This window comes from Elaeis guineensis, chromosome 9 (genome assembly GCF_000442705.2).
Source record: "Elaeis guineensis isolate ETL-2024a chromosome 9, EG11, whole genome shotgun sequence".
NCBI lineage: Eukaryota > Viridiplantae > Streptophyta > Magnoliopsida > Arecales > Arecaceae > Elaeis > Elaeis guineensis.
Genome location: NC_026001.2, coordinates 7,907,836 through 8,042,364, shown reverse-complemented (window position 1 = coordinate 8,042,364; position 134,529 = coordinate 7,907,836). Strand labels below are relative to the sequence as shown.

General features: G+C 38.1%; 6 protein-coding genes and 1 long non-coding RNA gene across 12 annotated transcripts; 3 read left to right on the top strand and 4 right to left on the bottom strand.

Annotated features, from left to right (window-relative positions):
- Positions 1-5,455: 5,455 nt before the first annotated feature.
- Positions 5,456-11,575, bottom strand: LOC105051812 (uncharacterized). 2 transcript variants are annotated; one of them, XR_012134193.1, is made up of 6 exons: positions 11,402-11,575; positions 6,850-7,110; positions 6,629-6,759; positions 6,350-6,518; positions 6,000-6,262; positions 5,456-5,816 (listed from the first exon to the last, which is right to left on the bottom strand). It is a non-coding gene; the product is annotated as an uncharacterized lncRNA (long non-coding RNA). The 2 variants fall into 2 exon arrangements; XR_012134194.1 differs by lacking the exon at positions 11,402-11,575 and adding an exon at positions 7,395-8,675.
- A 31,698-nt stretch (positions 11,576-43,273) lies between these two features.
- On the top strand, positions 43,274-45,209 carry LOC105051813 (NAC domain-containing protein 48). The gene is made up of 3 exons (XM_010932423.4): positions 43,274-43,515; positions 43,605-43,879; positions 44,390-45,209. The coding sequence occupies exons 1-3, from the start codon at positions 43,353-43,355 to the stop codon at positions 44,837-44,839; spliced, it is 888 nt and encodes a 295-aa protein (XP_010930725.1). The 5' UTR covers positions 43,274-43,352; the 3' UTR covers positions 44,840-45,209.
- A 5,123-nt stretch (positions 45,210-50,332) lies between these two features.
- Positions 50,333-99,044, top strand: LOC105051817 (kinesin-like protein KIN-7E, chloroplastic). Its single transcript, XM_010932429.4, is given in 27 exon segments — positions 50,333-50,696; positions 50,699-50,813; positions 50,903-51,000; positions 60,149-60,238; positions 62,249-62,301; positions 63,776-63,841; positions 63,927-63,980; positions 65,131-65,190; positions 75,389-75,467; positions 76,680-76,747; positions 84,610-84,669; positions 84,792-84,896; positions 85,680-85,784; positions 85,964-86,071; positions 86,196-86,342; positions 88,221-88,403; positions 88,862-89,032; positions 90,495-90,734; positions 93,290-93,430; positions 93,602-93,727; positions 94,084-94,134; positions 94,233-94,280; positions 94,367-94,648; positions 94,792-95,520; positions 95,773-95,862; positions 96,158-96,222; positions 98,788-99,044. Coding segments are annotated over 26 exon segments (3,486 nt in total). The 5' UTR covers positions 50,333-50,500; the 3' UTR covers positions 96,179-96,222; positions 98,788-99,044.
- Positions 99,045-99,085: 41 nt separating this feature from the next.
- Positions 99,086-102,102, bottom strand: LOC105051816 (aspartic proteinase Asp1). Its single transcript, XM_010932426.4, is given in 9 exon segments — positions 99,086-99,375; positions 99,549-99,624; positions 99,719-99,910; positions 99,983-100,062; positions 100,065-100,117; positions 100,214-100,441; positions 101,293-101,519; positions 101,657-101,774; positions 101,894-102,102. Coding segments are annotated over 9 exon segments (1,287 nt in total). The 5' UTR covers positions 102,097-102,102; the 3' UTR covers positions 99,086-99,265.
- On the top strand, positions 101,303-111,810 carry LOC105051815 (kinesin-like protein KIN-7E, chloroplastic). 5 transcript variants are annotated; one of them, XR_833275.3, is made up of 4 exons: positions 101,303-101,510; positions 101,676-102,250; positions 110,508-110,597; positions 110,895-111,810. XR_833275.3 is itself a non-coding variant. In XM_073243772.1 (3 exons), exons 1-3 carry the CDS (start codon positions 110,162-110,164, stop codon positions 110,913-110,915), a joined length of 237 nt encoding a protein of 78 aa, XP_073099873.1. In that variant the 5' UTR covers positions 109,146-110,161; the 3' UTR covers positions 110,916-111,810. The 5 variants fall into 5 exon arrangements, 1 of the variants encoding a protein (XP_073099873.1); XR_003801826.2 differs by having other exon boundaries at positions 101,438-101,577; XR_012134460.1 differs by lacking the exon at positions 110,508-110,597.
- Positions 111,507-114,781, bottom strand: LOC105051814 (aspartic proteinase Asp1). Its single transcript, XM_029266640.2, has 8 exons — positions 114,439-114,781; positions 114,183-114,300; positions 113,847-114,079; positions 112,783-113,016; positions 112,551-112,686; positions 112,277-112,471; positions 112,108-112,183; positions 111,507-111,977 (listed from the first exon to the last, which is right to left on the bottom strand). The coding sequence occupies exons 1-8, from the start codon at positions 114,639-114,641 to the stop codon at positions 111,883-111,885; spliced, it is 1,290 nt and encodes a 429-aa protein (XP_029122473.2). The 5' UTR covers positions 114,642-114,781; the 3' UTR covers positions 111,507-111,882.
- Positions 114,782-118,759: 3,978 nt separating this feature from the next.
- Positions 118,760-120,165, bottom strand: LOC140851714 (protein CELLULOSE SYNTHASE INTERACTIVE 3-like). The gene is made up of 3 exons (XM_073243771.1): positions 119,788-120,165; positions 119,532-119,648; positions 118,760-119,436 (listed from the first exon to the last, which is right to left on the bottom strand). The coding sequence occupies exons 1-3, from the start codon at positions 120,025-120,027 to the stop codon at positions 119,275-119,277; spliced, it is 519 nt and encodes a 172-aa protein (XP_073099872.1). The 5' UTR covers positions 120,028-120,165; the 3' UTR covers positions 118,760-119,274.
- Positions 120,166-134,529: the final 14,364 nt, after the last annotated feature.

The window sequence follows — 134,529 nt, the reverse complement described above, 5'->3', positions numbered from 1 at the left end:
TTGAGATTCTGGAGTCTATGGAGCAGATGTTTAACTCAAATTTTCTGAAATTGATCGGCCATATATGAGCTATGATAGATCGTCCGAAAACGAGACGAATCAGAATTAGACTGTGGCTACTCAATAAGTCATATTTGATGATCTTTATCTGTCGTATATCTATAATCTAATAATCATCATCTTTGATAGTCCGATCAATATCGAGAATGTAAAAATCAAGATCGAAAAATATAGATCTATAATAGACGATAAATGAGAGCACATTGCAAAAATCTTGTCCACCTCTCTCTCTCTCTCTCTCTCTCTCTCTCTCTCTCTCTCCGGCAATGGCCATCAAACAACCGCTTGCATTTATGTTTGTTGCAATCTAAATCATGATATGTCAAAGGGCCTACAGGATGCCCAAACCCCAAGCCCCAGAGAACAAGTGAGGATCCCCACATAACTGTACTGACGCATACTTTCTGTTTTCATCAGTACTTGATGGATGCTGCCAAACTAACCAAAGGGGAGGAGGGGGCGGGGTGGGGCAATGTAGCTGTCACGACCTAACAGCTCCACATCTCAAATCAATTACAGCCCCTTATCTAACCAAAGGGGAGGAGGGGGCGGGGCGGGGCAATGCAGCTGTCACGACCTAACAGCAGCTCCACATCTCAAATCAATTACAGCCCCTTATCTAACCAAAGGGGAGGAGGGGGCGGGGCGGGGCAATGCAGCTGTCACGACCTAACAGCTCCACATCTCAAATCAATTACAGCCCCTTATCTGTCCCTCTGTTGCAGCACATCTTACCCATGCTACAGTGGATCACATTTCCATTTGCTATGGATGGTACATCGATAGATTCTGTATCCTTTATGATGCATCTTTTGCACTGTAAATAATTAATGCATGTTTGATTTTTTTTTTTTTTTTTTTGGTAGCAATGCATGTTTGGGTTACCACCCCATCACAGAGAGCCCTCGCATAATCTTCCCACCACACCCCTCTCCACCCTCCCCGGCCCCCGCATGTTTAGCTTCACAACATGGCCCTTTCTGTCTCCAAGATGAGCGAAAGCTTTTCATTTTTGGAATAAGTGATATATCCTTTATCTAAAAATGCACCATTGAGGATTTACCCTTGACTAAATTGCTAGATTTCTCAGAAGGCTAAAATAAAAGTATATTTAGTTCGAGATCGGAATCAAATCGAAATAGATTGGAATAAGAATCAGAATGATCAAATCTTATAAAATATTTGATTCATGAACAGAATCGGAATGAAAATCGAAATAAAAATTTAAATCTATAAAAAATAGTAGAGATTAAATTTTAAATAGATTGGACTATTCTTGTTTCTGGATCTGTACCTTGGCCTCAACTACAACATCCTCGGCTCCGATCAAGCTATAGAAGATGGATGCCCATCAAATATACGCATATACGACAAAGATGAAGATCGCCAGATATACCCTATCAACGGAGGTTCTCTATCCCTCAGGCTTGGACAATCTATTTTAGATCATTCTCGATCGACCTATTCTAAATTATCTGAGACCAACATGCATTCGATAGTCTCCATGACCTTGACTATGGACGATCTACCATAGCTCATCCACAACCAAGCTATATTCTCCATCTACAGATCCGTCTCTCCTTCTCTTAAATTGGAAAAAAATTCAGATAGATTGAACTTCCTCCAAGATCGAGTCTCCCGTAAAAGGAAAACACCTCATCTGAATCAATCTACGCGACAAATCTGAAAAATCATTAGGACTTTGAGACGGATATAACTCAAATTTCTCTTCTATAAATAAAGGGACTCCAGGACTCTCAAAGTAAGCTCTCAAGTCTCTACTCTCTCCTTTCATTATTCTACATCTCCTAACTTGAGCTTTAGAGGGTCTTTACTGGAGAATACCCCGATGAGGACTTCTTGTAGGTATTCAGGCTAAACTCCAGCAACAGTCTCTTCCTCAGCCATCTCCACCTCGGTAGCCGACCTCAGGTGGGAAAATTAGGAGCAACACTTGGTGCTAGAGAAAAGGCCTTCGACTGATTTTAAGGTCCTATTTCGAGAAGAGAGAGCTCACCACCAGTTACCATGAGGATATGAAGGGGGGCATCGAACGTGACACAACGTTTCAACGGCAAGCAGGCCAACAACGTCCTGCCGACAATGCACCACCGCCTCCGATTCAGGAGAATGCCCCACCAGCAGTCTTTCAAAACATACAATAGGTGCGGGTGCTTTCGGTGGTGGTAAGAGTGATGCAATAGAACACCGAACCTCATTCTGTCCCTGAAAATCCACAATCAGCCAGAGAAATGTCGGTCTACTGACCTTCCCATGGCCCAAGGGTGGGAGCCAGTCGTCTTAGCCACCCTAACAGCTCACCTCGTCATAGACATAGACGATCACCTACCCCGATCTCAATAATGGATTCAACCTTAGATCACGTTTCTCCTCAACATCGTCCAACTCGGGAGGACAATCTGGAAAAGAGGCTCCAAGAGATGCAACGACAGATTGACATGCTACAAATATCGAGGCAACCAGATGATGATCTGGGTTTCAACATCGACCCTCTCTTTACTCAGAAGATTATGAATGAGCCCCTGCTACTTCAATTCAAGATGCCTCAGATGGAGTCCTACGACAGAATTACTGATCCGATGGATCATTTGAAGAACTTTAGATCTTTTATGCTCTTACAGGGGGCCAACAACGCGACTCTTTGTTGAGCTTTTCCCTCGACCTTGAGGAAGGCTGTCCACCACTAGTTTTCAAATCTGCAACCTAATACAATGGACTCCTTCCATCAGCTAAGTCGACTATTCGTCAGCAGCCACTGACAACATCACAACCTGGATTTCTTGGTCAGCATAAAATAGTGGAAGAACAAGCCACTCCGGGATTACATTAACTGCTTCAACACTGTGACCTTGGAGGTTTGAAATCTAGATCAGTCTGTGGCAATGACCGCATTGAAGGCCAGGCTTCTTCAAAATAACCTCTTCTCGCTCAACTTGAATTATCTGAAGGACTTCATCGAAATATTGAAGCGAACTGAATGGGATGCTCAAGCCGAGGAAGCCTGAGATCAGCAAGGGAAGAACCTCGATGGTATATCACAATCGAATGTCGGACATGAGAAGAAGAAAAACTATCGATGAGTGCAGCATCAACATGTAGAACCTACACCTCATCGTTCTCAGACCCCACCTCAGGGCAACCGACCTAGATCCCCTGCAGCACCTCGCCGATCTAGGATTCCACGGAGGTTTTATTACTTCACTTTGCTAAACATTTTTCGAGCTCAGATACTAATGGAGATAGAGCGACAGGAAGAGCTCCTCCGATCAAAGAGGATGCTTGCTCCGATGCGAGCAAAAAATTCGAGGAAGTACTGTAGGTACCACCGCAACTACAAATATGATACAGAGGAATGCTGGCAGTTCAGGGAGGAGATAAAGACAGTCATCTGACATGGATATCTTCGGTGTTATATTGATAAATGGTGGATCCCAAGGAACCCACGCGGTGAGCCTCCTCGATAAGAAGACCCCCACAGAGACCAACCAATAGCAGAAAAAATCTATATGATCTCTGGGGGGGCAACTCGACCACAGTATCTCTAAACCAAGCCGAACTGAAGAGAAAGAGCTAAAAAAGAGGAAGATCGACGATGAAATCATCTTTTCTAAAGATCAGTTAATCAAAATCCAGTTTGTCTATTTGGATTACCATAAAGATGTTTTTGATAAATTGAAATTGGAATCAAAATGGACTCGAATGGGAATCAGAATCAATTATATCCTCTGATACATTTAATTCTTGATCAGAATCATAATGGATTGAATATTGGGGGAGAGCATGGATTCATGCACATACAGTGAATGTGAGTTTGCATTGGAGAACAGAGGTCACCATCGGGAGCTGGATGACGATGGCCCTTCTGTTTTTTTTGGTAAAAGATTATGATGGTTCTTGGAAGTGCCATGGATGCATGTTTTTGAGATGAAATGAAGGTAAAAATGAAGGGTAAAATCTGACACCCTCTTTCTTAAGAAAAAAAAATGATGAACAAAAAAAAAGGTACATAAAAAATAATCATATTCTCTCTCTCGCCGAGACAAAACTGGAACCAAGGGGTATGCATGCTTCGCATTTATGTGATTATGTGAAAATAAGGAGCAAACTAAGCGATCCTTGCGGTAGTTGTATGATAATAGATGGTATTGCTCCTAATCTCTTCGTCTGAGGTCGATCGTCGAGGTTAATGTAGCCGAGATGAAACTGCTGCTAGAACTTCATCCGAATACCTGCAAAAAAGTCCTCATCAGGATATTCTTCGATAAAGACCCTCCGACACTCGAGTTAGGAGATAGAGAACGATGAAAGGAGAGAACGAGGCATCGATTCCATATCTTGAGAATCCCAAAGCTTTTATTTATAGGAGAGGAGTTGGAGTCGTATCCATCTCGGAGTTATGATAATTTTTAAATTTGTCGCATAAGTTGATTCGGATAAGATATATTTATTTTTATGGGAGACTCGATTGCGAAAGAATTCTATTCTATCTAAACTTTCCTAATTTGAGAGAGATGGATCTGATGAGGAGCTTAGCTCGACAACAAACGAGCTATAATAGATCATCCAGGACCAAGATTCTAGAGTCCGTGGAGCAGGTGTTTAACTCAAGTTGTCTAAATTGATCATTCGTGCATGAGCTATTAGGTTGTGGCTAACTCTGTAGGTCATCCGAAGACGAGGTGAACTAGAATTAGGCTATGGCTAACTCTGGGTCGTATCTGATGATCTTCATCTGTCATGTATCCATAATCCAATAATCATCATCTTTCATAATTTGGTCAGCGCCGAGAATGTAAAAATTGAGATCGATGTACATATCCATGACAGATGACAAATGGGAGCACGTTGCAAAAATCTTATCCACCTTTCTTTCTTTCTTTCTTCTTCTTCTTCTTCTTCTTCTTCTTCTTCTTCTTCTTCTTCTTCTTCTTCTTCTTCTTCTTCTTCTTCTTCTTCCTCCTCCTCCTCCTCCTCCTCCTCCTGGCAATGGCAATGGCCATCAAACAACCACCTGCATTTATGTTTGTTGCAATCTAAATTATGATATGTCAAAGGGCCTAATGGATGCCCAAGCCCGAACGACCAAGTGAGGATCCCCGCATAACTGTACCGACGCATACTTTTGTTTTCATCAATACTTGATAGATGCTCCGCATCTCCAATCAATTATAGTATAGCCCCTTGTCTGTACCTCTATTGCAGCACATCTTATCCATGCTGCAGTAGATCACATTTCCATTTGCTATGGATAGTACATCGATGGGTTCTGAATTCTTTATGATGCATCTTTTGCACTGTAAATAATTAATGCATGTTTTGTTTTTTTATTTTTTGGTAGCAATGCATGTTTGGATTTTTTTTTTTGGTGAGAAAATAAAGTTATCATTTAACTATAAAGATCCAAAACAATATAAATATTTGAAGAAAATCAAAATATTACATAACAAACGCAAAGTAAAATCATCCAAAAAATACATCCGTCAGATTTAAAGCCAAAACACGCCGAGATGTTCTGCACCTGCTGTTTCAGACAATAAGGGATGACAACCAGTAGTATCTTGTTGCTTGAAATGATCTCATCTGGTCTATAATCAGCCATAGAAAGTCTGATGATAGAAGAAGAACAGGAAAATTCAACAAAAGTATGTCCTTGTATCAAGTTGAGGCTGTTGCGTTTCTGTGATTGTGTAAGAATACAATAGCTATTTATTTTCCCATGCTGTCCAGATGTGCATCTGATAATGAAGATGAACAAAGATATTAAGGGTCTCGATGTAAATGACCATGTAAGCAGTGTGAATATAATAAGAAGATCAAAGCTACAAAGAAGTATGTGTACTAGACAAATCCTGTAAATATTCAACAAGTTAAGATAAACAGGTTTATAAAAATATAAACCCTTGGAATACGATCTTCACCATAAGGAGATAACACCCAGGAATCAGCAATAAGTAGTAGATTAAACTCCCTCGCAGCTCAAACCACCAGCTGAAACCCCCAGCCAATATAAGTAAGATTCTGAACATATGTAATATAACACAAAGAACATTGTTAGAGGTCATAATAAACCAGTTCTGATAGTGGAGAAAATGTAATGAATAGTTCGAGCAACAGTAAAAATTAAGAACTCAGAGCCAGAGTGGATTCTGAAACCCCAATCCTCCTATAAGCACTCCAAATTCTGTATTCACAATGCAAGAGAAAAAACAGGGTCAAAAGAAACCCAAAAACATTTTTATATATAAGAGAACTCATTAACATTCCTGACCTCATCATCATTCAAAAACAATTCCAAAAGCATCAGCAGCCAAGATATCAGCTAACTCCGGCCAAACACGCTGCTGGGTAGAAATGATGAAATTTCTTTCCCTAGCTTTTTTAGCCAAGAAATCAGCAGCAAAATTGCTTTCTCTGTAAGCATGAGTGACTGTGATAACCTGCAATTTGTTTCCCATTCCCTCAGATCACACATTATAGGGTGAGAATTAACAGTTTTAGAGAAATTGTTAGCCGACCAATTAATAACAGTGCAAAAGTCCCCCTCTACCTGAAGATGAGTAGCATTAAGATCAAGCAAAATTGCTCTCATTCCCAACCAAACCGCAGCCATCTCAGCAAGGGAGACTGATGGGGCAATAATTTCTTGCCACCAGCTTGCACCAGTCTTCCCCAGCTATCCTGTATTATGTAAGCAACACCCACATCAGTCTGCACAGAGGCATCAAAATTAAGCTTGAGGAATCCGATGGGAGGGGGAACCCAACTTACCTGTTTTGATATTTGCGGTAACCTGTTAGATGGACCAGCAGCTCCCCAGTACCATGCCTGTTCTTCGACCATCATGATTTGGTTAGAAGGCCCTGTGCAACGCAATAGAGCAAAAGCTTTACAAACCACCTGAGCAGGGGTATGGTTTGTAGTTTGAAACATCCTCTCATTTCGTGCATTCCAAGTGGACAATAAAACAATAGCAATTCCAGCTTTATGTTGCATCCGTGTCATAGAAGTGGCCATGATATCCTCTAGCTACTGCAAAGAAGAAGGACAAATGCTTATATTAAATATGGTTCCCATATATGCCCAACATTGCTGAGCAAATGAACAGGCTATCATAAGATGATGGCAATCCTCAACCTCTGACATACAAAGGTTACAAAATTGCATTTCAGTTGGGATAATTTGTCTCTTAACCAACAATTCTTTGCAAGGAAGTCTCCTCCACTCGAGTTTCCATAAGAATGTTTTAACTCTCATGGGAATCTCAAGTTTCCAGGTCCAATGAAAAGATCTATCAGTGAGGTCAGAGGTAGCACCATGAAATATCTGCATCATGTCCTTAAGAGTGACATTAGTAGTTCTTGTTTGCCAGGATATGGAATCAGGCCAACACCCATTCGACAACAGCACCTGGTGGATCAGCTGAAGTAAATCTTCAAAAAAAATGTTAGTCACTAATGCAGTGTTCCAATCGTGCATAGGGGATAATCAATGACTAAGTTTCATATTACTACAATCTACATTCATGTTAATATAGGTTGGCCAATACCCCAATGGGATAGGAGTGATCCAAGGGTCATTCATAACGGGCACATTATTTCCTGATCCAATAGAGCAGATAAAATGGAACTGAATTTTCTTACCTGCAGTAGTAATTTTCGTCCACATATCAGAACATTTAGGTGGTTTGTTATATGAAAGCCATGTTCCTTTGAAATTGTATTTTGCACCAACAATATGGGCCATAATGTATGAGGTTTGAGAACCAATTGAGTAGCAAGCTTAGCCAGTAAAGCTTGTTTTCCAGTGTACATTGACACCAGCCCCAACCCTCCATATCGCTTTGGAAGACAAACCTGTTCCCAAGCAAGTGGAGCCCCTTGGAATCCAATGGATGGCCCCATAAAAAGGCCCGAAATTTCCTCTCCATTTGTTTTAAAACAGAGATAGGAACATTAACTGAAGACAAACAATGTGTGGGAGTAGAGACAGAACCGCTTGCAATAGCGTAAGACGGCCAGCAAATGAAAGAGTTCTCCACTTTCAATTGTCGATCTTTGCTGTCACAGCCTCCATAATGTAGGTAAAATCTGACACAGCTAATTTATTTCTAGCTAGGGGCACACCCAAATATTTTCAAGTTCCTTTTTTTCTCTGTGCATTGAAATATCAAGCGAATACTTATTTTCACTCCCCTCATCACAATTGGACTAAAAGTAATACTGGACTTCTGGATATTGATTGCCTGCACTGAAATGCTACAATAAGCATCAAGAATAGCCTTCAAACAAACCGTATCTTTAACTGTTGCCCGAGCTACCAACAGGATATCATCTGCATAAAGGATATGTGAGAGAGATGGTCCCTGTCTAGCTGGCTTATACACCCGCAATAGCTACGATTGAACTGTACATTTCAAAAATCCAAATAAAACTTTAGAACATACGGTGAATAAATAAGGAGATAATGGACAGCTCTGCCTCAAGCCTCTCGATGGTGCAAATCAGGCCGAAGGACTGCCATTAACCAGCAATGCAAAGTAAGCCCCCTCAATACAAAGTCTAACCCAATTAATTATTGTTGAATGACAACCAAAGTTCTGCAAGACTAGATAGAGAAATGGCCAATGAATTGGATCATAGGCCTTCTCCATGTCAATATTAAGTGTCACTAAACTACGGGTCTTGGGTGCATTCAACATTGAGTGCATAAGCTCCCGCCCGATCAAGATATTTTCGAATATGCTTCTTCCGGGGACAAAAGCTCCTTGTTCCTTGGAAACTAAATTTGGAAGAACAAGTTTCAGCCTGTTAACAATAATTTTCGCCACTATTTTATAAACAGTGTTACACAAATTAATAGGACGATAATCATTTACAACTTGAGGATTCTTTTTCTTCAGCAAGAGCACAATATATGTTTCTTTCCAACTTGTCAGCATTTGACCATTTGTGAAAATGTACTTGATGGCATCAATGACCTCTCAGTTTACAGTGTGCCAAAATTTTTGAAAGAAAAAAAGCTGGAAATCCATCTAGTCTGGGAGCTTTATCAGAGCTCATTTCATAGACAGCCTAAGTTATCTCCCCTTTCGTGATCTCTCGGATCATATGCTCATTCTGTTCATGAGAAACGGAGATCAGTCCCAATGAAAAATTTGCCTCTACCACATCAGCTTGGCTCTACCACCTCAGTTGAAATTGGTCCATAAGAAGTCTGATAATTTTTTGTTCCTCCAATAGCATCACTCCTCTATGATCCAGAAGAGTTATGATACGGTTTTGTCATCTTCACAATATAGTAGAGCGGTGAAAATACTTCGTGTTCGAATCTCCTTCCTTAACCCAGGTTGCCCTAGCCTTTTATCGCCATAACACTTTTGTTTAAATAAATTAGTATTATATCGCCACAACAACGCAAGCAACTGTTGGTAGTCCTGCGGATCAAAGCTTCCATCTTGAGACTCCTTCATTTTGCAACTCATAGATTCTGTCATTCAGCTTTTGTGCTGTAACAAACAAATTACTCATCATCTTTTTTTCACCTAGACACAGCAATTTTTGTGTTAAGCAGCAGCTTAGTGAGCTTAACATCAGGTGAATAATCCCCCTGAGTTTGCCGAGCATTAGTTATAGCTTGATTAATGCCTTGACAGTAAATCCATAATTTTTCAAATCTGAAAGGACGTCGACCCTTCTCCATATTGCTTAAAAGAGTCAGCAACAGAGGATAATGATCAAAGGCAAATCTTGTTAAGTGAAGCATCCTAGATTCTAAAAATATATGCACCCAAATATCAAATGCAAAAGCTCTATCCAAACGCTTTCAAACTCTAGATGCCCCTGTCTGATTGTTACACCAAATGCATGCTGGCCCTTGGAATCCCAATCAACAAACCCATTAAGTCTAAGAAAATCCTTAAACGCTCTCACAACCCGGTTCACCTTGAATGGTCCACCTCCTTTTTTTTTTTTTTTTATCTTCCGCATTAACAATACAATTAAAATCACCAATAATAAGAGTAGGCAACCCAATAGAACTGGCAAGGATGATTTGCTCCCGTAATAGATTACGCTCCATATCACAAGTACTACCATAAACCACCGCTAACCGCCAGGAAGGAGAGAGATGGTTTTCGATTGTTTAGAGAGAGAAAGAGTGGAAAGAACGAGAAAGAAAAATTTTTGGCTAGGGTTTCGTCTGAAACCCCGACGAGCAGAGAAGCAAGCGAGAGGAGCATGGGTGGAGGAGGCAATCAGTCACCTCCGAAGGCATTGACGTCTCCTAATAAGCCAACATCGGCAGTCGATGGAAGTGGGCATTGGGTTCCTCCAACAAGTTCGTCTGCTAGAGGTGGAGCGGTGTCGGAGGCGCGAAGATCCTGGGCGTAGGTAGTTCGGGGAGTTCAAAGGTTCAGGTGGAAAACTTCACGTGCCTCAGCTGCGAATATAGCTGCGATGGAGGAGAGATTCAACAGGGTAGTTGTCTTCTCTGGTGAAGAGATAAGCCAAGCAGTCTCTCAATTGAAGTCATCTCTATTAGGTAAAGTTTTTAGGAAGCGGGTTGCCGCTGGAGTTTGTACAGAAGGAGCTTAAGCTCCGATGGAGTGTGGAGGGGGATTTGCAGGTCTCCCTTATTTCTGAGGGGGTGTTAATGTTCATACTGCCTATAGAAGAGGTGAAGCACAGAGTGCTGAATAAAGGGCCTTGGTCGTTAGCAGGGCAGTTACTTGCCCTGGAAGAATGGCGGTCGAATTTTAAAGCTAGTCGAGATGTCCTCAAGCAGTTGAGGGTGTGGGTTCGGTTACCAGAGCTTCCCTTGGAACTATGGGACAAAGAAAAAATTTTGAGGATAGCTTCAGTAGCAGGTAAATCTCTCTTTTTGGATGAATGGACAGCAGCTTCATCGAGAATTGGGTTTGCCAGGGTTTGTTTGTTAGTACGAGGTGATTTGCCTATTTGCCCGGGTACTAAAGTTCGAGTAAATGATGCTTCTATCTAGCAAAAATTCATCTATGAAGATTTGTTAGAAATATGTTACAATTGTGGTCGGATTACTACAATAGTTAGGGAGTGTGGATGTTCTCTTCTATCAGAGGAGATCAGAAAAAAACAACTATATGGTCCATAGATCAAAGCAACGAGGATATCAGTTACACCTATCTCTGCAGATGTGGCAAGAAAAAATCATAATTCATCAAAGTCAGAGGGAGGTGGGGTGGACCAATGGACGCAACCAAAAAAACAAGCGATGAAGACTTCACCGACCATGACTAGAACTACTGATCAGGGGATGGACAAGGGACAAGGATCCAGGTATGTACCTTTGTTAGGTGAAGCAGAAGAATCAAGCTTTCGGCCAATGAAGATTAGTACTTCATCTTCAGCCAAGGCTGAAACTTCTGGTGTTGGGCCGCTGAAGTTAAAAAGGAAGCGTTCTCCAACAAAGTCCACATCTAAAGGAAGTTCTCCGAGATCTGAATCACCTCCTCAGTCTAAAGTTATAATTCGGGAGGATATTACTTCAGATGCGGATATGTCTAAGCAGCTGGTGCTGTATGTCCTGACAAATAGCAGCAAGAAACTTTATGGAATTAAGGAAGTGTGGAGACCAACAGGGGTAAAGATAGCAAAACAAACTCAGGAGCTAAAGGGAAAGGTAAAACAATCTGAGGTACAAGGGTCACAACTACTTCAACATAAAACCAGCAAGCTTCAAGGTGTTGACTCAGATACTCATTCTGCATACATTTTAAAATTAAAGTCAGTATTATAAGGAAAAGATGTTTGCATGAAGCAACCTATAGGCCAATATGTTCGATTGGATGCTGTGAATGTTGAGGGGGGGTCAAACAGAACCTCCTAGTCCAACTGATTGTGATCCCAAGGGGGGCCAAAATGTCGGCTTCCTCCTTTTCTTTGACTACATGATAATACTGGCATGGAATTGTCGGGTGCTGCCAAACCATCTTTTGTCAATTATGCTAAAACATCGGTGAGGCAGCATAGACCTGACATTTGTGGCTTTCTTGAGACTAGATTGTCTGAGGAGGCCATAGGCCGTATTCAAAAATTAATGGGTCTTGCATAAGGAGTTTGTTTACTTGCTGCTAGAGGACTTTCTGATGGAATAGTGATGAAGTGGAGACATCAGTTGGGGAAATTGAGTTCTATCATACTAATAAACAGGTTGTTTTTGGGATCATTTCTCCCAATGCATATTTGGGTTGCCACTCCATCACAGAGAGCCCTCGCATAATCTCACCACCCGCATTTTTAGCTTCACAACATGACCCTTTCTGTCTCCAAGATAAGCGAGAGCTTTTCATTTTTGGAATGAATGGCGTAGCTCCTATCTAAAAATGCACCGTTGAGAATTTGCATTGGGGTAAATTATTAGATTTTTTGAAAGACTAAAATAAGGGAGTGCTTGATTCAAGATCGAAATTGAAATGAATTGGAATGTAAATCGGAATGATCAAATCCTCCAAAATATTTTTGATTCATGATCAAAATTGGAATAGAATTTTGAATCTATATGAAAATATAGAAATTGAATTTTAGATAAATTAGATCATTCTTATTTCATCCCAAAATTAAAATCAAAATAATTTTTTTTCTAATCAAACAGACAAAAATTATCTATCCTAATTTTTATTTCAGATCCCAATTTCTCCCGACCAAATATCCTACTTCGAATTAAACTTACATCGTGTTAGGATTTGATGCCTCGAGATTTAGCCTATATTGAGCCCATAGCGAGTTTTGCGGTGAAAAACGGAGTCCAACAAGACCAAGATCACCCCAAACGGAGCTCGGATGGAGGAGATACGAGCTTTTGAAGTCGGCACGAGATTTGAGGCGGCGGAGAACCGTCGGCGGTCGGCGGTCCTCTGCGGAGCGGCGGCGGCCCGCGGCCCAGACGAGGCCAATGCGCGGAACGCGCGACCCAGGTGCGCGGCCCAGGCGGTGAGCGGCCCAGCCGGCGCGCGGCCCAGCCCATGCGCCTTGCCTGGGCCCTGTACCCAATCCATCGTGGACCGGGCGATCCATGGCGGACCGCGTGGGTATTTTCCATGCGTTTCTCACAGTCCACGACACTATTCCATGGATCGGTCCCGATCGGACGGTCCAGAAAATTTTTGATTTTGATCTGATGGTTCAGGGGCTTGATTTGGCTTGTTTTGGAGACCTAAACATAATCTAATTAGGTTTAAACCCTTATTTAAGGCTTTTAAAAGGCCTGTGGCTCAACAGAGAAGGGAGGGGGTTTGGTTTTTTGCTGTAGATGTCGTACGGAACTCGAGGAAGAGAAAGAAGCACGTGCTGCTGAGAGAGAAGGAGCAGGAGGCTCCTGGACAGCGGACGTCAGGCACTTCAGGGGTTCAAGAGGTCTTCCAAGAGAGAGAGATTTTGAGAGGGGAACTTCTAGTAAGAGAGAATTGGGTGTACAAGGGTTGAGGGTAAGGTCTCCTCTTGTAAATTTTTTTTTTCATAGTGAAGTTTGCATGCCCCATGGAGGCGAGCTCTTTTGTGGCTGATCCACGTATTTTGATTGTGTTGTTTTGTTTTGTTTCTTCTTTCTTCCTGCTGCATTGCGTGGTACTGAAAAAGTCTTGGAATGTGGTGTTCTGACCAGATATCCACCCAACACGTCGCTTTAACTAGGGAAAAGCATCATCATTGTTGTTTGGTGGATGTCTGGCCAGGACACCACCTCCCAAGATCTTTTCAATACCACACGATGCAGCAGGAAGAAAGAAGAAACAAAACAAAAGAAAAACAATCAAAATACGTAGATCAGCCACAAAAGGGCTCGCCTCCACGGGGCATGCAAACTTCACTATGAAAAAGAAATTTACAAGAGGAGACCTCACCCTCAACCCTTGTACACCCAATTCTCTCTCACCTGAAGTTCCCTCACAAAAGCTCTCTCTCTCTTGAAGACCCCCTGAACCCCTGAAGAGTCTGGCGACCGCTGTACAGGAGCCTCCTGCTCCTTCTCTCTCAGCACTCTCGCCTCTCTCTCTCTTTTGGATTTGTACGGTGCGAGAAAACCAACCACTCACTTTACTGTTCGTCACAGGGCTTTTTATAGACCTTAATCACGACTTGGACTCCTTAATCAACCCAAATCACGTCCCAGACCGTCAGATCAAGACCGGGAGCCACCTGGGCCCTTCGATCGCGCTTCGGTCCACGAATAGTGTCATGGACCGCTAGAAATGCGTGGAAAATGCCTACGCGGTCCACAGGCCCCACCGTGGACCGCCCGGTCCACGGTGGACCAGGGCAAGGGGCCAGCAGGGCCTGGGCCGGCCCGCGCACGCGGGCCTGCGCGCGCCTGGGCGCGCGCCCGGCTGGCCGCACGCCCGGCTGGGCCGCGTGGCCGAGCGGCCCCGCCTGGCCGCACGCCCGTGGCCGCGCGTCCCGCGCGGGCCTAGGTTGCACGTCCCGCGCACCGCCGCCTGCGGCTGCGCCGCTACCGCCCACCACCGATCGCCGCGGTCCTCTGCTATCTCGATTCTCGTGCCGACTTCAAAAACTCGTATCTCCTCCATCCGAGCTCTGTTTCAGGTGATCTTGATCTCGTTGGACTCCATTTTTCGCCACAACTTCGCTGTGGGCTCAATATGGGCTGAATCTCGAGGTATCAAATTCTAACAATCTCCACCTCGACTCGATATTCGGCCTCTTCCAAACTCGAGAGCTTCTGGATCTCCTCGCCCCCATGTCTTGGGGCAATCGCCTGCTGATCATGGATGGGCAAACATGGGAGTCGAGCCAGGCTGCTCGATCCCATCTTCGTCGTATGTGTGCTCCACCTGACCTGAGACCTGCTCGGGGCATCATCCTGCGGCAATAGGAATCTCACCTTGCGACGTCGCCTCTCGTCCTCCGAGTCTCCTGTCTCGTGCCCGATCCGCTTCCTGGAGCTCCACCTCGCTTTGGGCTCCACCTGGCTCCCGAAGCTCCACCTCGCACTGGCTCCTGCCAGGTAATAATATCCTCTGCTCCCCTTCTTCCCCTCCAGCACAATCCTATCGCCGCGTAGTACCCTTAGGATTCCTCCACCAGCTACCATCCTGTAGCCTCTCGAATCCAGTCTGCTAAGTGAGATAAGATTCGCCTAAAATCGGGTATGTATCGGACCTCCCCCAATCTCCTCACTGCACCGTCATGTGTCCTCCAGCTGACCGTCCCAATGCCTCTGATCGCACAGCTCGATCCATCCGGTAGATGTACAGTGCCCTCACTGTTCTCCTGGGAGTCAAACTGCTCCTCTCTGTAACACACATGATAGGGGCATGCAGAATCTAATATCCACTACTGGGAAGAAGTAGATACCTCTCAGATATCTCCAGGACATCTCCATCTGAATCGCTGCCGGCCGTGCTACAGCAGCCACCGTCCGATTTTTAAGTTGAGGGCAATCTCTGCTAGATGCCCCAGCTCCTCACACCGGTAACACCTGGTTTTGCTCAAGTCCCTCCTGATTGGACCGCCCTGGTTTCGATCTCCTGCCGCTCCGTCTACCACCTTCTACTCCTCCAGAAGCCACCAAAGCTGTGCTACCGCCACCTGAGCTCGAAGCTGGGTTCTCCCTCCTGAGAACCTCATTCTGGAGTATCGCCGCGGTGACCTCGTTCATCTTGATAGTGCTCTTCCCCACTAGAAGAGCAGTCACCAAGGACTCGTACGAAGGGGGAAGCGACCCCAGCAAAACCAGCGCCCTAGTCTTTCCTCAACGTTCTCGCCAACGCTGAGAAGGTCGGTGAGGATCTTCTAGAAGTGGCTGAGATGCTCCTGCACACTTTGTCCTCAGTCATCCACAGTTGGTAAAACTGCCTCTAGAGGAAAAGTGTGTTGGTGAGAGACTTCACCATATACAACTCCTCGAGCTTCGACCACAGCACCGTCGGGGAAGTCTCGCTCAGCATATGAATCACCACCTCATCCGCCAGGTACATGCGGATGGTACTTACCGCCTGCATCTGTAGCCGTTTCCAATCCCGCACCTCCATGGTGGTCGGCTTCTCATCGCACAAGAGAGCATCGATCAACCCCTGTTGGATGAGCACGTCCTTCACCCTTGCCTGCCACAAGGAGAAATTGCTCTTACCATCAACTTGTTGATCTCCATCTTGATTGTTCCTATTTTCTCCATCTTCAGTCTTGCTCACCACCGCTGAATCTGCTCCTTGTACCGTCTTGCTCTGATACCACTTGTTGGGTGGATGTCTGGCAGGAACCACCTCCCAAGATCTTTCAGTACCACGCGATGCAGCAGGAAGAAAGAAGAAACAAAAAAAAGAAAAACAATCAAAATACGTGGATCAGCCACAAAAGGGCTCGCCTCCACGGGGCATGCAAACTTCACTATGAAAAGAAATTTTACAAGAGGAGACCTCACCCTCAACCCTTGTACACCCAATTCTCTCTCACCTGAAGTTTCCTCACAAAAGCTCTCTCTCTTGAGACCCCCTGAACCCCTGAAGAGCCTGGCGACCGCTGTCCAGGAGCCTCCTGCTCCTTCTCTCTCAGCACTCTCGCCTCTCTCTCTTCTCGGATTCATACGATGCAGAAAACCAACCACTCACTTTACTGTTCGTCACAGGGTTTTTATAGACCTTAATCATGACTTGGACTCCTTAATCAACCCAAATCACGTCCCAGACCGTCGGATCAAGATCGGGAGCCACCTGGGCCCTTCGATCGCACTCCGATCCAAGAATAGTATCGTGGACTGCGAGAAATGCGTGGGAATACCCTACGCGGTCCACAGCCCCACCGTGGACCTCGGTCCATGGTGGATCGGGGCAAGGGACCAGCAGGGCCTGGGCAGGCCCGCACGCACGGGCCTGCGCACGCCTGGGCCGCGCATCCGGCGTGCCCACCGTCTGCGGCTGCGCCGCTGCCGTCCGCCACCGGTTGCCGGCGGTCCTCCACCGTCTCGATTCTCGTGCCAACTTCAAAAGCTCGTATCTCTTCCATCCGAGCTCCGTTTCAGATGATCTTGGTCTCGTTGGACTTCGTTTTTTGCCGCGAACCTCGCTGTAGGCTCAATGTGGCTGAATCTCGAGACGTCAAATCCTAACAATTGTGAAGAGCCAATCCCCACGTCCAAAGGCAGAATGTTCAGGATTAGTCTGGCATGACACAGTGTGCAAACTATCTTGAAATTTCGGTACGAGGTGATGGATGAACTAATATTTCTAGTACCTTACACATCGAATGGTGCATTTGGTTAGTCATTAAAAAATATTTTTTTTTATTTTTTTATTTTTAAAAAATAAAAATTAAAAAATAATATTTGATAACATTATGAAAAATAAAAATCAAAATAAAAAAAATCAAATAATTACTTTATATGCAAAGTAAAAATTTTTTACTTTCTAAAACTTGCTTTTCTGCTTTTTTTGCTTCTCCATATCTAAAATGCCAAATCAAAAATAAAGAGTCCAAACCCTTCTCCTCGTCGAGCTCTTCATCTCTCCACCTTCTTCTTCCTTCCTTTCCGAATTTTTTTTCTCATCAAGCTCTTCACCTGTCATTTTCATACGTTGTTTTTTGCTTTGTAGAATATAGTTACCAAATATATTTTTTATTTTTTTATTTTTATTCAATAATAAAAATTAAAAAAAATATTTTTTAAAATTAAAAATCAAAAAGTGTAACCAAATGCACCCGAAGTTGATGAGAGGTAGAGTTGGTAGTCTTTAATGCAATCTTTATAACATTGTGCTACGTAAAGCAGGCGCCATCAGCACCTATTCACACGTGAGCAATGCCACGGTAATTCAAAGAGGAAAAAAAAACTCAACAAAAAAAGTCGCCACCTTTAATTCCATTTAAAACCATCACTTTTCCTCGTTCAAGGGCACAACTTGACAAAACCAAACCAGTTGAATGACTTTTTGAGTAATATTATTGACTTAATCTAGCATTTTCTCCATGAATCTCATTACAAGCATCCTTAAGTGCACTAGATTTAGTCTTAAAAATGAGAGGACGAAAACAAAAGTGACTGAGCTTAGATAATAATAGCTACATTTGTGAAACTGGTGAAGAATCCAAGTTATTAAGCACTATAATCCATCAGGACAAAGGCACATGCTACATGTGGGGTGAAACTTAAAGGATTCATAAACTTCAAGAAACTCTACAGCTTGGATCCTCCAAAATGGATGCTTTTTGCCTCATACTTTTAATTCAAGAATGTTCCATAAATGATGCGCATGACCTGGAGAAACTCATGAGTGGAGTAAAATAGAATTTGGAACGCAAGTAAGGTTGAGCTATGGAAAATGAAGGTAGATGTTTTAGAGATTAGAAATAGGTGGGATCAAAGTTGAGCTAAGCCGTTCCATAGGGTTAAACCAAGGTGGAGATGTACCCTAAATAGTTTCAATTAAAATAGTACAGCTTTTGCACATGCAATGCATGTGAACGACTTTTTGAAGCAGCAAAAAGAAAATTTAAAATATAGGCAGAGTTGGATTTGAAAGGTGAAAATGCGATCAAAATAGCAGCCAAACGTGAGACTGGTTTTTCTTAGAAAAGGACACAGGTGCTTTGAAACAAAAATTAAGAAATCGTTGGTAAATGAAGTGGAACCCAAGATGGCTCCCATCATCAAATGAAACTCATGAGCTCAGGCGCACTTGAGAATTCATATTAAAATTAAAATATAACGGACAAAACAAGTCCAATAATGACAATTAGGGGTCTGTTTGAAAATTTTGATAAGCGTAATTCTTTGTGCATCATAGGTGGCGTAAAAAATCTGATATGGAGTGCACCGTTTTATATGATTGGTTCACGTAGCCATCGCTTTCCAACGTATATTTAATATCTGCAGTTCTATTTTTTGATTTAAAAATTTTGAATGATGAAAATATCTCTATCCTTTGTAAAAAGTTATGACGTCTTATGTGCATATTATGACATCCTGCATGCAGGAAGTCATAATTTTAATGCAGAATATCATAATATGCCATCAGATATCATAATTTTTTTCAAAAAATAAGAGTATTTTTGTCATTTAAAATTTTTAAATGAAAAAGCGAAACTGCAAACATTAAATGCGCAATAGAAAGTGGTTGGACAAAAATATCCCTTCTATATTATGACATCCTGGGTCATATTATGACATCTTGAATCATATTATAACATACTACATGCAGGAAATCATAATTTGATGTAGGATATCACAATATGCTACAAGATGTCATAATTTTTTAAAGAACAAGGGTGTTTTAATCATGTAAAATTTTTAAACGAAAAAGTGAAACTATTGACATTAAATGCGCATTGGAAAGTGATGGCTATGTGGACCAATCATATAAAGTGGTGCTCTTTATGTCGAATTTTCTATACGACCCGCGATGCACAAACAATTTCTCTTTCCAATAAAATTGGATTGATTTCTCATTGAGTTCGTGGAATGGGTGTCTATTTGAATAGGCCCATGATAATCCGATATCTTTTAAGCCCAAAAATATTGTTTAATGATTGGGTTTATTTTAACGATTGGACCCATAATCTTTTAGAATCCATAATTGAGCTAGTACAATCAACAAAATTATTTGATTATAGTCGAAGCTAGGCCTATATTTTATCTCGCAAGTGGGCCGATCAAAATCCAATAAAAAGAAAACAAATCTATTGGGGTTCTTCTTTTACCCTATGTTATTCAGACAAGCTCACTCAAAAGATAATTTCAGGTATTTATAAATATAGGCCTTGTCCTGCCTATAATTTAATAATTTTGTTGATTGTATTGTCCCAACCCTTGAATTTTATAGAATTTTGGGTCTAGTCATCCAAACAAGTCCCAAAGATTTTTACTTAAACCAATAAACCCTTAGGTTGTGCTTGGTGCATTGCCAGACAGTGGTAATCTGGACTATCTGCAATCTAAATAGATTATCAGTAATGTTGATTACTGTATTTGATACATACAGATAATATTGCAGAAAAATTACTGAGAATCTTAATTGATATGTTTAGTATGACAATTAGATTATTGATAATTCAACATCAAATTTTTAAAATATTCTTAAATCAAATTATTAGTTTAATATTTTAAAATAATTTATTTAATTTTTTTAATGATAAAAATTATTATATAAAAAATATTATTTTAATATTTATTATTATTTTTAAATAATTATTTTTTTAAATTATTTTTTTATTTTTTAATACTTATTATTATTATTATTATTATTATAAAAATTATTATTTTTAAACTATTTTTTAATTTTTTTCTCCTTCTCCTTCCCCCGCATGCCACGCCCCGACCACCCTGCCCCCCACGCATTGTGCCTCCGGCACCGCACTCTGACCGCTCGTCGTGCTGCCCTAGCCACCGCACCCTGACTGCTCGTCACGCTGCCACCCCTCTCCGATTCCCCGGTCGCGTGCACTACCCTAGCCACTGCACCCCGGCTCCCCGATCGCCCGTCGCAGTGCCACCCCTCCCCGACCGCTTGTACTGTCCTGGTCACCGCACCCCGACCGCCCGTCGCACTGCCACCCCTTCCCGGTCTCCCGACCGCCCGCACTGCTCTGGCTATCGCACCTCTGCCCCTTGGCCACCCGTCGTGCTGCAACCCCTCTCCGACCCCCCGATCGCCCGTGCTACCCTGGCCACCGCCCCTGCCCTCCGACTGCTCGTGCTGCCCTGGCCATCGCCCCCTGCTCCCCGATTGCCCAATCGCATTGCCTTCGATGAGGGACACGAAGGCGGCATGGGAGGCGACAGGGGCTGCCAGAGGAGGAGTTGGGGGGCTTAGAGGAGAGGCATGGGTGGCACCACGCAAGGAGAGGGGGAGGGAAAGAGGGCAGTTTCATCAAAAAATTTTATTACAAGATTACCTCATGGAAGGTAATCTGGATAGCCACCCCTCCCCTTGGTAATCTAGATTATCTCATGGGAGATAATCTGGATTACCAACCTAAAAAGCATAACAAACGTGGTAATATGATGGGGCCCTTTTAAATTACCAGCAATCTGAATAAATTGCCAGCTACCAAATGCAACCATAGGATTTAGACTAAGATTAAGATGGATCTTTAGGAAAATATAGACTTGGCTGGTCGAAAGGTTCGATTTATATAAAGCTCGAGTTCAATTGTGAGGACTCATGTGAGCATGTATTTAGTCTTACATCAATTATTCGCTAAAAAATTCTTAAATACTCATACATGATCAAGGAACCAAAAAAAAAAACTTCCAACTAGCTTTTTTAGATGACATCATAACTTATTATAAATCATATTTGAGCAGATTCAGCCCATAACTCATGTGAACCAGAAAATATTGCAGCATGAGTTCTGTTGGGGTAAACCGATCGACCTCTGACTTTTGTCACCATGACTTCGACTGTGCATCGACTGAACGTACAGTCCTGACTCTTCATCAACCAATTGAGCAATCCTCACCAACCTATAGTCGGCTGACCGACTAATATTCAATTACTACCGACCAACAACAAATGATTGGACCCATTGACATAACAGAACTACTAGCTGATGGATGCTCATAGATCCTACCGATTTATGGTCGGTAATCTATTCAACTTACCATAATCATTGCGAACAGTTATCGACTACGTATCATGATCATTAAGAGAAATTAACGATTTACTAACTCTACATTTATGGCCGATGATTTAGCATCATAAAAAGTGGAATCCCATGCTCGACGGTTATATCAGATTTATCTATAAAAAAGGGATAAGAGAACAATACGGATAAGATACTTCTAGCCAGAGCTCTGCTACTCTCGAGATTGAAATCTATTGTTCATCAATTCTCTCTCTGATTTAAGCATCGGAGGGTCCCCGCCGGACACAACTCTGATCTGTATGAATGTTGTTTTGCAGGTGCTCATCATCGACGACAGGTGACAGAAAGTTGGCCGCAATAGATTGGCGCGTCAGGTAGGGGGAGAATGATCACACTCGTCATAAAAAAAATCAGAGCCCAGCATTCGACTGCAACTGGATCAGCAAGGCACTCTTTCCATCGGAAAGAGGTTCCTCCCTCTCCTCTAATAGCAGAGCCCAGTTCCTCACATCCCGTGATCACCACGGATGTCTAAATTGCTACACTTGTGTAGCAAATGAACGTTTTGGCAGAGGCAGTCAAAAGCCTTCAACAGCAGCAAACTCAACAGTAGCAACAGCCACCGATGGAACAACCGATGGCACAATCGGTGCCGTCTAGGCACAGTCGCCGCCATCTACGGGATCACCTTCTCTTTCTTCAGAGTGACCGTCTCGATTTTTCCATCAAAATGAGCAACGGCATTCTCAACACTCTCGATGTGCCACCCATCGCTCATGACATTTCCCCTTTCCTTCTTATCACGATAGCATTAGGAAGGGGAAACGGCCGCGAATGCCTTCTGTTTCGGCTTCAAGCTCATCGGGAGGTTCCACTCCCGGTGTTTTCCAACACCGATGATTTGACGATTATGAATGCAAGTTCCAAAAAATCAACCACCGACTTGCTTAGCTCCAAGTGGAAGGTCGAAAATCTTCCAATGACTACACTTCCACACCGCCCAACCTCTTTCTCAGCATATTTTGGACGAGCCGATCCCGTCTCGATTCAAAATACTGCAAGTGGAGCCATACAACGGCTCCACGAACCCGATCGATCACCTTAGAGCTATAAGGCTCTCATGGTGATTCAGAGGGCAACCGACGCCCTCTTGTGCATCAGCTTCCGATGACTCTTCGGAAAGCTACTCGAGCTTGGTATTTCGGACTTTAGTCGGAAAGCATATATTCCTTCGGGCAACTCGAACATTCCTTCGTGGCTCATTTCAGCACCAGAGAAGTCTGCCACGAAGTTCTGACAGTCTTTTCTCAATCAAATATGGAGAGACTGAGACATTAAGAGATTTTATGGTACGTTTTAATGCGGCCACACCTGAGATCATGGACTTCAACAAAAATATGACTATATCGGCCATGAAAAGAGATCTGAGGAGATCTTGATTTACATACTCTTTGAAAAAACTCTCCTTGGACTTACGCTGAACTTTTAGAACGTGCATACAAATACACGCGCAGACGAAGGAGCTTCTGACCGACGTCAAACAGAAGGCAAGGATCAGAAGAAGAAGAAACAAAAGAAAGAAGAACCTCCGACCGAATCAAGTCGGCCATCTTCCAATAAACGAGCTTCACCTCGAAGACAGAGTCCAAAGTCGAGTTACGGTAGGTATGACTCCTATACTCCTCTTTCTGCTCCTCGTGCGTAGATCTTCATTGAGATTGAAGGCGCAGAACATCTATGACACCCTCCATCGATGAAAGCACCATTGAGGAGCCACGATCGGAAGAAGTATTATCAGTTTCATCATGATCATGGTCACGATACCGAACAATGCATCCAACTCAGAGATGAGATAGAGATCCTAATTCAATGAGACTATCTCAAAAAGTATTGAAGAGATCCACCGATTCAAGCTCCTACCGATCGACGATCTCAGCCGCAAACTAAAAAAGCTATAAATAATCAGCCGACTGTAGGAGTGATCAACATGATCTCCGGATGATCAAACTGGGGGGCAACTTTCGAAGAAGAGTCAACGAAATGATGACGACTCAATAATTTAATAACTTTTTTGAAAGAAGATATTCAGAGAATTCAGACTCTCCATGATGATGCTGTTGTTGTCTCGACAACGATAGCTAACTATAATGTAAAAAAATCTTTATAGATAATGGAAGTTCAATTGATGTTCTTTTTTACTTAATTTTTTTCCAAATGTGACTACCAACTGATCTACTCAGAAAAGTCTCAACACCATTGGTCGGCTTCACAAGAGATGCTATCACGGTGGAAGGAGAAATCTCTCTCCCTTTAACTGCTGGAACCGAACCACAACAAAGCACCATCTTCATAACATTCATGGTAGTTTGAGTTTCTTCGATTTATAACGTCATATTCAGACGATCTGGACTTAACACTCTCAAAGTAATGGTTTCAACATATCATCTGCTAGTCTGATTTCCGACAAAAAATGAGGTCGGAGAGATGCATGGAGATCAACAATTGGTCCGACGCTGTATTTTTGTCTCTACTCAAAATAATAAACCTGAAGACTCTCTGTCTGTCAACAAATTAGACCAAAGAAAAAAATCAGAAGAGGGGTGAACCAGCTGGACAACTAATTTCTATCCTACTAAAAGAAGAAGATCCCGAGAAGACGGTCCAAATTAGATCACAGCTATCCGACTCGAAACGACAACAGTTAATAAATTTACTCTGAGTAAACGCCGATATTTTTGCTTGATTGGCCACCAACATGCTCGGGATTTTTTCGAAAGTAATAACTCACTGACTCAATATCAACTCGAATGTTAAGCCGGTGAAATAGAAGAAATGACCTTTTGCTCCTGAAAGACAGAAGGTTATTGATGAAGAAGTCGACAAGCTCCTCACTGCAGGCTTTATCAGAGAAGCTACATATCTCGATTGGCTCATCAATGTGGTAATGGTGAGAAAGACCAATGAAAAGTAGGAATCTGCATCAACTATACATACTTGAATGAAGCTTGTCCGAAGGATAATTTTTCATTACCGAAGATTGATCAACTAGTTGATGCGACTTCAGGCCATCGACTTTTGAATTTCATGGATGTCTTTATTAGATATAATCAAATCCAGATGACACCAGAAGATGAGGAGCACACAGCTTTTGTAACCAATAAAGGCATATATTGCTACAAAGTAATGCCTTTCGATTTGAAAAATACCGGAGCTACCTACCAACGCCTCATCAATAAGATCTTCAAGATACAGATCAGATAGAATATAAAAGTATATGTAGACGATATGCTGGTGAAGAGTCCTCGAACAACAGATCATATTCGAGACCTAGAAGAAGCCTTTGGTACACTTCGACGATATAAGATAAAGTTAAATCTGACCAAGTGTGCATTTGGAGTAACCTTCAAAATTTTTTTTGAATTTCTTGTTTCATAATGAGGAATTGAGACTAATTTTAAAAAGATAAAAGTCATCGTCGACATAAAACACTCGAGTTCAAAAAAAGAGATACAGCAACTCAATGGAAGGATCGTCGCTCTCAGTCGATTCATTTTTAGGTCGGTCGAGAGATACTTGCCATTCTTTAAAATCTTATGGCAGACGAAGAATTTCTCATAGTTGAATGAATACCGACAATCTTTCGAAGACTTGAAAAAATACTTGACTCCTCTATCTTTACTTACAAAATCGAAGGTCAGAGAAACATTGTATCTCTATTTGGTGACTTCCACAGAAGCGGTTAGTTCGGTACTTATCCAAGAGGATGAAAATTGAATCCGCAGATCGATCTACTATACTAGTAAAGTGCTTCACAATGTTGAAGTACAATACTCAAGAGCAGAGAAAATGATCTACACTCTTATCATATCGGTGCAATGACTTCGTCCGTACTTTCAGACACATCCAATTATGGTCTTGACGGATCAATCGTTGAAGATGATTTTGCATCGACCTGATACATCAGGTCGAATGACGAAGTGGACAATAAAGCTTGGTGAATTCGACATATAGTATCACCCACGAACATCTATGAAAGTGCAAGTTCTAGCCGACTTCATCACTGAATGTACTATATTCGACACTAAACCAAAGGATACGGATAACAACACAATAAAGGAGGCTTCAACTCTCGAACCCGACCTAAAGTCGATCTAGGTACTGCACATCGATGGAGCATCTAATGCACAAGGCAGTGGAGCTAGCCTCATACTCACAAATTTTGAAAGAATAGTTACTGAATATGCCTTTCGATTCAATTTCAAAATCTCAAATAATCAAACCGAATATTAAGCACTCTTAGCCGGTTTGAAGATAACCAAAGAGCTTGAGATCAACAATCTGAAGGTCTTCACCGACTTACAACTGATTATTGGACAAGTCAAGGATAAATTTAAAGCTCGAGATCCCACAATGATGAAGTACCTTCGAAAGGTGAAAGATCTTATATCGAACATGAAATATTTCGAGATCTTTCATATTTCGAGAATTGAAAATACTCGAGCCGACATACTTTCATGACTGGCTATTACTACTTTTAACTCATCGAGTCGGACATTCGTTGAATATCTCGAATAGCCAAATATCGATAAGGTCGAAGAAGTATTGCAACTTACTATTGAACCAAGCTGGATGGATCCAATCGTCCAATACTTGACCGATGGGATTCTTCCTGCAGATCTCTCAGAAGCCAAATGACTCCGATGAACAGCCTTTTAGTATGTAATAATAAATAGCCATCTCTACAAAAGGTCATTCTCTCTTCCCTTACTAAAGTATTTGGGACCAAGAGATACCGACTATGCACTTAGAGAAGTACATGAAGAGATTTGTAAAAATAATTTGGGGGACAGATCTTTAGCTTATAAAGTCTTGCGATAAAGATACTATTGACCCATCATGAAAAAAGATGCAGTTGAACTTGTCCGAAGATGTGAACTATGCTAAAAATATGCAAATTTATAATATCAACCAACTAGTCAGCTAACATCGATTGTAGCACCGTGGCCCTTCGCACAATGAAAGATTGACATACTTGGCCCTTTTCTCCCGATATCTGGTTAGAAAAAATTCATAATGATCGCTATCGACTATTTCACCAAATGGATAGAAGTCGAACCTCTAGCATAAATCACTGAAAGTAAGATGGAAGACTTCATTTAGAAATTCATCATTTATAGATTCGATCTACCACACACCATCATCACCGACAATGATCGATAATTCGATGATCAGAATTTCAGAGAGTTCTATGTGAAATTTCATATTACGCACAAACTCATATCAATCGATCATCCATAATTAAATGGAGAGGTGGAGGTAACCAACCGAACGATCCTGCACAGACTAAAAATTTGACTAAATGAAGCCAAAGACTTTTGGATGGAAGAACTGTATCCAGTCTTATGGGCATTCCGAACAACTCTCCGCATATCGATCAGAGAATTTTTCTTCAATTTGGCTTATGGGCCAGAAGCAATGATCTCGCTCGAGATCGGACTGCCATCAATAAGGGTGAAACAATATAGTAAGTCGAGCAATTTTGAATATCGGAGAGTCAATTTAGATCTTCTTCCAAACTCGGACAGCAAGCTCAAGTTCGGATGACTGCATATCGGTAAAAGATAGTATGATATTATAATGCAAAAGTTAAGAAGAAGATATTCCGAGCAAGAGATTTGATCCGAAAAGAGCAGAAATTTCAAAACCTTTGGATCAGAAAAAACTATCTCCGAATTGAGAAAGACCTTACAGGATATCCGAAACACTTAGATCGGATGCATATCGACTAAAAACACTTGAAGGATCGGCAATTTCTCGAACATGGAATGCCGACAATCTAAAGATGTATCACCAATAAACTTGCTCATATATACATTATTTGGAATACAAAACAGAATTTCAGAATCACAAGCCTTGATCAATTTCTATCAGCTACCGACTACAAGTTGGCTTTCACTGTAAAAGCCAGAGAATCAACTATTTCGACGTCAATTGTATTTTGATTCTCTTACAAAAATTGACATACCGACTGCAATCTTAAACTCACATCAAGTATACAGGCTGTCACTACAAAAGCCTTAGTACCGACTAAATCTCGATATTCAATGTCGGCTTTTCACTTTAAAAGTCGATCATAGTTGAAAGAATAATATGCCGACTTAGTCCAAACTAAACGGAATGAAATGCCAATACGATCAAAGTCATATTGAAATTATACCGACTTAGCTATGGTCAGTCGAAGAATATTTGGTTTGCCTCCGATTATCATATGATCTGATGTACAAACCCGACCAAGCATCGGGTACAGGATATTTGACTTAGCATCATTATCCTAATTTCTATTAAGTACGTCAAAAAGACTATGCAACTAACAGATATTCTACAAATCCTATCGAGTGATTGGATCACCGATTAATATTCGGTGGCTACTTTACATCGCAAACTTAACATTGTAGATAAAAAGTTTGGACATGGAAGAAAAATGCTTTCATTCATTGTCAAAAAAAATTACAAAGTTGGATCGAAGTCTTATTATAGATTTGATTACAAAAAAAAAAAAAAACTACATTGATCAAGGTTCCTCGCCGTCCCTATCCTTTTGTTCTGGTGTAGAGTCGATGACTTGAACAACATCAGCTTCGATCAGTGTTTCACCCTGAGTCGGTGCAGCTTCTTCTTTGACAGCCCCGTCTTCCGACCTTAGAGGGACGATGCTGCTCAAATCGAGGTTCGGATATAATTTTTTGACCGTATTTCGATTGTCCTCATATATGATGCAATACGAAGCGAAGCCACCTTCAAAGATTTTTTCCTTAAATTCTTTCGAACTTCGAAAATCCTCGATTGTCCGACTCAATGCTTTCCTTGTCGACTCTGCTTCCACCTTCACCAAATCAGCATCGGCTCGAGCGGAAGATAACTCCTCTTCAGCCAGTGCCAACCTTTCCAGGCTGGCCCAATGCTGTTCACGTTCAACTTCGAGTTCAATGATGCATCCGTCTCACTCCCATTGTAGCCGATGGACAGAGTGTTTCTTGCTCTTGACCCACAACTCAAGAGCCGAAATAGTCCCACGAGCTGACTTAAGTTCGGCTCCAGAAGATGCTAAGTCATCAGTTAATCGAGAAACCTCCTCTTAAAGCTTGACTTTCTGCTTAGCTGCTGACCTAAGTTGTTCGAGAGCAGCCACCTTCTCAGCATCAGCAGTTGCCGCCTTATTCATCTACGACCAACGAAAGTCACCGAACTTTACATAGCTGGTTTTCAAATCGAACATGTCATGGATCAACTATAGACAGAAGATAAGTCGGATAAAAAAAAAGAAGAAGAAAAGAAACTTACCCCGATTATCATCAGATAAAAGGACGAAAATATCTCGACCACTATCTCGTTCCTTCGGTGCTCCCGATCAACCAAAAAAAGAGTGGCTTGGCATAGTCTCTTGGCCAATGTTGGATTGGCCAAGGCCGATTCATCAACAGGTACTTGAAGGTCGAAGTGAACCGCATGGCCCTCCAATGCTACATCTTCTGTCGAAGTCACCGGAGCTTTCCTCCCATCCCTTATCAGCGGCCTCATGTTCGATAGTGAGGGGAAGCTTGAACTCAACTGCGCCCCGACTGAAGGAGCAACTGGCGCAGCTGCAGATTGTTCGGGTCCTTCCGCCTCGGCCCAAACCTCCTTAGATGGTGGAACTATCGATGTTGCTTCGGTAGTTCCCCTCACCGCAACCTCTTCAGACAGCCCGGCAGAAAGCACTGCTAGAGCTGACAGTGCCAAGACCAGCTCAGGAGTCGGCTCAGTCGGCATTAAAGCAACGATTGGAGTTGGCGTTGGTGTTGGAGCAACCACTTGAACTTGCCTCGAAGCGATAGCTTGTTTCTTCTTTGTTGGTTGGGAAGGCCCAGCCTCGGATGCTGCCCTCTTCCTAGCAGCATGTTGACGAATGTCGGCACTTGACATTCGCACCCTCGACGGCATGGCTGCAATGTTAACAAAAAGTTAATACAACTTAACAAAAGAAGCATAAAGTGAGAAATATGTTGGGAATTGTGTTCTAAAATCAATCATTTGACGATTGAGTTCATCCTTCTATATGAATTATTATTTAATGAATAAAAATTATTCTAGTATTTTTCATCAAAAATAATATCTTTCTTGAACTCTTGTACTATGATAAAGTCTCTAGAACTATACTAGTGTACGATAAAGAGAGAATTTATCGTATCATTCTTAAACATGTTCACGATCAAATGATACATCATTACGGAACGATAATGTTTATCGAGTGGAGGTCGCGGTGTGCCATATGAGTTGATTGTCCTCTTAACTAAGGAGTGTGGTGACACTGGTATGACATGTGGATGAGATGTAGGGGTACATCATCACTAAACAGGTGACTCACCTACTGAGCGTTCTGCTGTCAAGAGCTGCTCGTAAAATACATAGGTATAAATATCTTTCAGATCTGAGATTACTATAGTAACTTGCAAGCAACTCGCTGTGCTTTGGTGCCAGACTATCCAGATTTCTAATGTAGTGACAGAAGGCTACCGAGTACAGTCAAGTACTTATGAAGTCTGTATGTGGATCAAGATGGAATTGATCCCTCCAAATTATTGGAGTTAATGTATCACTGTATTTTAATTTAGTAAAATCTTGACTAAGATAATCCATGAGATGGATTTGAAAGGTTGAAACACAATACGGATGAAGCAATCTTGGTTGACAGTTAACCTGAGACCATCCTAGAGCATTCAGGGTCAAAAGGATAAATTATGTGGTAACCATGTGTATGAATTCTGAAATATTTTTTTATGATAGTTCAACTTATTTGAATGTCGGAAACCATTGCTAGATGGTATCTCGATTAGTGCAGGAATTGGTTCCTGTGCTACCGGCTTAGTGTTTGAACCTATGAAGTCACGCACACAAGTTAGACAAAGTAGGAAGAAATTGACCTATATTTATATATCCAATTTATAAGTACTAGACTTGATGGAACATATAAGCTAACTTGATTGAGAATTAAGTTATGGATCAAACGAAATTGAAGAGTTGACTATGTCTAGCTAGCACTACATATGAGGTTTAGGTTCGATCTCGGAGATGAACAGTTTCTGATCTATCATCCATGGAGCATATAAAAGATTAGATTTAAGTGCTAATTAATTTTAGATTAAATTTGAATTAATTAGACTTAAATGGGTCCAAAATCTAAGTTACACTTAGTACAAATGTCCTAAAGATTTTGGGATTGACAGTTTTTCAAAATTATTTCGAACCAGCTTCGAATCGGATTTGAATTGGACCTATTTTGGATGAGATATGAGTATTCCCACTTGCACTGGAAATATCCTCTCATGAAGGATGATCAAAATTTGGTTTGATGCTTATTTGGGGCATCCCAAGTGGGTGTAAGAGTGGATGCAGAGTGGATGTCATAAGTGATGGCAATTCTATCTCATGTAAGAATCCTTCTTTCATGAGTATTGGATCAATTCAAATCAAATTTGAGTTAGGAGTCTTACTCTCATTAGATTATGAGAATTATCTATAAATAGAGAGGGTCTCTACCTATGGATGAATAGCAAAAAAAATAAATTAGATTGAGAGAAGAGAGAAAGATAGATGTGAGAAGAGAGAGAGGTCCCTTCCTCCTTTTGGCCTCTCCCCTTGTTGCCGCCTCTCTTCCTTTGGGTGTGGGATCTCTTTGGGTGTCCCACCTATTTGTTTGAGAAGTCACACCAGCATATCTCATCTCTTGATTGATTGTGTTGTGAAGGCAATTAGATTAGAGTTCATCCCGCTTTTCTGTGGCGTTTGGCATGCATGTAAAGTAGAGAGTCTGCACATCCAGACCTCCGTGAAGATTTACATCAAATAATTTGAGATTTGATTCCTAATTCTACTATGATTTAGGTAAAGATTTGATCCTTAATCAAGTAGAATATTAAAAAAAAAATTTAGACGCAACCTGGATATTCCGGAGAAAAACTGTTCTCTTCCTTTCAATTGATATCAGAGCATGCCTGAAATATATATATATGATGAAATTTTTTGAAAAAAATTATATAAGATTTAATTGAATTTTTTTGTAAGATATTAAACATAATTTAAATCTATTTATATAAAATTTTTGATCTGATTTTAATCGAATTAGAGATGCCCAATCATTAGTTGATTGAGGTTGTTATAAATCTGTTATAACAGAATTCTACTATTGCTGAATTTCTGATGGAATAGTAATGTGAATTAAAATCTATTTTAAATTTATTTTAATAAAATTTTAATATTATTTTTTTATAAAATAAAATTTATTTTGGATCTGAATTAGATCTATTTTAATCGATATTTAGATCTAAATCCTATCAGAATTCAGCACTGTGCGAAAACAGATTTTATCAAAAATTTATTCTTTATACATTCATATTTGTATCTAATTAATTTTCTATATGATATCAAATCTAAAATTGATATTTTATAATCAGTATAAGATATGTTTCAGATCTGATATGATGTATATGATACATTAAATCTAATTAGATAGAAGAAGAACATAATTGATAAGATCAAGGATATGTTCATGACATAAAATAATTTTATTAATAATTACATGTTGATGTAATTATATATGAAATTAGATTTCAGATCTTAATAGTCTAGTACTCAAATTAATGAGATCACCAGATCATCCGATTATAGGAGATTAAAGAGATTAATCTCTCTTTTACTTATTCTATAGATTCTCTTATAATGTGTAGGGGTATCATTGTGATCCGATTTCATGAAGAAGAAAAGCAAACAGATTTTTATACATTATTTTGATCATAAAAATATTTGAATTAGATCTAAAGTGATTTATGATTTATTACAATAGGATAAAATTCAGATATAAAATTATTTTAGATCTGAATTATATGTTACATATGATGTAAATGATATAAATCTAAAGGTTGTCATGATACATGAGATGTATGTATGAAGTTTAGATTATACCTATATATGTTTAATTGTTAAACATATTATGAAAATTTAATTTCATGTATTGAAATATATGGTATGCTTCACCTGAAACTCTTGTAGAATAGTTCTATAGATTGAAACATACATTTCACATACTTAATTATAAATTAAATTTTGAATGATCTAGATTTGAGAATTGAAGATCATTAAGACACCACATAAAACGATGGACAAAGGGTTAGCAAGAATCTAATCATTCTAATGGGTTAGATCTAAGGTTAAAAATACATATGCACCATGTAGAGAAATTGATTAAATCTATTTAAATATTGAATTGGATCATATCAGTATTTTTTTAGATCAATCTCAATAGTTGTAGTTTGATCAAGTCCATGTATTTGACCCTTATAAATGACCATAATCATGGCTCCGTGGTTGAGTTCGAACCTTCTGGTTTGCCAAATCAAAATTAATTAATCAGTTGGTGTCTAAGGTAAGTTTGGCAGATTCGATTAAGTAGTTTTTAATTTAAAGCTATTCACCTATATGCATCTATAGTAAGTTAAAGGCATATATCTTCCACTGATCTCACTTATCTGACCAATATGGTAGATTATATTTTGATTAGGTTACTAGTTGATTCGTGCTGACCCATACCATTAAGATAAATCAATATGACTGGTTTAGGTATCTTTAGATCAGCTTGTGCCTAATCCTTTATATGACTTGGTGAAGTCAATGGGAGATTTACAGCTTGCAAGTCAACTTCTTCTCTTATCCTCAAATCAATGAAATCAAATCTTCTAAATTATTAGGTCCATAAAGTGATAAAATTATGAGATAATTTGATCATTGTCTTTCATTAAAATACGTGATAATGAGTCCAATATTCCAAATATGCATTGGAGGCACCACACGCCTGGTATCTATTACGTATTGAAATTGTCATTCATCATATGACCATCATGATGTACTTTCAGATCAATACTCAGATTGGCTGAGCCACACTCGGACCTGGACATCCGTATGTTGGATGCACTTGATGTGTCATGTTAATGGTTAGACCTAATCAGGACTTTCAGTGGAGGTGCCACACGCCTGCTGAAGGGACGTCTGAGGCAAAATTTATTGTTAGAAGTTATTTAGAGAAATAATTGGTTATGAACCTACCCATGGATGTACTAAGATTGATCAAACCATACTCGAATCTGAATGCAGTCTGTACGAATTTTAGTACCTGCTCAGAAATTTGTGTAATTTCTCGAGTTGGAGGTAGAGGCTATCAATCCGTAAAAATAGTGAAAGAACTTTTAGACTAAAGTCCATATTTTTTTGATTAAAAATAATTCATATACTAATAGGCTAGTATTTTTTCCTTTCAGTTATGGCCAACATACTATCCCTCCGTACGCTGTTGGACGGTGATAAGCTCATCGGACCCAATTTCGATAGCTGGTATCGAAAGTTGAAGATCTTGTTGGAGCACGAGAGAATTTTATACATCCTTACGGATCAGGCACCTGAAGAACCTACAGTCAATGCTCATCGTGCCGTGAGAGACACTTATATGAAGTGGCTCAATGATCGCACGACTGTGCATTGCGTGATGAGGGCAGCTATGAACGATAAACTTAGTCGTAAGTTCGAAGATGCGCAGCCAAAGGAGATCATTTAAATGTTGAATGAGTCCTTCTGCACCTTTGAGGATGCAGAGAGATATAAAACTTTCTGTGTAGTGTTCAATGTCTGTATGCAAGAGGGAGCTTCAGTCATCGATCATGTATTGTATATGATCGAGCAGATTGAACGCCTTAGCAAACTTGACTTTTCATTAAATGAACAGTTAGTCAAGGATACTATCCTCAATTCGCTACCGAAATTCTACCTACCTTTTCTCAATCATTATAAAATGATGAAGCCTGTGGTAAACTATCGTGGTTTGCTAGGGTTACTGTAGATTTTGAAAAAGGATCACTAGCTCCAGAAGGAGCCAGTGAATTTAGTGGGAGGTTCATCTGCAGGACGTCGATCCTCTAGAAGAGGAAGAAGAAAAAGGTACAAAAATTCTGTGCCGTCGATTTCAAACAAAGTAAACCGTCAAAAGTTGACTAAAATCAGACAGAGTACTTCTTCTGTAAGAAGCTGGATCATTGAAAAAGGAGTTATCCTGCTTATATAGCCATCCTTAATCCAAACAGGCCTAAGAACAAGAGAAAGAGGCAAGTGGTTGCTTCACAAGGTATTTATATGATAACACCTTGTAATTTCTTTGTTTGTGATACTATTATCTGGGTATTGAATACCGAAAGTTCTATTAATATATACAATTTGTTGCAGAGATTATAGATAAGTAAGAAGTTTCGAGAGGGCGAGCAGTTCCTTAATGTTGGAGATGGAAGTCTTATTCTAATTCTGACCTTGAAAACTTTGCAGCTTGTCTTCGAGTCTAGTAGTGTCATGTTAAATGATTGTCATTATTATCCCTCTTTTTTTGATGAATGTCATCTTTGTAGGCCTTTTGGCCAAACTTGGTTACAAGTTTATAATAAAAGATGATTTTTGTGATATCATTGTGAATGATACCACAATTATGCGTAGACAATTGAAACATAGCATATACATAATATCACAGTCTGTTAATGTAATGTACACACCCAGTAAACGTCCTAAGTTAGACAATGTCAGTGAATCCTACCTTTGGCATTGTAGGCTTGGTCATGTGAAGAAGAATAGAATTGACAGGTTGATCCAAGAATGTATCTTTGAGATAGATGATTGTGAATCATTGTCTACCTGTGAGTTATGTCTAGTTGGTAAGATGACTAAGTCATCTTTTAAGAAAAAAATGAAAGAGCTAGCGATGTGCTCGATCTAATACATACTGATGTATGTGGGCCTATGAACATAAGTACTAGAGGAGGATACTACTACATTACGTTTACTGACGGCCTATCGAGGTATGGATATGTCTATCTTATGAAGTATAAGTCAGAATCATTTGAAATGTTCAAACGATTCCGTGCTGAAGTAGAGAAACAAACTGAAATAAGTATTAAGATCCTTCAGTTAGATCGAGGAGGTGAATATCTCACCAGTGAGCTCCTGACATATCTGGAAGAGAATGGGATTCTCTCACACTGGATCCCTTCTGAAATACCACAGCATAATGGTGTGTCCGAGAGGAGGAATCGAACCTTATTAGACATGGTCTGATCCATAATGGGCTTTACGAGTCTGCCAATCTTCTTTTGAAGATATGCTCTAGAAACTGCCTGCTACATTTTAAATAAGGTATCCAGCAAGTCTGTCGATAAGACTCCGTATGAGATATGGACTGGACGTAAGTCGGTACTCTCACATCTTAGGGTCTGGAGGTGTCTAGCTTATATCAAGTATTTAAAGACAGATAAACTTGGATCGAAGTCCAATAAATGCTCATTTGTAGGGTATCCAAAGAAAATTAAAAGGTACTACTTCTACCTCGCTGTAGAGCAAAAAGTATTTGTCAGCAGTCGGACAGTCTTTTTGAAAAAGGACTTCCTTAGTACAGAAGGTAATGCCTATAAAATTGAACTTGATAAAATTTATGAGGTGGGAGGATCGGCACACACAGAATTGAATTTGATTGATGAATCAAATTTAGAGCCAGTAAAGGCACCATTAAGGAGATCTAGTAGAGTACCATGTCAGCTGGACAAATACTATAATTTTTTGATCCAGGATGGTGATCCCATCGAACTTGATGAGAACGATGAGGATCCGATCACCTATATGAAGGCCATACAAAGGCCCAACTCTCAGAAATGGCTTGAGGTCATGAAGTCCGAGATGGAATCCATGAAGATCAATGGTGTATGGACATTAGTTGATCCATCCGAAGGGATAAAACCTGCAGGATGTAAATAAATTTTTAAGAGAAAAAGAGAAGCAGACAGGAAGGTGGAGACCTATAAAGTCCGTTTAGTTGCCAAAGGTTACCGTCAGCATTATGGTATTGACTATGACGAGATATTTTCTTCTGTAGCAATGCTCAAGTCCATTTGAATTATGCTTGTTATCGCTGCACACTTAGATTATGAGATATGGCAGATGAATGTCAAAACTACTTTCCTTAATGGAGAGCTGAAACAACAGGTGTATATGATACAACCTGAAGGGTTCACATCCATAGATGAGTTGAAAGTATACAAGCAGAAAAAGTCTATTTATGGACTTAAGCAGGCGTGTAGGAGTTGGAACATGCATTTTGATAAGGTGATTAAAATGTATGGCTTCGTTAGGAACGAAAAAGAGCCTTGCATCTATAAGTGGGCTTCTAATTCTGTAGTCATTTTTTTGTGCTGCATGTGGATGACATACTGTTACTAAGAAATGACATTCCGACTTTACAAAGTGTGAAGTTGTGGCTATCATCATAGTTCTCCATGAAAGACTTGAGAGAAGCATCCTACATCCTTGGGATAAAGATCTATAAGGATAGATCTAGAAGGATGCTTGGACTATCCCAATCCACGTACATTGATACCTTGTTGAAACAGTTCAATATGGATAATTTTAAAAAAGGCTATCGATAGGTCATGGAATTCTCTTTCCAAGAAGGATTGTCCGATAATTTTTGAGGAGAGAGAGCATATGAGTGGAATACCATATGCTTCAGCAGTGGGATCTATCATGTACGCTATGACATGTACGAGGTCATATATCGTCTATTCACTAGGAGTAGCGAGTAGGTACCAGTCTGATCCGGATGAGAAGCATTGAAAGATTGCGAAAGTAATTCTTAAGTATTTGAGAAATACTAAAGACCAATGGCTTATCTATGAAAATACTGATCTGAAACTTATGGGATATACTGATTTCAGTTTTCAATCAGATTGTGATAATAGCAGAAGTGTGTCAGGCTACGTATTTACTCTGAATGGAGGAGATGTATGCTGAAAAAATTTTAAGCAACATACTGTGACCGATTCTGTTTGCAAAGCAGAATACATTGCCGCATCAGATGCTGCAGGTTCTGCGCTGCTATCATCTGGTGCGAGAGATCGTGAATCGTGGTGACATCGAACTTCAGAAGATCGACAAAAAGGAGAACCTAGTCGACCCCTTCACTAAAGCTTTTGGGATCAAAGAGTTTGATGACTTCAAATAGAAGATGGGTATAAGAGACTGCCCTGATTCACTTTAGTCTAAATGAGAGTTATTGAAAATTGTATCCTAAAATCAATCGTTTGACGATTGAGTTCATCCTTCCATATGAATTATTATTTAATGAATGAAAGTTATTCCAATATTTTTCATCATAAAGTAATATTTTTCTTAAACTCTTGTACTGTGATGAAGTCCCTAGAACTATGCTAATGTACGATAAAGAGAAGATTTATCGTATAGTTCTTAAACATATTTGCAATCAAATGATACGTCATTACGGAACGATGATATTTATTGAGTGAAGGTTGTTGTGTGCCATATGGGTTGGTTATCCTCTTAACCAAAGAGTATGGTGACATTGGTATGGCATACAGGTGAGATATAGGGGTACATCATCACTAAACAGATGACTCACTTGCTGAGCATTCTGCTGTCAAAAGCTGCTCGCGAAATACATAGGTATAAGTATCCTTCAAATCTGAGATCACTATAGTGACTTGCAAGCAACTCACTATGCTTTGGTGTCGGACTATCTGGATTTCTAATGTAGCGATGGAAGGCTACTGGGTACAGTCAAGTACTTGCGAAGTCCTTGTGTGGATCAAGATGGAATTGATCCCTCCAGATTATTAGATTTGATGTATTGCTATATTTTAATTTAGTAAAATCTTGATCAGGATAATTCATGAGATGGATTTGAAAGGTTAAAATACATTGCGGATGAAGCAATCTCGATTGACAGTTAACCTGAGATCATCCTAATGATCAAAAGGATAAATTATGCGGTAACTATGTGTATGGATTCTAAAATATTCTTTTACGATAATTCGACCTATCTGGATATCAAGAACCATTACTAGATGGTATCTCGATTAGTGCAGAAATTGATTCCTGTGCTACTGGCTTAGTGTTTGAACCTATGGAGTCACGTACACAAGTCAGACAAAGTAGGAAGAAATTGACCTATATTTTTATGTCTAATTTGAAAGTACTAGATTGGATTGAACATATAAGCTAACTTGATTGAGAATTAAGTTATGGATCAAACGAAATTGAAGAGTTGACTATGTCTAGCTAGCACTACACATGAAGTTCAGGTTCGATCCCGAGATGAACAATTTCTGATCTATAATCCATGGAGCATATGAAAGATTAGATTTAAGTACTAATTAATTTTTTATTAGATCTGAATTAATTGAACTTAAATAGATCCAAAATTCAAGTTAGACTTGATACCAAAGTCCTAAAGAGTTTGAGATTGACAGCCTTTCGAAATTATTTCGAACTAGCTTCGAATCGGATTTGAATTGGACCTATTTTGGATGAGATATGAGTATTCTCACTTGCACTGAGAATATCCCCTCATGAAGGATGATCAAAATCTGGTTTGATGCTTATTTAGGGTGTCCCAAGTAGGTGTGGGAGTAGGTGCAAAGTCGATGTCATAAGTGATGGCAATTCTATCTCATATAAGAATTCTTCTTTCATGAGTATTGGACCAATTTAAATCAGATTTGAGTTAGGAGTTCTACTCTCATTGGGTCATGAGAATCATCTATAAATAGAGAGGATCTTTACCTATGGATGAATAGCCAAAAAAATAAATCAGATTGAGAGAAGAGAGAAAGAGAGAGAGACGTGAGAAGAGAGAGAGGTCCCTTTCTCTCTTTGGCCTCTCTCTTTGTTGCCGCCCCTCTTCCTTTGGGCGTGGGATCTCTTTGGGTGTCCCACCTGCTGGTTTGAGGAGTCACACCAGCACATCTCATTCCTCGATTGGTTGTGTTGCAAAGACAATTGGATTGGAGTTCATTCCGAAGATTTACATCAAATAATTTGGGATTTGATCTCTGGTTCTGCTGCGATTCAGGTAAGAATTTGATCCTTAATCAAATAGAATATTAAAAAAAATTTTAAATGCAATCTGGATATTCTGGAGGAAAACTATTCCCTTTCTTTCAAAATGATCAACTGTACTATACCTAGATGTGTGATCGAACTAAGACCGATGTCATAAAGGGCTTGTTCGATCACAAGTTCCTTCTGCGATGGGACCGTCATGTCCTTTAACCGATGGAAGTCTTCTTGATCGTTGACCTCTACTCAGCTATTGTCATTGGGACCGGTTCTTGAATCGCCCCAATGGGAAGAAAAACCTCAAGGAAGAGAAGAAGATGCGCAAAAAAACTGGTTCTTCCATCCATGAATGGACGATGGAAGACTGGTGATGAAAGAAGGCCTTTTCGAGTGTTGAAAAACCACCACCTTTGGGCCTTTGGATGGGGTCGAAGGATAAAGAAGGTACGAAAAAGAGAAAGACGAGGTTCGATCGGCAGCAACCGACACAACAAAGCAAAACTGATTATCAGTCGGATCGAGTTCGGTGCCAGCTGAGTAGGGCAAAAGCCATAATAATCCAAGACATTCCGGATAAACTTCGAAATCATAAATCGAAGATCTGCCTGAAGATCTTCGACGTAAAAAGCCGCCTGGTCCAAAGAAGGGGTATTCACCTGACCGTTGGCCCCAGGGACGAAGAGTGATACAGCTCTAGGATACAATACTGTTTTCGGAGTCACTCGATATTCGACTCCGAAAGTGAAGAAGCCTCCACCTCCGGATCTGACTGAGACTCGTCCGTCAGATTTTTCGACTGACCATCCCGAGAAAAAAAATCCTAACCATAAAAGACGAAGACTACAGAAGAAGAGATTCAAGAAAAGACAGAAACTTGACCTAAAAAAATTGGGAACAACAACCTCCGACACTGGGGCGATCTTTCGGCAGAGTCTCAGCACCAAAAGACAAAATAAAAAGTGAAAGTTTGGTTGAGAGCGATCCTATATATAGGATCCTTCAACGACTGAGATAAAGGCATTCGAATCAAAGACTTACTAGATGATGACATATGGCAATATCTGGACCGATCATTGATTGGACAGTTCGACGTACATGCTCCAGATTAAGCCACGTCATCCTAATCCATATGAACAGCTCCGACACAATAACATTCGGATATGTGGCACACATCAACTTGTCCGGATCATATCGTCTGGCGTCGAATCAACTTCCCAAAATGAAGTTTGATACTGATATTTGATACCGAATCATCCTGACAATGTGGCCGGATAAAAATGATTGTACCCACTGAAATGACAAAACCGCCGATTGCCCATATCCCAAAGAAAGTGATAGCTGAATCAGGGTTCGATGTGATAGAAATAACTCTCTTCGTCCAACGTGATAGACCACGTGACAATATACACATCGGTTCACCTTAGACTTAGGAGTGGGGGGCAACTATTGGGGTAAACCGATCGACCTCCAATTTTTGTCATAACGACTCCGATTGTGCATCGGCTGAACGTACAATCCGACTCTTCATCAACCGACTGAGCAATCCTCACTGACCTATGGTCGGCTGACGACTAATGTTCAACTACTATCGACCAACAAGAAATGATTGGAACCGTCGGTATAACAGAACTACTAGCCGACGGACACTCATAGATCCTACCGACTTATGGTCGGTTATCTGTTTAACTTATCATAATCATTGCGAATAGTTATCGACTATGTGTCACGATCACTAAGAAAAATTAACGACCCACTAACTTTACATTTATGGTCCGATGATTTAGCACCATAAAAAGTGGGATCCCGTGCTCGACGATTATATCAAATTCATCTATAAAAAGGGGGTAAGGGAACAGTACGGATAAGATATTTCTGACCAGAGTTCTGCTACTCTCGAGATTGAAATCTACTGTTCATCAATTTTCTCTCTGACTTAATTATTGAAGGGTTTCTGTCGGACACAACTCCGATCTGTGTGGATATTATTTTGCAAGTATTCATCACCAGCGATAGACAACAGAGAGTTAGCCGCAATAAGTTCATTAGACTAATTTAAATTGATCATGGTGTTTGTAAATAGATGTATGAATTTGATTCTTAATTTAATGAGAATATCAGAGTCTAAATAAAGAGAATACGTAAGGATTCATATGAATGAATATTTGGTTTTAGGTTGAAAAGTTGTTGGATAGTTACGCTGGACAGAAGAATTCAAAAAATATATATCTTTCCATTAGTCTTTTTATACGAGGTACTGGATTGTTGCATCGGAATTTCCTGCCAAGAAGTTTTCACCATCCCTACATTCGCCAATTGGCCTTTGATCCTTAAAAGCGGGCAACACACACATCGAGGCATTGCACAACCCAATGCAAGCTGCGCGCCTTCCACGACCAATGGAGCCAGCCTACATCCCCATGCAAAAGCCAAGCGCTATTGCTACCAAAAATGAACGAGAATCGTTCTGCATTCATTATGATGCACAAAATATCCCACAGAAGTTTTGCAGACGTAAATGGGCTGGCAATTTTTCGAAACAATGTTGTTGGGCTAACCTGGACAAACTTGTCTCTGTCCATTTTCTGCCGCTAAATCCTGGCCCATTCGCACCCCAAAAAATTCCAACTTCCATCCTCGCCACCGTCCCCCTGCAAATCTCACGTGAACTTGCTTTATCGAGTTCGTGTCGCCCATTAAAAGTTGAGCTCCCACGTGTGACGACCTTTCTTTCTAACACCAAACTTTTTCCGTACATTGACTTCCACCTCACATCCCAAAACGTCCACGTTCCCCAGATTAAACTAGTCGGCCCACCGTCGACCCTTTCGCGTGAAACTATTGGTTGGATCGAATGCACAGCTCAGCCGACCAATCCAACCATGAAAAAAATTCTTGCAAACAATCCTGATCAGTAGTTGTTCGTGTTTTTTTTTTTTCGGACCGATCACCGCGGGGCAAGTGGACATCATCATGTCCACTCTTTCAATCTCCTTCCCCTTGAACGGCACCCTATCTTTCTTCCATGGATTGCCCGTCCGACGTGCCAATATGCCATTGGTGTGCCACGTCGGACGGGATACGTTAGTGGTGTGGGTGACGTAGCGGCTTTATTTATAATATTTTGGTCTCTCTATCCATCAATGCTGTCACGATACGCGCTCTTTCGTGGAAGCTAGCCGCCGCGTCCTTATTCTTCCGGGTACGTGTCGACCAATGAACGGCCCATAGAGGTGGCCCCCACTTGCAAGTTACCGGAAAACAATCCACCTAATCCGCGTGCAAGCCGCTGGTGACGACGTCACCTCCTGACGTCCGTCCCCATGCCGACCGCCGCGGCCCCTTCACGCATGTCGCGGGTCACGCTCCATCTGGGAGGCGGACTCCACCAGAATTAAAGCCTCCCCAAGGAACGCCCGACGGCGACGTCCACGCCCGTCCAAAAACCGTGACGTAAGCGGTGACAGAATCCGGTGCCCAGATCCTCCGCCGCGTGTCGCGCCTGCCGCTCGATCACCGCCACGTGGCGGGGGCATGCTCAGCTTGACTCAGCCTGCGGTCACGCCCACGTGTAAACTCTGGAATCTACCTTCGTTCCACGGCTGATGTCCTCCTCGACCACTATATATCTGGGGTGGCTCGTAGGTTCTCAGTTTCAAGTTTCCACACCCCTCCATTAGAGATAGAGAGCGGAACACCGAACTACAGATCTGTGGTTCTGATTAAAGGAGAAGCAAAATGAGCGGCGAGGATTTGCAGCTGCCCCCCGGGTTCCGATTCCATCCGACGGACGACGAGCTCGTGATGCACTACCTCTGCCGGAAGTGCGCCGGGCTGCCTATTTCCGTCCCTATCATCGCCGAGATCGATCTCTACAAGTTCGATCCATGGCAACTCCCAGGTATGCTCCTCCATCTCCTATCCGCCCGACCCGCAACAAACGGAGAGGAGTTTTTCTTTTTGGAGGTTTGATTAACTTTTTACTAACAGGAGTGGCGTTGTATGGGGAGAAGGAGTGGTACTTCTTTTCGCCGAGGGACCGGAAGTACCCGAACGGGTCGAGGCCGAACCGCGCGGCTGGATCGGGGTACTGGAAGGCGACCGGGGCGGATAAGCCGATCGGTTCGCCCAAGCCGGTGGCTATCAAGAAGGCGCTAGTGTTCTACGCCGGGAAGGCGCCCAAGGGGGAGAAGACCAACTGGATCATGCACGAGTACCGGCTCGCCGGCGTCGACCGGTCCGCCCGCAAGAAGAACAGCCTACGTGTAAGTACTCCGATTTCCTTACACCCCCAGGCTTCTAATAGAAAATTGACACGTATCCTTGGGAAAAGAAAGCCTATGCACCGTCTCATTATGTTTCGCGCCCCTACGTAGAAAGCTTGATTGGCTGTCAAGCTGGGCCAGTGAGAACCCGAAGCTGTGGCCTTGAATACGGGACACACGTTGGGCATCTGGATAAGGTCCCTTGTACGAGCAATGGGTCCCACCGACGTGCAAGTTGTTAACTATCGTTTGTGGCGCGTTCCATCTAGGTGTGAAAGGCATCAGATGCCATCAATTATTTCGTACTTATCCAAGCCTAAGAAAATGACCGATTGGGTCAAACCTTTCGATAATAAAACGGTTGAAAAGGAGGGATAAATTTACCAAAAAAAAAAAAAAAGGAGGGATAAAGAGCTTATTTTGAAGCCATCCATCTGATCGAGATCTGATGGACAAGGCAGTTGACGAGGTTTAACTGATGACGTGTTACCACGTTTCTTTTGGGTGCAGTTGGATGACTGGGTGCTGTGTCGGATATACAACAAGAAAGGGGTGGTCGAGAAGCAAACCAGCCCGTACCGGAACTCGGCCGGTTCGAGAAACATCGTGCCGGAGCCCTGCTCGCCCGAGCAAAAGCCGGAGATCATCTCCCACGTGCCGCCTCCTGTTTCGTCGCACGTGCCGCCGGCGCCGCCGTTGACGGACCTGTTCTACTTCGACGCGTCGGAGTCGCTGCCGAGATTGCACGCGGACTCGAGCTGCTCGGAGCACGTGCTGTCGCCGGAGTTCACGTGCGAGCGGGAGGTCCAGAGCCGGCCAAGCTGGAGAGACTGGGAGAGAGCCCTCGGATTTGACACCACTAGTGAGGTAGCCACCGGGACTTTCCCGCCACTCTCGCCTCCCGAAGGCTTCCGGGACCCGCTGCAGGACGTGTTCATGTACCTCCAAAAGCCCTTCTAGGAGGTTCCGCACGTGCCAAGGAGCATGCTTATTAAACAGGTCTACAAAAGCGATGTTCGCTAACGTGTGCGTCGGGAGTTTGACGACCGTCTGATTCGGGCTACTTAGGCGAGCGACCATAGAGATGGTTGGTGGGCCCTAGAATGGGCCCCAGAGGTTTTGTGGGCCGCTTGAAGAAGATGGAGTAACTTGATCGAGTGGCGATGAGAACCGTGCGGCCACGAGTTGGGCCTACACAGCTAAATTTTGTATGGAGGTTCTAGTGATTTAAGTGGTATTTGGAACGAGTCGTATGGGTTTTAGAAATATAGTTGATGTAATGCAACCAGCCACATGATTTGGCTTGAAATGTCATAAATTATATTAAGTATGTGCAAGGCCATTGTTACGTGTCATAAGTTTTTATATGATTGTTAGCTAGGTCATGGGCATGACCTAGAGAAATTTTTTCTTAGTCTTCCTTTCTTAGCATATATTATATGTCAATATGATTCTTTGATTGTTTCTCTATCATGCGTGTATTTTTTGGTTGAATAGATATGCACTGTCTCTATAAAAGGCAAGCTGGCTAGAAGGATAAGTTTTGGCTTGGGTCCACGTCTATCACTATCTCTGAAAAGATAAAAGGCCATTTGGCTCAGTTGGTTGTATACTTATTAGTTTAGTTGAAGATTTATTGAAAATAAAAGCTGGAATTTAAAAAAATATTGCACGACCGTACTGATGCGTGTTATCGATCATTATGATGTATTATCATGGCCTAAATATTGAGATGAGTGTGTGATAAATGAAACCATATTAGTACATCTCTATTGTTAGTAGCATGCACGTGATGTATACAATAATTTCTCCGAAAATTATCTAGAGTACTTGAGGATGGTTGCATGATTCATGCCTCGAAAACAAGGCCGAGTTACTTGAACGTCTGGTGGTTTTATCAAGATTGTGGAAGTGAAATCAAGTTGAGCATGGTTTGGGTGTTGCCGTTCCAGAGTTGGAGCTAACCTTGACGTTAGATTTACGGATTTAATAGAAATCCAGGTTTTATAATTATAAAAGAACCTTTGCATCCATGCGAGCATTTAAATAATCTATTTTTGTATCATCACCCAAGCAGAGTGACAAATGCGAGGCATTCACTTGTTTCTTACGGGATTTGTTATTAGCAACTTGCATGATTGGAATATGTCAGTTAATTGACTGGTGATTGTAGCATATCCAACACAAGTCTACTTGCAAGTTGGGTGACCCTGAGGACAATACATTAATAGCGAAGATGGTGATGTATGGGACACAAGCTTGCATTGAGAAAATGCTTCAAGATGCTTGTAAATTGCCGTGGAAAAATAATTACTGGAGCTATAATTGTAGACTAGATAACTTCACAATCAATTAATCCATTATATTCAGCAACAAAGGCGTGAACTGCATTAATTTTCCTTGTTACCCGCCAAAAGAATTGTTTATGTATACTTTATGAAAGCCATATAGCATTATTCATATATTAACATAAAGATATCTAATTGGTATCGGTTACTTTTGGTTACAATGACATCATTATATTTCATGCTATTGGTACTGTCATCCTGCCTCATTTACAGAGGAAACATGCTTGAGCGAAGTGGGAATGATGTTAAATAAACTTTAACTATTATCTCTCTCTCTCTCTCTCTTCTCTCTCTCTCTCTCTATATATATATATATATATATATATAATTTTTAGTCTCAGAGGCAAAATGTTTTAAAGAAGGCAAAGCATTTCATGCCTTAAAAAACCATCACCTTAATACCCAATTCATGGCAACAAAATAATCACTATCACAAATTACAAGTTTTAGGCTTATTTTCATGTCAATGGAAAATTTTTATCATGGATGATTAATTTGGGTGATAACATCTTAATATTTATCGGGAAAGATAATTGCCATAGTTTCTAGTGCCAAACAAAACCATGGATAGAGTATAAAATTTATTTTGTGAAAATAGACATTTAATTACACTTAAGTTTTCTTTATGATAAAAATTATTATGATGAAAGTCTCTGAGATTTTTGTAATTGTTATTTTATCTTTGTCTCAAAGTGATTTCCATGGCATTCATTTTTTATCATCCTATTTTCTAAAAACCAATATATAACAAATAAAATATCAAACTCAATTCTTTGACGATGAAAAATTATTCATTATTATTAAGTTTTTTTTTAAATGATTGAAAGAGTCATTGCAGAAGATATAGTTTTCCTCACGAATAATTTTGTCATCGTTTCAAATGATTATTTATGATCGATTTTTTATCTCATGGATGTATATTTATATAATAGTTCGAGATAACTTTACAACCAATTGATCCATTATGTGTGAATTGCATTATTTTTTCTCATTGCATGCTGATAGAAATATTTATGTGCACTTTATAGAAGCGATGTAGCATTATTTATATATTAACATAGAGATATCTAACTAGTATTGGTGACATTTAGTTACAATAACATATTTTCATTTCATATAATCAGTATCACCATCTTACCCATATTTTGCAAATAATATATGCTTAAAAAAAATAGGAATGGTGTTAAATAAATTTTAATCATATATTTATAATTTTTAGACTTATAGGTAAAATATTTTAAAGAAGGCAAAACATTCTATTCCTCGAAAAAACCATCATCCTAACACCCAATTTGTGGCAACAAAATAACTACTATCACAAATTATAAGTTTTAGACTTATTTATGTGCCAATAAAAATTTTTATCACAAATGATTACTTTAGAAGATAACATCTTAATGTTCATTGAGAAAGACAATTACTAGAATTCCTAGTGCCAAACAAAATCATGGATGGACAGTAAAATTTATTTTATAGCAATATTGTATGATAAAAATTATCGTTATGAAAGTCTCTCAGATTTTTGTAATGATTATTTTATTTTCATATAGAAGTGATTTTTATGGTAATTAATTTTTTATCATCATAAATTTTTTATCAATATATAATAAATAAAATATCAGACTCAATTCTTTGATGATGAAAAATTATTCATTGTTATTATTATTATTATTTTTTTATGACAGAAAGAGCCACAATAGAAGATATAATTTTTTTCTTACAAACAATTTTCTCATTACTTTAAATAATTATTTATGATCAATTTTTTATCTCATGAATACATATTCATACAATAGTTCAAGTTTAAAACCAAACTAGTTTGTTAAATCAACTGGCCCGCTATTTTAGAAAAGCTCTCCTTCCCAAGGAATTATAAATCCACATTTGCAGATATTTCTAATTGCTAGTTTTAATTGAAAGCGTTATTAGCATCTAATTGAAAGGCAATAATCCAAATAAGAGTATCAATAATATAAATTAAATATTAATTTTATTAAAATTGATACAGTACACATAGGCATTAATACAAAACCATAAACCAACATGGGCAAAAATGATGGGTTATTTTAAAAGTTTAAAATGTATATTAAAAGTAAGTATAACTTAAGATTAAAAAAAAAGTCAAGCAGTGATAAATTATCTAAATAAAATACTAGAAACTGAGTAGTTTTGAATTGAATAGTTTTAGCAACAATTCGTAATTCATGGAAAAAAATAGTTACTTATATGATATATAAAATCCCACATTGTTTAGAATAATCGAATATAGAAAATGTCTAATTACTTTTCTTTTAACAATGGAAAAAAGCTGGAGTAAGTTTGATGTCAACATTCGCTCATGCAGTTTTACAAGTATTTTTGCGACCGAGAATATGGAGTTTCAAGGTGTTGGGGTGAGATCACATCTCTCGGAAGCTTGGATTACAGGATTATTTTAAAGTAAACTTCCATGAAATTATTACTGATAACTTGGAATAAAAATATATATTACAATGGTGTTATAAGTTAATGGTTTACCTTAGCGGACAAACTTGTGTTTTGTAGGTCAGAGGTTTGGTCAAGCATCCTTTCGTCACCATGAATACTTTTAGTCCAGAAGGAATATATACCGAGCCAGTGATGATCAAAATCTCGACATAAAAAAATTGCAGAAACAAGATTTGGTTTTTACTAGAAATTTATGTTATCATGAAAAGCGTGTCTCTTTTTTTTTTTTTGGCAAAAAAAAGCTTGTTTCTTTTATTTCTGTGAAGAAGAATTAAATAATTATTTTGATAAAACTCATCCATTTTGATTTCTTTATGAACCTTTTTTTTTGATCAAACTTATCGGCCAAACAACCTCTTGGTATAGGTGAGTTTTATGCTCCAATTTCTTATACGACTAGGTAGAGACTTTACCGAGCACCAACTTCTTATGCGATTGGCTAGAGACTTTACCAACTTAATATAATTGGACCTTTATCTCAACTTTTGTGCATTTTGGAAAACTTTTACAGCAGCTGGTAATACAAATTATTAGATCAAAGCAATGATTGATTGCAATGCATTGTAGCTTGAACAAGTGCTTTCTCCCATAAAGATGTCTAAATATGTTCCGCTGTAAATTAAAGCTTGACATGTTTGAGTCAGGTTTACTCTTCCATTTTTATATTATTTTGTATCAAATATTTATCAAGTTTTGTCTCGAATTTTAGATAATATAAGTATTGACATAATTTAGAGTTTTGATTAGATTCATGTTGGTAAAATTTTGCTTGGGCCAGAATGGGCTGGATTTGTGTCCAAAAAATTTATCAATCAAAATCTAAATTATTTATTAAATAAATTAAAAATCTAAATATAAATTTTATCTATTTTTTAAATAGATCAAATTAGAATAAATTGATTAAATATGTTAAATAAATTTTTAACGAATTAAATAGATCAAATATGTTATATTACATGATAAATAAAGTGGTCAAGTAAGTTTAAATGAATTAAATAAGTTTTAAATAAATTAAATAGATCCGATCATGATCTAATCAAATATTAAATGAATCAATATGAATTAAATAGATTAAAATTTTAAAATTTAAATCTGATCTGTTAAATAAATAGATCCCGACACCAATCATATTCCCATCATATTTAAGCCAAGCAGATCGCCTGCGGGTTGATCCAACCTCATTCCTATATCCTGCCCTCTCCATGTCCTACCCAACTACCCCTGCGGCTCCTTTGGCAAAGATTCAGATGCCGATCGGTGATATCCGTCCATCTTGCAGCCCCTCAGCACACCCAAAAAAAAAAACAAAAAAGAGCCAATGGGTCCCCCAGATACAGTGACAACCCAATCAAAACAACAAGACCAAATGGCTCGCTCTGCCCAAAAGCGAAATTCTCCCTCCCTCCCTCCCAGGCGATGCCAAACGTAGGTTACCCAAGCAGAGCTCAACTCTGCTCACCGCCTTGTGAGTGTAATGAAAATGTCACCCCGCTAATTTCAAAGTCCTCCGGTCTCGATAAATAAGGGGCGGGCGGGCGGCTAAGCGGTGATTTTGCGAGGGGTGTCCTTTCCCAGTGTTGGAAAAAAAAGGAAGTGGGAGGAGGGAAGTTAAAAAAAATTAATTGTCCGTTGTTTTGGACTAGGCGGCAGAGATCATGTGACCGACCGGCGACTTCTTTGTCCACCTCGTCCGCCTCCGCCGATCTCCGTCCTCTTCCGAAAACCCTAGAAAAGAGACAGAGGAGAAGAAAAGAGAAGGTCTCCCAGTTCTTGGATCGGTTCAGAAATGTCATCCAAGTCTATGAGATCGAGCATTTCGCCGTTCCGATCGCGGAAGGCTTCCGCCCCGCCGGCTCCCAGGCACGGAGCTCGGCCCATGACCCAATCATCCTCCTCTTCCTCCTCCCGGCCGACAACCCCTTCCTCTCTGCCGGCGGTCCGGCCGACCACTCCGTCTTCTGCAGCAGCTCGGCCGGGGCACCTCTGAAGCCCTCTTCCGTCTCTCCTGTGAGCCCTCCTTCGGCTCACCCGCCGGAGCGGCCCGATTTCGCCAAGTCCAAGGAGAATGTCACCGTTACCGTCCGGTTCCGGCCACTCAGGTACATCTCACCTTCTTTCTTGCTCCCGCTCTCCATGATTTTGCTTCTTGAGCGGTTTGGGTTCGATTCTTTCAATTTGGTGGTTTTAGTGCGCGGGAGATTAACAAGGGGGATGAGATAGCGTGGTATGCTGATGGAGATTATGTTGTTCGGAACGAATATAATCCTTCCATCGCTTATGGTTTCGGTTAGCATTCTTCACTCTTTGACACCATGTACATTTTTGTTCTATCTTTTTGCACATGATTGTTTCCTCTATATTCTTGTGGTGAAAAAGTGGTAGGATCTTGGAAATATGTAATGATTTATGTGAGTGATCTCAGTGCGGAAGCCTCTTGTGAACGAAAATCTGTAGTTTCGAGGGTTTTGTATAGGTAAACTCAGTTAGTGGTAGTTGTCTACTGGTCAAGAATGCAAGCATAGACCTTGACAGATGTTCAAATTGTCTAGATTAAGTGAAATGATCGTTTAGCCTTTTGTGTCATAAGAGAAAAAGTTCACTTGACTAAATGGCATCATCGCAAGTTAGAATCGAGCAACTTTCTTATCTGAAGTTCTCCTCCTCTAATGGCATTCTTTGCCCATGCATGGCGTAACTCTCAGGATGCTGACCCGCACCAACTGCTTTATGAACAACATAATAATGTTACTAGAAGGTGAATTTTGTGGAAGCTATATATGTCGGGATAGGGTCCAGCCTCATGTGGTTCCCTCCTGACTTGGTTTTTGAACCATACCTCTCCTTTCTGATTTGAGTAGTAGAGCGAGGCATGATGTATTATGGGTTATTAGAAAAGCCCCGAAGGGCTGTCGTGCATGTGGACACACCAGAGAGGGAGACAAAAAGTGAGAAGAGAAGAAAAGAGGAAGGAGGGAGGGAAGGGGGGGAGAGAGAGAGAGAGAGGGAAAAATTCTATCATTGGTTTATCCATTCTTGGTTCCCAATCTCATGATATGGTTTCAAGATTTGGCATGTGGTCTTGCATCTCCTTGCTTGGTACCATATTTGATATCTTTGTACTTCCTCTTAATCCTCTCTGGCATGGTTTTCAGAACCGTCCCAAACTGGATGGTTGGGGGCATGCTGAACCGGACCGATGGGAATCGAGACGGTTTTGCCAGAAAAAATGGCACACGCCAGTGCCGGGGAAGGAAAAGAGGGAAATAGAGGAAGAGAGAGAGAGAGAGAGGAGGAGGGGGAGAGGCCGTCGGAGGCCGGCGGTGGCTCTCTATGGCCGCTGGAGGGCCACGGAAGCTTCAGCGGCTCGGTTCGCCCGATAGGGTTACCACAATGAGCGAGAAAGAGAGAGGGGGGAGGCCGTCGGAGACAGGAGGACGGGACGACGGAGCTGCTGGAGGTCTCCGAGTGGCCGTCGTGGCCATTGGGTGACGGAAGCGGCGTGGACGGAGTCACGGCCACGGAACAGGAGCGACTGTCCCTGTTCACGCATCGGTCTTTTTTTAAAAAAGAAGACGAACAGTGAAGTCGGTACTTGGTTTGTCGGCTTTATTTTTAAATTTTTTTTAAAAAATTTAAAAATAATGAAGTCAGCAGTCGGTTTGCCGGCTTCACTATTTCAATATTTTTTTTTAAAAGCTCAGAAACAGTGAAACCAAGGCTTCACTGTTGTTGGATTTTTTAAAAAAAATTCCTGAAATAGGAGGCTTAAGAAAGTCCCTCGTTTCACGACCGCGAAGTCGGAGGTGGTGTTTACGCCACTCGGCGGCCTCTCCGTCGGACCCCCCTCGGTCCGGTTCTTCCTCGCCTCTCTATCCTCTCTTTTCTCGTGTGGATGACGCAGAGCTGTGGTGGTCATCGCTGCCCTCTGAGGGCCTGCGCAGCCCTCAAGTGGCCACCGGTGGCGTCTCCGCCGCCTCAACCTCCTTTCTTCCCCTCCTCTATCTTTCTCTTCCTCTCTTTTCCTCTCTTTATCTCTTTTCCTCCTCTGCGGTTCGTCCTTTCCTCCTTTCATCGGTTCGTGCCAGTCCGCTCCTGTATGGAGCCGTGCCGGACCGTGCCACCGGTCGGTCGGAATGGCCATTGGTATCGATATTCAAAACCTTGCTCCCTGATGTGTTTGTGTGGGTGATACTATGCACGGGTGGTTAGGATTGAGTGGCTTGAGGGATGATCTATGACCCCTCATTGTTTAGTGGATAGTTCTTGCTGCCATGGTTTTTCTTGGAGGGTCTTCCATGTAAAACTTGTGTGTATTTATTACTTGTTTTTATCCTCTTTCGTTGTTTGACAATCCCATGATATGCATACAAAAGTGCTCTCATTATAGCAGTTTGCACAAGTTCAAAACCATGTCTGCACCTGTCTCCACAGCAAACTGTTCTGCTGGAACTTTGTCGCATCCAACAGATATGGGTGTCTGATGACCTCACAACATATGGAAAAACTTAGCATTTTATAGGAGCTAAGTTATTTATGGTTTGTTGATGTCTTCTTTTGCACATAGAATATTCTCAATGCAAGCCCAAAACTTTTCTTAATTGAGGAGAGCAAGAATGATCGTATCCATGTCTGTACATGCGCTGTATTTGTGTGTGCATGTATACATTTGTATATTTAATAACATATGCCTATTCATATTTGCATATGCATATAATTTTATATGTCTACTTAAGGGTGCACACAGGTTTGGGTCCATCCCAGAGCCTGAATTGAGCCAGTCTTGTTGGGTTCACTTGGTTCGATTTCAATATAGGATTGGTTTTTTTCAGTCCCAATTTCTAGAAACTGAATTGGTTCTATTTGACTGTGGGTTAAGGCTTGGGTTACATGCACACATATATACAGTCATAAATTTAATTTTGTAGTATTATAGTAGTCATGTATTATATAATATATCAATATTTTTTATAGATACTTTGCTCATGATTTTGGTTAACTATTGGTTTCTCAAGTATTAGTTTATTGTATTTGTAATTTATAACATTTTATATTTTATATTTTATATTTATTGATATTTTGGATCTTGTTGTTGAGAGATGTGTTTGAATATGTTATATATTCATGACTAGAAAAATTTGATGTTATATAATGCTTTTGTATAACTCATCTTCTATTATTAATTTATTTTCTCAAATAATTTAGTAATTTATTTGCTCTTTGGAAATTACCCGAACCATCCCGATCTTGATTTGGTTAGGTTGGGCTGGTTCTGACATCAATTGCTTTGGTACTTCAACCATGGTTCCAAAAGCTGTGATCTAGTTGGGACTTAGGATTGGATTTGTTCTAGGTTAGGCTTTAACCTGAAACTACCTAACTGTGCACTCTATGTATGTTTAATGCTTATACATGAAATACACGTGTATGTATATAATTATGGACTAATTAGTTTGGAAAAAGTAGCAATGCTGTCACATAGTCAAGCCAAACGAGGGTCTGTGATGATATGAAAAAATGTCAGAATTTTGTTTATTTTTTTTCCACTAACTCTGAGCATAATGTTTGAGCTTTGCTCAACATTTGGCAATTATCAAATTCCCAGGTGATTAATCTATTTTCCTAGAGTGACTTGCGTTCATCATTTCAAGATGGTGCCTCTCTAGCTTGGCCAAAGCATAGGCCAAGTCAAAAAGCCATGATATAACTTAAGAGAATTTGAAGTGTTTTCTAAGTGGTCTCCTCATGATACTAAAAAGACAGCCACCCACAAATTTACATTTTGCCAAAAATAAGAGGGCCATTGAGTAATTTGCATGATGGAGCAACAGTCAGTGATTGGGTAGAATTCATGTCCAAGTTTTTGAGATGGTGTTCACTTTTTAGGATGCCTTTTCAAAATTGTGGAACTTGTGAAGATTGTTGTTAAAATCATGGTTCTTCATAATGGAAAGTAATTGTTAAGTGGTTGTACTAGGCCAAGTTGGAGAATATTTTGAAGAGGGAATTCTACTCAGGGGTATTAGTTGACTGCATAATGCTGAGTTGTTTGACTCAATTTATGCTTAGGCTCTATTTGGGATTGTTGTTGGTGGTAGAGTTCTTGTTGGTAGAGCTTTTAATAAAAAAGTTATTTGCTGTTTGGTAACTACTTTCCTAAAGTATTGTGGAACATTAACACATGTTTAGTAACTAAACTAAGAAAGTGTTTTTTGTATGAGAAAAATGTCAATAAAGGATATTATATAGTGCTTTCAATTTTTTAACTTTTTGTACCATGAAAAACTGTTGTTATAAATTATCCTTAATTAAAATTATTTATTTTGAATAGTATAATGTTAGAATAGTATAATATTGTAATGTTATAGTATAATATGATAGGAATAGAATAATGTTGTTCTATTAAAATATGATTATTTTTGAAATAATATAATGATAATCATGTAGTATTGCCATAATATTAGTAATATAATATAATATAATATAATAAAATATATCATATTATAATATATATAATATAATATTGTATAGTGTAGTATAATGGTATAATATAATATAACATATCTATTTTTAGTTAATAATTATTATACAATAATAATAATATAATATTTCAATATGAAGTATTACAATTGTTATTACATATTGAAGTATTATTACATGGAATAATTTTATTATAATATATGAATGTGATATTACGGCTTTAGTTTAATATTTTATAATATTATTATATTCTAATATTTTTTTCATATAATATGATAAAGTTTAAAATTCAGGGGTATTTTTGTCACATAAATAGCTTCTCAGTGGGCTTTAGAAAGTGCTTTTGGGGAGCTCCAAATTGGTGTGTTTGCTAATTAGAGGTTTTTAGGTTGTGGGAGGATTAGGAAGTTGTTTCAAGTTTTTTACCAAACACTTGTGTATTGCCCATAAGTGCTTTTTGGGCTTCAGAAAATGCTTTTAACCCTCCAAAAGCAAAATCCCAAACAACACCTTAACCACTCTGAGCCAATGATCTCTTCCTAAATTTGGCCCACTGCCATGATAGGTTGGGTTTGAGTTGGATCCCTTCTCAAATGTGTTTAGGTTGGATTTTAGACTTTTAGTTTCCTAGCTTAGATTCAAAATTGTCAATTAGTAGATGGTAGGTCAAGTTTGGTGTAATCATAGTTGTCAAAGGCTCATGGTACACTAAGATGCCAAGATCTATTGAAGACTAGGGGCAAGGTGCAATGCAGGGCATGTGCCTTGATGAAGTGAGATGCACAAATATCAATAGACATATAAATATAACGAATAAATGATTATAAACATATTTAATGACGATTTTATCAATTTGTGAATACAAATACAAATAAAAGAAGCATTAAGCATGAACTGAATAATTCCTAATACTAAATATGTCAATCTAACAATAAAGGTTTAGAAGAAGAAGAGGAGGAGATGAAAACTTACTGCTCCCTTTCTTTCTCCCCACATTTATTTATTTATTTATTTTTGGGTTGCTTGACTTACTTGGCCCTTACAGTTTACTTAAAAATAAATCTAAATCATCGTTCATGCGTATCACTAAACTTGATTTGTGGATTGCCGAAGAAGAATACCATAGATCTATGTTTCTATATGTATGATGTTAGCTGGAGTGTTGATACAAATTACAATGACCAACTACTTAAATTTTAAATATTATTTATGAAATTGAGTATCCAAAGGTGCCTATGTTAGAAGCTGTGCCCTCTTCCAATGTCTGCAATCTCGGTAGTGGGTACCACATTTGTACGTTACTGATTTGGTATGGTACGATGTCTATATTGAGACAGCTTTCAACCAATTTTCCTCACTTTTTATCAAGATATAGCTCGAAACTGAGTGATGTGGGTTGGTATGGTATAGTACGCACCTCAGCTTTGGGCGGTACTGGGTGGTACAATAAGGTTCAGCTGGGTTTGGGGCAGGATGTTAAGGTGGGTCTGTTTGAGGTCTGTGCCAATCTGAATGGTGTTTTCATGCCAGTTAGGACCCAGTACGAGTCATTATGCACCGAAGCAGGTGGTTTGGAATGTTAGGGCAAACATTGCTGTCTATATTTGCCTTCTTTCCGAGAATATTATTGATTAATGTTATTGATTAATGCTTCTTGGAGTCTTTTTGAATTTCGTACCTGTTCAATCTCCTACATGAGGCATTGCATTCCTTATACCCCTTCTAGAAATCTGTATTTTCCATGAGTCTATTATATCCTATCTCTAGTGATCGCACTCCTCTTAATTAAGTTTTCCCTCTCATTTCTATTTAGAAGAGAAACAACAAAATTGCATATTTCAACTAACTTAAGTCAAGTGGTTCTCAGTCTTTCATTTAAAACCATCCACTTGCATTTTATGTGCCTTGCATATTCTATGTGCTGGCATAGTTACTAGCTTAACACGATGAGAAGTAGAGATGAAGAGCTCTTGACAGAGATTTTTGAGGGTGTTAAAAGTGAGATAAATGGATCATGTGATAACCTAGGGCCTCACTGCAAAAGGGACATTTAGAAGGTTAGTATCTTGCTTAAGTATCCAAGACCTCCCAAACTTACACTTGATGTAGGACTAAAGATGCCCACATTGGGTCCTCATGCACACTGTCCCACCCCCCCAATCTAAGCACTAGCATTCTTGGTAGGTGTAGGGTCCAATCACAAATACCATTTACAGCTTGTTGTCGGCTCTAAAAAGGCTTGTGTAGCAATGTCCTGTAGTCACACATGGGCCGTGGACTACGTCGGTTTTGAGGATATCGGTAACAACCCAGGACTTCGCAGAAAAAGGGCTAGCTAGGAGGTTACTGACAGTGGCCTGGGTTCCATGGCGTTGATTAGGGAGCCAAGACTGCTCTAATGCACGTCCAATGTAGGACTAAATACACATCCGCATGGATCCTTACACCTCATGACCTATATTTGGTGGAAATAAGCTACCTAAGGTGGCAATTAACCCCAAAAGACAACAGAAATGGGGAATGAAGAGGAGGTAAATCTCTAGCCCATGGAGTCCAGTTGAGCCTTCAACAAGTGTGTTTACCATATGAGCATCTTTTGTGAGGAGGAATGCATAAAATTATTAGATGCATGGCCCACCTAGATATAATGCTTTGTTTTAACTCCGTAAGCTTTTTGATGATCAGAGGGCACCTTGGGATTTTGCTTATGGAGTACCATTGTTTGAAGTGAGATGGATGTGTCATGACCTAGATTTGACCAAAATTGGCTAAGATGGAAGCTAACTCCCACAAGCAACATAAATGTGGAATCAAGACTTTAAATCTTCTTCCAGCGGAAGAATATGATCTAAAATTCTAAATGATCCTTGCACAAATCTGGTTCAAGCAGAGAACATTAAAAAAAACTGATAGTTGCATGCAAAAGATGGCTTGAGTGAAGAATGCAGAAATAATTGATCAGTTGCATGGTACACCTAACCAAAGTATTCTGTTTCAAACTCCCATTTTCACAGGCTTTCTGATGATTAGAGGATACGGCTTGTATTCTCCTTTGTGGAATACTCCATGGTATCTAAGCGATCAGGCTTTCGACAATTTAGTGACTGCTAACAATTCATCATTATATCCTGACAGCATGTCAAAATGGTCTAGTTGTAGAAGTGCGATGATGTTTAGATTGTTGTGGAAATTCAGTCAGAAAATGTGGTATCCTTAGAGCTTATGTTATTGTCTTTTGAGACTGTCTTTGGGACCTGACGTCATGAAACTTGTGGGGCTACCATTGAAGTGCACCAATTTTTTGATGAAGTTTTTTGCCATAGTTTTAGTTACAAGCTCACATTAAATAAGCATGGAAGTTTGCCACCATTACATGCATATCTAAGCTCCCTTTGTATAATTAATTTGCATTCACACAAATCATAGATCCTATCAATGCCCGAGGTAACCATGTATCTTATAATATTTATATACAAATAATGACAAACATGCTATCTATCTTTTGTGAAGACAGACTGGATGATGGACAGAGTCTCATTATCAGTGTGCATAAGTATAGGAATTGATAGTGAGGTCCTCTTGGCTAGTACATCTTATACGTGGTTTCAGCATCTTTCTTTTGAATTCTGTCATGCTTAATCTTTTTCATTTTTTTCTACTCTAGTTTGATCATCTACTTTTTAATTATTTTTTTCCTTAATTTGTGTTCTTTAATTATATGCAATAAATTTTATATTGATACTGAAACATGATTTATATGAATAGCTAAACTAAACATGGTCATGCCTTCTAAATTTCATCGTTATTCTGATGAAATCGCCTTAGCTTAGTAGGAGCTATCTTAACTATGCTGAGTTAGAATTATTGTATTTTGCCAACATTTCATTATTGATTTTCTAGGTGCTTTGCATTTCATTTCAGCTTTGTATGTAGCGGTCTAACAAGTTATCAAGAAATGATGGTAGTTAAAATCTCTAGAGGTGATGATTAGAAAGTCTAAAATTTTGTCAAGTCTTCCTTATTTATACTCAATAGTAGAATAGTCTTTCAAATGCATTATGTTTTGTAGATCCAAACTTCTGCCAGCTATTGATAAAAATGGGAATTTTTGTTATTGTCTGTACTTGCCAATAAAGAAATATGGATTCTGAATTTAATTGGTCTAAAGTTTTCTTGCTTAGGTTTTAGAAAATATAAATAAGAATGCACTACAGTCGTGTCTTGTCATCTCTTATGTTTAAACCATTGCTCAGTTAACTCTTAGTACTTGTAGCTGTAGTTCCATATGTTAACCGGCCAATTGATCCAGATTTTTTTTTTTTTTAAAGCGGTGACAGAGAATGAGTCAATATTGTTTACCAGACCATAAAGACAGACAATTGTTGGGATAACAAATAACAAAGGATAAATAAGTAGATAACTAAACAGGAGGGGATTCAAACGTGTAACTCGAGCAACCCTAAGCTCTGATTACATGCAACAAAATCAGCTGAATAGTAGCAGCAGTGATGATAAAAATAGAGAGAAAGAGAAGACAGCAGCAATATAAAGCAGAGAAGAAAAGAAAAAAGAAGGATGACAAGATGGTGTGGTTGGAGAGAAAGAGATGTCATATGGTCTATCTTCGGACCTGTGTGACATCGATCTTTTAATTAAGAGAGGCAGCCAGTTAAGCAATAGAAACGAATAGAAATGCCCCTGATTTTTGGCTATAGGCTTGATTAGAGCTTGACTAATGACCTGGTTAAATAAAACATTATATCTATTCAATCCTTCAACGGCAGCGAATCTTCCTATGGTCATATCAGCTCAGATTGGCATATTTCTCAATATTCCAACATCATATACATGCGTCCTTTTATTTTTTTTTATCAGAGAACAGTTCTCTGGCCTGCATTTGCACCAATATGGGTAGCAAAAGGTTGAAATGATATCGCACTATCCTTTTCTTCTGCAGATAGAGTGTTCGGGCCAGCAACTACAACTCGCCATGTCTATGATATTGCTGCTCAGCATGTTGTAGGTGGTGCCATGGAAGGAATCAATGGTATCTTCTTCTAGTTTAAATTGATACATTTATGAATCTAACAAACCTTTTAATAGTGCCTCATGTATGTGCCAGACCTGAAAATTTTTATTTTTGAGCATCATGTCATAGTGTAGTAATACATTGTGGACCATGCTGCAGGAATATCTCTAACATGTAAATGTTGTAACTAAATGACCATGACTATATTGAGTATAAATAATTTTTAAATGTTTATTTCTAATACTTATGCCTAAAAGTGGTTCATATTTTAAGCCATTGTTGTGACAGACTCATCATTGGACCCGTACATGTACCATCAAGTAGATTGTAATGCATCACTAGCTTTTTGCTGCTAATGCTGCGAAGAGTTGGGAAGGGACACTTACCATGTCCATATGGGCTTTAAATAGATCCAAAATTGTTTGAAGCAGTTTATTGTTTGCGGTGACAGCAATCTCCAACGGGGGTGGCAAAATTTTGTATAAGCGACAGGAAACCAGTGATGGTGGAAACCTTGCATGGAAACTGAGTTTGGAAAAAATTGTCTAACTCTAAAATTTAGTTGATTCCAAATTTGTAAAGTTCATCTGCTTGGGTCAATACTAAGGGATCTGAATCAGGTTTGGCCTGGGTCCATACATCCAAGAAATCCAGGTCCTAATATAGGACTTAAAATGGGCTCAAAACTGGGCTATGAGTAGGTCTGTAAGACAGGACATTTCAGGTCCCTATTATATAGAAACTTTAAAACTGGACCCAGCCTTGGTCTAGTCCAAGTAAAACCAGGCCAGCTGGGAATTGCTTTGGTTTTTACTGTATGCAAAATTCATTAGAGTTAAAATTAGATCATATTGGTTGGGTCCAGGTTGACCGAATTAAAGTGGGCATGGCTTCAGAGTTCAGATGTATAATGTGGCTGAATATCCGACATCTGCCCTGGACTCATTCCTGCACTCCCCTCCCAACAATAAAATGTCTACTCTCTATGGGTGCATTGGGGGATTTTCTTTTGTCCTTGGTTGTGGGAAGTTAGGTTGCCTAGCATCTAGTTGGTTAGACATTATTTCATTCCTTTTTGTTCTCATATATCAATGATGGTACCAGTTAAAAGGGGGGAAATTGGGTAACATAAGGCCACTCTTTTGGGATCTTTGCTTTCATTTCATTCCTTGTAAGAGTTCTATTTTTAATTGTTTTGATATAATAATTTGACCATTACTTTCTCAAATGGTTTTAACAACAATCTCCTAGTTCATTAATGGGATTTTTGATAAAGAAAGAAATGAAAGATAGGCTTCATTCTCATTTCTCTTTTTTTATTTTGTTTCTCCCATATTTTTCTTTTGCTTTTTTTGTCATTCTTCTTCTTCCTTCTTGATTTCTGTATCACCGTTAAATTTATTTTGAATCAATTATGAAAATTAATCTTTGTAGTAAAGCAGTAGAATCCTCTTATTTGGGACTTGATCTCATATTTGTACTTTCGAAATGAACAGAGCTCCCATTAGTGAAGGTGATTATATGTCCTAGTATCTTCACATAACTTTTCTTTCCTTTTCTTTTTTTTTAATAGATGGTGGGATCGCCAATCAGTGGTCTTGATCTATGGTCTCTATGCTTTTTTCATTGCTTCTTGTGTTGGTGAAAAAAAGATAGTACTTTTATTTTCTAGGATTGCTCAAAATCAAAATCTCAGATTTTCTATTCATATTGGATGATGTGTATTTCAATTTTGTAGATCGAACGAAGGATAAATCAATGTTTGTGTTGCAAGAATTTTATTTTCCACAAAACTATATATAAATTTGTGCAGTCTACATGGCTAAATACTTTGGTTTCCATACTCACTAATTCTTTGTTTTGGATGTCATTCTTACACATTCACATACTAGCTACACAGGCAAGTACCATTATAGAACTTCTGATGTAGGAATAGGTTTTTTTTACCCTTTGTTGCTGTAATATGTTATTTTCCTTTTCACAAAGTGTTCACTAGTCTTATGGTTGATCATGCTTTTAAATCTACAGGAACAGTTTTTGCCTATGGTGTTACTAGTAGTGGAAAGACCCATACCATGCATGTAAGTCTTTGCTTCATTGACAATGTAATTTTTTTTGTCTTTGCATGTACTTTGTTCTGTGTGCCTTCTTTGAAATTTTGAACTAATATGTTCATATATATATATGTATGTATGTATACATACATACATACATACATACATACATACATACATATATATATATATATATATATATATATATATATATATATATATATATATATATATATATATATATATATATATATATATGTATGTATATGTATGTATGTATGTATGTATGTTTGTATATATATATATGTATGTATGTATGTTGTATATGTATGTATGTATGTATGCCTTGTAATTATAAAGCAAAGATTCTTTGTCGGTTTCTATAAAAAGCTGCAAACGCATCTTTCAATTAAAAAAAAGAAACTCTTGCTGGTGAGGATTCAATTAATGGTCCATACTGGCCAAACCAAACTGTTGAAGGGCAGGCAGTCTGGGTACCCCTCATTACCCAGTTCAAATTATTCAGAAAGAGATATGCAAAGTGCTTTATCGGTGAAGACACCAAGATGGTGTTCAAGACAGAGGAAGCATCTTGGAGTCCTGACTCTAGGAGAATTTATTAAATTACTAATATTTCATGCAAAGAATTGAGGTGAAATCATTAGGTACAGTTCAAGCAGGTGAAAACTGTGGTTGGGGAATAAATTCATATGTTTTCATTAGCACTGGTATGTCATTGAGTTTCTATTATCAGGTACTTGTTTTTCCAAGCTGGACCTGTGCTTGGATGGTTGTTCACCTGTTTGCATTCCATGATGAAGGAGATGGTTCTGTGGTTGTGATCAAAATTGAGTATACATATTTGTTTCTTCTAACTTTGGTTCTTTTTGCATACCCTTATGTTTTTACATAAATTGTTCCTTCACTTGTGCCCTTTGTAGTGCTTTATCACTAAACACCCCTTGAAACCAAAAGCAATGCCTTCTTCTATAACTGAGTAATTAATGCTTATGAGTTGTGCCTAGATATGTTATTCTTTTTCCTTTCTAAATCCTGTTACTTGTAGTTTTAACATAGAATTTAGGTTGGATTTTCTTTACCTGTTATTCTGTACATTTTTGCAATTATTGTCTGCCTTAGCCACTTATATTCTCTATTCAGCATAATATAGTTTATTTGCTTTTAATGCAACTCATTAGCTATCTAGCTGAATGTTAGTTTCACATGTATTATTGATGTTTGGATTCTTGTTATGGTTCTAACCTTTTTCTTATATATGTCAGTAATTTGATTTTGGCTAGAGAACATTTAGGTCATTTGGTACCCCTGGTCTATAAGTTGAATAACCTCTGCATATTTTTCTAATATTTTCAGCTGACTTTTCATCAGTTTTTGTGCTAGTATTTACAGGACTGGTAATGCTGCTTACTTTTATCATTTTGCTTTACTTGAAATTAGTCTAGCTTATGGTAGCACTTTGCTGCATTTGGCTTTGTTACAGGGTGAGCAGAAATCTCCTGGGATTATTCCATTGGCTGTGAAAGATGTATTTAGCATTATTCAAGAGGTAACTGATGTTGATCTAAATAGCAGCTGAAAGTTTCACTTCCGCTTGTTCAGTAAAACTTACTCTGTTTCTCTGTTTGTTTCAGACACCAGGGCGAGAATTTCTTCTACGTGTTTCATACCTTGAAATATATAATGAGGTAGCACATTCTTAGATCCTGAATGAAGTTTTGTTTTATGAAATTTGTGAATATCACTTGAATTGCAAATGCCAATTCTTTTTCAAATTAGAGATATGGACCTCTCCTCAATTTGTCTATCATTTTTCACAGAACTCTCAAAAACTATTATTCCTTTTTTAACCTTTTCAGTATGTGTTAGAGGAAGAGTTGTAACATGCCTTTCGAAGATAATTTTTTTTAACCTTTTGGAGATACATTGTTCTTGACTCTGTTCCTTCACTTAAGAACCTCTCTGAATTCATTTAGACATTGTGTCTATGTGAATTAGAAAAGCATCCCTTTTCGCTTTTCAGGTAAGTTCAGGGAAAATGAGTTCTGTTCTTATAAAGTTTGCATACAATTGATTACCACCACTAAACATCCCAACACATGCCAATTCTTGACTAAAAGCCTTTATGAGACAAGGAAGAAGTTTGCTTATACCAGATTACAATGTAGTGGAATAGACCATAATAGGTACCTTGCTGCTTGATGCTATCACTCTTCTTGCCTGGTCCAATGCTCACTTCTGAGATGGGCTCATTGGTTAAAGTCCAATTTTCTTATTCACAACAAGTGCACTCACTTGTGTGTTCAACCGTATCCTTATTTTAAAAATGTAGTTTTATTGAAACTATGCATTAGCTCATTTTTTGTGCTCTTGCACAGACCATGCTCCAGCTTTACCACTCTTGACTGGTGCAATGTGATGGTGACACACTTGGGCTGTATGTCCTCTTTGGGTCCCATCATGCAGCTCTTTGTCGGAAAAATTCCAATTCCACATAACATTGGCACTGTTTTACATTTCTTTTTGTCATATAAAGGTGAAAACCGTACCTTTTCAGATCCTTTAGCTTGACATGGTAATATATAATAATAAAACCAGAAGAAACTGTTCTCCCTTTCATAAGTAGAAATGCTACATTGAGAAGGTACTGTATATTTTTCTATATATATATATATATATATATATATATATATATATGTAGTAAATAATTAGATCACATCGTTCTAAAATTTTGTTTAGGATATTTGCAGGGCGTAGTGTGAATCATATCCATAGTTGCACATTGTTCAGCATGCTCTCTTTCTTTTCCTCATGTTTTTATTTCTTTTCTTTTTTTAGGTTATAAATGACCTTCTTGATCCAACAGGACAGAACCTTAGAATAAGAGAAGATTCACAGGTACCAATCTTAACCTATGGTTATATGCAATGCTTTTAGGTTATGTTGCATCGGCATTTATTAATCTGTTCAGAACATATAAGATGAAGTGGAACTTAATCAAATGATATGACTAAAGTTTTCACTAGTCCTTAGTTGCAATCACGTATATAGTTTGATATTCAGAATAAAGGGTTTATTACAGATCTAGAATTTTTGGGAGAGTATATGAACCTTTCTAGTATATAAATCGATACTGTGTTATAAAATTAAGAGATTATACATAAATAAATGCTTCCCAAGGCGTTACGTGCAAAATCCTTTTATTATTGGATATTAAACAATGAAGGTGAAGCATTCAGAAGCTATTGGGGGCTACATACAACGACCAGCTTGTACTCATTAATATATGACATTTTTTTTATTTTAGGATATGCCAGCCCTAGTAGATCATGTCTTACTGGAGCTTAATTTCTTAAGAGTTCTTTTTTTTTTTTAAAAAAAACCATTGGATTTTCCAAATATGGTGTTAAAATCTTCATAATGAAGGGTGTCTTTATAAATCCAAAGTTAGTGGACCTGCATTTTTTTATTAGTTAATATTTATCTATACTATATTATAGAATAAGAGTTTTGAATTGGTGGAATATTTCACAATGATCCAGTCTGTCAACTTTTTTCTCCAATTTACCATTAATTTTTATTTTAAAAACTTTATAAAAAAGAATATCTTAGGTGGCATGAATATGTAATATTACAAAAATGCCCTTTTCCTTCCCTTATTTTTTTCTATGCTTGCTAGAAGTCAGCCTTTACTTTTTACTCCAGGCTGACCCATCTTCTTGGTGACTATACAAGCTAATTAATGTATGCTTGACTATAAAATAAAAGTCTTGATTCCCTCGAACTTGTGGAACACTCACATAGATTCCATCTGTCTACTTTTGTTTCCTGTTTGTCATTAATTTTTGATTCGAATATGTAATAAATAGCAAAGGCATGTCCTTTTCTCGTCTATCTTGTGTTGCATGCTGAAGGGGTGCATTTGCTTTTCATCGCAAGTGAACTCATCTTGGTGACTACAAAATCCAATTAAGGCAATTATTTTTTTTAAATATTCTCTCTCTATTATATCTTTCATCCAGCTCATTAATAAAGCTAATATGGCAAGTGTATGATCATCCTTGTAAGATTTCAGTGCTCTCCTAAACGCTAGCTTTTTATTTTTACTTTATTTTTGCAAATTATATCTGTTGAATTCATTATCTATTTATTATGACTAGTTATTTTTATATTTTGTTTATCCCTTTTGTCAAACATGCATTTTACATCCCTTTTTAATAGTAAACATTAAATTAAGAGATCATTGATTTTACATGGTTCAAAGTTTGTTAGGGAGATCAAAAAGTCATTTTCTATCAGTTATAACATTGCTAATATATGTCAGAGTTCAAATATTTTAACTCTTAAGCTTATAAAGTGGTTTCTATTACTTATGTGGACTGACAATATTTAACATAGATGCTATCCTCATGGATGGTTGCATTGTATATTGGAAAAATAGTCAACTCAGACACATTATTTTGTTTTATAACTATCACCCTACTTGATATTTTAAATTGAACCTTGATATCATATTGTAGGTCAACAGTGTTGTGGCATTTAAGAAAGTTTCTTTATAAATGTAATGCAATATCTGTAAAATCGTAATCCTCTGAAGGTTTTATGTAGTTAAGACATTTCAGACAGGTAAATCATTGTCATAAAGTTATGATAATGACAATTCATAGGGCATTCTTTTAATGGACGCTCCTACCCTTCTTTTCTGGCCCTGTCTTACCTGAAACATCCACTAAAGATCTCCCATAATTGTGTTTATGTTTCCTTGGTTTATCTTGACTAACTTGTTTCCTCTTGACTTCTTAAATGCCTGGATTGCCTTATTACATTTAATAGTTGCATTCCTCTTGAAAAGTTAGTTTCACTGAATGCTGATGGCATTCCACTTAACAAACAATGATGGCCAGTTCATTGTTATTTGTTATACATCCACTGGCGCTAATGCTAGCTAATCAACAGTGACCGTCACTTGTATTAATAACATGACATGCATTTAACTGGAGAGCATACTAGCTGTTGCATATTTTCAAAATAAAATGAAATAAAATTTTACTTAAAACAAAAACAAATAATTACTGTAGTGGTTGTTTGCCTGGCTTCTTGGTTTTTGAAAAATTCAAATAAAAATTGTTGAAATTGTTGAAATTCAAATTCTAACATATTTCTAATGTAACTTTGTGAAAGGTTGTGTTCATCTGATGTATTTGTGAAGGGAAATGTCTGTGGGAGAGACACATTTTTGGAGAAACATGTGTTTTTGTGTCTCTTCAAAGAAGGATGTTTTATTCTGAAAAGACACATACGAGCAAGGTTTGCGGAACCAATACCGATGGTCGGATCGGCTGGCTGACAGTACGGTTCGGCACGTCTCCATTCCGTTCGAATCGAGGCGAACCGATGAAAGAAAACGGAGCTGAACCGGAGAAGAAAAAGAGAGAGAAATAGAGAGAGAGAGGGAGGGGGGGTCCGCCGGAGGGGCCATCGGAGGGCCTCCAGCGGGCCGCCGTGGCCCACAGGCGGCATTTACGGCCCCTGTGGCTCCACGGCGTGAAACAGGGGCGATCCGCCCCTGTTTTCGTATTTTTTTTTAAAAAATATTTTTTAAAATAAAACCGGCACTGGGTTTGCCGGCATCACTTAAGTGAAGCCGGCAAACCCCATGCCGGCTTCATTTAAATTTTTTTTTTAAAAAAAAGGAAATAGGGGCGTATCGCCCCTGTTTCACGCCGCGGAGCCGTGGGAGGTGTTTACGCCGCCCGACGGCTACGACGGCCCGTTGAAGGCCCTCCGACGGCCCCTCCGGCAGACCTCCCTCCCTCTTTTTCTTCCTCTCTTTTCCTCATTTTTCTCTTTTCTTCTTCGGCACCGGCATATGCCGTTTTCCATGTCGGAACCGTCTCGGTTCCCCGTTGGGACTGTTCGACACGCCCCGTACCGGGCGGTTCGGCCCGGTGCGGCATTCCTTGCATACGAGTCTATAAAAGTAAGTCTAACACAGCGGAAAGGATCAACTTGATAATCGATGAATCTGATAATTCTGTAGATGTTGGTGAATGCTCATTGGTTTGACTTCATGCAAAATGTGATCAAACATTGGGCTTTATTGTGTAATAGGATCTTATCATGCATTCCCCTTGCATACTTGATTGGTAGGGGAGAACAAAGCCTTAAGGAAAGTGGCAGGGTTGCATGTCTTGAAGCCTTTTCTTATGAAGATTTTCAATTTTTTCTCCTGTTTGCTCCAACAATCTTAAGGTTTTATTTTGTTATACAAAAAATAGTGTTTGCAACACCTAGAGAGATGGCTATAGACTTTGTCAAATTAGAATTTTGATGGATGAAATTTTTTAAGATGGCTAAAAAGATGCACTTTCTCTTTACAACTCTTAAAAGTTGTCTATATTCTCGGTACACTAAGGCCAGAAGAGAATGATAATGAAACTATGTTAGAAACTTGAACCCGATTGAAGTGGGGTAATGATGACTGCATATGCAGAGGACATATTCTGAATTGAATTCCATATGTCTTTGATAGCTGCCTGAACACTGCTATTGCAAAAGAGTTATGGAAGAAACTTGAGGGAATTATATATCAGAGGATGCAATTGATAAGAAGTTTCTTGTTAGTAGATTTAATAAGTCTAAGATGGTTGATGATAGATCCGTTATGGAAAGGAGATAGTGTATTCTAAATAGTTATAAACTACATAATGTGCTTATGATTGAATCCACAATTATGTCCTCTATTATTAATAAATTTTCCCTATACAAAGATTTTAAAAGGAGTTTGAAATATAAGAAAGGGGATATCTCTCTCGATGACTTAGTCGACTGTCTCTGCATTGAGGACGAATATCATACACAAGATGAAAACAAGGAGCAACATGCTTATTTTTCCGAAGGCCTTGTGGTTGAGGAACGTTAATTAAACAAGCCCATAAAGAAGAGAGCCAATCAATTTACCACAACTTAGAGGGATTAAAGGAAGAAGAAAGGTGCATGCTTTCATTGTGGAAAACATGAACGTCATAAGGTAGAATGCTATCTTCTCAGGCAAAAAAGGTGCACCTGTAGCTAAGGAAAACTTTGTTGTAATGATATCAGCAATTAATTTTTTTGAAGATGATAGCATTTGGTGGATTGATTCTGGCGCAATTGAACTTGTGAGCAAGGACGAGTCTGTCAAGAAGTATGAACCAGTAGAAGATGGAAATATCCTCTACATAGGGAACTCTTCCATTGCACAAGCCAAGGGGAAAGGAATTGTGGAACTTGAATTCACTTCTGGAAAAATATTTAATCTTAATGCTACGTATTATGTACCCGAAGTTAGGAAAATCTTTTGTCTGGTAGCATTCTTAATAAGTTTGGATTCAAATTAGTATTTGAGGTTGATAAATTTATTATGTTTTTATTGTGCTTATATTGTTGAATCTTCTTATTTATGCATAGTTGTTTAGGTCATGTACATTTTAGATGAATGCATGTCGTGGTTAAATTAGACTTAATTCTATACTTTAACAAAAATGTTGATAAATGTAAAACATGCATGCTTACTAAGATTGCTAGAAATCCTTTCCTAAAATTAAAAGATGTATAAAATTACTCGAACTTGTGCATAGTGATGTGTGTGATATGCATAGTACATCTACCATAAGAGGGAAGAAATACTTTGTAACACTCATAGATGATTATTCTAGTTAGTAGTTATTGTTATATTTATTTCTCACATTTAAAAAAAATGAAGTATTAGGAAAATTAAAAAATTACAAGTCTGAAGTAGAATTGCATAGTGAGATATTTATCAAATATCTAAGATCTGATAGATGTAGTGAATACTATGATCCTGATTATTTTGAATCATCAGATTTTTTCATAAAACATCTACACCTTACCACAACATCCACGACAAAATGTGGTGGTAGAACGGAAAATTAGGGTGTTCACAGAAATGGTTGATGCAATGCTTTCTAATTCTGAATTAGGATAAGGTTTTTGGGAGAAGCTTTGTTTATAGCTTGCCATCTATTAAATAGAGTTCCTAATAAAAGGAGCCCTACAACCCCTTATGAACTATGGAAGAAAAGGAATCTTAACCTAAACTACTTAAGAGTTTGGGCATGTGGAGCTATTGAAGGGCTTCTGAACCCAAAAAGAGAAAGTTGGGTGAAAGAGGAACTGAATGCATACCAAAAAAAAAAAAAGGCATATAGGGTCAGGATAATAGAACCTAATGAGCTCAGTTGTAGTCAATATTGTAATTAAGCCAAGAGATGCCATATTTGATAAAAGAAGTTTGATTCAATTCCTAGACCTAAAGAATGTTTTAGAACAAAATCATCTTCAAGAAAACAAACAATTAGAGAATAAATAAGAAAGAAGAAAACCTTGAGCCTAGAAAAATTAAAAGAGTTAGAAAGGCAAGAACCTTTGGATCAAATTTCTTTATGTTCCTATTAGGAGGGACCCTAGGTAAGCATATACCATATCGTTTTAATATAAAAGCAGATCCTACAACTTACGAAGTGGCAATAAAAACTCAAGATTCTGTCTTTGAAAAGAAGCTATTAATGATGAAATGGACTCTATTATGGGTGATAATACATGGAAATTAGGTGACCTCCCACTAGGTTACAAGCCAATAGATTGTAAATAGATTTTCAAGAAGAAAACAAAAGTTGATCATTGATTAGTTTAAAGCTAGATTATTGGCTAAAGGCTTTATGCAACAGCAAATAATTGATTATTTTGGTACATATGCGCTAGTTTGTAGGATTGCAACTATTAGATTGCTAATTGCACTTGCATCAAATTATAAGTTGCTTATTCACCAAATGGATATGAAAACAATATGCTTAAATGGTGGATTACATGAAGAAATATAAATGGAACAACTCGAGTGGTTTGTAGTTCCTGGACAAGAACATAAATTATGTAAGCTTGTTAAGTCTTTATGTGGATTAAGACAAGCTCCTGAGGTTGACATCAAAAATTTGGTTAAATTATGCTTGTTAATGTTTGTTATAAAATAAAGGAATCAAATAAATATGTATATAGTAAATTTAGTAATGAAAAAGGTGTTATTATTTGTTTGTATGTGGATGATATGCTGATTTTTGGTACTGATTTATAACAGGTTGAGAATACTAAAAAGTTTTCATCTTGTAATTTCGCTGCGAAGGATATGGGTGTAGCTGATATTATATTGGGAATAAGAATTTTTAGAGATAATAATAGTTTAATTTTATCTCAGACTCTTAGTCTCACCTCATAGAAAAGTATTAAAGAAATTTAATTATTTAGATTGTGCTTCTACATCTACACCTTTTGGTGTTAATCTTAAATTAGTATCAAATATTAGTAAGCCTGTTGCACAACTAGAATTCGCAAAGGTTATTGGGTGCTTAATGTATGCCATGACTTATATTAGACCTCACATGGCTTGTGCAATTGGAAAGTTAGTAAATATACAAATAATCTAAGTAATTAGTAAATATACAAGTAATCTAAGTAATTTATATTGGGATACTGTATATATAGTTTTAAAATATTTAAAGAAAACTATGAACTATGGTATTAATTACAATGGATATCCTTTTGTTTTAGGACATATAAATGCCAGTTAAAATTACTAATGAAGAAGATCATACTTCAATGAGCGAATGGATCTTCATGCTTGGTTGGGGTGCAATTTTTTTTGGGATCCAAGAAACAAACATATATACCAGACTCCACCATGGTAGCTGAGTTTATTGCTTTAGTTTCAGCAAGTAAAATACTATAATCGCTGAGAGATCTATTATATGAGATTCCATTATGGCCTAAACCATTATCACCTATATCAATATATTATGATAGTGAGGCCACACTATCAGGAGGATATAATGAAGTATATAGTGAAAAGTTTAGACATGTTGGACTAAGATATAAATGGAGTGATAACTATTGACTTTGTAAGGTCAAATCAAAACTTGACAGATCTATTAACATAGAGACTTGCTAGAGATTAGGTGTTCAAAATATCAAAGGGGATGAGACTCAAGCCTATATTTCAAAATCACCAATGATGGAATCTCAACTCAAAACTTGATACAATATTAAGTCTTGAGTTTAATGAGACAGTACATCATAAGAGTGCTTGCAAGCACTATAATCTAATTTCAATTCCATCCCAATGTGGAAATGCTTGGTATTCATCATGCATAAAAGGGAAAGATGAGCTAAATGCTCTTAATATACTGATAGTAGAAATATTTTGAAGTGATTTAATTATGGGTATACTTTTGATAGAGTCTACCTATATGCTTTTGAAGTGAGGCCATTTCGTAGAGTTAAGGGCTTGGCTCTTCAAGCACTCATGAAAAGATACAAACATAGGGTAATAAAAGTGTTGGCTTATATTGGACATTCATCGGTGCAAGGTTCGTGGACTCGGTGCCGGAACCGTGCCGACTGTGGTATGGTATCGGTTTGCACCGTATCGTTCTGACAATAAAAAAAAAATCCTATCCAACGGCAAAAAAAAAAATTGAGTCAAATCGGTACCATACCGTATCGGACCAAACCGTTCGGTATCAGTCGGTTCGGGCCGATACCATATCGAACCGAACGGTACGGACCGTTCAGGTCATTTTTCGAAAATCCGACGTAAACTGGACCGGTTATCCATCGGTACGGTATGATATGGGGTGTACCGATCAATTCGTGCCGATACGGAATACCATGGGTGCCAGTATATTAAGAGTGAAGATATGTTCATCTTGTCAAAATAGAATTGCTAGTTCAAATACCAGTCTATCATGTCATTCTAACTAGCTTTAACTTATCCTCACCGAGTGAAGATTTAAATTGCAAGATATTTTCATTATGTATAAGATTCTAGAATTGTCATTGATTTGATAAAATTAACTTATTTTTAAAATGGTGGGGGATTGTTGCATGTTTTCAAAATATAAGGAAATTAAATTTTACTTAAAACCAAAACAAATAATTGTTGTAGTGGTTGGTTGCCTGGTTTCTTGATTTTTGAAAAATTCAAATAAAATTTGTTTAAATTTTGAAACTCAAATTCTAAGGTATTTCTAATGTATCTTTGTGAAGGCTTTGTTTCCATCTAATGTTTTTGTGAAGAGAAACATCCGTTGGGATGTGTTTGTTGGAAAGACGTGTATCTCTAAAGAAACACATTTTTGAGTCTCTTTAGAAAAGGATGTGTCTATGCTGAAAAGATACATACCAGTCTATAAAAGCAAGTCTAGCACAATAAAAAGGATCAACTTGATAATCAGATTCACCTGATAATTCTGTAGATCTTGGTGAATTCTCATTGGTGCAAAACATGATCAAACATTGGGTTCATTGGGTCCTAAAGGGCTTATCGCAAATTCCCCTTGCACACCTGATCAGTGGGAGCGAATAAATCCATAAGGTGGTAGGGCTACATGCCTTGAAGCCTTTCTTTAGGAATATTTTCAATTTTTTCTTCCATTTGCTTCAACACTAGCTTATATGCATCATGAGTATTGGATCCAAGGTTTGCCATACCGTGCCGAACCGGCCGGTACACCCCATCTCGTACCGGACCGCAGGGAACCGGTACGATTCGGTCGGTAAAATCGGTACACCGGCGGTACCGACAAATAAAGAACGGAAAGTGAGAAAGAGAGAGGGGAGGGAAGAGAGGGAGGTGGGAGCCGTCGGAGGCCGGTGGTGGCCGGCTGCGGCCGTCGGAGGGCTTTCGAGCCCTGTATCGCCCGATAGGACTTTCAGGAGAGCAAAAAAGAGAGAGAGAGCGCTCGGAGGGGGGGTGGAGAACCTATCGGACAGATGGTGTCTCCGTTGCGAGGCTCTCGGTGGCCGGCGAGCCGACGCCGACGGCCTGAGGGCGGTCGAGCGGACGGAGCTCCTTCACGGCTCCGCCCCCTTCTTCTTTTTCGAAACAGACGTTGTCTGTTTCGATTTTTACTTTTTTTTTGTTTTAAACTTATGAAGTCGGCAACTGGGTTGCCGACTTAAGAATTTTTTAAAAAAAAAAAACAAAAATCGTGAAGCCGGCAAATCGTTTGCCGACTTCACTTAAAACCATGTTTTTAAAAAAATTTGCGAAACAGGGGCATCGCGATGCCCCTGTTTCACGCCTGCGGCACTGCGCGCGTGGACAACGCCCTCCGACGGCCACGGCGGCCAGTCGGAGGCCATCTGGCGGCTCCGCCGGCTCCTTCCCTCCCTCTTTTTTTTTTCTTCCTCTTTCTCTCTCTCTATTTCTCTCAATTTCTCACTTTCTTCTTCCGGTTCGGGTTGTCGGTTCGGTATGGTATGAAACCATACCGAACCGTACCGCCGGCCGGCTGAAACGGCCGGCGGTACCGGTTCAACAAATCTTGATTGGATCATTTTCTTATGTGCTGTACACTTGGGCATGGTGCTTTTTTTGGGTATATGTTGTATATGCAAATAATCTAATGGTCACGAATGGTGAGCTAACATGCATTTATGATCTGATGGTCATGATTGGATCATGTGTGGTTGGACCTCATTTGTCGTTGTTGTTCTGGAATTATGGTGGTGAGACAGAGAAATGATAGTTTCAACTAGTCTTGGTCATCGGTCAAGATGGCCTAAGTCCAAGCCAGGCCCTGAGACAATATCAAATATCAATATAGAAACTATTGGCATGAGCCAGTCTTTTATGGCCTCGGACCTATTTTGCTGAGCCAAGCAATACCTGATTATGGAAACTCAGGTTTGGGTTGGCCTTAAAGCCTAGCTATTGGGCATTATCATACGAGGGAGATGGATATTGTACAAGATTGCCTTTCAGAGGAAGGCTGTCAGATCCATGGAGGAACACCTAGCATACCAGATTCTGGCTGGCTGCTGATTTTAGCCCTGATTGGAAATACTAGTAGAAGGGGAAAGGGCACTCACAAGCATAGAGATGTCTTTAACACAATCTTGAGCAGTCATCATGTGTCAATCATTAAGTATAATTTTACTTGAGTAGGTTATATCATTTTTTAACTCTTTCTTCATGTTCATTTTATTGTTTCAACAAAAGGTTCATGAATTATTAACTGCAAGTAGTTCATATATTACGCAGGGTACTTATGTGGAGGGAATCAAGGAAGAGGTGGTTCTTTCTCCTGCTCATGCACTTTCATTAATAGCATCTGGTGAAGGTAACTCGCCCAGACACACTGAATTGAGAATATTAGGTTTTAGATTTGCTAGATGAGTCCTATGCAATGACCATAATTAGGAAGCCTCGCCTCCCTTTTTTTATATTTCTCTGTTTGGCTTCTGTTTCCCTCAATTGCAGCATCCTTGTCTTTTATATGCAAGCATGGCAACAATATTACTGTCCTAAATCCTTAATGAGTTTTGTCTGCCTTTTTTCAACTTATTCTTCAAGCATATGCAAGGGATGTGAGGTACTTTAACCATTTTTTTTTCATCTTAGAAATGTTTTATGGGCAGTTAGCAATCAATACTGAGTGATCCAATGCTGTGTCTTGTGATAAGGAAGCCTGACATGCGGGTCACCTTGTTATCTCTAAATGTGAGGTTAATGAAATTGGAAGTTAACTATGCACTAGTGCTTAGTTGCCAGAATTGAGTGCAGGTGCAGGAGAGTTGATACTTTCTAAAAACACTTTTAGCAAGGAAGCTCGTAGAAAGAGATGCGTTACCCTATGTAGTAGATTCTGGGTACTAGTAAGAACTAGTGCACTTTTTTTCGCCTTGGGCGTGCTGTAATTGATGCTTTTCAGGATATTTGAGCACAGACCATCCTTATTATGGTTATTTTTCAGCTGTCTGATGTTGATGTATGTTACCTCTCAGGAGATAACTTAGGCAGCTTGAAGTTGATATTGTCTTTACCATGAATATTATTGTTCCATAAGTTGTTAACATGAGGCAGTTATCTTCACAAGGTGAGACTGTGAAAGGGAAGCACGCCCGTGGAATATGTGAACTACTGCTTGGACTGTGGCCATATCTTAGTTCAGCGATCGGATTTTGAATTAGGATTTGGTGATCCTTTGTTTAAAAAAAATGCTAAGATGGTGTATCTTTTTGTTTGGTATTTTGATGTCCAATATCAAGCATGTTTTTCAACCATTACTTCTGTTGTATGGAAATATTTCTATTTCCATATACATTTATATAATTATTTGACCAGAGACTAAATAATGTGTTGCTTTCATGTTCTCTAGTACTTGCAGGTCTACAATACTCCCTTTTCACCTTTCTCTGTTGTAAATTATTCTGCTGCTATCTAATTTTATATGACATGCTTACTTTTCTTATATACCTTTGTCTTCTTTGCTTGTCCACAATTGTTATAGTTGACCACTTGCTGTTGCACTCATAAGAGTATGTAATTGCAGAGCACAGACATGTCGGGTCTAATAATTTTAATCTTCTCAGTAGTCGGAGCCACACTATTTTCACTTTGGTAATTATCTTTCTCTTTTTCAATCTGAATAACTTACATATGCACCCTTGTTATCTCTCGTAGAAGTTCTAATTTTGCCTTATATGACCTTACTTGTTACATAACTATTCCGACAAATTTGTTTACTGCTGAGTTTCTCACTGTTGCATCATTTCTTTTTTTTTTTTTGTGTACCAATTTATTAAGAGCTGAAATAGATTTTCTATATTTGGGCACAAAATATAACTTCGAACTCTCTCTTCTTTATTATGTATATCCCTTTGGTTTCTTTTCTGTCTTTTTCATTTAGAGTTTGCTAAACAAGTCTGCTTTCTCAAGACTTTTTAAGATAGAGTTATTGCATATATTATTGCACTTGCAAACTTGTATACCAAAAAAGTTAAAAAGATTTATTTGGGAATAAGCCTTACTGTCTGAATAAACAGGAGGTTAGAATAATGTAGAAGTCAGTAGAATGATATCCATCTTCAGGAGCCTACTAGGTCACCCTATTGGAGCTTACATGCATGCTTTTAACAGACATACTTGGTTATTTATGACCATAGCATATGCAGATGTTTGTGTTTTCTTGATTTTTTTCCTTATGTGGTATTCCTTCTGTCTGTTTTGGTCAGACAAGAAAGCTCCAATATGGAGACCTAATTAACCAGAAGATGGTGCAATAATGATGATAAACCTATCGTAGTTTTGTGATCAGCCACGTGATTCGCTGCCTGATTTCTTTCCATAAGCTTGAGAAGAGTCTGATTTTCGGAACATGTTCTTCAGGATTAGACAGTTATTCCGTGAAATAAGTTACAGAAGTATGACCCAGTGTCAGGATCAATCTATCCATAGATTACCTTATTCTTGTTGTCCAGCTGGAACCTTTGGAATCAAAACTATTACATCAGTGAGTTCTTGCATTGTACCAAATCACATGATTTTAAATTTATAATAATGGATGATAATTTGATTGCAGGAATGCTGGGTGAGATTTATCATATCTATCTGGGGTCGGCTTATGCCTTTAGGTGTATATGACTAGATCTGATACAGCTGCTATTACTACCCTGCATCTTTGATGCTGAACCTTTAATTTGTACGTCCTCTGTAGGATATATTAAGGTCAAAAAAAGAAAAAGAATGTCGAGATCGAGGAGTGGTGGATGGAGTAGAAGATGGTGTTATTTAGGGAGGACCATCTAGACCATCTCCGAAGAGTGTACCAAATTTTTAGAATAGAAAGCCTGTATGCCAATCCTAAGAAGTGCGCTTTCATGGCGGACCGTGTCATCTTCTTAGGTTTTATTATTATCCTCGATGGTGTGTCTGTCGACTCTGAAAAAATTAGAGCAATAGTTGAGTGGCTGGTACCCAAGAGTATCCATGACGTGCGGAGTTTTCATGGATTAGCAATCTTTTACCATAGGTTCATAAAATAGTTTAGCACCATAGCCGCTCCCATCACTGACTATATTAGAAAGGGAGATTTTGAATAGACTAAGGCAGTCAATAGAGCCTTTCTGGATATTAAGGATAAGATGACCTACGTTCCAGTCTTACGTCTACCTGATTTTTTCAAAGTTTTTGAAGTAGCATGCGACGCGTCAGGAGTTGGGATTGGTGGTGTCCTTAGTCAAGGTCATCTGGTAGCATGCTTTAGCGAGAAACTTAACGATTCTAAACTCAAGTATTCTACCTACGATAAGGAGTTTTACGCGGTAATCCAAGCTTTAAGATATTGGAGACATTACTTACTACCACAAGAATTTGTTTTGTACTCTGACCATGAGATCCTTCGATTCTTGAATTCTCAAAACAAACTGAATCATAGACACGGTAGGTGGGTCGAATTTTTGCAACCTATACTTTTATTTTAAAATACCGTGTGGGTGTAAAGAATCGTACTGCTGATGTCCTGAGTTATCGTCATACTTTACTGTCCACTGTTAGTATAGAAGTTGTTGGTTTTGATAAGATTAAAGAAGATTATAAGGGGTGTCCAGATTTTGGTAGCATACTTACCGCTTTACGTAAAGGACCATCTAGAGAATATAGTGAATATATCCTTAAAGATGGTTACCTGTTTAAAGGAACTAGGCTGTGTGGCTCCTGTACATCTTTAAGAATTTTCTAGTTTGAGAACTACACGTTGGAGGATTAGCTGGATACTTTGGTAGGAATAAAATTATAGAGTTGGTAGAAGTTCAGTTCTTTTGGCCAAGCTTGAAAAGAGACGTCGTCTGAATTGTTGTCCAGTGTAGAACGTGTGCCATGGCCAAGCAGAAAAAATAAAACACCGGCCTATATACATCCTTTTCTATACCAGACTGTCCTTGGCAAGACGTTAGTATGGATTTTGTTTTAGGATTATTTAGGACAGCTAGGAAGCATGATTCTGTTCTAGTGGTTGTAGATAGATTTTCAAAAAATGGCCCATTTTTTGTCATGTTGCCAAACGTCTGACGCATCGAAAGTTGCAAAGATATACTTTAATGAGATTGTTAGGCTACACGGATTGCCTAAAACCATTGTGTCTGATAGGATGTTAGATTTATGAGCTACTTTTGAAAAATCCTATGGTGCATTCTAGGCACAAAACTGAAATTTTCTTCTGTTTATCGCCCGCAAATGGATGGTCAGATCGAAGTGGTCAATAGGAGTTTTGAAAGTCTGTTGCGTTACTTGATTGGGAAACATATGGGTAACTGGGATCTTTTGCTATCCTCAGCCAAATTTGTATATAATAGCTCTGCTAATAGATCCATTGGCATGAGTTCTTTCGAAGTAGTTCATGGATATCAATCTAGGAAACCAATAGATCTCATCTCATTGCCCATGCATGCTAGGATTTCCCAATCTGCAGAGTCATTTGCACAGCATGTCAAGAGTTTACATAAAGAGATCAATAAAAAATTAGCACTAACATTAAAGTCTATAAACGGAATGCAGATTCTCATCGACGTGCTCAAGAGTTTGCGGAGGGAGACTGTGATGGTTCGAATGAGGCCTGAACGGTTTCCACTCGGAACATGAAGTTACATGCCCGAGGAGTAGGTCTGTTTAAGATCATAAAGAAATTCGGACCGAATGCGTATGTTGTGGACTTGCTTTCTGATTTTGGGATTAGTTCTATTTTTAATATTGCAGATCTCGTCATCTATAAAGAGCTAACTTGGGTACCTAGTGAGCTATTTGAGCTTGAACCAACCTTTGAGAGCGAGCCTATCTCTGAGTGTCCATCAGTCAATGTCAGCAAAGCACGATCAGATTGAGAGAATTTTGGACGAGTAAATCATCCCCACCCGGAGTTGAGGCTATCAGCGGTATTTGGTCAGATAGCGAGGATGATCGGAGTCTGAAGATATCTGAATCACTTGAGAAGAGTTATAGCGCATTGATCTCGATTTGTTTGAGCGTTACCAGAGCGGAATCGACCCCCACTCAACAGGATCAGGTTCTCCCCACCTTGAGAGAATTGGTGCGGACATCAGAGTTATCAGAGGTTGGCGATATGATTTGAATTTGATTTGGATCGAAGAAGCCCCATTAGATTGACTCTACTTCAGTTATTTGTTTTCAGTCAATTAGTTATTTTGATGCATTTAGTTTTGGATCCATAGGGCCATACTTAGGTTTGAATTGGGTTGGAGCCTTATTTGACCATCATGAAGAAGCAAGTCCTAAGAGGTCATACCTTAGTTTGAACCACGTCACCTTTGGAGCCACCACTCTCCACACGTCCAGGGAAAATATGCATGCTAGTATGTGCCGTGCCAAGGATCCTTATACCAAGTTGTGCCAAGCATTAAGCACCTCATATGGAGTTCCTTTTCTTCCCTAGGATTCTTAAGAGTTTTTGATTTCTTACTTATTTTGTTAAAGGGCTGATTTCTTTCCCATGATTCCATAAAAGATAGATTATTTGTTTGAAAATCAGACATAATGTTTTACTTTTTTGTTGGGAGGGCTGATTTCTTCCTTGTAAAGGGTAGGGGATTCCTAAAGAAATAGGACCCCTAGGGTCCTATATAAACCCCTGTATTTTTCATGAAGATATGGAGGAATGATTTTATAAATCCTGCAAATACTTGTGTCAATCGCTCCGAGAGGGAGAGGGCGTGAGATCCAAAATCGTTCCACGAGGGAAGGGTGTGAGGTCCACTTTCTTCCCTATCTCTTTAACCTTTATCTACTTGAGATCCAGTGTTCTTACGAATCTGATTCGTCTCTACCATCTATTCACGCAAGCCTATTCCATCGAGAGAAGATCTGTTTCCTTTAAGATTCCCGTCTATCGTGATGAGGGAGAAAGAGTGATCCCTTATTCTACTGATCAAACACTGACAAGGACCTTCGTTCTTTTTCAGTTGATCTTTGATTTTTATTTTTTTTAGATTCGACGTTGGTAAAGGTCTAGTTCTTTATTGACAGATCTGTTTCGTTAAAAAATTAAGAGCCCTAATCAGGATAGTTTCTTAACTATCACGATCTAGATTCTTATTATCTTCTCGGATTTTTTTGCGGGTTTAATGTCTTACTCTCCCTCATTCCATTCATATTTCTTTTTGCATTTACTCGTGAGCATGTTTAATTTCTGCTATTTGTTTATTTACTTTCTTATTGCTAGTTGTTTACTGATCTTTAATATGGCATTCATCTGTATCATTTAGTTTAATCTTGCTTTGGTCTCGTATCAATCAGTCACGTCTCTTGAGCAGAGTATAGGCAACTATATTGTCTGCTCTGGGAATAATGATGCCTCTGGCCGGACGTGATTTGTTGTTGACGAACGGAAGGAAGCTTGATCTTTATGATTGGTTTTTTTTTCTTTTCTTTTAGGTTGTCCTGCATTAGTAGAAGATGGTGTTATGCGCTATAGTTAAACTTTACAATATTAATAAAAAAAAGGAGTAGCTCTCTATGTGAGAACTCGTGGTGGCCTGTGTTTAGTTGGTTCCGCGCTGGGGAGTTCTTGGGCTCTTGGGTACTTAAGCAGTTCCAGGGACCCCAATTAATAATTTTTTGCTTGCCTTTTTGGATGGATCCTGGGTCATTACAGTCTGCCTATGGATTTCTAATATCTTAGATAACCCTATGGTAGTGGTGGCTATCATACATTTACTAGCTTCGAGTTAGAAAGCAACTGGTATGACTAAACTCAGACACTTGAAGAATGCTGCTATAGTTATGAAATACTACATAAACTAATAAATACTGACATCTAGCAAAGCAAAAACCATCTATTTTCTCTCTTATAAGTATCCTAGCTATTCTCTATTGAAGGAATTATGCAGCTTCAGTTTACTACACTTGATGACTATCAAAGTGCATGTTACAAACACCTTATCATGTTTTATGGAGTAGAACTTTTGAGGTCCAATAGCTCTGTTAGCTCTACAGTGAATCATTCATAACTGCTATTTCATCTTGAGATTTTTCCTTTTATTGTAATGCAAAGCAAGAAACATGAATGCTTCAAATATGATGTTGTGTCTATGTCCGATGTATCAGATAACGATACTTGTTGGATGCTTCTCTGATGCATGTTTGATACTTGTGTCAAGTCTTATTTGTCCAAATTCAAAGAACAATTTGGATACTTTTTCTACATTTTAAGCATTGCCAGGGGTATATGATATGATACGGATACACAAGGTTTTAAATTCCTTAGGATGGAAATGTCCCGGTTTCTCCATGGAATGGATGTCCCACTGTCTTGCTGTGTTCCGCTAGCGGCCATAGTCATGCATCTTGATAGATATCTCCCATCTCTCGCCCCTTCGTTCTTTGTTTCCTTCTTTTTTCTTTTTTCTTTCTTTTTTTTTTTCTTCTACCTTCCTTTCTTTCTTTTCCTTTTTCTTTCTTCTTTTTGTCCCTTCCTTTATTTCTTTTTCCCTTCATCTTCTTCTTTCTCCCAGCTTTCTTCCTTCTTTCCTTCCTTTCTTTTTCTTGTCCCTTCCTTTTCCTCTTTCTTTGGCTTTATTTTTTCCTTTTCTTCATCTTTCCTTCTTTCTTTTCTCTTTCTTTTTCTTTCCCCACATGGATAGGTCTTAAAGTCTCGACCTTGTCCCAATCTCATTTTCTCATAAGAATGGGATATGATGGTTAGGACATCCTTGCCACGTCGGGACTTAAAACCTTGCAGATACACTGATATGACATCTTAAAAGAGTAAGTTGTGATATATCTAGGATACATGAACGGATATGTGCAATTTATGCATACATGTATGCATAACTACATAGTTACACATATGTACATATATATGCTTGTGAAAGTGCATATATAGAGGGTAGTGGCTATCACAATAACATAGACCATATTTTATATGATACCATCAACTTGTACAAGCTTGTCATTTAGTCGTCATTCAAATCCATAAACCCAATCCATACTTCATGTTTTTATGTTACAATTAGACTCCAAAACTGATATTAACTATTAAAAGGTTAATATTTAAAAAAAGAAAGAAAACCCCTTCCCCTTATTTTTGAAGATCTCTAGGAAGTATCTTGAGTGTATCTGGGAAGTTTGTGGGGTTTTTTTTTTTTTTTCCTTCTTTCCAATTTTGAATAATAGGATACTCAACACAAGTACTTGACATGTATCCAAGAAGTGCATGATGAGGATCGATATCCATTGCATATCTGATACAGACATGAAATGTGATTTGAAGTACCCATGCTTCATAGTATGCATCTGAGATATTTCCCCGATAACTCCAAAAATGAGAGGAAGGACTTTTGCTTCTTTTGTTCATGCTGATCTTTTAACAGCGAATGATCAATTTTGGACAATATGATATTAATATTGATATTTAAAGTATAAATTTGGTTCTATAGATTTGATTCATTTGAATGATGACCAAGTGATGAGCGTCTTAAAGTCGATATTATTATGAATATGGGTTACATTATTTTGGTAGCCTAATACGTTTTGTAGATTCTTCTTTACATGCATACATATATATACATCTGTGTTTTTATGCATATATCTATGCATAGGCTGCATATATATTTATTAATGTATCCTAGTTGTATCATATCCTACTTTTTCAAGATTTACTTTATTGGCGTATCCCTATCCTGTGCTTGGAGTGTGCTTCCTAGAATGCCAATTACTGTTCTTTTTCATTAATTGTAATATTTTACCATATTGTGTTCTGTTGCATGATTATTTTTTAAAATGTTTAGTACAAGGGCACTGCTCAGTACATTATTATTATGATCAATTTTGGACAATATGATATTAGTATTGATATTTAAAGTATAAATTTGGTTCTATAGATTTGATTCATTTGAATGATGACCAAGTGATGAGCGTATGAAAGTCAATATTATTATGGATATAGGTTACATTATTTTGGTAGCCTACTATGTTTTGTACATTCTTCTTTACATGCATACATATATATACGTCTGTGTTTTTATGCATATATCTATGCATAGACTGCATATATATTTATTAATGTATCCTAGCTGTATCATATCATACTTTTTCAAGATTTAATTTATTTGCGTATCCCTGTCCTGTGCTCAGAATGTGCTTCCTAGAATACAAATTACTGTTCTTTTTCATTAATTGTAATATTTTACTATCTTGTGTTTTGTTGCATGATTATTTTTTAAAATGTTTAGTACGAGGGCACTGCTGAGTACATTATTATTATTATTGATGATATATATGTAGAGAACTGCTTGCATCTTGATTTCATAGTTTAAATAATAAATATTGACATGTATATGTTGGAAAGTTTGAAACATTGAAGATTATGTCACAGATATCTTTGATACATCTTGATCATGCAATTCCGTAAGAAGTTTTTATCATATGAAAGTGGTCTATGTAGACTAATTGTTTGAATTATATGCCTGCAGACTGTTGAGAGCAGTCCTTCTGGTGATAGTGGAGGGGAGGATGTGAGATTGTCTCAATTGGTAAATTTTCTCATGAGAAATTTTCTGATATTCATTCATGCTGCTGTCTTTTTGATTTGAGACTTTGGTTTCTTGCACTTTTTGAATGCTTTGATTGCTTAGTTTTTGTTTTTCCTTTGCAGAACTTGATTGATCTTGCTGGATCAGAAAGTTCTAAGGCAGAAACAACGGGGTTGCGACGTAAAGAAGGTTCATATATAAACAAAAGTCTACTTACCCTTGGGACTGTAAGCTACCACTTCCCATAAGTGGCTCTAATAACTTCGTATTCCTTCAAGTGAAGACCTTACCTCATTTTACCATACTTAGATGCCCTTATTATGATGTTGTTCAATTGTTACTTACAACTTAAGATTACTTTATGCCTTGAAGTGTCTATTGGCTTGTATTGGTAAATTTTCAACCATTGTGCTTACTTCCTCAAGCAGTTATTTCATTTTTATTGCTGAAGTTGCTCTGTTTCTTAATTGCTATAATTTATTTTTATCTTGCTATCGGTATTTATCTGGCTGTTCTCACCAGCACATTCTTCATATATCCTTTCTTAATAGTTAAGACACCTTCTATAATGGATCACTTGATCTGTTTGTTTGTTAAATATGGTTTTGAATATATCATGAGGTAAATTTTGAGGATCTACCACCCATTTGGAGCATAACTGTCAACTCTTTCTTCCAACTGCTTAGGATAGGTTACCCATATGGTTAGCTTTTTTTTTTTGGGGGTTCTTTTTCTTCATTCATTATATTTATCAATTTAGAGATTTGAGAATCTCTATTGTTAAAAGCATTTTTGGTTGAAGTACAGCAAGCTAATTGGATTCGCTTTGCTGTTTGGTTCACTAATATGGTCATTCATAAGTTATCTTCTTTTTAATCCTTCCTACTTCCTAGAAAGTTTTTTGTCGTAATTTTTGCTAGCTCTCAGCCTCTCTAGTAAAGTCTTCTTGCAATTGACTATTCAGTCTTCTTTGTTATTGAGCTTTCTAAAGTATGTGTTCATTGTTAAAGGTGATTTCTAAACTGACGGATGGCAAAGCTACACATATTCCCTATAGAGATTCAAAACTCACCCGTTTGCTGCAGTCCTCTCTTAGTGGACATGGACGGATCTCCGTGAGTTCTCTTCCATGTAGCAGAAGTACTGCTTTTGTTTTTTAAGTTATACAGGGTTTGGAAGAACTTGCTTTCTCTTCCTTTTTTGTTTCCTTAAACTAACTGGATGCAACTTCCTACATGTCTTTTTCTATTCTACGTATGTTAATTTGTAAATTTTTCCTCCCTACTGTTGGTAGCTTATATGCACAGTAACACCTGCTTCTAGCAATAGTGAAGAGACACACAACACATTAAAGTTTGCACATCGAAGCAAACATGTGGAAATCAAAGCTTCTCAAAATAAGGTGATGGTATTATTATTTATGTGCTATTTTTTATTGATATCCATCGCAAGAGCAACTCATCAGGACTTTATGTTAATTTTCATTCTATCCATCACATGAGTAACTGATCAGTACATAATTTTAGATAATGGATGAGAAGTCCCTCATAAAGAAATATCAAAGGGAGATTACCTGTTTAAAGCAAGAGTTGCAGCAATTAAAACGTGGCATGATGGAGAAACCATACCTTCTTGATGCTAATCAAGAAGATCTCGTTAATCTGAAACTTCAGGTTAGTGCCTTTGTATATGGAAGTCAAACAGATTTGGTACATTACTGATACTTCCAATTTATTGCTATAGATCTTTCTGACATCATGAATTGAAAAGACTTTCATATCATTCTAAATTTTTTGGTACTTCTTACTGTCATGGCATGATCATGCTTTTGAAGTTATACTATTAATTTTCCCTTTTTAGGATTTGATACTGAAGATTTGTGCAGTAAGAGGTATTAATGTTTGATTATTTAACATGTCTGGTTTATGTAGCTCCTGTGCTTAATACTCAAACCAACCTAATTTTGATATAGAAATTTTATAATGCAGGGTGCTTTTAATCTTTTGAACCCTTTAATATTTGTTTACTTTGCTTATACTGGCATAAATGGATTTTTTTTTTTTTTTTAATATGACTGTTAAGATTTTCTCATCTTTCAAGTTCTGTCATTTCCATACTTCTCCATGTCTTTCAGATTTGTAGAAGTAACCTTCTTAGTACAAGTTAAATGTCTGGGTTTCACAGGAGAGCAGCACAATATAGTGCAATGAAACAAGGAGTACTGAACTTGAGATGTGATGTTAAGCATGGGCAATCTAGACTTAAAATTTTGGTAGTTGAGGAAAATATGTAAATAAGGGCCAACAATGACATAATTGACCATGGAAAATGTGGTTAGCGAGGTTCACAAAACTAGTACCATGACCTGTACCAGTTGGTACCTTTTTTGGGTATGGTATTGTACCATGCCACCAACATGGTGCACATGTGCCGATCAGGTGCTGGTGAGTGCAAACAAGCAAGAAACAGAGAATAAGAAGGTGGAGAGAGAGAATGGGAGGAAGGACCTGCTAGATAAGGAGAGGCAAATCAGAGGTCGGGGCTTGTAGATCGGAGGCTTGAGGTTGTTGATTGGGGCTGGAATAATTGGCAAGGTCTCCCATGGCATTGTTGCTGGAAGATGAGGGGGGGATTAGGAGGAAGGTGAGGTGGGGGGATCGGGGGAGAGAGCACGATGGCTAGGAATTCGGAGAGAGGGTGTGTGTGCGTGTGTGTGTGTGTGAGAGGGAGGGAGAGAGAGAGAGAGAGAGAGAGAGAGATCATATGCCGGGAGGGGTCAGGCCTTTACAAAGGGGCCTAGCTTGGCCTGACAAATTGGGTTAGAAGTTAGAACTATCCAAAACTTGTTAGAACCATTCAATTAGCCTGGTTTGGACTGGTTCTAACCCTGTTTCGTTTAGGATGGCTGGATCATTCTGGTTCTTGGCTGGTTCAATTTTGTATGCCCTGAATTTCTTAGCATGGGACGGTTTGACAGACCTTGTAGTTATGCAAAGTCATCAAAATCATTTAACAATGAATGGCAACTACGGGAAAAGGAATTCAATGAAATAGTTTAATGTCTTTAGATTGCATGTTAGTAGGTTAAGTAGCTTGTTATCTTCCTCGTATTAGTTATGAATTTTTATATATGACAACATCACTGACATCCAAGTGTTTGATGGATCAAAAGATTGAGAATTTGTTTTTCTTGCTTTTCTCTACATGATTCTACAATATAGGAAATGTGAGAAGAAAGGGGAAAGCGATGTCCTTTGGGATTTACATCACACAAGAACTTTTAATTGTTTTTACCATATTTTCTTTTGTGTGCTACATATTATGAAATTTCAGTTTTCTTAAGATCTTATGGGGGTGAAATTCACTTGCTATCTGCCAGTAGGTCACTGAACATCTTATGTGCCCCCTAAATCTTGTTCTTAGAAGCTGATTCATTTTGAACCACAAGCAACTTATTGTGACAAGAGAAATATTTTGCACTTAATTTTGTACTCATCTTTTCTGCCTTTTAAACATACTCGAGACTAACTTATCTTTTTGAAATTGGAAAGCTGGAAGCTGGCCAAGTCAAGTTGCAGTCAAGATTGGAAGAGGAGGAGGAAGCAAAAGCAGCCCTAATGGGTCGAATTCAGCGGCTGACAAAACTAATATTGGTGTCCACAAAGAATTCTATATCTTCAAACATTTCAGAAAAGGTTGGGCATAGACGGAGGCACTCTTTTGGGGAAGATGAGGTTGCTGTTCTTACCTATTATCTTTTACTGTTCTGGAGTATGCTTGTTTCTGTCTATTAGTCTAAATGGATTTTTATGGTTCAACATTATGATGACATCAAGTAGATTTGACATGGGACTAGATTTGTTGTTACCGACCATAAAATATTTTGTTCGAACTGATGGAACAAGCTTAGTAAGATTTGTTGGCTCCTGATTAACTGATCTGCAAATTGAACCCCACCTACTTCATTCTTCCTAACTGAACCTATCTGTTATGGTTTCAGCTTTATTGGGTCATGAACAGATAAAGTTTGCTATGGATTCAAGTTTCCCTTAGCATTTGCTCATTTTATCACTGTACATGAACCAAAATCATCTCCTTATGATACATCAATTGTTTCTCCAATGTTAAGAAAAATATTGCAATTTCCTCTCATCAAATTCTTATATATTACTATTTTTTCCTGCGATTGCAGCTTGTGTATTTGCCTGATAGGAAGCGGGAATACATTGTTGATGATGATGTGGTCAGTCTTGATTCAGAGTTTTCGGTGGAGGGAAGGCTTGATGCCAGCAGCCTAGATGAGACTATAAGGTTTGATAAAAGGAATCGGAGGCGGGGAATGCTTGGGTGGTTCAAATTAAGGGTGTGTCTTGACTGCCTTTTTCCCTGGTGCAAGAAAATTTTGCTCTTCTTGTTTGTTTGTTGTTAGTATGATACATAATGCAGTTGTTCTATACGTTCTGTAAAATGTTTGTGATACTGCTTGACTGCAAACTAGATGGTGCAATTGTGTGGCAAATATCAGAGATACCATTTCGAGAGACGATGGCTAGTTTTATTGCTGAATCATGATATATGTCAGAATTTGTGCTCTAAGCATATGTAATTTGATTTCACAATATGAAGACAAAGTCATCATATATGCAGGCTTGCTATATTTGGAATATTTAGTGGCAGTTGTAGAAGTTTGTTATGACTTTCTTGACTAAAATTTGCTTGATAAATAAAAGTCTGGAAAACATTGGAAACAAACATACATGCACAAAATTCTAGCTACTTTATAAGATCATGTAAATATGCCAAGCTAACTCCAGACACTAGTGCAAAACTAAAATTGAATTATACTGGTTAACAAAGTTGAAATGCTATAAGTATTGATATTGTGTTGGAAATGGTAGTAGCTTTGTTGAAATGAATTGAACCTGAATTTTTTCCCCCCACTTTAGTTCCCAGTTTCATGATTACCTATGCAGGCTGCACTATGCCTTTATTGCTTTAGTCTTTAGATACCTCGATTACATGATTGGGACTGTGGAAGTCACTGGAGTAGAAGCTAATTCCATCTAATATATGCATGTTTTACTCTAGTACATATGGATTGTACACACTACCTATGCTTATTTTCCATGTTGTGAGGCAATCATATAATGCATAGTTTGCTTGTACTAGGGAAGATATGCAGTTGAAAGTTTTCCAGCTCTTCTTCTCTGGAACAAGCTGATCATGCTTCCATATCTTGTTTTATGGACCCAAGTAGCCCAATTTTATAATTTAATGTTCTCATCCTAGTTCTAAGAGCAGGTCAAGCCCTTAACTTTAGTTTCTTGTTCTGTCAAAAGTGATTAAGGCATTCTTTATAATCTTGTATCACTTTTTTCTTCTATTGTGGCCTCCCTTTATCTTTCAAGAGCCTCTCCTTGAGTGCTGTTACATCAAATTGCCTGGTACAAGTCCAGATGGTAGACATGAACCTGATTTGACTCCATTTTGGATCATATTGAAAGGTAACATTTGGAACCAACTTGACTTGTAGATAACCTAGTCTTCCATCTCCATAGAGTCAGTGATTCTAAAATTAGTCCGTCTCGTCATGATCCTTTTGAGATGTAAAATCAGAATTTTGTCATATTGTTTCCGACTTTGATATCAGCTATGAAGTGACTATTGTGTCCTATGGAGTTTCTATCAACAAATTGTTTGAGTCGTGATATTTCATATTATAAGACTTGATTCTTACTGATCTGCTGAAAGCTAGTGCTGTTGACTCTTATATATCTACATGATGAAGCACACTAGGTATTTGAGATGAGTTCCTTTTGATGCAGAAACCAGAGCAACATTCTGGACTGTCACCCGGTGCAGGGTGTGAGAGCTCTGCCAGTGGGTCACCATCCTGTTCACAGTCATCACAACAGAAAAAATTGTTATTTGACCTGAAGGATGGACAAAGAAAATCTGTAAGTAGAAAAGGGGATGATCCTTCTGCATTCACGGACTCCTTTCCAGAAAAAACACAAGCAGGTGATTTGTTTAGTGCAGCAGTAAAAGGGCGATGGCTTCCACCGGTGAGACAACATTCTGAAACTGGGTTTCTATGACTGATATTTAGGTTAATGGATGATGTTCATGACTAAATATTCGGATTTAATTCTGGTTGCTTGATTTCATTATCGGTTGCTTACATTTCACCAACTCTCTCTCTCTCTCTCTCTCTCTCTCTCTGTGCTTGTGCACTTGCTATGTCTATATATGCTTGTGTGTATGCATATGTAATATGTAAACAAAAATCTCTCTAGTAGTCTCACCTTATCTTATCTCTATTCTGAAATAAATTAGCTACCTATAGTTGATTTACGTGCACTTAGTGTAAAAATTATAGGCAGGTGGGTGGCCAGGCTGCCACCTGCAATCTAGGCAGGGCCAAGGCGGTTAAAATGTAATAGTTTTTAAAAATAAATAGAGGAAAAAAATCTGAAGAAGAGGTATTCTCTAAACCTGGAATATAGCATATCGATTAAGCTGATATACATTGAATGGAGGTACTACTAACTCGACAATTTATAAATCGATCCCATCAATATCCAAATATGAAGCAAATTTACAACATTTTATATTTTATCCTTGCATGTGTTTATTTGCTTGTTGTCAAATCATGGAAGTGATCTATAATTGGAAATAATGGTCGGACTGCTTAATGGATGGTTGATATTAAAAAATATGAAATGTGATTGTTTTGCATTCTGAAGCCTCCAGGGCATGGTATGAGCAGCTCCTCTTCTGAAGCGCAAGAATAAGTGGGAGGGCTCTCAAAAATGGTTAGCTACTTAGTGTCCACCCCCACCCCCACCCCCTTTTTGTTAGATGAGGTACGCAGATGGAATTCTACTATGACCGACGGTTTAGTAGGAGGAAAAGGAGTTAAATAGCTGCTGGCCACCTTGGGAAAGGATTTGTTCAAGAAATAGTGGCCCAAATTGAGAAACAGAGGGATTTTTCTGATCAAGTTAGGTGGTGAGCATCTCAAAAGTTTTTTTTAGTTAGAATAGCTCTCCTTATATTTCACTGTAGTAAGTTGGAGTTTTTCAAGTATTAAAGCTCCTACCTTTTGGGATTTTAAAACCTTCTGCCAAAAAGTGTAGAACAAGGATGAGGGCTGAAACTCAGAAAAAGAGGTCTATTTGCTTGTAATCCGGTGATTTCTGAAGAATTATAGTATTGTCAAAAATCTTTACTTTTGAGAAAGAAAAGTTTTAGTGACATTCCAGGGTTGCTTAGGTTGGTTCCTGGTGGGACTCTTGTTGGGTTAAGTTACGGGTTGTTTAGACCCATATTGTTTGCTACTTACAAATGTTTGATGTCATTTTAAAAAAAAAAAAAAAATCAACGTGGTGGTCTTTCTTTCTTTATAAAGAAAAACAAGCACATATGCTAAAAATGATGTTCAAGAGCCTGGAAAGGAAAATGTGGAAATCTGAGATTTGTTTCCCTAATTTCATTTTCTAAATCAAATTTCGGATCATTTCATATCAAACTGGTTTAGATAGTTTTGGAAAATCAGTTCTTGCATGTTTCTTTTTCTTTCTTTCTTTTTTTTTGATGTATCTATAATTGAAATATCGTAGTAATATGGGGTTAGTATTGACTCTCAAGTTCTGAAATCAGCAAGACTAAAATATTACCGCCAGCCGTGTCTATAAAGATGTCATTAACTGGTACAATCATAAATAACACATTCTTATTTCTTTCATTTATTTGTCAACTTTTGTTGAAATTTCTTATTTAACTGCTATATTTTAATTCTTCATTTTAACCTGCTTCACCTAAAAGTCATTTGAGGTGTTGTGTTAGAAATTTACATTGTATATTTTTTTGCCTTCACCTCTCATATTGCTTAGAATTAATTGAATATTAATATCTCAAGAATCTGCCTTCTAATATCATACTGAATATTGACACAGTATCCCTAATCTCTAGACCATGTTTAAGTAAAATACAACATCAACAAAAGCTTTTTTTTTTTAATTTTTTTAAAAATCATATCCGAAATTAGTAGTTCCATGAAAGGCACAATGATATTTGTGTCAAATTGTAAATAATCTAGGTTTAACAATGTCCAACAACATATCCTTTACTATGTATAAATTTAACCAGTTATATTAAGAGTTTATTGCAATATTACTTTTCCCTATTTTTTTGAAGAAAAAACCCAAATATTGTTAACATTTTCCTATTTTTTTTTTTAAGTTTAATATCAAGAAACACTTTTTGCATATTGATACTTCCACAACCTTTTTTGGGGTCTACACCAAAAAAAAAAAAAAACTGCAGTCTCTACAGTTAGAACGTATCGAACAGCTTTATCTTCTTTCCTGCACAACGATATGCAATCACCACACTCTAGAAGTCATAAATCACCCCACACACACACGCACCAAAAAAAAAAAAAAAAAAAAAGAAAAGGGAAAAGAAAAAGAGAGAGAAGAGGAAGAAGCTCACCCTGCTTGTTTGTGTAGTTGCCCTAGGACATGTATTATAAGTCAAAATTTTGTATTTATCAGCTGCATAATTGGTTGCAGTATATCAATGCAGTTGACTTAAGTTTTATTTAACTGTCTTGCAGACTGGAACTACTATCCTTGATCAAATGGATCTTCTCCGTGAGCAGGTGAAAATGTTAGCTGGGGAAGTGGCATTATGTACGAGCTCTCTTAAAAGACTGTCAGAGCAAGCAGTCGGCAACCCTGAAGATATGCAAATTCAGGCATGTGAACTACATGAAACTTTTATCTGAATATGGAGACATGAATATAGTAAACCGGCCCTCCTTATCTGGTTGGGCAGCTTCATCAAAACCTTTTTCTCAGGTTTTGCTAGATAATGAGAAGACTTCTTGTGGTTGATTATATAAAGCTTTTTCGTGTGTGTTTTGTAGGAGCAAATGCAAAAGCTGAAGGATGAAATCAGTGAAAAGAAGCTGCAAATGCGTGTGCTTGAGCAGCGGATGGCGGGATCTTTTGAAGTGACCCAGCAATCATCCAACGGCGTTGAAATGTCTCAGGTATCTTGTACCAAACTTGTCTGGAAGGCCTTCGGAACTAATATGCTATGTATTAGAGCTTTCACAGCTCAATTAAGAATCAAAGGAAGAATCAGACAGATTCTATAATTTAAAACTTGCTAACACTAAGTTGGAGCTTGCAACTTGTGATATCTTCCTGTTTTTTTGTTTCCAACCGTCCTTAACTGTATTGTTTCATCTATATTAGAATATGTCTTCATGTTCCTATACCTTGTTAAATTGTTGCTGGTTATCACTTTTGGGTGAAATGACTTCCCTTGCTTCTGGCTACCACTGTCGATTGTCGATGATCTTTTAATCCTGATGTCTAATGCATAACTTTTACCTTCATGTAGATGCTATCAAAACTAACAAGTGAATTAAGTGAGAAGACATTCGAACTTGAGGTTTGTGCAATTTTCTGCCTTCTAGTGAATGCGTTATTTTTTTCTTTACATTCATTGCTGATTATTCATTTCACTTTTTATGGTCTTGTTTTTAAAAGATCATGTCTGCAGATAATAGAATTCTTCAAGAACAGCTACAGGTGAAGGTGAGATTGGATAATGGCATTACATGTTTTGTTTCTTTTCAGGGTTAAGATGCATCATTCTTACATGCTTGATCAACTTTATACAGATGTCTGAAATTGCTGAACTTCAGGACACCATTTCAATGCTAAGACAGCAACTAAGTTCTTTATCAGACAAAGGCTATGGAAGAGAGGATGATGTGATTAGTGCATCTTTGGTTGAATCATCTAGAGAAAATGATGAACCGTTCAGTGGGACTAACTCATTTAAGGAAACTTGTTTTGATGAAAATACTCCAAGGACCACAGGCTTGTCTCACGTGTTTTCTAATGAGCTACGTGAGGAAAGCAATAAAGAGTCATCCCTAAAGACCCAAGTTCTCATGCAGGTAATCTTCTTTAAACTTTTGTGAACATTCTTTGCTAGATTTCCTTATTCCACTGTTTAATTAACCAAGTCTTTCACTGATTTTTAAAAAATTTGCATATGATAATGAGAACGGAACCTTTTCCATGTTTTTTGGTGATTTAGGCTGCTGAGATTGAGAATCTGAAACAAGAAAAGGTGAGGTTAACCGAAGAAAAGGATGGACTTGAAATTCATAGCCAAAAGCTGGCTGAAGAAGCTTCATATGCCAAGGAATTGGCTGCAGCAGCTGCTGTTGAGCTTAGAAATTTAGCTGAAGAAGTTACCAAGCTTTCTTACCAAAATGCAAAATTGACTGGTGACTTGGCTGCAGCAAAGGATACATTTGGCAGATCTAATGGCCAGAGGTACAATCAATGTGATGGGAAGCAAGATCATGCCAATGTGCAGTTGAAGAAGTTGGAGGATGGTAACTTGATTGAGGAGTTAAAGAAAGAGCTTGCTGTGAAATGCCAGAGAGAAGCTTCTTTGGAGGTTGCATTATCTGAAAAGGATCAAAGAGAGGCTGAGCTACAAAAAAGAATTGATGAGGCTAAACAACGTGAAAATGACTTGGAAAATGAGCTTGCAAACATGTGGGTGCTTGTTGCAAAAATTAAGAAAAATGGCATTTCTGATGAATCGTTATCTAAAGGGTTGAATGAATATGAGTTCCCATCAAAAAGAAATGGTTTTCTTCCATCTAATGGTAATAATGCTGTAAGGTTTATGGGGGAAAGGTTTTCTGACAACATAGCTACAGATGCCATTAGTAGCTTGGAAGACGCAAGAGCCGCCTATGAATATGAAAGAAGACGCTGCAAAGAATTGGAACACATTATTTCCAGGCTGAAGGTACATTAGATTATCCTGCTTGCAGCAGTACCCCTTCTATTCTCATTAGTTTGACTAGTAACTGTAGTAGGATCCTGCCTTATTAGTTAGATAAGGTATCCTGGAATAATCTTTTATATGGATTACCACAATGCAATACAAGGCTGGATGATATATATATTGCACAACGAAAATAGCGTGCAACAGTATTCTCACAATTATTTGTTTGCACGGGAGCAAGTTGAGCTCAATGTTCCCCAATGTTTGTATCAGGGTGAAGACCTTATTGGCTTAGATTCCAGAGCTCTTGAAGAGCTGCAGAATTTTCATGTTGAAGCACTCGCGAAAATATGCCAAGAAAAGGTAATGTTTTGTTAGTACAATTGCATCCTCGTCTGCTTACTAAAGCATCCTGATATTGATCTAAATATTTAACTGTTTATGTTGAATTTTACTATTGTCCTTCAGCATTGCGGCAACTTCAAATTTTATCATCTATTTGTGCTTTATTATTCTTCTAGAATATATACTGACTTTTTGAGATTTCATATCTTTATGTATTGAGAAGTAATCTTACAAATGTTTTTTTCTTCTTTTTTGTCAGTAGAGCTCTTCAGGCCTTGTTACAACTAATGAACCTTTGAATTTTGATTTGCAGTTAACAAACCTGGCTCAGTAGTAAGTGACATTCCATGGCATTGTTTCTTTGTTAGTCTCCCTGAGGTTTGTATCTATATTGAATTTATTCTTCGATTTAGTCCATGCATATGAGTATGGGTGTTAAATATTATATGCATGTGCATTTGGACATTTAGGGAAAAAATGAATAGTAGAAAATGTCCAGAAATTGTGATTGATCATTAAATTCATAGTAGGAGGAGTCTGCTGATTTCATGTATACCATGGCATTCATATGCTAATGCTAAATGATATTATCACCGCCATGTTTCTGATGTATAGAGAAAAAGGATATATAAATAAACTGAGAGTACTAGAACTGCCTTTTGTTTAATGATTTAAAGAAAAATCAAGCAGAAAATCCTAGATTCTGGATAACATTCTCTTATTTGTTTGGTTGCTATTTGTGCCAAATTATGTGAAATGTTGCAATCAACATTGTTCAGAAACTGGTCCGTGTTACCTCCTGGCCATACTGCATAGGGCCTTAGTGACTTTAATATGGGACTGAACTACATCGCAGTTATATGGGTGGCCACATAGGCTTAGGAGAGGATCTGGAGGCCAGGATCCTCGGCATTTCCATGCTCTAGTTTTTTTTGGTGACTCCACTTGCTGCTCATGCTCCCATAATTAAGTTCAGATTCTCTTTTTCCTTTTTCACTTAGTTAAGTAACAGTGATGTCTTTAATCAATAATACTATTAGTCTTTTACAAGCATATCAATGATTTACATCTTCAAGAGGAATTTTGGACCTGTTCATCTCTAGTGGGTCATACCTGCTATATGTTCTGACGTGCAGTACCTGTGCTAGACAGCCTTCCCAGTCTAAAAGGGGCTTTTCAGTTGGTTATAATCTGGATTAGTGAATATATGAGGAACATTCTTGTCTTGCTATCAGTAAACTAAATTTTTTGTGCCTTCAGTACTTGAAGTTTCGAAATTGAAGATTCTGACAGGAGGCTGCTTGAAGACTTTAGGAGCTATTATGTATCCTCCACTAGTGTAAACCCATGGATGGGAGAGGTGAAATTTCAGCTTCTGAATCTCGGTTAATTGAATCTCCTGCAAGTTTCCTTTTTCAGCTGTGTTTTCCTTGCTGTGATTACTATTTATCTATCTTGTCGTCATCAAGATTCAAAACCAAAAGGAGTATTTTATCCTTTTAATTGGTAGATAGCTGCTTCGTATGTGATTCTTGAAATAATTTCAGGAAACAGAAGAACCAATTTCTTTGGTCCCCAAAATTCCTACGCTTGATTTGTTTATCTCTACTGTTTTCCAATGAGGAATTCCTGTCAGCCAGGAACCCAGGAAGAATGGAGTTGGCTGCAGAACTCTGGGTATTAACTACTTAATTGAGACCTCTTTGACTTGGTCTTAAAAAAGAGTTTTGTTAAGGGAACTGTGTGTAAAAGTTGATTTAGCGTATGCACACCTCAAGAATGATGTAAAATGTTTGATTAGCAAGTCTAAAAGCTTTAGAGGACATTATTGATTGATTCTAGTCTATTAGCAAAATTCTTCAACTTTTCAGGTTCCAGTCCAATCTTTTTATTTGGAGAATGAAGAGCCTTCCATGTGTAATGTAACCCTAAATTTCTAGAGTGAAGCTTACGGTAGTTCCATGATCCACATGAATGTTTGCATGTCTCGTGTTAGAACTATTCCTACTAGACCAGAATGATGTTTATCCATCTCTTATCAGACATGATAGGTCAATGAAAATATAAATCTAGTCAAGCACAGGAGGCAAGATTTACGGAGTAAATGGAATTTAACTTGTTGGCCATATGGCTTGTCTGATCAGTTTAATCAGATGGCTACTTGTTGAGGAGTGGGCTGTTGGCATGAGCAATTTGCAGATTCGGTTGTAATCTTGGGTGATTCTGCTCCACAAACTCAGTTGGTTGGCATTGAGGACGTTGTACATCTTATAGGACTTCCATGCTTGCTTTTTTCCCCAAGGAAAAAGTTAGATCCCAAAGGATCTCAGTTTTCATTTCTGCACTTCAAAATATTAGCCAATGGTCAGTGGCTTAGCTTTTTCTCATTCCTATTGTAGTGCTGATAATTGTTTGGCAAAGATGTTATTAGATGGCTAGAAACCATTTTTCTTGCCAATTTATATTTACTCCTATCCTTGTCGAAGGATGTTCATGTCTTATTGTTATCCTATCCTAATAAATTCCTCGGTTGCCCACCTATAGAAGTTCAAACTGTGTAAGAGACTCATGAGATAGCTTGCAATTTTGTCTCGCATGCTTTTTTATATTATTACCGGACATCCATAAGGTATTCATGTTTATGATGCATCCTTAGCTTTTTCGCTATTGACAGATATCTTTTTTTTTTTAATGTATCAAAATATCTACTGCTGCTGGACTGTTATCCAAATAATTTTCCTCCTGTTATGCACCTGTATTTGTGCTATTGACCACCGTCCATGTTTTAAATAAATGTGAGGCAATTAGTCGTAATGTAATGCTTCTGCATGCTTGTTTATCGTTACACTAGCATGACCTGTTGCAAACTCATTTCTTTAGTAAACTCTACATGAACCTCCTGATTTAATTGCCACGGGGGACTAATGCTGAACATTTGTGCAGATGGGATCCCATATGTACAGTTTATGCGAAAAGAAACCGTGTTGTATGTTTAGAAGAAAATGCAAAAGCATTTCCCTCGTTGCCCGATTCAAGGAGCATGCAGTATAATGATTGCGCTGCAACAGGATCGTGATTGACAATTTTGATGTATTTATTGTACTAACAAATATTTGAGAGGTATCACTATAAATTTTGAATGTTTGTATGCATGTATGTAAACATTGAAACAGAGAATGCAATCTCCTGTCTTCATTTCATTTTCAGATCTTTTTTTCATTCTATCCAGCTGAAACTGTATCTGAATGGTAGTAAGCAGGAAACTCTTCTGTTAGGATACCCATGCTGGCAAATTGAGGCTGGCAGAAACCGTTCTCAAAGCCATCAGTTCTATCTATACTGTTTGAATAAAGAGAAGAAAAGAGTTGCAGTGTGAGAAATCCCTTCTTTTGTGCACAGCCATGTGAAAGGAAGTAAAGCATCACAGAAGGGAAATTATAGATTTAGGAACCCTGTCACAGTTTGCACGGCCCCATCCAATCTGCTGCTTTTCATTGTCATAAATGACTACGAGGTCCTGCAAAGATATATCTGCAATCATCCAGGAAGGGAATGAAGTTAACGTCTAGTCAATCAACCGTCCCTTCCATGCCCCGCAGTTTTGTTTTTTTTTTTTTTTTTTTTTGTTTTTTTTTGTTTAAATATATATATATTTTTATTTTAAAAAATTGTTTTCCAGTGTTGGCAAATTTGAAGAATTTTACCTCCAATCAAATTGAGATCACGATGCAGACCAGCTTCTGTACCGTTCAGAATGCCCAAGCATGCGTTGCCTTTTTTCTGCAATCAAAATGCAACAAGGAATCCTGTCATTTCTGGAATTTTATTACCTGTACAATTAAAAAAAAAAAAAGTGTAAAGCAGCAAGGCATACTGTAACGATCAGATATTTCTCTGGAGGTATTTCCATCCTTGCTTTCCTCCCATTCCCAAAGCTTAGAACCAATGGCTTGAAGTACTTATTAACATCAAGTACAGACTTGAACGGTTTCCGGCCTTTCCAGCACAGTGGTAGCAAACTATCATCAAATGTCTCTTTCAGCTGTCTAGATAGATCCTTTTTAATCTGTAAGAGAGAAACTTGGGCGCTAAACAATCCGTAAGCAAATAAAAAAAAAATATATCCAATTTCAATTACCGCAAAGACAAAATCTTTGTACGGTTGAAATCCGAAGTAAGTATAGGAGCTTCCGCTGTCCAATACCACCAGGAGCTTGGACCCAAAGACTGGGACCCCAAGACGAGACTTGCTGGCCCCGGCGAGTAATAATTTCTGATCCAAATCCAAAGCAGAGTGAGTTAGCAATCTAACGTCAGCATCATAAGCAACTACAGTTGAAACCATCTAAAGGGCAGGAATCTGAGTAACCTGTCTCCAATTCGAATTCTGGGCGACCAGGTTACCCCAGAGGGAGGAACTAGGTCATCCCCCAGGAAAAGATAGCCTCCCCCTTTGCTACTGAGGCAGTGGCCCACCACATTCTGGATAACCCCCCAGCTACTCAGCTGGGACAGGATGCTGGCCTTCCCAAAGCCAAGCCCCAGCACACCGTCCGTCGGCTCCTCCGGCTTCTTGAACTGCTGCTCATACCCACACCTGCAACAAGGAAATCATTTCTTAGAAATTATTCCAAGACTGCTGGAAAGCTGTTGAAATTTAAGCTGCCATTCTGTTTTCAGCTGTCCATGAGAGTCACCAAAATGGCCTTTGTAACTCCTCCACTTCAGTCAGAATCAACTGCACTGTGCCCAGGACACACAAGCTGAGGGCCCAGAGACAAGCAAAAGGAGGCAGCAAAAGCAAATAGGGACGTGGCCACGTCAGCGGGGCTTTGAGATACAGGGAACGAGCTGAGCTCTTTTGGCCGCGGGCATTGTATCTTCACTCAATTTTCTCCGCTATGGGAGTATGGGTTGGTTTCCAACGGACACATTCTATTCTGATCGACCGATTTTGGTTGGAAACGATACTGATGTCGTTGTTTTGCCCTCAAATACTTCAATCCTGCTTCCTTGTACAGCCCTCGTGAGGTGCTGATAACAGTTTCTCACTGTTGCAACAGAGTGCTGAGGGGTGCACCTGCGTGTTAATTTTTCATATTGGAATAGCAATAAAGGTCGTGTGGCTATTTGGCTCCCTTATCATCAAAAAAATAAAAAACAAATATCAGACAATAATTCATCGTTAATATAAAGATTAAAAATAGCAAAACAAATTTATTATCCTCATAAATATATTTATTAATTAATAATTAAACGTAAAGCCAAAAACAAAGCACTAGAGAGGCCATACATGATACATCAGTAAACGACAGCAAAAAAAAAAAAAAAGAGTCAGAAAATAAGAGCAAAAACACACCGACACTCTTATAAGTGCTCCCTTTTCTTGAATAAAAACGTGAGCTACCGATATTAGTGTTATTACTCAGAAAGGGAGCGATTGGGTACCCGAAGGCGATGGGAGGACGGACGGCAGAGCCGTTGACGAGGCTGAGGGCGAGGGTGTCAAAAACGAGGACTCCCGCAGAGGAGCCGTGGTCCGCGTACTGTACTTCGTAGTCGCACTGATTCGGGGTCTGGCACTCGTGCTTCTGATGGGTGGAGGCGTGAACCGCGTAGCAGAGCGCGTTCTCGCAGGGGATCAGCCTCTTCGGTTTGTACAGTGGGTGAGGCACCTGAAAAAAGCCCAACAAAACAACACAGAGCATCATCTCAAACGTTCTTGAAACCATCGTTAGAGATTTCTTTTTTCTTTTTCTTTTTTAATTAATCAAGAGTTCTCGATTTGATCGGATGAAATATTTGTGATTACTTTGGAACATTTTTGGCAGGGAGCGTCGCATTGGAGCCAGGTGATGTCGCTGCCGGTGTCGACGTGCATGAAATAGGGCTTCGGCGGATTCCCGATGTTCATCGTCGCGTAGAATACCCTGCGAGATTTGATCGAATCAGAGACCATGAGTCCGATTCCCAATCCCTAATGCAGTAATTCGAAGGGGGAAAAAAAAAATCCCAAATCTCGAGCTTTTTAATATACTATCCAGCTTACTCATTGGGATAGACGTCGCCGGAGAGGGGGAAGACGGCGGAGGATGGCGCCCGGCGGCTGGTATCGGCAGACGGCGGCGAAGCCGACGCCCTCGGCTTCTTCGGCAGGGTGTTCGTAGCGGCGGCGGAGCAGGACGGGATCGCGGCGAGGACGGCAGCCACGACTAGAAGAGCGACCAGAAGCGCCGCTCCTTTTCCTCTCATTCTCACCGGGCGAGGCAGAGAACGAAAGAAGAGCGAGAAGGAGCTGTTCTCTTCTTATAAGCGGCCGCGGCGGCACTCGATGGAGTCCCGTTCTTCGCCGGCGGGGACGGAGGCGAGCGACGACCTTTCTTACAGCCCGGTCTCCGGGGGGCAGGTGCATATTTATACCCACCATTCGATTGCTTCATCCCAGCATAAATCCTATATTACTGCAGTTAAACTCATTTTATTACTAATTAGTCGCCTCTCTCGCACGCGGGAACCGTCGATTCCCCACCGTAGGATCAGTCAATCGGCGTAAAAGAAGTGTGATGGGCGACTGAATGACGTGGCGTGGATACACGATGTAGCTATAACTAGCCTGGTTTAGAAGTGGAATTGTGCTAGGAAAATAATAATAGGGTTAGCATTGGATTGGGGGAAGGCATTAGAGTATTTATTCCAAACTTTGGCCTATCTTTGGTTTATTCTAGGCTTTGCCATTAGACTAAAGTGCACCAAAAGGCAAAGCTAACAGAAAGGCTGGCCTTGGTGCCGAAGGTTCTGTTATTTGTTAATATTCCTTGTCACAGATACAGGCTTCTTCCACGAAGGTATAAAGATATTGACTTGGACTGCAGAGCTACGTGGCCTGGTTTTTGATCCTGTGGGCTGCTTGCACTCCAAGTTTCCCACTTCATTTTGTTCCATATTATATCAAACTAGGTGTGGTCACCGGTATATATTACACGTGAGATGCACGGTTTTTTTTTTTTTTCGCCTGCTTTTTAAGATATTTTTGGAATGTAATATAGCAATATAAATAAATAATAATAAATAAAAAAATTTAGTAACTAAGTTCTATTGCAAATTAAATTATGGACTTTAGTGATAGTCAAGTAGATATTGGAGCAAAGGGGAAAGAAAAATAGAAAGTTTGAACAAAAAAATGATGGTTTTAAGATGTATTTTTTATATATATAGAGAGAGAGAGAGAAAAAAAAAAAGGATGCTGGCCAACCAACCACCACAATGGTTGGCTAGTTTTATTTAAAATAAAATTTATTTCTTATATTTTTGAAAATATTCAATAATAAATATAAGTACATGAACTTATGCCTAGGAATGTATTTATGACTTTTAGAAAAGCATGAATGCATGCATTAGAAGTTTAAGAATATGTGTATGTTCTTTGGGAAGCGTGTGAGATATTAATTAATGTATTTGTGAGTAGTATAAATAGAAGTGATTGCTTAGTGCATAGTAGGAGTTGGATATATAATGAATATAAATTATGATATTATTAATAATTTCTTTTCTCTCTTAAGCATTTTTTATCATATGTGATTGAGTACCCACTATCAAATTCCAACACATATCATAATGATTGCGGGCTTTTTCCATGTTTTCTCGGATTTAGGTTGCTGATATTGAAAATATGATACAAAAAAGGTGAGGTTTGTTATTGAAAATATATGAAATAATATTTTAAAAAAATTATATTGAACAGTAAGCTTAAGAAAAAAATGATGAAATAAGCTCATAAAAAAAACTTAATTTGTAATTTAGATGCCAACCAATATATATATATATATATATATATATATATATATATATATATATATATATAATGAAATATTTTTTTCTGTGATATGTGTGATACAATTGAATATGATGTGACAAGAAATAAAATAAATAGAACCTAGCTCGGGAGATGGAAAAACTATTGTCCTAAAGGAGATTTCGGCTCCTTCTCATGCGAAGATCTGAGCCGCACACCTTCCTCCAAGGTACAATCCGGAAGCCAAGCACTCCAACGTCCATCGTTGGCACGATCTCGAACGGACGCCGATTAACTTCATCCTCAGCCCAATCAACAAAATGAATGAAAGAGAGAATTTTTGAAGATGAAAGAGAAATTTTTGAAGATAAGAAGACTCGATATTTTTTTTTCTCGTACGAAAACTAAGAAAAGAGGGATGCTTTTTATAGGTGCAGACGACCGCGGAAGCTCCGTGTGCGAGAATGGCATGCGGAACTGCCGCCCGCGTATGGAGAGTTTGCGATCCTCTCGCGGAACGGTCGAACGACGTGAACAAACGCGTAAATGCGGAGAGCACGCGGAAGGAGTTTTGAAACTCCAAAAAATCAACGATCCCCACAAGTTTCAAAACTCATAAAATATTTAAATTCAGTAAATATTAAAAATTTTATTGGGCTTTTACTGTACTTAATACAAGTACCTTTTAGGTTTGAACTTGTATTTAGTATAAAATACACACAGTATGAAGACGAACTGATTAAATTACGGGGTAGCGCTATTTAGGCCATGTATTTGCTTTGATTTTCATGAGAGTTACTAGAGATTCGTCCTAATCCCATAGTCGCGGCCTCACGATTACTCTCACTAAGGTAGATCCTCCAAGGATACATGTAACAGAATCGTACTTTGCTGAACTTTCAGTCTTGGATCTATTGAGAGCTATGCTTAGTCTAACCATCACATATAGAGCACTACACTATAGGGATGGATTGGAGACAGACTCCAACAAAAAAATGGTTCTCTCATACATCACCTCAGAGGTCGTTTCCCTTTGAACTTTGATCCTGAATTTTCAATCACAAAGGTAGGGGTCTACTCTGGTGACTAATATACGAGCTTAAGCCCCATCCCCCTCGATGTCTCAAATACCAAAGCTTTTGAAAGATCTTTGGTTAAAAGATAAGATAGATTATTCTTTGATCTTATAAATTGAAGTGATATCACATCTTTCATTTTATTTCTCACAATTTTGTATCTGATCAGAATATGATTGTTCATCTTTTTATTTGATGTCTGCTGATTTAACAGGTCTATTAGAGCTCTACAATCATAATTTATTGGTACTACAGATATTTTAAATGAAAGAATTTCAATATCATTAATTAAATCTTTTAGCCATTGTGCTTCAGTGCAAATGGTGTCAAGAGCAATTAATTCAAACTCTAATATGCTTCTTGTTATTATTGTTTGTTTACATAAATTCCAAAATACTGCACCTCCTCCAAACATGAAGAGATAACCTGTGGTAGACTTAACATCTAAATTTTCTATCATCCAGTTTGCATCACTATATCCTTCTAGTACTTCTGGATAACCGGAGAATAAGAAAGAGTAATCTAGAGTTCCCTTCATATATTAAAGACTCTTTCTAGGACTTTCCAATATTCTTCACTAGGATTGCTAGTATACCGACTTAGCCTGCCTACTGCATAAGCTATATCAGGACGGGTTCTATTTGCTACATATAACAGTGACCCTATCATCTAGGAATACTCTAATTGTCTTATAGGTTCTCCTAAATTCTTAGTTAAATGAAAACTATGATCATATGGGATAGAGACAGGATTTAGATTAAAATATTCAAACTTTTTAAGTATTTTTTTCTATTGAATTTGTTAGGTTTAAAGCCATTTCGTTATTTGTTCTTTTAAGTTTCATTCCTAAGATTATATCAGCTTCTCCTAAGTCTTTCATATCAAAATTATTTGATAAATAATCTTTAGTTTCTTGTATTATTTTTAGTGATGTTCCAAATAATAGAATATCATCTACATATAGGCATAAAATGATAAAGTCTGAGTTATTTCTTTTATAATACACATATTTATCATGTTCGTTAATCCTAAAGTTTTTTCTAGGATAATTTCATCAAATTTAATATGTCATTGTCTAGGAGCTTGTTTTAATCCATAAAGTGATTTAATTAATTTACATATCTTATGTTCTTGTCCTTTGACTACAAAACCTTGAGGTTGGTTTATATAGATTTCTTCTTCTAATTTTCTATTTAAAAATATAATTTTTACATCCATTTGATGAATCATTAATTTATGAATTGATGGTAATACTACCAAGGTTCTTAAGGTGGTTATCCTAGCTACAGGAGCATAGGTTTCAAAATAATCTAAGTATTTCTTTTGGCTGTATTCCTTAGCTACTAACTCGCTTTATATCTTTCTACTGTTTCATCTGATCTTAATTTTCTTTTGAAAATCTATTTAGTTTCTATTGCTTTATTTTCAGGAGGTAAATCTGATAAAATCTAAGTTTTATTCTCTAGGATTGATTGAATTTCACTATTTATAGCTTCCTTCCAATATGATGAATCTGATGATGACATAGCTTAATCATACGTACAAGGATCACCCTTTAAAGATATGTAAAGAATTTTTCTCCAAATTTTTTTCAATTCTGATCCTTTTACTTCTTCTTAATTCAGTTTCAGCTTCAAGTTTTAGTTCTATAGATCTAGAAGAAGATGGTTCACATTCTAGGGATCTAAAATTTTAGTCTTAAAAGAAAATATGTCTTCAAAGAAAGAAATATCTCTATCTTCTAGGATTGAATTATAACTTATATCACTAATATCTGATTTAATCACTAAGAACCTATAGGCATTACTATTTTGGGTATAGCCAATAAAGACAGCATCTACAGTTTTAGATCCTAGCTTTCTCTTTTTGGGTTCAAGAATATTCACTTTAGCTAGACACCCCCACATTTTGAGAATATTTAAGTTAGGAGCTCTATCTTTTCAAACTTCATAAGCGGTCTTACCACTATCCTTAACAGGGATTCTATTTAGGATGAAGCAAGAAGACAGAAGAGCTTCCTCCCATAAGTTCTCAGGTAGACCTGAGCTAATCAACATAGCGTTCACCATATCCAAGAGGGTATAATTTTTACGCTCAGCCACACCATTGGACTATGGAGAGTAAGGAGCAGTTACTTCATTAATTGTTCCATGTTCTTGATAGAACAAGAAAAAGTCATTTGAAGTATACTCCCCTCCTCTATCAGTCCTAAGAATCTTAATTTTTTTTTGTTGATTTTCTACTTCACTTTTATAAATTTTGAATTTATTGAAAGTTTCATCTTTAGATTTAATTAGGTAACAATTGCAGTATCTCAAAAAATCATCTATAAAGGTTACTATATACCTATTGCCACCACGGGTTGCAGTTTTGGAAGAGTCACATACATCACTATGTATCAATTTCAAGATTGAAGAATTTCTTTCAACTGATTTGAATGGTTTTCTTGGTTGTTTAGATTCAGCACATATTTCACACTTAGATGTATCTAAGATTGATTTGGGAATTAGTTTAAATCCATCATATGCTTGATTTTCTTTAAGTGTACATGACCTAATCTATCATGCCACAAATTTTGATTAGATTTATTTACAAAATAAACTTGATTTTCAATTTTATTAATAAAATAATTTATTATATTTAATTTGAATAAGTCTTCACTTACATATCCTCTTCCTATGAAGGCATTATTCTTAGTTATCACAACTCTATTACAATCAAGGATAATTTTATATCTTTTCTGGACTAGCTGAGACCCACTAACTAAGTTCTTCTTAAGGTCTGGAACATACAATATATCTGTCAGGGTAAGAACTTTTTCAGAAGTCATCTTCAAATTAATTCATCCTTATCCCTTAATCCTAGCGGCTATATTGTTCCCAAGGATTACACCTCCTCCACTTGAGTCTTGAATAGTGTGAACCAAGAGCGGTCAAAACAAATGTGAACATTAGCTCCTGAATCCAACCACTAATCAAGGTTAGAGGAAGTAAAATTAATTTTAGGGTTAAAGCTTACCGACTAAAAGATGGTATCTTCTAGATTTCAACTACATGAGCTTGAGGTCCCGAGGAACTAGAAGGTTTGCGAAAAGGCTCTCTCTTCCGGTGATAACAATCTCTTGCCAGATGATTGATCCTTCCACATACAAAGTGAAACTTATTACTTGGACCTTGGGCAAGCTTGATGGATTTAGTAGGGTCGGTTAGGATGGTTTGTCTGGTGTTGTTAGTTTGGTTGAAAATTAGATTTTGATTTAGATTTGCTAAGGGTCAGGTTAGCTTGAGCATCTGGGACTCTGAATTGCTGGATTTTAGACCTATGTTGGTCTTCTATCCTAATTGAATTGAGAAATTGAGTTAAGGTTAGTTCTCCTTGCTTATGGAGCTGATCCTTAGTAAAGCCATCTCAAGAAGGAAGCAATTTATCAAGAAGGCTCGAGACCTTAAATTCTTCAGAGAGAGAGGTTCCATTGGTTTGAAGCTTCCTAAGACATTCTTGAAATTGATGGAGTTGATCATTTATAAGTTTATCATCTACCATAATATATCTAAGAAATGATGCAATATTGAACTGCTCAACACCAGCATCATCCAGGCCATACTCAAACTTTAGATTATCCCATAATTCTTTTGCACTCTTTGCGATAAAACATCATAGAGTGAATCAGAAAGGGCATTTAGAATTCTATCCTTATAAAGATAGTCTTCTTGGGGATGGCAGGAGAGGTTGAACTAGAGGAGGTAGAGGATCGGTCAATAATCGACCAGAGCCTCAAAGTGGTTAGCCAAAATTTCATTTGGCTTTGCCACCTCCTAAAGTTGGTTCCATCAAACTTGTCGGGTTTAAGACTAAAGGTTTCATCTCTAAGAGTAGCCATTTGGTCCAAGTAAGATTCAGAGAGAAAAACTGATATTTAAAAAAAATTATTAGTTAGTCTTCCTTTTTTTTGTTTTTTTTAACTAGTGGACTTAATAAGTTTTATTAAGATTGAGCATGTAGCAATACAAATTTTGAGGGGATCTTTAATTAATTTGTACAACATAAAACTATAGAAAATAATATTGATTAATTAAAAATTAAAAATAATATATAAATATGCAAGAAACATAAGTACAAATAATTATATTAAATATGCATACACTACATAAGTCTTAAATATATACAAATAATTATATTAAATATGTATACATTACAAAAATATTTTTCTTTTAGGAATCTCCTTTAGGTTGTTATTGAAAATATATGAAATAATATTTTTAAAAAAATGTATTGAACAGTAAGCTTAAGAAAAAAATGATAGAAATAAGCTCACAAAAAAAAAAACTTAATTTATAATTTAGATACCAATCAATATATATATATATATATATATATAATAAAATATTTTTTCTGTGATGTATATGATACAATTGAATATGATGTGACAAGAAATAAAATAAATAGAACTAGTTCGGGAGGCGGATAAACTACTGTCTTAAAGGAGATTTCGGTCCCTTCTCGTGTGAAGAGCTGAGCCGCATATCCTTCTCCAAGGTACAATTCGGAAGCCAAGTATTCAACGTCCGTTGATGGCATGATCTCGAACAGACGCCGATCAATTTCGTTCTGAGCCCAATCAATAAAATGAACGAAAGAGAAGAAGATGGAAGAGAAATTTTTGAAGATAAAAAAATTTGATTTTTTTTTTGTATGGAAACTGAGAAAAGGAAGACGTCTTTTATAGGCGCAGATGATCGCAGAAGCTTCGTGTGTGAGAACGGCATGCGAAACTGCCGCCTGCACACAGAGAGTTCACGAAACGTGCGATCCTCTCGTGGAACGGTCGATGTGAATAAATGTACAAATACGGAGAGCATGCGGAAAGAGCTTTGAAAATCCGAAAAGTCAACGAGGTTAACTGAAGAAAATGATGGAGTGGAAATTCATAGCCAAAAGCTGGCCGAAGAAGCTTCATGTGCCAAGGAATTGGCTGCAGCAGCTTCTGTCGAGCTTAGAAATTTGGCTGAAGCAGTTACCAAACTTTCTTACCAAAATGCAAAATTAACTGGTGACTTGGCTGCAGCAAAGGATGCATTTGGCAGATCTAATGGCCATAGGTGCGATCAATGTGATGGGAAGCAAGATCATGCCAATGTGCACTAAGTTGTTGAAGGATGGGAACTTGATTGAGGAGTTAAAGAAATAAATTGCTGTGAAATGCCAGAGAGAAGCTTCTTTGGAGGTTGCATTATCTGAAAAGGATCAAAGAGAGGCTGAGCTACAAAAAAAAAAATTGATGTGGCCAAACCACGTGAAAATGGCTTCTTGCAAACATGTGGGTGCTTGTTGCAAAAATTAAGAAAATGGCATTTCTGATGAATCCTTATCTAAAGGGTTGAATGAATATGAGTTTCCATCAAAATGAAGTGGTTTTCTTCCACCTAATGGTAATAATGCTATAAGATTTATGGGCGAAAAGTCTTCTGACAACATAGCTACAGATGCCATTAGTAGCTTGGAAGAGGCAAGAGCCGCTTATGAATATGAAAGAAGACGCTGCAAAGAATTGGAACACATTATTTCCAGACTGAAGGTACATTAAATTATCCTGCTTGACTACTAACTGTACTAGGATCTGGCCTTATTAGTTAGATAAGATACCCTGGAATAATCTCTTGCATGGATTAACACAGTGCAATACATGGCTGGATGATGTACATATTGCACAATGAAACAGTGTGCAACAGTATCCTCACAATTATTTGTTCGCACGGGAACAAGTTGAGTTGAATGTTCATCTATGTTTGTATCAGGGTGAAGACCTAATTGGCTTAGATTCCAGAGCCCTCGAAGAACTGCAGAATCTTCATGTTGAAGCACTAGCGAAAATATGCCAAGAAAAGGTAATGTTTTGTTGGTACAACTGCATTCTCGTGTGCTTAGCAAAGCATCCTGATATTGATCTAAAAATTTAACTGTTTATGTTGAATTTTACTATTGTCCTTCAGCATTGCTGCAACTTAAAATTTTATCATATATTTGTGCTTTATTATTCTTCTAGAATGTATGCTGACTTTTTGAGATTTCGTATCTTCATGTATTGAGAAATAATCTTACAAATGTTTTTTTTTCCTCCTTTTTTTCAATAGGGATCGGCAGTCCTTGTTTCAACTAATGAATCTTTGAATTTCAATTTGCAGTTAACAAACCTGGCTCAGTAGTACGTGAAGTTCCATGGCACTGATTCTTTTGTTAGTCTCCCCGAGGTTTGTATCTATATTGAATTTATTCTTCGATATACTCCATGCATATGAAGTAGGGGTGTTAAACATTATATGTGTATGCATTTGGACATTTAGGGGGAAAAAATGGATAATAAAATCTGTCCAAAAATTGTGATTGATCATTAAATTCATATTTGGGAAGTCTGTTGATTTCATGTGCACCGTGACATTCATATTCTAATGCTAAATGATATTATCACCGCTATGTTTCTGATGTATAGACTCTGAAAAAAGATGTACAAATAAACTGGGAGTACTAGAATTGCCTTTTGTTTAATGATTTAAAGAAAAATCAAGCAGGAAATCCTAGATTCTCGAAACAAATTTCTTAGTTGTTTCATTACAATTTGTGCCAAATTATGTGAAGTGTTGCAATCAACATTGTTCTAATTATGTGAATTGTTACAATTTGTGCCAAATTATGTGAAAATGAACCATGTTGTATGTTTAGAAGAAAATGCAAAAGCATTTCCATCATTGCCTGATTCAAGAAGCTTGCAGTATAATGATTGCGCTGCAATAGGATCGTCATATTTCAACTGATTGACAATTTTGATGTATTGATTGTACTAACAAATATTTGAGAGGTATCATTATAAATTTTGAATGTTTGTATGCATGTATGTAAACATTGAAACTGAGACAACACAATCTCCTGTCTTTATTTCATTTTCAGATCCTTTTTCCTTCCATCCAGCTCAAACTGTCTCTGAATGGTAGTAAGCAGGACACTCTTCTGTTAGGATACCCATGCTGGCAAATTGAGGCTGACAGAAACCGTCCTCAAAGCCATCAATTCTATCTGCACTGTTTGAATAAAGAGAAGAAAAGAGTTGTAGTGTGAGAAATCTCTTCTTTTGTGCACAGCCATGTATAAGGAAGCAAAGCATCACAGAAGGGAAGTTCAAGACTTGGGAAGCCTGTCACAGTTTGCACGGCCCCATCCAATCTGTTGCTTTTCATTGTCATAAATGACCACGAGGTCCTGCAAAGATATATCTGCAATCATCCAGGAAGAGAGTGAAGTTAATCTCTAGTCAATCAACCCTCCAACAACCCCCTCCTTCTCCCAATCTTTAAAAAAAAAAATTAAAAATAAAAAATAATTGGAAATTTTGAAGAATTTTACCTCCAATCACGTTGAGTTCCTGATGCAGACCAACTTCTGTGCCGTTGAGAATGCCCAAGCATGCATTGCCTTTTTTCTACAATCAAAACAACAAGGAATCCTGTCATTTGTGCAATTTTCTTATCTGTGCAATAAAAAAGAAAAGAAAAAGCAAAGCAGTAAGGCATACTGTAACGATCAGATAATTCTCTGGAGGTATTTCCATCCTTGCTTTCCTCCCATTTCCAAAGCTTAGAATCAATGGCTTAAAATACTTGATAACATCAAGCACAGACTTGAACGGTTTCGGTCCTTTCCAGCACAAGGGTAGCGACTTATCATCAGATGTCTCTGTCAGTGGCTGTCTCGATAGATCCCTTTTTATCTTTAAGAAAAGGAAACTTAGCTCTAAAGTCTAAACAATCCAAAGCAAACAAGTAAAAAATACATCCAATTTCAATTACCGCGGAGAGAAAATCTTGGTACGGTTGAAATCCGAAGTAGGTATAGGAGCTCCCGCTGTCCAATACCACTGGCAGCTTGGACCCCAAAGACTGGGACCCCAAGACGAGACTTGCTGGCCCCGGCGAGTAATAGTTGCTGATCCAAATCCAAAGCAGAGTTAGTTAGCAATCTAACATCAGCATCATAAGTAACTACAGTTGAACCCATCTAAAGGGCAGGAATCTCAGTAACCTGTCTCCAATTCGAAGTTTGGGCGACCAGGTCAACCCAGAGGGAGGCACTAGGTCATCCCCCAGGAAAAAATAGCCTCCCCCTTTGCTACTGAGGCAGTGGCCTACCACATTCCGGATAACCCCCCAGCTACTCAGCTGGGACAGGATGCTGGCCTTCCCAAAGCCAAGCCCCAGCACACCATCCGTCAGCATCGGCTCCTCCGGCTTCCTGAACAGCTGGTCATACCCACACCTGCAACAAAGAACTCATTTCTTAGAAATTATTCCAAGGCTGCTGGAATAATTTTGAGCTGTCCATGAGAGTCCCCGAAATGGCCACAGAAGCTGAGGGCCCAGAGACAAACAAAAAAGCAGCAGCAAAGCAAATGGGGGACGTGGCCAGGTCAGTGGGGCTTTGAGACACAGGGAAAGAGCTGAGTTTTTTTGGCCGCGGGCATTGCATCTGCACTCAATTTTCTCAGCTATTGGAGTACGGGGTTGGTTTCCAAAGGACACATTCTATTCTGATGGATTGATTTTGGTTGGAAGTTGTTGTTTTGCTCTCAAATACTTCAGTTCTGTCAATCCTACTTCCTTGTAACAGCCCTCATGAGGTACTCATAACAGTTTCTCACTGCTGTAACCGAGTGCTGAGGGGTGTACCTCCGTGTAGATTTTTGCCGGCTGGCTATTTGGCTCGCTTATCATCAAAAAATAAAAAAAAAAATCGGAATATACACCTTTAACGAAAGCTTTTAGTGAAAAAAGTTCAAAATATAAAAAAACGATGCAGAGACTTCTCCCAAACGTTCAGACAACAATTCATCGTTAATATAAAGATTAAAAATAGCAAAACAAATTTATTATCCCCATAAATTTATTTATTAATTGATAACTAAACGTAAAGCCAAAAACAAAGCACTAGAGAGGCCCTACAACTGCAAATAAGAGCAAAAAAAAAAAAAAAGAGACAGAAAATAAGAGCGAAAACACTGCGATACTCTTATATGTGTTCCCTTTTCTCGAATAAAAACGTGAGCCACTGATATTAGTGTTATTACAAAGAAAGGGAGGGATTGGTACCCGAAGGCGATGGGAGCACGAACGGCAGAGCCGTTGACGAGGCTGAGGGCGAGGGTATCGGCAACGAGGACTCCCATGGAGGAGCCATGGTCGGCGTACTGTACTTCGTAGTCGCACTGGTTCGGGGACTCGCACGTGTGCTTCTGATGGGTGGAGGCGTGAACCGCGTAGCAGAGCGGGTTTTCACAGGGGATCAGTCTGTTCTTCGGCGGCTGATATAGTGGGTGAGGCACCTGAAAAGCCCAACAACACAAGAAGAATCATCTCAAATGTTCTTCAAACGATCGTTAGAGGTTTAGAGTTTTCGATTTGATCGGATAAAATATTTGTGATTACTTTGGAGCATCTTTGGCAAGGAGCGTCACATTGGAGCCAGGTGATGTCGCTGCCGGTGTCGACGTCCATAAAATAGGGCTTCGGCGGATTCCCGATGTTCATCGTCGCGTAGTATATCCTGCAAAATTAGATCGAATCAGAGACCATGAGTCCGATTCCTAATCCCCAATTCAGTAATTCGAAGAGAAACAAAAAAAAAAAAAAAAAAAAAAAAAAAATCCCAAATCGAGCTTTTTTAATATACTATCCAGCTTACCCATGGGGATAGACGTCGCCGTAGACGGGGAAGACGGCGGAGGAGGGCGTCCGGCGGCTGGTATCGGCCGACGGTGGCGAAGCCGGCGGCTTCGGCTTCTTCGGCAGGGTGGTCGTAGCGGCGGCGGAGCAGGACGGGATCGCGGCGAGGACGGCAGCCACGACGAGAAGAGCGACCAGAAGCGCCGCTCCTTTTCCTCTCATTCTCACCGGGAGAGGCAGAGAACGAAAGAAGAGAGAGAAGGAGCTGTTCTCTTCTTGCAAGCGACGGCGGCGCTCGATGGAGCCCCGTCCTTCGCTGGTGAGGCCGGAGGCGAGCGACGACCTTTCTTACAGCCCGGTCTCCGGGGGCAGGTGCATATTTATACCCGCCAGTCGATTTGCTTCATCCCAGCCCAAATCCTATTTTACTGCAGTTAAACTCATTTTATTACTAATTAGTCGCCTCTCTCGTACGCGGGAATCGTCGATTCCCCACCGTAGGATCAGTCAATCCGCGTAAAAGAAGTGTGATGGGCGAGTGGATGACGTGGCGTTAGTACACGACGTAGCTACAATTAGCCGGGTGAGAAATGGAATTGTCTTGGGAAAGTAATTGGGTTAGCATTGGATGGGGGGAAGGCGTGAGAGCATTGATTCCAAACTTTGGCCCGTCTTTAGTTTATTCTAGGCTTTGCCATTAGACTAAAGTGCACCAAAAGGCAAAGCAAACAGAAAGGCTGGCCCAGGTGCTGATCCTTGATTGGAAGGTTCTGTTCTTTGTTAATATTCCTTGTCACAAATATAGGCTACTTCCACGAAGGTATAGAAATATTGACTTGGACTGCAGCGCCCGTGAGCTGGAAATAACGTAATCGGACCTGCTTTTTGATCCCGTGGACTGCTTGGTTTCCCGGGTTCCCACTTCATTTTGTTCCATATCATATCAACAGAGGTATACATTACTGACATATATAAAGCGTGAGATGCGTGGGGTATTTTTATTTCTCTTTTTTAAGATTTTTGTGAGATACAAAATAGCGATATAATAAATAATAATAAGTAAAAATTTTAGTAACCAAGTTCTATTGTATATTAAATTATGAACCATAATGGTAGTCAAGTAGATAATGGAACAAAGGAAGAAAAAAAATGGAAAGTTTAAAAAAAGAGAATGGTTTTAAGATGTGCAGCACTACCATTTTTCATAAATGAGGTATACCAACCAACCAACCACCATAATGTTTGGTTGGTTTGATTTAAAATAAAATTTATTTCTTGTATTTGGCAAATACTCAATAGTAAAAATTTCTATTATTAATATCAATGTTCATATGACAAAAAAAGAACTTTGTATAAGTTGAGCTCTCATACAGAAACTTTCGTGATCAATTCCAATATCATTAATATAATATATTTATTTGGATATCTTGTTTAGGCTACTGGATTGATGTTCTTAATTTCATGGCATGGATATTGGTAAGAATTGATGGAAACTTTACCATGAGCTTATAAATGCCCATCGTTATCTAATTTAATTTGATGGCTCTAAGATTGGTTGGACTTGCTCTGGCTAAGTATGTATTCTTGTTATTAATACACACATACGTATGATGAACTATATAAGCTAAGTCTTTATGCCAAGACTCTCGTCATCAACACCGACTTCCACAAAGAATGTTGTATAAGTTGTCACATTAGGCAATAAAATTTAATGATGGCCGAGCAAAAACTCCTATCATTAATATCAACATTATGAATATTGGCATTCACACGACAAATAAAGAATTCTAAATAAAAGTCAATGAGAAATTTCTATCATTAATTAATATCAATTTTATTTGGTATGATATCTGAGACTTTTTTTCTCCCTTTCCCAATAGCTATTGAAATGTAATAATAGAAGGCTTTGATAAGCAAATTCTTATTGTAAATTAAACCATGAACTTTAATAACCGCTGAGCACATTAATACTAGTATCTTGGATATCTATTGCATATTATGCAATAAATATTATATGTGGTCAATAGAGAACACTGCATGGAACCTCTTATATGTATGTGTGTATGTGTACCCTATATATTGTGTGAGATATAATCTTATCTTCATTTTCATTTATCTACAAAATAAAAAAATATAATAAATTATAATAGATAAAAAGCTTGAACAAGTAATTTTTTATTAGATATTAAGCAGTGAACTTTATGTTGGACTTGATCAGTTTAAAATCATCTAAATGTGATCCACACTAACACACACTATGATTTATTTTACTTAACTTGATTTGAACCGTATTTCAAGATAAACCTTCGGCACAGTAGTGTGATATATGTTATGGTAACTATGATAAAGATAATTTTTACATAACCATATTGGAGATAATACCCATCTTGATTTTTATAATTGTCTTTTTGATGGATGAAGTACATTATAAAAGAATATCTGATACTTAGTCACCAACTCATCTAAGAATTCTTGTGAGGTCCCCCCATCCGAGAGTTCTTCTCATAATTATAATCAGGCAGCTTTCAAAGATCAACATGTCAATGGTTTCATATTAATGTAAGTTTTATTGCCTTACATAATTTAGTATGTTAACAATGACCAAGTAAAATAATTTTGATTGTATTGATATCTAATGATGATCAAACATGTTAACATTGGTCACATGATGAATAGAGGACTTTGCATAAGCTAGATCTTCATTATATATATATATAGCTAGATCTTCATTTGTGTGTGTGTAAAAGAGATGTGGTAAGATAGAAAATGATACTTTGTATATAATAATATAATAATTAAGCATTGTCTTAGGGGCAGATAATATATATTATCATCTATGACGAACCATCTGATTCACCTCATTTCGAGCCGAAATGGTGCGGCGTCAAATCGGTTTAGTCTTATTTTTTCCAACCCCTCCCCCTCGATCTGCTCATACGGAGATGTACTTCCTTCATATTGTAACGAACCGAGATATAACGATCTATACCGAGATAAAAATTAAAAAAATATAATTGAATTTGGTTCGCTGAATAGAACCGAATCAACTGATTTGCCCTGTATTGAGCCAAACTGGCCGCCGATCGGTATGAATCTTAATATTGGTTCTGTAGACCTTACTATCATCCAAATAAATGTACGAAAGCACGTGTGGTTCATGTATTCACTCCTGTCAATCATGCATGGACCCCATGCTCATCCATCGATGGTAGTGATGACAAGATGATAATTCGGCATTGTTAATACCTGCATACCTAAATGTATGCTGTGCAAGTATTTTAGCAGGTTTTCTGTGTTAATGAGTTATATTAATGCGACGACAAAGGTTTTCCACAAATGATCTCTTTACTGTCTGTAACTCAAGTCTTTGTATTTGAGGTTAGGTATCGTAATTTTCCTTTTATAAACTATTCTTTTTTAGTACATGAAATTGAGATCACATCGGTGAGACCACAACCATCAAGTAAATACTTCTCTTCATTGTTTATATATACATATAAAGAGTTTCCGTGTATTTTATCACATCTCATGCCAGACAATCATGATTCATGAGATGAACGTCATAGATTGCATTTCTTAAAATGAGCCACGTACGCAGCACATGGCTGGGCCCGTTTCCCAGAACCAAGTATAACAAGTTATAGCCAGAACTGGAAATGAAGAGGAAAGCCATGGCTCGCATATTAGAGCAGCCGGGCCCAGTGCAAAACTTAAATCACGCAACATGGACGCCAGGTGACTGCATTGGACCTCTACAGTGAATAGACCGGGCAATATCCTAACCCTTCGAAATGAATCAGTACTAGAGTGTTTTAAACTCGCTGCAGCCAATTAGGGATGCAAATCGGAAATCCCAATCCAGGGACCATAAACGACATTGATTTGGCATCAAATCAGCACCATGGAAAAAGACAGATAGGCAAGGTCAAACCAAAAAGTTCAACAGTACAGGGTGGTAGAATGATTCTACCCAAGAATCTCTCCTAATTCTGAGACAAGACCTCTAGTTCACAGATGGAGAATGGCTCGTGGGATGACAGCAGAACATTTTGTAACTTGCTGCATGGGCATTCATTTGAAGGCTTTCTGGTAACTTCATATCAATCACCAGAGAAGAAAGCACATCATCGGAATGCATGCAGATGCCATCAATTAAACATGGCTCCGTTCATCTAAGCCTCAAGGAGGTTTTCCAGGCTCCTCCATAAAAGTTACTGTCGACAGATTAGCTAAAATTGACCCATTGGTGCCTCTCAGAAATGGAAACAATTTTCCACCAGAGCAAATCCATATTCTATAATGAAAACAAAGTAGACATGCATAAACTCTTGGCATAAGGGTTGTATCGAATTGAGATATTTTCTCGTTTCCAGTAGAACTTTCATATCAAGAGCATTCTTTCATACATTGCGCGGGTAATATCTGTTCAACAAACACAGAAACAGAGTAATGGTGGTGCTCCCCATCATATGCTTAAGAAAAAGGCAGCACCAACCGACCACTCTCATGCCGCTTTCAAAGGATCACAAACACCAGGTAATTGCACATAACAAGCCTATACAAACTCCCAGCCACAGCAAACATAACCCTGATTCACTCTCTAACGGAGCAAGCTTAGCCTTATCCAATCCCTATGCTGGTTATCGGCCATGCCTAGATACTAATTTGTTGATTCTTAAAATTTGTAGGCCATTTCTTACTTTGTCCTCACCTCCTCTCCGCAGCTTGTATTTCAAATATAGCTACAAAACTGGAGCTCACAAACATACATCTATGAAACTACATAGCCTGTATCTTTTTGCTGCCCATGCTGCTTAATGTGAAGATAGCCACCTAAATTCCTCACTAAACTACTTTACATGCCATCACTGGATGTCCGATTTGACCATATGATCTCAATTTCAAGGGTTCGTGATGACCCATCCCTGTTACCATCATGGTTGAGGCTGAAAAATCCACTGTATACTCCTTCAGTCACGACTTTGTCTATCTGAATGGTGACCCTCCCAAGAGTTGTCTGCAGTTCGCATGAAATATTTCACAATGTGATATTAAAAATCACCCTGTCTGAGCACTAGAATAAACTGTACTCAATATAGCATGTTTGCATACCTTTCCAAATGTATTCTTGCTTTTGCAGAGTATATATAGCTTCTGTCCTTTTGGGGGAACATCGAATGCCCAAGTAAAACCCTCCTTCCATTCTGGGCATGTGCTATGGTTCACAACCTAAATAATAGTCAAGCTGTTAGCATCGAAGGGCGGAAATATGTTATATGGAAATAATAATTAAAATATGTTGGCTTCAGTCATTCGTTTTTCCTTAGGGAGGGAGGTGGTGACTTCGAAAGTTTCTCTAGGAGCCTACCTTGGTTTGCCTTGGAGGGCCATTTCCTATTTTAAGCCGACAGAAAGCATTTGTGCTCCCCATAGTCTGCTTCAAATTATTCCCACGCTTGATAGTCACTGTTAAGCACCCTGGTAAGCAGTGTAGCAAACTATCCGCTCTCTCATGGAAACTCGGTGGGCAGGTTTTCATAAGTAATTGCAGTATAGGAATGGCTTCAGCAGCAATCAAGGCTTGTGCCTTTGCAATGTCTTCATTCATCTGCGACCATGATTCTTTCAATAAACAAAGAGTGTCCAGTACAGACTCTTGGGCAGTCTCACTTCCAGCCTTCAACGCACCCACCAAATGTGGAATACACAGGGTGGCTGCTTCAGATGTGCGGAGTTTTTTGAAATTTGAAAATATCACATAGATGGTTCTTAGGACTTCCTCATTAATGGTTGCTGTGGACCACAACTCTTTCTCCAAGGCCGCTGCAAGAAGTCGATCAATTGCATCAATACTATAAAAAATACAGCTATTCCTAAAGTTGAAAAAGGGTACATCATGAAACTAAAAATTATTAATCTGCAACCATATAAAATTTAGCTTACCAGCCTGAGATAGACCTTTCATGGTATGTATCACTAAAACATGCATTTCTATTTTTATGCACCAATATTATAGTGTTAAGTAACGATTGCGTACCAATTGTTAAAAACAGAGAACAAATAAAAGATTAACTGCAGCTTCAATATAAGGCATCATTCCATTGGGAGAAGTGACCAGCAGAGAGTACAATTGTTAATGTTACTGTTCTACGAAATATGATAGGTTCATGGCTGATTATGATAAAGGTGTACTTAAGCAGCTGTGAAAATAATGGAAACTCAAGCACCCTTCAGACCACACTAATAGTGAAGGGGCTGCAATCCACTTCAAACTAAAGCTTAGTTGTCTCGAGAGAATGGAATTAAGAGGATAAAAAATGCAAGAGAATGGCTCCATCGCAGGAAAACCACCAGATCAGAAGAAAATCACCCAGATAACTATGGATGGGAGTAGCATTTACAATGGGAAGAAGGAAATTCTGCAATTAGGAAAGAGGAACCTGTTTGTGTTTTTACCTGGTTTTGAGTAACTCAAGCCAGGTCTTCCAACTGGTCAAGCACATCTGTAATCCAGCATATGTGATGGAAATCATGAAATGAAGAGTGTGGAAGTGTAGGAGGACATTGCATGCAAACAATGTAATGCTTTGAAACTTTTCCTGAAACTCTGAAACTCAAAACTAAAATGTTTCATTGTTGCCTAGAACTAATCCAATACTGGGTTGGTCTCGGAGTGATAGCTGAAACTAACTTTTGGGGTCAAATTTGATTGTATTAATGAGATATTATACTGATTTGTCACCTTTTTGTTTCTTTCAATTAAGGAAGCATTTTACTTTAAAATCAACTTCGGACTTGAGTTTTAAGACGATTTAGGAGCACCAAAACTATACACTCCAAAAAGATCTAGAGGGAATTAAAGTCCCAATATAACTTTCATGATTCCAAAATTGAAATCTCATAGTACTAAGATAGCCTCACATTGGACTACTGTCAACAATATAATATTCTTCGTCAGGATGTCTAATTTATTTTCTTGGATTGATTTTTTTTTTTTTTGGGTTTCTTTTTTATAAATTTAATCAAATTTTTTATATTTTATAGCTTTTAAATGACATTGGTGAAAGTAAAGCCAAAACACTGAAATTACTGAAGCAGAAAACTCATTTTGTTTGGGGTGAAACTGAAACTACAACAGAGCTTTCCAACCTCCCAAAAAAAAAAAAAAAACTCACCAAGACCATAATTATTCTATGTCCATCTAACACAGGTGTTAGCTACCGATAGTGACCTTTCATCTTGGCAGGCAAAGGTATCACCTCAGGTGATTCTAGGACTCCCAAAAAGAGTCATAAGAAAACAGATGCAACCAGACTACTATCACATTATCCCACTAATAGGGTATGCTTTAGTAGAAGAACTCAAATTTCAAGTCTTCACATAAGCATTGAGCAAAATTATATGGCTTAATCAACCTTAAATCAACCCATAGTAGCTTACGACTTACAAATTCCTGGATGAACCAATTAGCAGCTAGGAGAGGATTACATAAAAGGATTACATTTTTTCACCATGATACATTTTAGCTTAGCTGACATGCTTCCAATTGATAGGGCCCCCTACGACTTGAAGGGATCAAGGTACAGAGTCAGAGTTTATTAGATTTGAAGCTCCTTGCACTTGGCAATCTACTTGTTTAGATGCTAAACTGCCACTCGGCAATCTGTTTGTTTGGGTGCTAAACTTCCACTACATAACAAAAGCGCTATTTATAAGCATGAATAATAAAAAAATAATGAGAAATGCATGCACTGTAGCCAACTAAATAAAGAACCTTAGCACTTGAAAAAGTGGTGCATTATATTGTGGTCTGGTGATTCCAAAGTGCAATCAATGACGTGGCCTAACAAACATTGGTTGGTTCATGATGCTTTGACAATGATGGTCCAATAAGCAAATTGTTCTAAATCCTGTTAGAGTGATCCCATTCAATGGTGAAAACTGCATGAAGAATATTAAATTTTTTAAAATAAACCCAAGAACCAATTCCTTGTGTTAATACCCGGTAACTTTGATGACCAAAAGTTGGAGAGTTAGAGCAAAGCAATAAGTAGCAGAAAACGATGTTCTTAGATAATACATATGCGGTGGTGTATCTATGTAGACAAACTACTGGTATACATAATTTATGATGTATTGCATTTTTATAGTAATTATTATTATTAGTTTTTAATAATTTTGATGAAATTGGTATAATAATTAACTAAATAAATGTAAGAACATGATATGTTTTATGTCAATTGCAGGTAATTGAGCCAGGTCACATCTAATTGGGCTTAACCATATTTTAAAGGTCAAATTAAGTGAAATTGGTTGAGTCTGATTCAGCAGGGTTTGTCATCCAGAGTTATCAGGTCTTGCATCAAAATCAGAGTCCACCTCAAAGCAGAATAACCAACTCAAGATATCAATGGACCCCACACCTTATCCTTTTTGGCATCATCAGCCAGAAAAGAAACTAGAGATGCAGGAAATAAATCAAGCAGTTAATCTCTCCCATCTAGTCAACCAATCTAAATTCTGGATATTTTGGTGTGAGGACCCCTAAAAGGCAAGCTACAGGACCCCAAATTGAGCAAGATTAGATCCTACAGAATTTTGAGAGAAGCAAGAAAGGAACATAATTTACAGAATTAAATTTGGATTCCAGATGAGGTGGCTACAGTAGGTTGAAGTTGGTAACAATGTTGGACACAACAAGAAACACCCGATACACCCAGATTCTTCTTAGTGTTTCTTGGCACAAAGATCTGATATGGCAACTAATTTTGGGTGGCAAAGAGCTATCTTGGAAAGAATTAAATGGAAGAAAATTAGAGTCCAAACTAATTCTGCATGAGGAGCAAACTGAGAAAGAATTGAAACTAATTCTTGGAAAACTTGATTTGGGCAGCCGAAACCTTACCTTGTTTTGCAGATTTTGTGGACCCAGAAAGGAAGAAATTCTTCTCCTCTAATTAACCATGCCTCCTTTCCTTCTTTTACTATGGAAATCATAATAAAATCAGAAAATTTGGGCAGCAAAAGGAGTAGATGGCTGGTGGTTGCTTAAAGCCTATCCAAAGGAGGAGAGATTCTATACCAAATAAAAAGAATGATATATAGAATAAAATCATGGGAAAAATACCACCTTAACCCTAGCCCTAGTCCTATTTAAGGATCCTAAAACACCAGCAGGAAGGAGAGGAGAATCATCTTTGAAAGCTAGAAATCAAGCAAGGAGAGTTTGGAGTATCTGGAAGATTTGAAGAGAGGATTCATTCGGCTCTGCAATTCCTTCAGAGTTTTTAATTCTTTCTCTTGTTTACTTTGCATTTATTTTCTAGAACTCATTGTTAGGATGATTTTGGAGTTTTATTCAAGTAAACTTGAGTTTGATTTTGATATGATGAAAAGCTAAATTTCTAGCTAGGGTACCTGATGTAGCTTGGATTTAATTTCAATTCCAGAATCTTGTATTAATTTTCTTTGTTAATGTAATTGTTTGTTATTTGCACTTAATGCTTTTAAGTATTATTATCTTTGGTACTTGATTGATTTCGATTTATAATTGGTACTGGGAAGGAAGATTATAAATTGGAGTTAATAACAAACATCATCGGAATAATAATTGGAGCGGGAGCAGAAGATTTGACCTGTGGGATCTTGGAAATAATCACTGTGCTTATTAAACTAATTGAAATCTATTTTACTATTGGAAGATAGATTATAGGTTTTAATTAGTATATTTAATAAGACTCGGGAGAGATTATTAAATAATTTAGGATTATTTATCCTTGCATTAATAATTAAATTTGGATTATTAATCGGAATAGCTAGAATTGATAATTGGTCCAAGTGAAATCAGATATACCCTAGTGCTTTATCAATCGAATTTTGATTCAGCTTTCATTGAGTTCTTTAGAGTTAATTTTATTTTCCACTGTCATTCAGTTTCGATCGTTTAAATATTAGTAAAATTAGCATTCATTTTTGGTAATTAAACTCAGTCCTCGTGGAAACGATCTCTTATTTATCATTATATTACTTGAGCGATTTCGTGCACTTGCGAAATAGGCTATCAAGTTTTTGGCGCCGTTGCCGGAGACTGGTGCTTTAATATCAAGAATAGTTGATTTTACTAGTAATCTAGATATTTTATTTCTTAGATATTTAAAAAAAAAATCACTGACATTTCATAACGCTTAACTAATATAGTATAACCAAAAATATTAAAAAAAAAAAATCAAACTTGATTGGACATCTTGTTTCTTTGCATTGCATCTCTATAATTAACTTTAAGGGCACTTAACCCATTAATCAGATAAGGTGGGGATTTGATCACCCTTCCTTAGCCCAAAAATCACATCCTTCATCCTGCATAACCTAGACCTTAATCTAAAATCAATTAAACGTTGGCCTTAGGATATTCGAGCTCAATAAGACAAGAAAGCCCTAAAGTTAGACCGGGTTCGAATTGATTAATTGCTCGGTGTCTAAGGCAAGTGGTTTAAGAAGGTGGTTTTCAATTGGTTCCGTTGTCTGACCTGGCCAACTCAGTTGGTGTCTAAGGAAAGCAACAAGCAGGGGACCTCCCACATCTTACACTTACCTGACCGAGACAGTTAGTCAGTTTTGGGCTTGGAGTGCTTGAAGACGATCTTGGAACAGTTAGGAGCTGTCTAGATCTAGGTTAACCCTAGGATAGAAAGTCCATTTTGTGCTAACTTGTTTGCCATTAAAATTTAAACCTAATTAAAATACTCTTCTCTTTCATCTCTAGATTTAGGACTCCTTAGGACTCATTTCTAGAACTCTTTTCTCTCTCTTTCCTCTTCTCTCTTCTTAAAAATAATAATAATAATAATAATAATAATAATAATAATAATAATAATCTTTCAAAATTACAACTTGGAAAAGAGAATCGGGTCGACTTGTGAGAATTGAATCAAACTCCATTTCAAGTAAAGAAATTGAACGCACTTGTAAACAAAATATTAAAGCAGTCAGAGAAGGGAAGAAATCTGAGGCAAAAGTAGATCCAGAAATGGCGGAAGATCCAAGGAGAGAAGTAATCCTAGTAGGAAATAATGAGGTTGCTAGAGAGGCAAACCCCAGGGCACTGCGGGATTATGCCATGCCTACCGTAAATGGAGCTTCATCTAGCATCACAAGACCACCTGTGCAAGCAAACAACTTTGAGATCAAGCCTGCTTTGATCCAAATGATCCAGACAGCAGTTCAGTTTGGAGGATTGCCCAATGATGACCCTAATGCGCACATTGCAAACTTCTTGGAGATATGTGATACCCTTAAGCATAATGGAGTGTCAGATGATGCAATTCGGCTAAGATTGTTCCCGTTTTCACTTAGAGACAAAGCTAAAGCATGGTTACAGTCTCTTCCTGCTGGCTCGATCACCACTTGGAATGACTTAGCACAAAAATTTTTGGCAAAATTCTTTCCATCTGCTAAGACTGCCAAGTTGAGGACTGATATCCAAACCTTCGTGCAATTTGACATGGAGACCTTATATGAAGCCTGGAAAAGGTTCAAGGATCTGCTTAGGAGGTGTCCACACCACGGGCTGCCTAAATGGTTGGTTGTGCAAACCTTCTACAATGGGCTGAACAACCATACCAGAATTAATATTGATGCTGCTGCTGGAGGTTCATTGATGGGGAAGTCGCTTGATGAGGCCTATGATCTTTTGGAGGAAATGGCCAACAACAATTATCAATGGCTCAATGAGAGAAACATGGCGAGGAGACCTGCTGGGGTTCATGAGATAGACGCTATTACTGCACTCAATGCAAAAGTAGACACTCTTTTCAAAAAATTAGATATTTGTCTATTAATGCTGTCAATACTTGTGTGCAGACCTGTGAGATGTGTACTGGGCAACATGCTACTCGAGATTGCCCAATTGACAGCTCATTCATGCCTCCAGTACAAGAACAAGTGCAATATGTGGCAAACCAAGGAAGGCAATAGAACAATCCATACTCAAACACCTACACGCCTGCCTGGAAGAACCATCCAAATTTTTCCTGGGAAAATCAACAGCAACAACAAAATTAGCAGAATAGAGGACCACCTGATTTTCCACAGCAAGAAAAGAAGTCTAATCTGGAAGAATTGGTTGCAACTCTCACTAAGGCCACTACTGATTTCATGGGTGAGACTAAGGCAAACTTTCAAAACCAGCAAGCTGCCATTAAAAACTTGGAAATACAAATGGGACAGTTGGCCAACATGGTAGCTAACAGAACTCAAGGGTCATTGCCTAGCAATACTGAAACGAACCCGAAGGAGCATGTGAAGATAATTACCTTGAGGAGTGGAAAACAACTAGGGGAACAATAAGGGAAAGAGCCTGTTAAAGAACAAGTAAAGGAACAAACTCAAGAAGAGACTATGGTCAAAGAGAAGTTAAAAGAGAAAAAGGAAGAGCCAGTAAAGCCCTACAATCCATCAGTTCCTTTTCCTCAAAGGCTCAAGCAAAGTAAGGATGACAAGAACTTTCTGAAGTTTTTGGAGGTCTTTAAGAAACTACACATAAATATTCCATTTGCAGAGGCATTAGCTTAGATGCCTAGCTATGCCAAATTCTTGAAGGACATCCTTTCCAAAAAGAGAAGGCTAGAGGACCATGAGACAGTCATGCTCACCGAAGAGTGCAGTGCAATCATTCAGAACAAGTTGCCATCAAAATTAAAGGATCCAGGGAGTTTTACAATTCCATGCAATATTGGCAATATCGAATTCACTAAAGCATTGTGCGATTTAGGTGCTAGCATTAACTTAATGCCTTTATCTGTTTTCAGGAAGCTTGGACTAGGGGATGTGAAACCGACCAGTGTCTCATTACAACTAGCTGATCGATCGGTGACATGTCCTAAAGGCATAATGGAGGATGTATTAGTCAAGGTGGACAAATTTATCTTCCCAGTGGATTTCATTGTCTTGGATATGGAGGAAGATAGAGAGGTTCCTTTGATATTGGGACGTCCATTCCTTGCAACTGGCAAGGCACTTATAGATGTCCATGAGGGTAAGCTTACTTTAAGAGTGGGACAAGAAGAGGTAATTTTTAACGTGCTTAATTCTTCTAAATATCCTATTGAGAATGATGAATGTTTTAGATTAGATGTGATTAATAAATTTGTTAGTGAAATAATTGACAATTCTGAATATGACTTGATTGATGGTGTTAAAAATAAACAGCATGTTGATGTATTAAATGATGTTGAGAAAATACAGGATTCAGTAGAGGCTAAGCCAAACCCCAAGCTTGAGCTTAAGCAGCTCCCTTCTCGCTTAAGATATGCATTCTTGGGAGACTCATCTATTTTTCCTGTCATTATATCTGCTCATTTGTCTACTGAACAAGAGAAAAAATTATTGCATGTGTTGAAAAAGCATAAAAAAGCATTAGGCTGGTCTATTGATGATATTAAGGGAATTAGTCCCAGTATATGCATGCATAAAATTTTAATGGAAGAAAACTACAAACCTTCAATTGAGCATCAACGTAGGTTAAATCTTAATATGAAGGAAGTAGTTAGAGCTGAAGTAATGAAATTACTTGATGCAGGAATTATCTACCCTATTTCTGATAGTAGTTGGGTGAGTCCTGTTCAAGTAGTTCCTAAGAAAGGGGGGATGACTGTTATTACAAATAATAAAAATGAGCTGATACCCACTAGAACAGTCACTGGTTGGCGTGTGTGTATTGATTATAGGAAGTTAAACAAAGCCACACGAAAGGACCATTTTCCTTTGCCTTTTATTGATCAAATGCTTGAGAGATTGTCCGGATATCCCTTCTACTGTTTTTTAAGATGGTTATTCAGGATATTTTCAAATTCCTATTGTACCTGAGGATCAAGAAAAAACTACATTTACTTGTCCATATGGAACATTTGCATATAGGAGAATGCCATTTGGGTTATGTAATGCACCTGCAACTTTTCAAAGATGTATGATGTCTATATTCTCTGATATGGTTAAAAAATTCATTGAAATCTTTATGGATGATTTTTCAGTTTTTGGTCCTTTTGATATGTGTTTGACTAACCTCTCCCAAGTTCTACAGCGTTGTGAAGAAACTAATCTTGTGTTGAACTGGGAGAAATGTCATTTTATGGTACAGAAAGGAGTAGTTTTAGGCCATAAGATTTCATCTAGAGGGATAGAAGTAGACAAAGCAAAGGTGGAGGTCATTGAGAAATTACCACCACCAACATCTGTTAAAGGAGTGAGGAGTTTCTTAGGGCATGCTGGCTTCTATAGAAGATTTATAAAAGACTTCTCTAAAATTACCAAACCTCTTTGTAATTTATTGATCAAGGATGCACCTTTTAAAATTACTGATGAGTGTTTGGTTGCTTTTAACAGGTTAAAGAGAGAATTAATCTCAGCTCCTATCATCACTGCACCTGACTGGAATCTACCATTTGAACTCATGTGTGATGCAAGCGACTATGCTATAGGAGCAGTCTTGGGACAAAGAAAGGAGAATAGACTTCATGTGATGTACTATGCGAGTCGAACACTGAATAATGCACAGTTGAACTATGCCACCACAGAGAAAGAGTTGCTCGCCATTGTTTTTGCTTTTGATAAATTTAGGCCATATCTTATCGGAGCAAAAACAATAGTTTATACTGATCACTCAGCAATTAAATATTTACTTGAAAAGAAGGATGCGAAACCGAGACTAATTCGTTGGGTGCTCTTATTGCAGGAATTTGACTTGGAGATTAGGGACAAGAAAGGAGCAGAAAATCTTGTAGCAGATCACTTGTCTCGGTTAGAGTTAAGTAAAGAAATTGAGAACACTGAGGTACCCATTAATGAGTCATTCCCTGATGAGCAATTATTTGCATTACTCACATCTAGTACACCCTGGTATGCTGATATTGTTAATTTTAAGGCATGTGATATTATTCCTCCGGAATTTAATTACCAGCAAAAAAAAAATTTTTATATGATGCAAAATATTATTTTTGGGAGAATCCATATTTATATAAGTATTATCCAGATCAGCTTATTAGGAAATGTGTGCCTGATGATGAAATTAAAAATATTTTAAAACACTGCCATTCATTAGAGTGTGGAGGCCATTTTGGACCCAACAAAACAGCTGCTAAAGTATTACAGTGTGGTTTTTATTGGCCTAACCTGTTTAAAGATGCTATTGCTTTTGTTTCTTCTTGTGACCGATGTCAAAGAACTGAAAATATTTTTTTTAGACAGGAAATGCCACTAACCAATATCCTTGAAGTAGAACTGTTCGATGTGTGGGGATTAGATTTTATGGGGCCTTTTCCACCTTCTCATTCAAATCAATACATCCTGGTGGCGGTGGATTATGTATCCAAATGGATTGAGGCAGTAGCACTTCCCTCTAATGATGCCAAGAGTGTGCTCAAGTTCTTAAAGAAATACATATTCACACACTTTGGTATTCCAAGAGCTATTATCACGGATGGAGGTAAGCATTTTTGTAATCGTTATTTGGATTCTCTATTGACAAAATACGGTGTTACTCATCGTGTAGGAACACCATATCATCCTCAAACAAGTGGACAAGTAGAGATCTCCAACCGTGAAATTAAAAGAATATTGGAGACTACTGTCAACTCATCAAGAAAGGACTGGTCCCTAAAATTAGATGATGCGTTATGGGCATATAGAACAGCATTCAAAACGCCAATTGGGATGTCCCCGTATCGTCTAGTTTATGGAAAAGCATGCCATTTACCTGTGGAGCTAGAGCATCGAGCTTACTGGGCAACTAGGTTGCTAAATTTCAATATGGAAGCTGCTGGGGAGAAAAGGTTATTACAGCTTAATGAACTTGATGAGTTCCACCTCCATGCATATGAAAATGCAAGAATTTATAAGGAGAGAACGAAAAGATGGCATGACAAACATATTGTGAGGCGTGAATTTCAAGCAGGACAAAAGGTGTTGCTGTATAACTCTCGCCTAAAGCTATTTCCAGGCAAGCTCCGATCTAGGTGGTCAGGTCCATTTGAGATTATACAAGTTTTTCCACATGGAGCTGTTGAGCTGAAGAGTGGTGATAGGACCTTCAAAGTCAATGGGCAACGGTTGAAGGAATACATAGATGGAGGATTTGAGCAACCAAAAACCTCCATAGCACTGACATAATGCATTGGGATAGTCAAGCTAAACGACTATAAACTAGCGCTTCTTGGGAGGCAACCCAATCAAAATTCTTTTTTTTATTTATTTTTTTTTTTTTTGAATCAATTTTAATCCTCACTATATTTTCAAGATTTGAATGGACGTTGTTCACTTTTTGTAGGCACATTGAAGAAGACAAGAGAGATGAAATGACTGAGGACGAGTTGCAAACTCACACAAGCGTATAGGCACGCTACAAAGGGGAGTACCTCTAACCTTTAAGAATGCCTTGCTATAATATGTATTGTGATGATGATCTTGTCATTGAGCACAATGTCCAATTCAGATTTGGGGGTGCATTTGCATCAGCATTTCGTGTTAATAATATAGGATTGCCATTATGTTTGCATCTTTATCTTTATTTTTTAATAAAATTTAATTAAAAAAAAAAATTTGGAATGTTGATTCATTGATCACTTGTAAGGATATAGAGGGGGACAATTTTACTTGTGTTATTGTTTGGCTATCTTAGCTTTAAATTTGAAAGTCAAATTCAGGGATTGACTGTTTTAAACTTGTAAATACTTAAATAAAATCTCGTATAGGAGATAGTTACTTTGCTTCGCCAATCCTATTTGTGAGCTTTGTTGCAATAAAATGTAGATAATTTACTTGGGAGAAATGATATAGGCATTCCTTTGGCATATCCTTTTTGACCCCTTGTATTTTTTTTTCATCCTATCTCATATCTACTGTTCATATTTTTTGAGAATAAATTGATTATAATGGTTAGAGCATACTAAATTTTTAGTTTTCCTTCCCTTCAAAAAAAAAAAAAGCACAATCTACTCCGCTGTTTCAAGTTGCCTAGTAACTAGGAGCATTCATGAGTCCCATGTTTGCTTTTACGTCAAACAGTGACTTGAATTATGAGTATGCAAAGCACTTTGATATATGACTTGCTGAGTAACCGGGTGCCTTCATCACCAATGTCGGTATTCACGTAAAAAGGCAAATGATGACTTAAGGAAGAGTGCCAAAGTGTATAGGCTGTTCTAAAAGTATAAAATAAAACAAATAAAGGAAGGGATGTAAAGCATAAGTAATTGAGTATGCTCTGATTTATTGTGGTTAATTTATTTTCACTTATGTGACCATAACCATCATTCTTGTTGCTTGCTTTTCATTTTTTTTTTACTCGAAAAAGTCCTATTGATCTCTTGAGTACGTTGTTTGCACTAGTGAAGATGGGCTGATAGGATTTTGCATTCAGGATTGGATGTTTGAACCGAATTATTTTATTAAAACCTAAAGGAAGCAGGGTAGCTATTGATTGTGCGTAATTTTGTTTGAGTATGAATGAGTTTGGAATAGTTAGCTTGTGGGTTTGCCTTTCGGTTTTGAGTTGGGGTGGTTAAGCCATGGCATTTGGGTATTACTCCTTTGTGTCTAAATGGATTTTGAGTATATTAATGTTCAATAAAGTTTTTAGCATTAATTTTTTGAGATTCTTCATTTTTGATTTGGACTTTTCTTTTGCTTGGGGACAACCAAAAACTTAGGTTTGGGGGTATTTGATGTATTGCATTTTTATAGTAATTATTATTATTAATTTTTAATAATTTTGATGAAATTGGTATAATAATTAACTAAATAAATGTAAGAACATGATATGTTTTATGTCAATTGCAGGTAATTGAGCCAGGTCACATCTAATTGGGCTTAACCATATTTTAAAGGTCAAATTAAGTGAAATTGGTTGAGTCTGATTCAGCAGGGTTTGTCATCCAGAGTTATCAGGTCTTGCATCAAAATCAGAGTCCACCTCAAAGCAGAATAACCAACTCAAGATATCAATGGACCCCACACCTTATCCTTTTTGGCATCATCAGCCAGAAAAGAAACTAGAGATGCAGGAAATAAATCAAGCAGTTAATCTCTTCCATCTAGTCAACCAATCTAAATTCTGGATATTTTGGTGTGAGGACCCCTAAAAGGCAAGCTACAGGACCCCAAATTGAGCAAGATTAGATCCTACAGAATTTTGAGAGAAGCAAGAAAGGAACATAATTTACAGAATTAAATTTGGATTCCAGATGAGGTGGCTACAGTAGGTTGAAGTTGGTAACAATGTTGGACACAACAAGAAACACCCGATACACCCAGATTCTTCTTAGTGTTTCTTGGCACAAAGATCTGATATGGCAACTAATTTTGGGTGGCAAAGAGCTATCTTGGAAAGAATTAAATGGAAGAAAATTAGAGTCCAAACTAATTCTGCATGAGGAGCAAATTGAGAAAGAATTGAAACTAATTCTTGGAAAACTTGATTTGGGCAGCCGAAACCTTACCTTGTTTTGCAGATTTTGTGGACCCAGAAAGGAAGAAATTCTTCTCCTCTAATTAACCATGCCTCCTTTCCTTCTTTTACTATGGAAATCATAATAAAATCAGAAAATTTGGGCAGCATAAGGAGTAGATGGCTGGTGGTTGCTTAAAGCCTATCCAAAGGAGGAGAGATTCTATACCAAATAAAAAGAATGATATATAGAATAAAATCATGGGAAAAATACCACCTTAACCCTAGCCCTAGTCCTATTTAAGGATCCTAAAACACCAGCAGGAAGGAGAGGAGAATCATCTTTGAAAGCTAGAAATCAAGCAAGGAGAGTTTGGAGTATCTGGAAGATTTGAAGAGAGGATTCATTCGGCTCTGCAATTCCTTCAGAGTTTTTAATTCTTTCTCTTGTTTACTTTGCATTTATTTTCTAGAACTCATTGTTAGGATGATTTTGGAGTTTTATTCAAGTAAACTTGAGTTTGATTTTGATATGATGAAAAGCTAAATTTCTAGCTAGGATACCTGATGTAGCTTGGATTTAATTTCAATTCCAGAATCTTGTATTAATTTTCTTTGTTAATGTAATTGTTTGTTATTTGCACTTAATGCTTTTAAGTATTATTATCTTTGGTACTTGATTGATTTCGATTTATAATTGGTACTGGGAAGGAAGATTATAAATTGGAGTTAATAACAAACATCATCGGAATAATAATTGGAGCGGGAGCAGAAGATTTGATCTGTGGGATCTTGGAAATAATCACTGTGCTTATTAAACTAATTGAAATCTATTTTACTATTGGAAGATAGATTATAGGTTTTAATTAGTATATTTAATAAGACTCGGGAGAGATTATTAAATAATTTAGGATTATTTATCCTTGCATTAATAATTAAATTTGGATTATTAATCGGAATAGCTAGAATTGATAATTGGTCCAAGTGAAATCAGATATACCCTAGTGCTTTATCAATCGAATTTTGATTCAGCTTTCATTGAGTTCTTTAGAGTTAATTTTATTTTCCACTGTCATTCAGTTTCGATCGTTTAAATATTAGTAAAATTAGCATTCATTTTTGGTAATTAAACTCAGTCCTCGTGGAAACGATCTCTTATTTATCATTATATTACTTGAGCGATTTCGTGCACTTGCGAAATAGGCTATCAATTTACAGATATAATATATGTAAAGTATTAACTCTTAAGGATTCAGCATTATATCTGAAAACAAAAAAACCCAGCGAAACTAAAAAGTGATTGTCACCACTCAAATCTTTTATATATCTTCTAGCAAATAAAAAATTAGGGATTTTGACATATTCGTCCCTTTTGAAAGTCCAATTCCAGAATAATCCCACTTTTGTGGACAAAGACAGGTTAACCCTATTACTTTGGTGAACAATATAAGATAACCCTCCTGTTGAGTTAATGACAAACACCATTGGCTTTTTTATTTTAAATGACCATCTTATCCCTTAGTTACAGACTCCAAAGGACTTCATGCTTCTCACTTCTACTCCTGACTTCTCTAACTTCTTATATCTTCACTCAGGCCATCACCAGTCCTCCATCCATCATCATGATCACCTGCCATAGTAGAATTAGAGCACTTGCTGTCACCCCCATCCTGT

Excerpts from the sequence above, each read along its gene's own strand:
- LOC105051813 (XM_010932423.4), top strand. The coding sequence starts at position 43,353 with ATGAGCGGCGAGGATTTGCAGCTGCCCCCCGGGTTCCGATTCCATCCG. Across the intron at positions 43,516-43,604 it reads CGATCCATGGCAACTCCCAG|GAGTGGCGTTGTATGGGGAG; the intron begins GTATGCTCCTCC and ends TTTTACTAACAG. Across the intron at positions 43,880-44,389 it reads GCAAGAAGAACAGCCTACGT|TTGGATGACTGGGTGCTGTG; the intron begins GTAAGTACTCCG and ends TTTTGGGTGCAG.
- LOC105051815 (XM_073243772.1), top strand. The coding sequence starts at position 110,162 with ATGGGCGAAAAGTCTTCTGACAACATAGCTACAGATGCCATTAGTAGC. Across the intron at positions 110,288-110,507 it reads ACATTATTTCCAGACTGAAG|GGTGAAGACCTAATTGGCTT; the intron begins GTACATTAAATT and ends TGTTTGTATCAG. Across the intron at positions 110,598-110,894 it reads CGAAAATATGCCAAGAAAAG|TTAACAAACCTGGCTCAGTA; the intron begins GTAATGTTTTGT and ends TTCAATTTGCAG.
- LOC105051814 (XM_029266640.2), bottom strand. The coding sequence starts at position 114,641 with ATGAGAGGAAAAGGAGCGGCGCTTCTGGTCGCTCTTCTCGTCGTGGCT. Across the intron at positions 114,301-114,438 it reads GGCGACGTCTATCCCCATGG|GATATACTACGCGACGATGA; the intron begins GTAAGCTGGATA and ends CTAATTTTGCAG. Across the intron at positions 111,978-112,107 it reads GGAACTCAACGTGATTGGAG|ATATATCTTTGCAGGACCTC; the intron begins GTAAAATTCTTC and ends GGATGATTGCAG.
- LOC140851714 (XM_073243771.1), bottom strand. The coding sequence starts at position 120,027 with ATGAATGAAGACATTGCAAAGGCACAAGCCTTGATTGCTGCTGAAGCC. Across the intron at positions 119,649-119,787 it reads GCCCTCCAAGGCAAACCAAG|GTTGTGAACCATAGCACATG; the intron begins GTAGGCTCCTAG and ends ACTATTATTTAG. Across the intron at positions 119,437-119,531 it reads GCAAGAATACATTTGGAAAG|ACAACTCTTGGGAGGGTCAC; the intron begins GTATGCAAACAT and ends TGCGAACTGCAG.